Here is a 132,600-nt window from a genome sequence, read left to right on the forward strand (position 1 = left end):
TTAGCAACAAATAAAGACATCAAGCTGACACTAGATCCCAAATCGCAGAGACATCTATCAAATACCATGGGTTCAAGAGCACAGGGTAATGTGAAGCATCATGGATCTTCAAGCTTCTTTAGAACAACAAGCCTATGGATGATGGCACTGCACTCATGAGTGAGAATCATCATGCCCTCCATCTCTTTCTTCTTTGTAGCTACAGCATCTTTCAGGAACTTGCTATATTGAGGAATCAGCATGAAAGCATTAATAACGGGCATTGTGACTTGAACTTCACTCATCTGCTTCTCAAATAGAGCTTTGTACTTCTCTAGCAGCTGCCTCTTGAATCTACCAGGAAATGGAAGTTTGGGTTCATAGGGAGGAGGAACAAAAGAATTCTCACTTGCTGGAACAACAACTTCACCATCTTTCACTATTTTCTACTCTTCCCCAACCTTTCCTTTACCTTTGGCTTTCACAATCTTCTCCAAAATCTCATCATTGATCTTCTCATCAACAATCACCACTTCATCATCTATGTTGATGGCCACCCCCTCACTTTGTTTCTCAGCATCCTTGGTGAGAGTTCTATGAGGTAACTCCTTACCACTCCTGAGGGTGATAGCTTTCGTGGTCTCTTTGGGGTTTTGCTCAGATTTTCCAGGTACAGAACCTTGTTGGCAATTTTGGTGAGTGTTCATGGCAGCAAACTGGTTCTCCAAAGCTTTGAACTTGTTGTTGAGATCATTGTAGCTCTCATCAATCTTTGAGTGAAGGTTCTTCAACTCATAACCAACATGCTTCTCACTTCTAGTCTGAGACTCCAAGATTTGTTTCAGTAGGGCATCAGTGATGCTTTCTTGAGGAGTAGAGGTAGAAGGATTAGCTTGTTGTTGGGAAGAATGGTGTCCTTTGTTGTTGAAACTAGGAGGAGGGTTTTGCTGAGGCTGATAGCTTCCTTGCTGGTTGTTCCTAGGCTGATAACCACTTTGTTGGTTATTAGAATAGAATTTCTGTTGGTAATTGTTGTACTGAAAGTTTGGCTCTTTTTTGTACCAGCTACCATTGTTGTTAATGAAACACAGCTCTTCTTGACCTTCCAAACCCTCAACCTCATGGACAACAGGTGGTGTCTCTTGGTTTGGGTTACCAACAAAGTTCAGCTGCTCTTGGGTGGATTTATCAGCAATGAGTATGTCTATCTTATCCTGTAGAGTCTTTAACTCCTTCCTCGTCTGCTTGTCATCTGTTCTACTGCCTCTGTCGTGGTCTCCACTGTAGGCTGCGTCACTTTTTACCATGTTGTCAACCAGCTCTTCTGCATCTTCCTCAGTTCTTCCCAAGAAGAACCCATTGCTAGCTGTATCCAATCTGGCTCTATACTTAGGAAGAGCACCCCTGTAGAATGTGCTCAGCAAGCTTTCCTTGGAAAAACCATGGTATGGGCATTGAGCTTGGTAGCCCTTGAATCTCTCTCAGGCTTCACTGAATCCTTCCAAGTTCTTCTGTTGAAAGATGGAAATCTCATTTCTCAGCTTAGCAGTTCTTGAAGTAGAGAAAAACTTTTCCAAGAATGCTTTCTTGCAGTCATCCCAGGTGGTGATAGAGTCGCTGGGTAGAGACTTCTCCCACTGACGTGCTTTATCCCCCAAAGAGAAAGAGAATAGCTTGAGCTTTAAGGCATCCTCGGACACACCATTGGTTTTTGACAACCCACAGTAGCTGTCGAACCTGTCCAAGTGATCAAATGGGTCCTCCAAAGCCAAGCCATGATACTTGTTGTTCTCGATCACGTTTAGGAGTCCTGATTTGATCTCAAAGTTGTTAGCTGCCACAGCCGGTGCTCGGATTCCCAGTCTATGACCATGAATGTTGGGGCGGTCATAAGTGCCAATGGGTCGGGCTGCTCGCTATGGGTGTTGTGGAACGTTGTTGGCTCCATTGGCGTTCGCATCATCTTGAGGTTGGTCTCCCATATTAATATCCAATCTCTGCAAGTGAGGCTGTTGCTCTTCTTCTCTTCTCTTTCTAGCACACTCTCTCACTAAAGCTCTGATGTCTGCAACTCTGGGAACTAGGTTTGATGGACCCCTGCTCCTCAAGTTCATACACCTGAAAGTAAAAAGGAGGTGAAGAAGGAGAATCAGTAACAAGAGAAAAAAAAATGACCTAGTCTCAAGCAAGTGACTAAATCTCAATGTTCAAATCTACTCAGAATCCGGCAACGGCGCCAATTTTTTGTTAAGAGTTTTCAAGGCTCCTAAGACAAATGATGTAATATAAAATATTGTCGAACCAATTCTAAGGGATTTTAAAGCACTGAGAATGCAAGTACTCACTTAATCTAAGTGCAACCGGTGATTTAAAAGATTTCTAAACTAATGATTAATGTTAATACAGTTGCAGAATAATAAAAGCGATAAATAAAGTAACTTTCTTGACTAAGGGAAAAAAGAACTCATGGGCATAAGGATTAGACTTTGGGTGATCAAGTTTCGAACTAAGGATGACAAACGATCAATCAAACTATCAACCTTAAGCTTAGACACAGTTCTAAATAAGCTCTATGTGTAGATGAATGTTCATTTACTAACACATTTCAAACATCAAATGTCTTTGGTTGAATAATATGAAAACAATCATTACTAACAAGTCTAATGGCTATCTTAGCACCTCTAACAACAAATGTCTTTGGCAAAGTATGCTAAAAGCTTAGAAGAGTTGTCTCAGGCATTTCATCTAACGCCTTTTGGGTGGAAAATGCCTAAAGATCAACTTTTGAGAGGCCAACTCAGAAGATGCATTATGAATACTCTACTAGCAAGGACTAAGAATGATCTACACTAAAACATCCTAGCTCTAACCTAATCATCCTTAATCTCCCTAACCCATGAATTCAAAAGGTGATTACTCACTAATCTCCATGATTCCTCTTAAACCCATATTGGATTTCAGATTAATCATGAAGAGAAATACAGAGAATCGATATGAAAACAACAGGATTGCAATAATAAAAAATGATCAATTGAATCAAAGAGATGAACTTTCCAAGAGGTTTTTGGTGGTTTTCTTAAGATAAAAGATAATCAGCCTCCAATGGCTTACAAAAAGTACTTAAACATAGGTTTGGAAAGTGTAAAACGTGCATAACAAATGACCAAAAGGCCCTTCATTAATCATAAGTTCGACCAAATAATTGAAGCGCAGCGACCTTGGCACGTCGCTCCGGGTGGTCGCTCTGGGTGTTGGGAGCGACCTCAGGTAGTCGTTGTGGGACGTCGCTCCCGGCTTGTTCATCGTTCTCAAATCGACACAACCCGAGTGACCTCGGGGTGTCGCTGTGGTGACCTCGCTCTGGAATCGACACAACCCGAGCGACCTTGGGGTGTCGTTGTGGTGACCTCGCTCTGGAATCGACACAACCCGAGCGACGTCGGGGTGTCGCTGTGGTGACCTCGCTCTGGAGCTGGAGCGAGTTCATGGCGTTGCTCCGGAAGGGTCGCTCCCATGCACCGTTCGTCCAATGATCACCTTTATCACCTCTTTTGAGCTCCAAATGCACCCAAATTTCTCCAAGAACTTCATGTGGTACTCCAATACCTAATAAAGACTCATGTATGCAAAATGCAACCTAAACATGGCTAACTCCTAGTCTATATGATCAAAATGCACATGGGTGAATGGATAACACAATGGAAATATGCAAGATATCACAACTCAGATATCGTTCATGTACATAGGACGGAAAACATAAAGGCGGATCGCTTGGCACGCAGTGCTCGGAAACAACTGTCTTTCGTCGTACACATGGATGCAGAGTTGTTACTTTGGTTTACAGAGTCTATATGAGCTTGTGAATGTTTGTTGTAAAATATATATATATATATAAATAGATGCATCGAGTGTTGTTCCATATGGTTGAATTAGAATATGATTAAAACTCACTTTCAACCCCTAATACTAAAAAAATTATCCCAACCTATAAAACTAAACCATAAATTTCAATCACTAAATCCAAACCCAACTATAAAAAATAATATATATTTATAAGATTTACACTACTAGGAAAACATTAAAAGAGACAAATTGATGATGAGAATAAAACAAAATAATAAATATATGTAAATTTTAATTGTAGAGAAGAATGAAAAAGAACGGAGAAGAAGTTACCGCTTGTATTGAAGGGTAGTTTGGTATATATCGTAGAAAATACGTTGAAAATTTTGGTCAATTTGTTTTTAACTAGTTACCTAATTATAACTAGGTGTCTTCCTGCACCATGTGCAGTAAAAAAATTTAAAATATTTTTAAGAGATAAATATAAATTATATTTTAAAATAAAATTTTATTAATATTTTAAATTTTCTTTTTCATATCAATATTTTAATATAAATTTGATTTAATTAAACATAAAAATATATTTAAGAATATGCATATAATTGAAATTATAATCTTAGATAGATTTTTCTATCTATTTATTTTAATTAAATATATTAAATAAATTTGTAAAAGTTACATAATTACCAAAAATTAAAATTAAAAAATATTTATAAAAAATTTAGATATATAAGAAAATAATGATTTTACGATTAAATTTTTATAATTTTCTAAAAAAATTGTATAAATTTTTGAAAATTTTAGTAATAAAATTCTATAATTTAAAAATAGATAATTAAATTATATTTCGAAATTTATAATGCTATATTTGAATATATTTATTTTAATAATGATTTATGAGTTATTCTCATATTCTAAAAAAAAATTCAAAAATATAAATTGATATTAAATGTAATATATGAGTTATTACCATATTTTAAAAAATTACCAAAAATATAAATTAACATTAAATGTAATTGTCAATGTCATATTAAGCTATAAGACATGTCATCAATTTCAGTGGGAAAAGTGCCTTTTACAACCCAAACAATCTCGTTCGTGCGTAATACTACCTGAACTATTGAATAGGGCGGAATACAACTCCAACTACATATTTATTTAAATTTCCTACCCCAACTTTCATATGTAACCTCGTTTCCTCCCTTGACGAAAATCCCGTTAGTTACTGTTATCTCAAGCCGAGACGTGAGCCGTAGTGACTGAAATAGTGACCAAAACGACATAGTTTTTATCTCTCAACACAAAACGACGTAATTTTGTAGTTGGGGTTAAAATTATATTTTACTTCTTCTTCTCCATCGTTATTATTCTTGCTTCTTCATTCTCTGGCCAAATCATGAGTCTTGAAGATTAAAGTGTCTAGAACTCAAGCGAGTGTGTGAATGTTGTAAGGGTCGTGGTAGATAGTATTGGGCATTTTCACAGCAAGCGAAGATGAGGTAATTTCGAATTATTTTTGTCATTCTGATAGTTAAGATTAAACTAAATAAATGTGACAATTTGGTTAGTTTTAACTGTCTTTCGATTTCTCTGTGTCTATTACTTGATAATGGAAGTCAAATATTGTTTAGTTCTGTGTGTTTTATGAAGAGAAGAGCTTGAAATATTAGTGCACATCAACTGTTCGATGAAATGTCACAGAGAGTAAAAAAGGCCTTTTAATGACAGTTTTGTTGCTTCTCTTTGCAGCATGTGGGAAATTGTGAAGTTCAGTGTGAAATGTGGAGGGTATTGGGTGAAGAATAATAGAGGCTATGTTGGTTATATTGGTGGTGAGGTGAGGACCATCAACTGTAAACCGGAGGAGTTATTTAACGCATTGGCAGAAGAGTTTGGAGAAAGATTAAATGTACAGCGTGTGTGGTATAAGCTCCCTAATGAAGAGCATAAGGATAGGAAGATAATGAGCAATGGTGATCCAATGTTTCTGAACATGTGTGAAGCGGGTAAATGGAGAGGAATGATTAATATATTTCTTGTGAACACAACAGAGCATTGTGAAGTTGAGGAGCAAGTGATGCCAAGTGAAGAAGAGATTAGAATTGAAAATAATGTGGCTAGTTTTGTTGATGAAGATGAGAATTTTGATCATCATAATACTCCTCCTAATTCTGATGATGAAGACAACGAGTCTTTTGTGAGATTCAGACCAGGAAGCGGTGAGCTGGAGCTAAGACAAGTGTTTGATACCATAGAAGAGTTCAAAGAGGCAGTATTGGAGTATGCACTAAAAGGTGGATGGAATATCAAGCTAAACAAATGGGGGGATATCAAATCATCAGTTGTTTGTGGGACTAAAGAAGACTGCCCATGGAGAATATATTGTTCTTATGAAGAACGAATAGGGAAGTGGATGGTGAAGACTTTTAGTGATAAGCATCGCTGTCAAAAAGATGGATACTGCAAGTTATTAAAATCGGCTGTGATTTGCAAGTTGTTCTTAAATGATATCAGAACTGATCCTGAACTAAAACCGAGGTTTATTCAAGATCAGATTGAGCAGAGGTATAACTTGATAGCAACCATAGACAAGTGCAAGAAGGGAAAGGCAAAAGCAATTGATATCATCAATCATGACCATGAAGAACAGTTTTCTAGGCTCAAAGATTACCGTTTGGCACTTCTTGAGTAAGTTTTTTTTTTTTTTTTTTGTGAATATAGGTTCTTCTTTAGTAAGTTTAACTAACAAGTGTTCTTTATTCATTGTAGGACAAACCCTGAATCAACCGTAATCCTTGACACAATTTTGAATGATGATGGAGCCGAAATATTTCACAGGTTTTATGTGTGTTTTGCAACCATCCGAACTTTGTGGTCAATGTGGTGTCGTCCTATATTTGGTGTAGATGGCTGCTTCATGAAGAGCACTCTAAAAGGACAGCTACTAGCTGCTGTGGGAAGAGATGCCAATAATGGTATGTACCCAATCGCATGGGCTGTGGTTGATGTGGAAGATGAGGACAATTGGACATGGTTCTTACAGAGGCTTAAGTTGGATTTTAATCTCCAAGATGGTCAAAATTATACGCTGATATCTGATCGACAAAAGGTTTAGACTGCTTATTCGTTTCAGTTATTTTAATCATTTTGTTTTGCATTTTGAGGCTTACAATTAAACTATTTTCAGGGTTTGTTGAATGCTGTGGAAAGAATCTTGCCTAACGTTGAGCATAGAATGTGTGCTCGCCATATATATGGGAACTTGAAGAAGCTCTTCCCCCGTCAACATGAGATAAAAACCCTGTTTTGGCGAGTTGCTGAAAGCTGCACAGTGAGAGAATATGAAGCAAATCTGGAAGCTGTTAAGAGATATGATTTGCGGCTTTATGAAGCCATAATGGAGAAAAATCCAATGAACTGCAGCCTTGTCGCCATGCCTTACGTATCATCACCGAGAAGAAGCTGAACTATGAAGATTATATATCTTCTTTTTACCTCAATTCAAGGCAGCAACAGATTTACAGTGACTCTATACGCCCTGTCAATGGAATGTGCTTTTGGGACAGAACCGGTGCTTCAGTTTTACTACCTCCAAGTTTGGTTGAGAATACTGAGAACAACAGAGGAAGAAAGCCAAAGCCAAAGAGGAAGAAAGGAAGGAATGAGTCGCCAACAAGGAAGAAGGTCAGTAGGGATAAGAGAATAATGCATTGTGGCAGATGTGGAGTTGCTGGACACAATGCAACCAAGTGTCCCAACATTGGTGTTCCGATCAAACATAAATATGGAAGGAAGAAAGCTTCGACGGGAAGAGTAGAGGAACATGACCCTATTAGTGAAGACTTCGGAGAGAGCCCAAGTCAACAAACCCAAGACTAATATCAGGTTCTAGTAGAAGCTTAGGTTGGTTTTTGGTGGAGCTTCTTTTGGTTTATAGTTGAGCTTTGATTGAGCTTCTCAGTCGGTTTTTGGTGGAGCTTTGTTGGAGTTTCTTTCGGCTTTTGGTGGTACTTTTCAGTCAGTTTTTTGTCTTTGTTTTTTCTTAATGAATGTCTGTTTGAGTTAGTTGTGGAGTTTGTAAACTATTTTCCAAATATTATTTACTTATGTTTCCAAAAGAATGTTGAACAAATGCATATTGAATTTCAAGTTATGTTCTTAGTAGGATCATTTTTGTAGACATGAACTTACAAGAACTCACATTACCATAAAAACAAGAACATACATCAATCTTAACTTCAACTACAAGAACATACATAAGTCTACTACAACTAATAGTACGTAAATTAGCTACAATAACATACATTAGCTTAAACTAAATACCATTGCGACAACAAGCATAACTAAACTCAAAATATAAACTTCAAGAAGACCACAATGAACATAGCAACAACAACAATGTTCTTCAAGCTGCGCAGTTGCATCTTACAGTCTCCAATTTCTTTTTCAACCACAGTCTCACATACACGAGTTTCCAAAGCCAAATTCTCAAGCTCATTTTCGCAAGCGTTGAAACCCTTTTGCAAAGTGGCTGATGTTCCTTCAATATTTTCCACTTTCTCAATCAAGTCTTCAATCTCTTCCAGCATTGAGATATCAGTCCACTTAAAAGTATGATACCAATCCTGTAAAAAACGTTGAAGCTGAGTTATCTACTTTCATAATACATGTTCTTAATTTTTAATTTAACTTACCCCTTCTCTCCCAAAAGGGCAAGCATACAACAGCCTCTCCACTTCTACACCTCTTCGGGAAGCCTCTTACTCAATCACCCATTGAAAAGCTAAATCAAATTTCAAAAGAGTTCCAAGAAATTCAATTTCTATTGTTTCATACTGTCTAAAATAGTCTGAAGAAATAAGATGAGAGTGAAGACAAACCTTGAGAAACACAGATGCTTTCTTCGTTTTAGGATTATAGGACTTATGATTTGGCAAGAGAATGGAGAAACCAGAGTAATAACGATGGAGAAGAAGAAGTAAAACCTAATTTTAACCCCAAATACAAAACTACGTCGTTTTGTGTTGAGAGACAAAACTATGTCGTTTGGTTATTATTTAAGTTATTACGGCTCACGTCTCGGCTTGAGATAACAGTAGACTAACGGGATTTTCGTCAAGGAAGGAAACGAGGTCACATATGAAAGTTGGGGTAGGAAATTTAAATAAATATGCAGTTGGGGTTGTATTCCGCCCTATTCAATAGTTCAGGTAGTATTACGCACGAACAGGATTGTTTGGGTGTAAAAGGCACTTTTCCCCAATTTCAGTAGCCATGTAATATTTGTTTTGTGAAATTGATTGTATAAAGAATATGTGGCAAAATCACTTTGCAAATATAGTGTAAGGGGATTTTTTAAGCGTTTATACATCCCAATTTCTCTTTTTTATTTTCCTAGTTTGGAATAAATGGGTGTTCATGTTGTGGTTGTCCAACACAAACATGTAAATAAAGCAAGAAGACGTTCGTGGACCTAAGGACAAGAAATAAGGGAGGCCCAAAACTTGGCTAATTCCAGCCATCACCGCAAAGGCACACTTCTCTATTGGACATCCATTTTATAGTATTCTGTAAAGCGCAAACACGTAATTTTATAATATTCAGTACTTTTGTGATCTTGCTAAAAGATTTCAGTAAACTGAAGACCTTTTAAATTGTTGAAACATACCCACTCACATATGTAGTCTTATGAATTTAGATTGTTTAGTGAATTATTTAATTAAATTAAATTTATAGTATTTCTACTAAATCTTTGTGTGTTCATTTTGTATTGTAATTTGTAAACGCTTTAATTGACAAAAATACCCAATTTCTTACAAGTTTTAGTGATTATTATCATCAGTTTCGATCTATGGTTTATTTCATGTATAAAAAATGTTATAGTGCCTTTGTTGTCTAATAGTTAATATAATCTAAAACAAATCATCAAGCAGGATATCTCATTTCTCCTTCACAATACCGGTCCAACAATTTTATGTGCCTTAAACCAATTTTTATTTAAATATTTTTATGTTTTTATAATATATTTACAATATAATTTACGCAAAAAGAATTGTAAGCTAATTTAACTTCATTAATTAATATGATGAAAATAACTTCATAAAATTGATTTTATAGAAATATTATTCAATGTTATCCTAAAATTTGATTAAGGTCTATAATAATTTTACTAAAATAATTTATTAATATAAAATTTCATATTTAAAAAATATTCTTATGTAACAGTACAATTAGTCCATATATCAATAATAAATATTTTATAAACAAGGCTAAAGTTTAATAAAATCATTTATTAATTTTATAAAAGTGTTACTCGATGTTATCTTTTTGATAATAATTTTACTGAAATTATTTATTAATACGGATTTCATATTTAAAATTTATTATTATCTAACAATACAATTATTCAATAACCTATTAAAAATATTTTATAAGAATGCTTAATTTTTTAATAAATATATTTAAATTAATTCTATTTACTTATAAATACTAAAAATGATTAAGTATAAAAAATTAAAATTAAAATATGCTCCCATCAAATTTATACCCTAAGTAACAGTTTGACTTCCCCTTTGAGCCTGCCATGCTCCTTCGTGAAGTGTTCTTTTTCAAGTGTCTTTTGTATTTCTAGAATATTATAAACTTCGAAGGCATGATTAATTTTGGTGGTTTTAATGGCAAACAAACAAATTTTAAAAATTCCCCCGAAATAATAAATTAGCATTTGTTGTAAACTTAAAAATTTAGAAGTATAAGTTTTTGTATATTATTAATAAATAAATATTTCTTTTATATAGGGGTTACAAAAGAGATAAATAGAAATACAATAATAGGAAAGATTACAAATCATAAACATAAACGAATTAGAAAATAGGCAAGTTGTAGCCGCCTCTCTCTCCTCTCCAAGTCTCGCGGCCACCTCTCTCTCTCTAGGGTTGGACCGTCTCTCTCTCTAAGTGTATGAGCCGATTATAGACCGGGCCGGTTATGGACATCCACCAATTGATTTATAACACTCCCCCTTGGAAGCCATAACCATACAGGGATTGTAATACTTCATTAAAACTTTATCAGAAAAACCCAGTGGGACAAAACCATGATGAAGGAAAAATAGTACAACACGTACTACTCCCCCTGATGTGAACCTCAGTGGAGGTCCTTCAGCCTACGCATCCCAATCTGATGCGTGAACTTCATGAACGTGCAGGTAGGAAGTGCCTTGATGAATAGGTCAGCTGAATTGTCACTGGATCGTACTTGGACGACCTGGACCTCACCGGTTTTCTGAAGCTCATGAGTAAAGAAGAACTTAGGCAATATGTGCTTCGTCCTATCACCTTTTATGTAACCGTCCTTGAGCTGAGCAATGCACGCAGCATTGTCCTCATACATCACGGTTGGCTTTTTGCACTCGGCCATACCGCAATCAGCACGGACGTGTTGGGTCATCGACCTCAACCAAACACACTCGCGGCTGGCCTCATGTATGGCCAAGATTTCCGAGTGATTAGATGAAGTGGCCGCGATGGTTTGTTTCATGGAACGCCATGATATGGCCGTAACTCCATGTGTAAAGACATATCATGTCTGTGATCGAGCTTGATGTGGATCTGATAAATAACCAGCATCAGCAAAGCCAACTAAACCATCTTTGTTATGGTTAGTATAATATAGACCCAAGTCTTTCGTTCCTAGCAGGTAACGAAGAACATGTTTGATCCCATTCCAATGCCTCTGGGTCGGACATGAGCTAAACCTAGATAGTAGGTTCACGGCAAAGCTTATATCAGGCTGTGTGTGAGTTGCCAAGTACATTAAAGCTCATATGGCACTGAGATATGGCATTTCGGGACCTAGGTCATCTTCATCGTCCATCTTGGGACAGAATGGGTCAGTGTCCAGGCCGAGAGACCTCACGACTATGGGACTGGTCAGAGAATGGCAATCGGCCGTATTGAATCTCTTGAGTACCTTTTCAGTGTATGTCATCTGATGCAGAAGGATCCCATCATTTATGTACTCAAGTTGTAATCCCAAACAGAATTTTGTTTTCCCGAGATCTTTCATCTCGAATTCTTTCTTAAGGTATTCAACCGTTTGGGAAATTGTATCCAGAGGTTCCTATGATATTCAGATCATATATTTCGATGATTATCAATATTGTTCTCGAGAACTTGCTGTACATTCAGCTCAATACCCTCTAGTACTTTCATTATCCAGTGGACCATATAAATATGCAGTCACTACATCAGTTTGCTGCAAGTCTAATTTTCTCTCTTATATAGCCAGACTTATGAGAAATCTTAAAAGTAGTTGCATCCACCACATGGGAGTATATCTTCTCATAATCTATTACTGGTCTTTGTGAGAATCCTTGTGCAACATCAGCTTTATATCTCATTATTTCTATTCCTCACAAGACCCATTTATATCCACTGGTTTTAACATCATATGACGTCTTAATCATATGGCCAAATACGCCTTTTTTCTTTAAATTATTTAACCCCACGCTTCCATTCAATCTGTTCTACGAGTGCGCACTCTTATATTGACGTGGGTTCATGATCCTCGCTTATATTCATAAATTCAAGTGCTACCTTGTATCATCTTTTGCCGACATTCCTTATTGTGTTCCATTATGTTCCAGACATGATATAATCGATTGAGATTCATTATTATCAGGACCTTTAATACTTTGCAGCTTGGCTTCCCAAGCTACATTGTTTGGTACATGTACCTTAGAGCCGACATGCCTTATCTCTATGTCTGGGATGGTTTCCTTGACCTTGGATTTGTTTTATCATTCTATGCACCTTTCTCTTTTGTTTCCGAGGATTCTTATCTTTTGGAACTTATTGGTCTTATCTTGTATAGACTCTGTAGCAACTTGATTGTGTCTCTCTTGGACATCAATTTAGTTGGTGCTTTACAAGCTGGTTTATATATGACTTAGTCATTCTTTTTCGGGTCAGCAAATGTGTCTGGCATTTGATTAGCTAACTTTGTAAATGTATAATCTTTGGACGTCTATTTCACATTCTTTAGTCCGAGGATCTTGCCAAGACAATGATGGTCGATGCCATTGTGTTTCTCTTACCAGCTTATTATTTTCTCCCCCTAATGTTGGATAGTCGGATCCATTAAACTTTGCAATCCGTGTTCTTGGCCACTAAATAGATCACTCATATTTGGCTCAAGGTACTTCATTATTTGTGGGAGATTCATATCCAACATATATCCCAATCCTTATCCTCTTCTAAGGATCCATCTTAGACGACACATATATTTGTGGTGGCTTATCCAAATATCTCAAGATGGTATATGCCTGGCTCATGACCCGTAATAAATTTGAGATGGGAATATCTATGCTCACTTAATGGTCTGATGCTTATTAGTTAAGATGCATGTAAATTCGTGTGTCTCCAAGCCTTGGACTGAGAGTTTGGACCTATGGGTAATGGCCAATACAGATTTATAAAAAGGATTCAGCCAAGCTATATATAGTATGTACATGTGCGGATTTGTCCTCACTGCCCCCTCATGGACATACTATAATCTTTAAGTGCTTTGGGACATCATGGCCTAAAGAGTTTCCCTTGTGTTCATGCTACACACGTGAGATTCTATGGGATAACTCTTTGTGCCCTTTCCAATATCAATTTCGCATCATGTTTTGGACCAGGATGGCCAATCCGGTCATACCATAAAGTGTATAATTTCGTGGGTAAACCATTCTGGTTACCATGACTATTGCCTCTATCATACTGATCTTGGCATAGTCTAGATCATTAGAGAATGCATGTATAGTTTTTTAGTACTCATTATGGTCTTGGGCGATTTTATACATATATCTGAAGGAACTCTTTGTTTCCTTCGCCCATTGTTTCAATATGGAAACCATTCATTCTTATATCTCTGTATAATCTCAATGGGTTTTTCTGGGTGAATATAAAGCATCTAAATGCTTGCCCTTATACATATCTGGCCATAGCCCTTAATGTGTACCACACCCGCAAATCATATTGGCGTTTTCAAAAATCATTCATTCCTGTCATTAAGTTTTAATAAAACAAGTTCATAGAAATGAAAAACATCAAAACAAAGAACATAGAATTTAGATTACAAATGTCGAAATCAATCTTCAGTTTTTTTTAGACAATCTGAAGTTTCATAATCCATAAGATCGTCCTTCTCATGATTGAAGTCGTTTTCATCATCTTGGTAAGTCATATGGGCTTCAGGATTCTTCCCTTTCAAGCTCTCTTGATAGAGGTCAACTAGATGCTTGGGAGTCCTACAAGTCTTAGCACAATGATTGCTCATTCCACATCTATGGCACACGTATTTCTCTGATTTAGTCGAGTGTTGGAGTTTGAAAGAAGATCCACGGCCAAGACCTTGGCCTCGTCCAAATGAGCCACGGTCCCGTCCATGGTCTCGACCATTTCCTCGCCCGCGGCCAAAGGATCTTCGACCGCGGCCACGTCCGTTCGATTTGTCTCGACCATGGCCATGCTGGCCGTTTCCTTGGATGTGGTTGGACTCTTTATTTCCTCTGTAGCGTGTGCATCAGGTAGTGGAGCTGATCCAAGTGGTCTCATCTGACTGTTTCTCATTAGTAATTCATTGTTCTGCTCAGTGAACAAAAGACAAGAAATAAGATTAGCATAGGTTTTGAAACCTTTCTCTCGGTACTGTTGTTGTAACAGCACATTGCTTGCATGGAAAGTGGAAAAGGTTTTCTCAAGCATATCATGTTCCGTAATACTTTCACCACACAGTTTCATTTTAGAAACAATCTTAAACAGTGTAGAGTTATATTCGTCCACAGACTTATAGTCTTGGATCCTCAGATTCGTCCAATCAAACCGAGCTTTTGGTAAGATCACCGTTCTCTGATGATCATATCTCGATTTCAATTCATTCCAAAGATCTAGTGGATTCTCAATGGTTAGGTATTGATCCTTGAGACTCTCAGCTAGATGATGACGAATGATCAAGATGGCTCTGTAACGATCCTTTTCATTGGCATTATTGTTCTCGGTGATACACTCACCGAGTCCCTTGGATTTCAGGATGATCTTAGCATCGAGTGCCCACTGAAGGTAATTGTCTCCAGATAGATTTAGGGCAGCGAAATCAAGGTTGTTGATTTTCGACATCTGAAGTTATAGATTAATATTTTTAGATCTTTTAGGAATAGTTTTTAATGTTTAAACGATTAGGGTTTTACGTTCAAACAATCAAACAAGCCTTCACAGCCAAAATCTATGTCTCACGACCAATGAGCAAGCCACACGGCCATGGATGCAAACTAGTTCGTTTTTATACATTTAGTTTGTCGTGTAATTGCAATCCTAACATGGTTTGTTTCTATCAGTTCATGATGCAATCACAACAAGCAAACCTATCGGCCAAGCAAAGATCAAGCCACACGGCTATTTGATTCAATTCAACACCATTCCTAGAATAAGTTCTAAGTGTATATGCAATCAATCAATGTGATTAAGTTATGGTATGAATGCAACAAGGTCACACGGCCACGAGTATGATCAAGTCTAGAACAGTTTAACCTAATATGTAGTTTCAGATTTCGATTTTATAATAATCTAAACTAGGTAATTAGGGTTTTAATTTAAACAAGCCAAACAATCAGATTCAAGTTTGAACAATCCTAACAATAGTTCTAGGTGATCAAATCAACCAATCAATGTTCAATTTCAATCATTCAAAATTGATTTTCAGAATTAGGGTTTTAGGGTTTCGATTTTATTAACAAGCAATTTCAATTTCATGATGATCAAATTCAATCTCAATCAATCAATCAGTTTTATTAATCAATAGTTTTCGAACTAGGGTTTAGGGATTTCAAAAATTTGATCTTAGATCAAAGGGATTTGTTTTGAGATTCAAAACCTTTAAGGTTCTGATTTTAATTGATCAATGGATCAATCTCGATTTTTAAGGTTTAGAGATCGAACTTATAGAGCTTCGATTTACTCGCTTAGGGATTGATCTATTATCCTATGGCTTTCATCTTAGAGATTATATTTTAGGGTTTCATTCTTTACAATCAACCAAATTCGATTCATTATGTTCTTAGAATTCGAAATACCTTTAGTTTAGTTGTTTGTAGAAACCAGACCACCAAGAATGAACCTCGAACTTAGACACGATCAGGACGTGAGCTGGCTGGGACACGAGCTGTACACGAGCTGTCTTGGACGCGAGCTGGAACGGAGTCCCGAACGGATTAGGGTTCGTCGGTATCGTCGAGTTCGGATTAGGGTTCCAAAGCAAATCGGCGCGCACTGTATCTGTGCGTGAGGGCGCGTCGGTGGTCAGATCGACAAGCGGTTTACACTGACTGATTCGTCTCGGCCAGGACTTCGATTTGATATCTTGATCGTTTTCTGGATCCTCACGGTTTGGGAGAACGGTCTCTTCGAAGTTTCGAGGCAGATTCCTTTTCATTTAGGGTTTTAGGGTTTTAGCGATTTGGTTTTAGGCTCAGGGTGTTAGAGGCTATCGTGCTGATAACGTGTTGTAAACTTAAGGATTTAGAACTGTAAGTTTCTTTATATTATTAATGAATAAGTGTTCCCTTTATATAGGGGTTACAAGAGAGATAAATGGAAATACAATAATAGAAAATATTACAAATCATAAACATAAACGAATTAGGAAATAGGCAAGTTGTAGCCACCTCTTTCTCCTCTCCAAGTCTCGCGGACGCCTCTCTCTCTCTAGGGTTGGACCGTCTCTCTCTAAGTGTATGAGCCGGTTATAGATCGGGCCGGTTATGGACATCCACCAATTGATTTATAACAGCATTCAGAGTAAAATTTGTTATATATTCCGAAAGTTTGATAGATATGAAGACAAGTTAACAACTCCCAGGTTTCCATATCTAGATTCATCTTACATACGGACAACCCAATTTATTCTATAAGTTATGATTATAAACACACACACAATTTTCATATTTTATTTGATAAGTTTTTTTTTTTTCTTTGTTTTTAAAAGGGGTGCAACACGAGAACTTTCTGGGAGGTCACTCATCCTAATACTACTCTCGCCCAAGCACGTTTAACTGCGGAATTCTGATTGAATCCAATGCATTAGTGCTGGTATGATAGCACATTTTTTATTTGATAAGTTATCATTATGTTTATTTAAAAGCCTAGTATTCATTAACTTTTTTTTTTCTTTAATAGATGTTAAATTTGTATTCATTAACTTTCAAGTCTACACAAACACCTTACATTAAAAACTAACAATTGGTAGTAGAATATACTAGATCATAAGAATGACTTATCGAAAATGAAACTCCTACAGGTCTTGCGACACATTTTGCTTTAGTTCGATAAGCATATAGGGATACCAAATCTAGATTACAAAACAAAAACAATTAGAAATGATGTTTGAACGATAAAAAATGAAAAACATAAGAAAGAGATAAATATACAGTATTTAAAATACTTTTTTGGTTCAATAAATATTTTGAATCTTATGATACTACATTAAAAAACTATGGTCACAGATTTCGACTATAGAATATGCGAACTTAATAAAAACATTGTTATCTGAAACTTATGTTAAAACGAGAAAGAGAGACAAAGATAATAAATAAAACAAATCATTTGGAGTATTTATAGTCAATAAAGTGTCTGATCAATAAAGTGTCTGATCTAGGCATTTATACAAAAAAGAAAATTTTGTCAGCAACATAAACAAATTCATATTGACTCTGCAAACTACACCGGAAGCTCTGTATCTATATAAACGATAACGATGGTTGCTTTCTTATACTGTGTGCGAGATTGTACGTCTTTGAATTCTGCGTCTATGGTATATGAATAAGCTTTGAACTGTTGAAACTTCTCATCAAGAATTTTATGTCTTTCAAATAACTTACAAAAACTGATCATTCTTCTGGTTCTGAAACAAACAATTTTCACCAACTGAGAATAATTCGTTGTAAATGTAACAGAAAACTGTTTTAGATTTCTCATGCATTCCATTTCCCAAATAAAAGTTTCTATTTCCAAATGAAGTGGCGACTGACTCGTTCTTGTATTTTTCGCTCTCATTAAACCATCAAATTTTTTCGGTGTGCTATATTATCCTTGACCCGAATATATTTGATTTTTCTAAAATTCATCTGTAAAACACTATCTTTATCGAATCGTAGCTACTATTGTTGTTACTGATAATCGATTGTCATCTATTCCCTGTGTAAAAAAGGTTTGAGGCACTTATACAGAATATATACTTATAAAAGTAGACAAATATATTTAAAAAATATATAAAAGTAATGTCCAAAACTTTTTCGAGCTATTATACAAAAATTAAATAACTATTAACAAAACTAATGCGTATTATAAAAATTAATGTAGTTCATTAATAACATTCATTATTATAGATGTTTACTTTTTATAAACAAAATGGCCCCTTAATTTTCAGAGTATGCATGTGTATAATTGCATAATTACTTTCTTAGTGTAATGTTTTCTAAATATATTAAATGTAATTTTATCAATATATAAAACTAACTTCAAATCACTTCTATTTATTCTTCTAAAATAGAGGTTATTATTTTTCTTATATATTTAGAGTAATTAATAACATTCATCTATTATAGATATTTACTTTTTATAAACAAAATGGCCCCTTAGTTTTCATTTTTTATAACTATGACTACAAGTAATAATTTATAGAGAAATACAATTTTATATAATAGGAGTATAATTTTTATTACATAATTTAAATATAGTTTACATAGTATCATAATTTTATGAAACTCTTGTATAAGTTAAAATAAATGGAGTTAATTTTCAACTCTCTTAAACAAAATAAATTATTTGTAATAAAAAAAAATATCAAAAATATTTTAAAAAAGGAAAAAATAGAGGAACACTTAAATACATACACATATATATTATAGAGTTCCCTATTTTGCTATATATTTAGATAAATGTTAGTATTATAAAAGAATACATTGGAACAATTTTTTATTAAGATTTTTTATTTTATTAAAATAGAAAAATACTTTAGAGATGATCTTAAAACATTAACATAAAATACTTAACCACGGGACTACAATCAGTTTTTTAAAAACTCACCCTAAAATAATGATACTATATACTGTATAATTTAGAACACAAAGCACTAGTTTTATAGGTTCTGGCTCTAGGTCGACCGAATATAAAACATTTGTCAATGAGTTGATCAGACGAACCGAAGCTTGTTATTGATTAGTTTACTCTCTGAGAACTCCCTAGATTAATCCTACACGCTCTGTTATTTTAATTAATTGAGTGGGAAGCAGAGTATATTAAAATCGGATACTAGCTCCTAGCCCTGGAACGGATTCAGATATCCGGATCCAGATCTGGATCCGTCGGATCCGTAGATTTAATATCCGGATCCGAATTCGTGGTTTCCGAATATTTGGGTTTCGAATATCCGTCTCGATATTATATTATCCGCGGATATCCGGATCCGGATCCCTCAAAATAATTAAAAATAATTTTTTTAACAAAAAAATACTAATTTTTTTAATATAATACATAATTAAATATTTATAAATATATTTATATATGTTTATAATATTGTAAAACTAAAATATAATATCATAAGATTAATTCATATATAAATATTAATATATCAAATATAAATATTAATAAAATTTAAAATTTTAATGTATTTTAAAAATACGGATCCGGATCCGGATATCCGGACATAAAAATTAAGATATCCGGATCCGGATTCGGTTTGCACGGATCCAAAATTTTACTATCCGGATTCGGATCCAAGCACCCTGGATATCCTACTTTCGGAACGGATCCGGAGCGGATCTCGGATCGAATCCGGATGTCGGATAATAAGCCTGAGGCCTACTAGCTCCTATCAAGATGTAATGTCCCATTAATATATCGTCTTCACCCAATTATACATCTGATGACCCCATCGGTAGTTTTAAATACTAGTCTGAATTTTAGGCTAGAGTAATGAAAATATCACGTTGTATGTTGTATTTAGGCATATATAATTTAAAAAAATGTGAATGACTCGGATAGACGTGGACATCCAGTTTGGTATCTTTCTCGGATATAGTTTATTGTTATATTTATGCAACTATCAAGACATTTGATTTCAGAGGGCTAAACAAACATAATGCGAGAGATAAAGAGAAATTATTCTATTTTTGTTGCTAGAACAGGCGCAGCGGTAGAATCCGTCTTGCATCCCTCAAACAAAAAGATAAATGCTGAAAAGATTTAAACTAATCAGTAACTGACAAATGATAAACTGATAAACGTTTCTCACAATATTGAACAACGTCCCTTCTTGTAGAGACGTTTCCCGTCTTTTTTTTTTTTTTGCTCTTTTCTTTTATTTTATTGATTTGATTTTTCAGAAACTCATTAAAAGTTTTACCAATGCAGATGGACTTAGAATTTGAGCAGGAGGCATGCATAAAAATCTAAGCCATGGTTAACTAGAATTTTCTTAATTTGTCTCTAACAACTAAATTTTCTTCGTAGTAGACAAAATTCAATTCAGCCTGATACCGAGAAAAAACATTGCATAAACAATATTCATGTAAGATCATATATTAATACTAGGAGAGATTATTTACGATTTTTGAGTTTTCGATAAAAAGCGAAACCACTTTTTTTTGTTTCACCCTTTTTACACCTAAAAAGATTGCATAAATATTAAAACCTAGAAATAAGTTTTTTGACAAGAAAATGTCAAAAAAAAACTAGAAATAAGTTTTTTTGGTGTAGGAGGTAAGTTGGTTTCCATTTTTTACAACCTACATAATTTTTATCTCGTCGAACTGGTTACTTGAACCGATCTAGATCCATTCTCTAGAGTCTGGACTCTTGTTAACTAGCCAAAATTAATAAATAATTCAAGCGATTATGTTGATATATTGTTTGTTAAAGCGTTAGGTTTGCGATATAATGCGCAACATTAATTTACACGTGAATGATATCCTAATTAGGTCTGACAAACCATCAATATGAAACCTCTTGGTTTACTTTAATTAAATCTCACGGGAAACATCATTAATCTACTTTATTTCCTTTTAATAACTTTAGTAATATCATAATATGTATTGCTTGCATCAATATCAATATATTTACTTTTACCAAAAAAAATATCAATATGTTACTTCTTTCGCTCGCAAAAATAAATAAACAGGGCCCAAAAAAGTAGATAAATTCATATGTATTTAAGAAACCGAGTCATCATGACAATTCAGACTTTCGCAGAGCAAGATATTTTTATATTTATTTTCTTAGTTCTGAATGGTAACATACGGAACAACTGGAACAACTGCAGCATAAATACGATGCAGTCCAAATAGTAACAAAAATATATAGTTATATAGGTATATGTAAAACAATTTATTATTGTTGACGGCAGTACGAGACGGGGTAGTTGAGTACCATTCGAAGCTTTTATATTAAAATGAATTATTTCTGAAATAGAGTTGGAATTTTAATAAAACCATATCTAACTCATCTATATATTTTTTAAAAATAGAAAAAATTTATTATAAAATCAATTTTATTTCAATGTATAAAAATAAGAACATCATTTTCTAGATTTTTAGAAAATTATAGAAACTCTATAAAACAGATGTACTTTGAGACGAAACTATTTCTATAATAGTGTATTTTCAAATATATAGATGTCTAAACCAAACTGAATCTAAATCAAACCGAATGTAGAAAAATCTGAAATTAGCATGAATCAAAATTTATAAATACTTATATATAAATCAATTATATATTTATAAAATTAAAATTTTGAATTGAATCAAAGCCTAAGGAATATCCGAACGTCGACCACTAAACCTTACGTACTGAAATGCTTTGAACACGAGACACAAAAATCAGTTTTGAAAACTACCAAAACTTGCTAACATACAGAGTGCACTTCTTGTTTTAGTTTGGATTAATCCTCTAAGTCCGTGAAAATAACTATATTCTAATTTATATTTTTGAATTAAAAAGATACAAAATAATATAAACAATGCTGTGAATTAGTTGGCATAAAGAGAAGTAACATAATAATGTCACATGGATACATCCTGCTATTTCATTTAAAGTATTCCTTCATATTATTGAAATAAGAAACGGGATAAAATTATCAAGGATGCAACAAATTTTAGCAAACAAAAAATTATCAAGGACCACATGTCCATGTCCACTCATTTTCACATATTCGTCTCACAAATCGATAAGCTACGAGATACGTATACACAACACGTATACGGCGATATTCACACATGCATGTGTGTACATGATGTGGGTGTACGTGTACGAAATGACTAGAGAACTAAAATTGAGATGCAGATCTTCCCAAAAATAGAATAAGAGCATTTCAAAAAAAAAAAAGCATTTCCAAAAAAAAAAACTTCATTTTGAAAATTTCTTTAAGCATAGAGTATTCCAAAAATAAAATTTAAATTTATTTTAAAAACTTTATGTAGTTTGCATGTTAATCTTCAACTATAATATAAATAAACTATAATCACTAAATTTTATTACAGATAAATAATATATACACATCAAAAATATTAAACATAATATTTACAAATACAATTAGTATAACACAAAAATATATAAACTAATAATATAAGATACACATTAATTCATACAAACTAAAAATACAAATTTTTCACTATTGTTAATTCCATAATGTTTTCATATATATGGATAATATGTTGCTAATTTTGAATGCTCGAGACCAAATCTACATGATTATTATTAATATTAATGTATGAATTCTAAATTTTGTAATGTTTATGTGTATAATTTTTATTGTAAAATAGTTATGTTCGTATTTTAAATCTTTAATTTATAATAAATTATTCAATGTAATATAATTGTTCCGTGAAATAATAATAATACTTTAAAGAATATTATTTTATATTAGTTTTTTTTTAACACATTTATCTATTTTATGTATATACATATAATATTTGAATATATATAAGTAGAGTATATTTATAAGGATTAAAATGATAAAAAAATAATATTAATACAATTATATATAAATTACAAAAATATAAAGATTAAAATAAAAGTAAATAGTGTTTTGAGGATTACTATAGAAATTTTAAATTTAGACATTTTAAATTTGAGGATTCGAGAAACAATTGCAACTTGGCAAGACACCTGGGATAGTTTTCTTTTCTTTATTTTGGCACATTCATATATTTATTTTCCGCCCAACAGGACCGAGCCATTTTAAAAAGACAGAACTTAGGTTTATCCTTTAAATTCACTCCACACTTTATAACCAATTAAAATGACACATAGATTATTAATTAAAAAATATTAAATTAAATAAAAAATAGCTTCAAAAAATAAAAACGCTAATTTTAACGACGCAAACGCTTTCATCTAAACCCTAAACCCTAAACCCTAAACCCTAAATCTTAAATTCTAAACCCTATACCATAAATTCTAAACCCAAATCCAAACTCCTAAACCCAAATCCTGTACCCTAAACCCTAATCCTAGACCCTAAACCCAGATTATATACCCTAAACCCAAAAACTAGACTATAAACCTAAACTCTATATCCTAAACCCAAGTCGTAGACCCTAAATCCAAACCGTAAATCTTAAACCCAAATTATATATCCTAAACCCAAAACCTTAACCATAAGTCCAAACGGTAAATCCTAAACCCAAACCGTAAATCCTAAACCCAAAACCTATACCGTAAACCCAAATCCTATACCTAAAACCCAAACGGTAAACCCTAAACCCAAACTTAGATGTTATAGGGTTTGGTTTAAGGTTTACGGTTTGGGTTTAGGGTCTAAGACTTGGGTTTAGGGTATAGGGTTTAGGTTTATAGTCTATTTTTGGGTTTAAGGTATATAATTTGGGTTTAGGGTCTAAGATTAGGGTTTAGGGTATAGGGTTTGGGTTTAGGGGTTGGATTTGAGTTTAGAATTTATGGTATAGAGTTTAGAATTTAAAATTTAGGGTTTAGGGTTTCGCTGGAAGCGTTAGCGTCGTTAAAATTAGCGTTTTTATTTTTTGTAGCTATTTTTGATTTAATTTAATGTTTTTTAATTAATAATCTATGTATCAATTTGATTGGTCATAAAGGATGAGATGAATTTAAAAATTAAATCTAGGGGATGAACCTAAGTTTTGTTCATTTTAAAACCAAAAAAGGTATACACAGGTTTTTTTCCTCTTTTTTTTGGGTACAACACAGGTTTTTTTTTTCTCCTAAAAATTAAAAATAGAGTTCAATGACAATGGACGACTTGACAAATCGAGAGGCATGGCAAGTAACAGTGTGCTCTGCTACTTGCTTGGACCACTCCTAATTCTTTTTTAGAAAATTTACCTTTTAAGATATATATATACAACCTAAGAAATGATATATACAACTTTTTGTTTTTACTCTATAGTTGTCATCTCTATAAAATATCCTACAAAAATTTTCAAAAAAAAATATCTAGCTGTAGTTTCTTATGTTTTACTTGGGAAAATGTCTCTGTATAGTTTACTCGTTCAAAATCGCCATCACTACCAACATAGATCTCGATTCTCTTCTACCCCAGTATTAAGTTGTTTTCTTCCTATGTATCAGCTAGCAAAATGTCTACCAACAATTCAACCGCAACCTGTATTTACCAAATCGTCATTCTCATCCGTAACCATCGATCTGTCCCTTAACCGATAAGAAGTGAAAAGAAGTGTGTAACGCTAATAAAGTAAAGCGAAAGGACATAAAGAAAAGCAAGAAATGAAGTGTATAAAGAAACCAAATAATGTTGCTAAAAGAAAAAAGAGACCAAACAAAACCCACTTGTGTAACCCTACCTCGAACCATGTAGTACTCAACTATTCATCATCTCACCAGTCACCTCCTCTTTTTGGCTTTTCTATTTTTAATATCTTTTTCATCTGTACTCTTTTGATAAAATATAAAATATTTTACCAATTTTTGAATTGGTGATAGATACTATAATGCCTATGGTTATGAATGGTAACCTAACGAGTGCGGTATTCAAGGCGTAATTGTCAAAACCACTTTTATATTACCAATCAGTTATATTTTTGGACAAAATACCTGTTTTAGAAAATAAAATAAAAAAAGTAAAAACGCGAATGACAAAAAAACATACATCTATATAAAACCGCACATACCCCTAATAACCAGCGTATCTGTGAAGCACTCATTTGTGCCCTATTCACTTTTTTGTATATCTCCACTTATTTATTATATTGATATTATAACTAAGCAAAAGCAAAATCTTAACAATTATGCTAAATCGTTTAAGAACTAACGTATAGTTTTAAACATGTTATTTATTTTATAGCTACAGTTATACGTTATATATGTTTATTAGTTGATCGTTATATAAATATTTAATATCTTTTATTTATTTAAATTACTATAATTGATATGAAAATTATGATTCATATATCCAAAATATTAACTATAATTCATTTTAATCAAATTTTAATATTAGTTAATGTACTTTTATTATTTCATTTCCAAAAATGCATATTTTAGATATTTTATAAATATATATTTATCATGTTAATATAGTATTCCTATTATTTAACTATATTCTATATTTTGTAATATTATTATTTTATTAATTAAATAATTATTTAATACCGCAAATATATACTATCACCAATCAAATAATATTTTACACCGCTTTTTACTTAAAACCGCAGTTGTATCGTACCACACTTTAATTTTGCACGAACCGCAGTTACACCGTACCACAATTTAAATATGTCCGCTTTTATTACCAAATCCGTTGTCACAATTCGGAGCCGGAGAAAATGTAGAAAAAATCTAAAAATTAAAACTGAAACAAAGATATTAGAGTGTGTTACCTCATAAGACACATTGTTCTATTTTTTGACAAAATAAGGCACTTTGCACTTGATGGACACATTGTTCCCTTTCTTCCCACTGTTCTTTTACAGAGTTACCCCTCAGCCTTGGTTAAGGAAAAGACACCGATGTTCATATATTTATAATATAAAATCTTGTCCATATTGTGGGGACCAAATATGTTTCCTTAGAGGAGTTATTAAGGTTGGTTTCTAGGATAGAGGGAGACATAATAGCCGTTGGATGGATCTCGATCTAATGGTGGGGGGTTGTTATGTATGTAAGGAGTAGGTTTTGTATTAAATGCTTGTGTGTCGATGCTTTCGGCGTGAGGAACGCACTGTAGGAGAAAGGTGAGCTTAGCATTCATCTTGGGACTGATATAGATCTGGGGATTCCTCAACATTGCTAACGTGTTTCGTTTAATTATTAATCTTGAACGAAACAGGATTGGAGACATGGACGAGCAGTGTTTGGTTCTAAGCGGAGACTGGGTCTGTGGAGATGGAGGTAAACGGGATTTTGTCATTGAGAAGCGTCGGATGGGTCGTATGGTGGCGGTTTACGAGGGTATTGGTTTCCAGGAACTTAAAAGAAATGTTCTCCGTGAGTTTAAAATGGATGAAGCGCAGTTTAGTGTTACGTTGAGCTACTGGCCACCAACAAGTCTGGAGCTTGCGACTGGGATTAGGACCCCACCGGTGCTGGTTACTAGTGATGGAGGTGTGAAGTATTTCTGCCAACACTTGAAAGTGAAAGGTGCGATGAATCTGTTTGCTCGGTTTGAAGCGTTAAAGAAGGTTGTGGACACTGATGTTGTGGATGATTCTGGTATGGGGTTTGTGTCACCCGATGCGGCCAAGTTTTTGTCACCAGATATTGCAAAGTTCCCTAACGGTTCCTCGAAGAAGGGATTCTGGCCATCTGCTGCTTCAAAGACGAAGGTCATAAACCTTGCTGATGGTGTTGATTTTGTACGGGAGGTAGAGAAAGTAGAAGAAAAATTAATGGGTGAAAGCCATGAAGGAGAAAGCAGCAAAGATGTGGGTGATAGTAGTTACAGTGCGGATACCGAGGCGGAAGGAACTTTGGAAGAAGATGTGGAGGAGATAGAAGTGAGGCCAAGGGGTTATGACAGGGAGTTTTGGGAACCGCTTTTATGTGGCGACTATGGTGGTTCCAATGCTGTTAATGTTGTGTTCAACGAGGATGAGATTGTTGAAGGGCTGAAGAAAAAGACAGGGCCAAGATCATACTTTTGTGATACCGGAAGTGCTTTTGACCACTATGTTGAGGTTGGTGGCCAAGGCGGAGGTGAAAGGGAAGCATACATGATGAAGCCAGAGGATTGTAATCCTTGGAATGGAGGCGGGAGTGAGGATGCTGTAGGTGGAAACATGAGCGCTAAACAAACACGTAAGCTTGCAGATATTGACGATGAGGAGTTTCACATCCCCCCAATGTTTGATGATACAGAATACGACGCTGCAGAAATCCTCGACATGGATGTTGATGTAAATGACGGCCAAATAGCTGTGGGGAAAGTGTTTGGTAGTAAGCAAGATTGTCAGATCGCTCTCGCGATATATGCAATTAAGAAGCAGTTCAAGTTTACTCAGACAAGGACGAAAGTTGGTTCTTTTGTGGTGGAGTGTCCAGATAAAAGGTGTGACTGGCGTGTGACAGCACATGAAATAAGGGGTTCTGGTTTCTATGAGATAAGAAAGGCGCAGCTTGATCATATCTGCCCCATTGAATTCAGACAGGGCTACAAGTCGAGAGTAACATCTCGGGTTATTGCAGCAGTGTACAAGGCAAAGTTCGGGGACCCGGGTAAGGCACCAGTGGCTCGTGATTTGCAGAAACTTCTTTTGGACGACCTCCGTGTAAATGCCTCTTACATGAAGTGCTATAGGGCGAAGGACAAAGCAATATTAGGTGTGCGAGGGTCCGATGAGGACGCCTATTTGAAGCTGCCAGAGTATCTTCACATGCTCAAGCTTGCCAATCCTGGTACAATTGCTGATTTGGAGACAGATGTAGATGAAGATGGTAATGAACGTTTACTGTACTTGTTTCTCGCATTTGGTGCTTCGATCAGTGGGTTTAGGAAGCTAAGGCATGTTTTGGTGATAGATGGTACACATCTAAGTGGAAAGTATAAAGGAGTTTTGTTAACCGAAGCTAAGACATGTTTTGGTGATAGATGGTACACATCTAAGTGGAAAGTATAAAGGAGTTTTGTTAACCGCCAGCGGTCAGGATGCAAATTTTCAATCTTTCCTTTAGCATTTGCTGTTGTGGACAGTGAGGATGAGGATGCGTGGACATGGTTTTTGCAAAAAGTTGAGAGGATTTTGGGGGATTCTCCTACGCTTGCCATAATATCTGACAGGGCTGTTTGTATTTCCAATGCAGTGAGTAAGATTTATCCTCAAGCAAAGCATGGAACTTGCATAGTTCATTTGGCTAGGAATGTGAACTCTAAGTTCTCTAGCAAACACTTAGCGCAAATGGTGACGGCTACAGCGATGATCCATATGCCTAGAGAGTACAAAGAACTCTGTGCGAAGATCCGTGCCACTAACAGTGCTTGCGGGGTATATCTTGGTAAGATTGGTGTTGCTAAATGGTCCCGAGCTAATTTCACCGGTGAAAGGTATAACATCATGACTAGCAATATTGCTGAGCAGCTGAACAAAGCGCTTTTGGAAGGGAGGGGGGCGAACATTTATGAGTTGGTAAAGTTTATTCAGAGGATGATGACGAGGTGGTTTAGTGCGAGGAGGAAAAAATCAGAGAAACACAGAGGGGCTGTGAGTGTGGAAGTGGACAAAGAGATGACAAAAAACATGGCAACTGTTAAAGGAAGCAGCGTAAATGCTGTGAATAACTGGACGAGCCAGATAGTGGGAAAATTTGGCAGATCAGATAAGGTAATGCTTGCTGAGAAGAAGTGTAGTTGTAAGTATTTTGATAATATCAGAATTCCTTGCGGACATGCGATGCTGGCAGCGGACGGGCTTGGAGTGCCTTACGATACATTGTGCGGGCATTGGTACAAGACAACGGTGTGGCGGGAGACATATGCAGGGGTGATCAGTCCAGAGGAAGACCCAAGGGATGTTGACATACCTGAAGAGGTTAGCAGTATGGTTGTGTACCCTCCAATCACAAAAAGGCAAGCTAGACGTCGTCGCAAGACACGCATCCCATCGACTGGGGAGATACGGGTGAGGTTACGTTTTGTATATAAAGATATTTTGGTTTGAATTGCTGTTTGGGTGATGGTGTTGTTGTGATCATGTAGGTTCCAAAGAAGAAACTTGTGCAGAACAGGTGTGGTAGGTGTGGAGGGTATGGGCACAATCGCACGAACTGCGCCAACCCCATCTAATAGTTTGTTTTGGAAGATTTTTTTGTTGGGGATCATTTGCTGGTTGGTTGGAAAGACATGCTTGGGGTTCTAAATGGCCCTTTTTCGGAGATTGAAAAACTATTGTGGCGCATCTCTGTATTTTGCAACTCATGTTAGTTGTTCTTGTACAAGTTTGATTGCATATCTTTTTAAGTTAAATTATCACACGAATTTTTGCGAAGTTAAATTATCTGTGGACGTGGACAAATGTTTATGAAGATTCATATAGTGTGAGTAGGATGATACATGTGATAAGGCTAACGAGTTGATGAACTTAACGAAACTGCGAAATGGGCATGAGGATTCAAATGTTTAAAGCGTAGATAGAAAAGAGCATTACATTACAAAACACTAGAGTTAATGGATGCAGAAAGAGTTGTCCATAAAACATAAGCAGGGTGATACATTTGTTGGAGTTAACAAACTAAATAGATCTGGGACTAGTTAGTGTTCTTGGCGTAAATCCATGCCATTGTTCCGACTGCAATGGCTGCAACAGCAATGTTGATAAGTTGTGCCCGAGAGTTATTTGCATCGGAGGGCTGATTGGGTGACTGTAGAGTATCTTCTGTGGCAATAGTTGAGTTGTTGTTTGTCCCTGAGCTAGTATCTTTGTCAGCAATCAGACTATTGAGCTGAATGAGGGCTTTGTCGAATTGTATTGCCTGTTTTTCGAGATGTTGTGTAGTGTAGATCTTGAATGAGTCCACACCTTCCTTTAGCTGATTATGTTTAGCATCTACCATGTTAACCTCGTCAACAATGGCCTCGTCAACCCATTTGAACAAGTGGTGCTCTGTTTTCCTCTGAAAGTTACAAGAAAAGACTAGTCCAGTACATTGGCGCAAGGAACTAGCAGCAGTGTGTTAAGAAAAGTTGTTGGAGCATACATGTACGCCTAATTTGCATCGGTAAAACCTTCGGAAGAGATTCTCCTTCGTCTGAGCCCCGTATGTAGTCAGCTTCGATCCACACCAACAGGTAGTTGGGATGCCAACAGTTTGACTCCTTGTGTTGGATAGTGAGGAAGAGGAGGAAGAGCTCATGTTTGCGTATTTGTTTGAGAATTTTCTAAAAACAAGAGGAAGACGTAAAAGGAGAATATGAAATCAGATCTGGCTAGGGATTTTGGTAGGTGAGATTATTAAATAGAAACGAACTTTTGTTTGAGTTCCAGCTGTATTTTGGAGGAGGTTAACCAAAAAAAGTTTCATTATATCTGTTGGTCCTGCAAAATCAATTCGAGGAAATCGAATATTCTACATTAACCGGTTGGTCTGTTTGTCGACGTGAAAGTATGTTTATGTGAATGTGGATCTAATATGTAAGAATGCATCATCCACAAATGACGTGACCATGTTCTAAGCTATAGAAACACAATAAAAGGTAAGTAGTAAGCATAAGAAAGTTTAGATATAGTTTGAAAGTGATAGAGAGCGTTCAGTTTTTGACAGAAGCATGACGAAGAGCACTGCGTTACAACAGAAGCAGAATCCGAAAACTCCCAAATAGTAAACAAAAAAGGGGAGGGAAATAGGTGATATCGTCTAAGCATCAGTGAAGCGTGCAGCATAATAAGAAGGCAAGACAATGGTCTTGTAGATGTCCATCGCATACTGCTTGCGTATGTTGTCCACAATGCGGTATGTGATGCTGCTCATCTGAGGGGGTGGGTCACCATGGGCGTGCATCTCTAGAAACTTCATACTAACAGGTCCGCAGTCACCAGAGCGAGTGTTTGTGTACAGGTTTGGAATGCGTTTCCACATAAATGGCTTCAGTCCACAGAATTGGGTCTGCTCACACATAGCGACTTTCTTGACAACGTAAGGAAGAGAATCGACCAAAGGCTTCATGAACTTCGCGACTCGCCTGACGCCGTATAAAGAAGGAAGAGGATCAAGTATTTCAACCAACCCCAAGTCTAGGCTGATTGCTAGGCCCACCCAGTGAGAGTCGTTCCAGAGCATAGGAGTGTAGATTGTGTGGACATCTTCCATCCATTTCTTACCGGGAAGGAGGACAATGTCGACCAAATTAGCATCCCAGACGAAAGTGTTTTTCTTTCTAGACTTGCTGAAATCGACATGGTTGTCCTGAATAATTTTTTCTAGAGTGGGTGGGGCGAAGGCTGCATGTTCCCTCTGTAGTATGTCTGAGTGTCGCGCGGAAAGCATGTGAACAAGCAATTCCATTTGCTGTGGGAAAACTGACCGTGAGTTTTTAAACAGCATTGAGACCAGAAAAAAAGAATCAGATATCGGGACTTACATAGGTTGTTGTCCATTGCTTTGGTTCTCCTAATTGGAGAAGAGATTTGTTGGAAAATTCAAATTCAAAGTGGGTAGTATGGTATCTGCGATGAAAAAAGGATTGATAGGATATGAGGAATAGTGTCAACATGTAATAAGAGTGGTTTAGTGTTAGCAAAACTTACACGTTAATGTTTGCTTTAAGAATTTTCTCAAACAGGTCCCATTCCATCTGTGGGAGTGGGCTGATGAGGGCTATAGCAGGAACAAGTGGACAACTGAATAATTCTTTGGCCAGATGGTTCTCTTCCATAGATAGAACGTGCCTCGGGGGGTCTTTTGTCTGTGTGAGGTCGATAACTGCCTCATCATCACCCTGAGACTGTAATATTTACATAGCAACATGTAATTAACAGGATGAACACAGAGGAATTGTGAGTGTGGAAGTGGACAAAGAGATGGAAAAAACGATACCTCATCGGCTGGTGAAGGTACGATTGTTGGACGTCCTATCACTGGTGGAGAGGTTGAAGCTGTGGCTGCAAAATCATTGTGTGTGGCTGTGTGAGAGAGGAAACCTAAACCACTATCATTACTCTTAGCCGGTGAGGTAAGTGGTGTAAAAGGCAGTGGTGACAATCGTAACAGAATATATGGCGCAGAAGATGGACCAATTGTAGAGTCGAATATTGGTGGGTTGGAAAGAGGTGGGTCTGGGGAGATGGGATCATATATCCTGAGACCATAACATAGAATGTGATGAATCTCGGGGCTGTTGGGGTGATCACTTTTATCATATATAACAGATTTTGGCTCTGGTCGGTTTGATAGGTGTCTGTGAGGATGAGGTGGAACGATGGGCTGGTTAGGTTCCTCCGGAGCAGGAGTTGTCTGGATGTCGTCCTCAGGAATCGTGTTGGTGGTATTCTCGTCAGGAGGGATCATCTCAGAGTTTGGGTTGTGGTCAGGGGATGTGTGGACGGTGGTGTGGTTGTGGTCGAAAAGGCCGTGGACAGTTGGTGTGTGGATGGTTTCCACACGACCAGGGGAGCTGAAAGGAGTAGGGGTGCGTGGGGGCGACTCGTTTGGAGTCGTTTGAAGAGGAGTGTTCAGGCTTGCAGAAGCCTGACGTTGTAGATGAATTGCATACTGACTTATGATAGGTGATTGGCTGGATGGTTGCTCATCTGTCTCCATTGCATCCACATCCTACAACCGTAACAAAACAGACTGTGTAAGCAATAATAAGAGAAAGTGTTTGCAATGTATGAGAAACAGAGTTTGATTGAACAAAACCTGATCAGTTGGATGATCATCATAGAGTGGTTGTGCCTGATCAGGCTGATGTTGATGGTGAGATGTGTCAGGAGCATCCTAAAATAATAATTTTAAAGGTGAACTCATTAAAGAACTCTTTGGTTTTTAAGGTATGGGTCGATATGAAGAACAAAAACTATAAAAAATACCTGATGGATTGATGCTTCATGTCTAGCCTGATGAGATGTCGCGGGTTTCTTGCTACGGGATATAAGTGTATGGAATGATCTTTGCATTGGATGAGATATCTTCTTCTTTTTTTTTGCAAGAGTTTGTGCAGCTGCTTCATCTGCTTTTGAAGTTTCAACACCATTTCCGAGAGCTGTTCGTTGGTGAAACTGGCGACACTTGAACGTGTAAAGTACGAACTGATGCGCCTTTGCTTCCTTGAGGACGTCTCCTTCTTGATGACCTTCTTTGGTTTGAGAGATTGCTTAACCCGAGTCGGAAACATGCCCTTTCGATGAACACGAGCTATAGGCTTATTTAGCAAAGGCTCGGTTGTGACACCAGCAGGCCACATCCCTTTGTTGAAAGTGAACTGATCAGCTATCAATTGTTCCATGTATATTACACAGTCATCCTTGGGGTCGTTGGGCCACTCTCCCCAGCCAGACTACGGTTGGCTTTCAATAGGTATAATCGGTGAGACAGCAAGCTGAGACAGTGGAGCGTGCATAAGTTAATTAAACATTTTATGTTCAATGTAAAGGTAGTAAGATATAATAACATGATGACTTACATCCGAGGAGAATTCAACACGGCGGATACTGATAGAATCGATGGATTTGTGTTGTGGTAGATAACCATCTTCTAAGTCCATGAGTGTGCGCTGGTCGGGTTGAGCAGGAATGAAAGATAACAGCTGGGGGATGGCGCGAAATGCCACCAATTGAAGTGTCAAGGGAAGCCTTGAAGTCTGAAAGAGTCTTGTTTGAGCTTTCGAACAAGCCAAGAAACAGGGTCGTTGCCGTTTTTGAAAGACGGTTTGGGTGGTTTCATGCATGAGATGGTCTTCACGAATGATTCTCTGCCCCAAGGAAAGGCAAAGAAAGTTTTGAGGTTTTTAAGCATCTTGACATATCGAGGAATGGCGCGTGCTTGTTGTTTGTGAGCAATGAGAACACCGTCGACAATGATGATTAAAGCTATACGTATCTTCTTCCAATGATCCATCTTCTTATCCTCTTCAAGCATCAGACAAAGTTCGGCAATCGTTACCATCGTCTTCTTCCCAAACTGTCTCTTCCAGACTTCGTCTTTCCCCGCAACAACTGGCTTTACGGTGTCGGGGTGATATCCTTCAGGGAAAGAGGCGCAATTCAGACCAGTCACAGTCCAAAACTCTTGAAGACCATAGCGGAGAGGGTTCCCACCAAAAACAGACCAAAGCATATTTTTGGGTAGACAGATAAGCTGGCGAGTGAGAAACGAGTGAATTAGCTTAGTAGATACTGGACATGGACGGGCTGGTATGTCGAAAAGCTTTCCGAAACAAGACTCTCGAATTATTTGGAACTCCTTGGTGTCTCTAAGAACATGACGAAGGAATGGGAGGATCTCCGGTGAGGAGTAGATGTTAAGACGCTTTGTTGGGAATCGATCTGTCGCAAATAATCGTGGCGGGAGACGTAGATCTGGTTGAAAAGACCTTGAAATTTGGAGCAGGGCAAGTAATTAGTCTCCTAATTTTGACAACCAAAATTATAAAACACGGTTTCACCGGCGTATATATGTTGGCAAAGACCCTCTCATAATTTTGAAAAATTATTGGATGTAGAAATGAAAAGGAGGAGGAACAAATGCTGACCTGAAGCGTCTTGCGGTGAATCCGGTTCCGGTGTCGCCGTGGGTTTCTTCTTGGCCTTCCTTTTCGTCATTGTGTTTCCTTGAATCCGGTGTCAACGACAGAAACGATACAGAGAGATATAAGAAATAGAAAGCTTTTCGAGAAATTAGGGTTGGGGATTTAGGAAAGTGAAAAGTGGCTTCTGTGTGTTTTCTAATTTCCGACAGAACCCTGAAGAGTTAAAAAATATATAAAAATATAATCATGGTTAGGTGTCTTTGGTTAGTCTTACCTTAGTGTGGTCATTATTGAGGGTATGCAAGACAATAAACACACATAAAGTGCTCCTCAAGTGGGAAGTGCCTCTTTATGTAATACATAAGCCATAAAGTGTCTTAGTAAGTAAAAATTTAAAGATATTAGGTATAAGCTTAAATTAGTTTAAAACCAATCCTAAACCAACATATTATTGACACTAAAGGAGAGACTTTTGACCAATCCGGTAACCAGATCCCCACCAGACGATCACATCACAAGACGGTAAGAAAATCACTGACATGAAGCCATCAGCCGAACATCCACCACCAAGTAAACCTCCGGTTTTCTATCACAATACAGAACAATAATAATTTGTTGTTTCAGCCCACCTCCACTAGAGTTGAAAAGCCCAGTGTCTTAAGTACTGATCAAGAAAACGGTTATGGGAAGACACCAACTTCGAAACTATCCCAGAACTTGTAAACAAGTAAACACGACACTCTAGCCGGAAAGCCAAAGAGACTAAAATCGGCTATGAGTTAATATTATGGCTACTGAATGAAATTAATAACTTAATTGGTGATATTTATGAGGTTACTAACATTCACGTTAATTAAAGTTTCTAACTGATCCGAGAAGACTTCCGTGGAAGTCTTCTACGCTAGTTTTTAAGTCTTCTACGGTAGTTTTAGAATAATTTGTATATTTAAGAGTGATAAGTAACTTCAAGATATGTAAAACTCATATTTTCAAAATATGTTTTCTCCCTTAATTTTACTAAATTTGACTAAGTTTTTCAACACAAACTTGTAAAAAATGTTATATGCTTTGACTAGTTACTATTGTTTGTTTCCATCTCTTAAGTATTATTGTTATAAACACCAATGATGATTATTGTTATGAGTTGGAAGAAGGGTTAAAATGCTTCTTAAAATGTTGTATCAATATGAGGCTACCAACATTCTTTTTTATTAAGATGAGAAGAAAGCCATTGGAGTTTAATATTGCATATGGGAGATCCAAAGATAAGAAAAAGGCTATTGAAGTATATTATTTCATTGATTTGTAAATGTGTAAACACATTGTTAGCACATATAAACACATTGTTAGCACATATATTACATCTTGGGAAACATTATTACTGATTCTACAAAAAAATCATAACTAAAAGAGTAGACATGCAAATCACAAAACAGACCACAAACAAAACTATTATAGATCATTCCTCTACAAAGACAAGCTTGGACTCCACTTGATATGGAAGAATAGTTCGTTAGAAGACTTCCAGGAAGTCGTCTAGCGCATTATATTTTAGACGACTAACAGGTAAGTCGTCCCAGAAGTCTTCCATATATGAAAAACCTGCGTATCAAATCCAGATCTGAAAAACCTGCATATCAAAAAACGTTCAAATGGCTTAAAAACAGAGAAAATGAGTGGAAGATTAGATAAATCTACCTTTATAGAACACACAAAAATACATATCTAAAATTAATAAATCTACCTTTAAATGAGTGGAAGATGAGAACCATCTGATTGAAAACCTGCAAAAAAAGATAGATTAGTGAGAAAGACAGGAGACAAAACTGAAAAATTCATATAAAGTTTGGTGTTTTCAAGTCAAAGAGAATATAGTGGGTTTGGAGTGTTTTAGTTTGGGAAAAAGTAAGAACTTTATACAACAGAAAGTTACCAAATGAAGAAAAATCAGACATAAAAACTTACCAAAACGCTCAGATCTGTTAAGAAAGGGGGAGACATGGGAGAAGACTCCGTCATACGACTTTCAGGAAGAGACATGGGAGAGACATGGAAGCCGTCTGGAAGACTTCCTGGAAGTCGTCTAGCGCATTATATTTTAGACGACTAACAGGTAAGTCGTCCCAGACGTCTTCCAGATCTAAAAAACCTGCATATCCAAATCCAGATCTGAAAAACCTGCATATCCAAAAACGTTCAAATGGCTTAAAAACAGAGAAAATGAGTGGAAGATTAGATAAATCTACTTTTATAGAATACACAAAAATACATATCTAAAATTGATAGATCTACCTTTAAATGAGTGGAAGATGAGGACCATGTGATGAAAAACCTGCAAAAAAAGATAAATTATTGAGAAAGACACGAGACAAAAACAATACATTGATATAAAGTTTAGTGTTTATAAGTTCAAAGAGATCAGAGAGGGGTTGAAGAGTTTTAGAATGATGAACATTACATTTTTGTTTCAGCCATTTGATAGAAGGAGATAGAATGTGTAAATTTTTCTTTATATAAAGAGATAAAAAATCCAATTAGGTTAAATATTTTTGATTCAGACGACTTCCTACACGACTTACTTGTAAGTCACCCAGAAGACTTTAATATTTTTAGCGGGAAACTAAAATAAAAGACTTCCTAGACGACTTAGTCTGGTTTAAATTATTTAAGCGGAAAAATGATTTTTTTACAAATTTTAGGCAGAAATATTTGGACGACTTACATGTAAGTCGTCTAGTTTAAATTATTCACCAGACGACTTACAAGTTAGTCGTCTAGATCCTAAACATAACCCCTAAACTTAATTAACTAACTAAACACTTAATAAAATCAAATTAAACTTCAAAAGTGTTTACTATACACAAAAATAAACACTTATAGGTAAAAAATTAATTTTTAAAAAAACATTCAAGCTTTCCAAAATATAACTCTAAGAATACATACAATACTACAACATATGTTATATGTTGTCAAACCATAAAACCAAAGAATATCATGATTAAATACTTTCACTTATCTATGCTGAAAACTATTCAATTTTATTATATCTTAATTTACATTACTTAAAACTGTTTATAATTATATGATTTTAATTTTTCATTTGTCAAAATATTTTTTTTAAAATTTATAAATTATTTTAAGATCAACTACACCGGACGACTTACTTGTAGGTCATCTAGACGACTTCCAGCATCTCAGACAACTCAGACAATTTACTGGGGATATATTCATAAAAATGGCTTATGTTTTTTTGTTTGGTCACAAGGGGCTGACTGTAATTTCACAAGGCTTTTAGGTTAGTTTTGCATTTGATTCAAGTTTGAGTATATTTTTACAATCAAAGTCAAGTTTTGAGTCATATTTGGCAAATCCACGTGATAAAAGAGACATGAATTATCAAGTAGATAGTTCCCACAAATATAATAAAAGCTTGTAAATATTTAAAATATTTTGTTGAAATTTAGAAAGATTATATCTAAAACCATATTTAAATTCTATGATACATATTTTATATACATCAAATAAGAAAATAAACTAATATAAATGTTAAAGTTTAAAATTTTAATTAATGTATATACCCTAAAATTAAATATGTTTTTTATTTTATAAAAAGTATATCTTAAAATAGAAATATCTAAAAAAGATATTTTTGTAAATTTATAACTCTATAAATTAATAAAATACTGAAGTTCTAATATTATTAATTTATAGAGTTTTTACTATATATCGTTTTATCTTTGAAAGAATTAATGTCAGCTATAAATAAAAAATCTTAAAAGTTTGAAGAATAATAGAAAGGATGTAACCTTTTAAAACTACGGTGATTCTCTCAAATAGTTCTTTTAAAAATTTTTGTCACAAAAATAGCATTCAAGAAAGAAAATGACCAATATAGTCTCTTTTTCTTTTGAAATTTTTAATTTTTTTTCTCTTTTTTAAAATTTGAAATCCTATCCCCAAAACGCCACCCCTTAACTATAAACCATAAATCTAGATTAGTTAACCCTAGGGTAAAATATATTTTTATCCTTTAATAAAATTTATTTTGGTCATTTTCTTCATTTAGAACTATTTTTGTGACAAAAACTTTAAAAGTGCTATCCTAAAAAAATTCTTTTAAAACTATCTATTTGTGAGCTTTTATTATATTTTTGGGAACTATCTACTTCATATTCATGTCCCGATTTATAAGTGTTGTTATAAAATAACTTATAATTTTATAGTATTGAGAAATTTAAATAAGGGCAAAATTTTATACCCGCATGAAGAAGATAATACTGATAATAAGAGAGAATGTGTTATAAGAAGAAGGAGAGATGGTGTATTACAATCGATCGAAATGATCGATTTATATAGAAGTTAAAAAGTAGGATTTACTGTGCATGCATAGTGACGCGGGCTCCACATAATATACGTACACACGAAAATGTCAATTTTCGGTGCGTGTATTCTTGACATTCATTCTCACGTTTATAACACTCCCCCTTGGAGACCGGTGTCACTATCGTCTCTTGCTTAACGTCTTTGTTGCCTTGTTAAAAACCTTTCCAGGAAAACCCAATGGGAAAATCCGTAGTAAGGTAAAAAGAGTACAACTATGTAAGCTCTCCCTCGAATGAGCAGTCATAGATCCTTCTGATGACGCATTTCAATGTTATGGATATCTTTTCTAAATACCGAAGTCGGAAGTGATTTTGTGAAGAGGTCAGCTGGATTGTCGCATGATCGGACATATCTTACTTCAATCTCTTTCTTCTTCACGAGCTCTTGAGTGTATGAGAAGAACTTCGGATGAATATGCTTTGTTCTATCGCTTTTGATATATCTGTCCTTTGTTTGAGCAACACATGCTGCATTATCTTCATATAGAATAGTTGGCTCCGTATTTTCGTCAATCCCGCTGCTTGAACAGATGTGTCGGCTTATTGATCTTAGCCATACACATGCTCTACTTGCTTCATGGAGTGCAATGATCTCAGCATGATTTGAAGAAGTAGCCACGAGCGTTTTTTTCTGAGAACGCCAAGATATAGCAGTGCCTCCGATCGTGAAAACGTATCCTGTTTGTGAGCGGGCTTTGTGTGGATCTGAAAGATATCCTGCATCTGCAAAACCAACCATTTGACATTCTGAACTTTTAAGATAAAACAAGCCTAAATCAATGGTCCCTTGGAGGTAACGAAAAACATGTTTAATCTCATTCCAATGTCTTCGAGTTGGAGATGAGCTGAATCTTGCCAAAAGATTCACAGCAAATGATATATCAGGCTGTGTACAATTTGCAAAGTACATCAGCGCTCCAATTGCACTTAGATATGATACTTCCGGACCAGGTATCTCTCTTTTCTCCTCAGGTGGTCGAAATAGATCACTTTCAATATTAAGTGACCTAACGACCATCGGGGTGCTAAGAGGAATTGATTTATCCATGTTAAATCGTTTCAACACTCTTTTAGTGTATGTGAATTGATGCACAAATATACCATTTTGTGAATGTTCTATTTGTAGGCCAAGGCAATACTGTGTCTGTCCAAGATCTTTCATCTCAAATTCTCCTTTGAGATAGTCTGATGCCTTTTGTATTTCCTTTTGAGTTCCGATAATGTTAAGATCATCAACATATACCGCGATTATTACAAATCCGGATATTGTTTTCTTGATGAAAACACATGGGCATATAGGATCATTCACATATCCTTTTTTGTTAAATGATCACTTAGACGATTATACCACATACGTCAAGATTGCTTTAACCCATATAGAGATCTTTGCAATTTTATTCCACAACACTCTTAATGTAGATATCAATATCTAATGATCCATATAGATAAGCTGTAACAACATCCATGAGACGCATCTCTAGATTTTTATAAGCTGCTAGACTCATCAGGAATCTAAACGTGATTGCATCCATAACAGGAGAATATGTTTCTTCATAATCGATTCCAGGTCTTTGAGAAAAACCTTGAGCCACTAGACGAGCTTTGTATCTCGTAACCTAATTTTTCTCATTTCGCTTTCGAATGAAAACCCATTTGTACCCAACTGATCTCACATCTGCAGGTGTGAGTACAATAGATCCAAATACTTTTCGTTTATTAAGTGAATCAAGTTCGGCTTGTATTGCATCTTTCCATTGTTCTCAATCATGTCTCTTTTGACATTCATAGACAAATTTTGGTTCTGGATCATCGATTTCTTCATTTATTTCACTTGACACAATATATGAAAAAGCATCATCAAGATCATCTTGTTCATTTCTATTCCATATCTTCTTATTATGAACGTAGTTGATAGAAATTTCATGATTACTTTCCGACTCATGATGCTCAACTTTCTCAGCATCCTCATTATTTGTTTCTTCCAAAATACTTTCTGCTATTTTGGATGTGTCATTAATCTTGACATCCTTCTCTTTTCTAGGATTTTTATTCTTAGAACCAGCAGGTCTGCCACGCTGCAAGCGTGTTTTAGATTATTGTGTATCATCTGATTTTCCTTGCTCATTTGATATTTTGATACAAACAGGAGCATTCACAGCTGGTATATGAGATTTAGTTACCGTTTTGGTATCCGCAAATGCATCAGGTAGCTGATTAGCTATACTCTGTAAATGCATGATTCGTCGAACTTCTAGTTCAGACTCTTTAGTAGGAGGATCAAGATATAATAACGAAGGTACACTCCATTTGATATTATTTTCTACATTTTTGTTTTCTCCCCCTAGAACTGGGAATACTTTCTCATCAAAATGACAATCAGCGAAACGTGCCGTGAAGACGTCACCAGTCTGTGGTTCTAGATATCGTATAATTGATGGAGAATCACAACCAACATATATTCCTAATCTTCTTTGTAGTCCCATCTTTGTACGTTGTGGTGGTGCTACAGGCACATATATAGCACAACCAAAGATTCTAAAGTGGGAAATGTTTGGTTCTCGACCAAATGCTAACTGTAGTGGGGAATACTTATGGTATGCACTCGGTCTGATCCGAATGAGTGCTTCTGCATGCAAAATGGCATGTCCCCATACAGAGGTTGGAAGTTTTGATCTCATGATCAATGGTCCTTCAATCAATTGCAGACGCTTAATTAAAGATTCTGCCAAACCATTTTGCGTATGAACATGAGCAATCGAATGTTCAACATCAATTCTCATTACCATACAATAGTCATTGAATGCTTGGGATGTGAATTCACCAGCGTTGTCTAGCCTAACTCTTTTAATAGTATAATCATGAAACTATGCTCGCAGTTTGATTATCTGAGTTAAAAAAACTCGCAAATGCCACATTTCGAGATGATAATAGACAAACGTGTGACCATCTACTGGATGCGTCAATTAATACCATAAAATAGTGGAATGGTTCACAAGATGGGTGTATAGGTTCACATATATCGCTTTGAATTCTTTCAAGGAACTTTGGTGATTCTTTATCTATTTTGGTTGGCGATGGTCTTACGATCAATTTTCCTAGAGAACATGCAACACATGTCATTTTATTCTCTTGAGAAATCTCCTGGATTTTCAGTGATTGACCATGTGAACTTTCTATGATTTTACGCATCATTGTAGTGCCTGGATGGCCGAGGCGATCATGCCATAATGTGAACTCTCCTGGGTTCCGTTTTACTACAAGATTTGATTCGATCTCATCGATATAAGTATGGTGTAGCCCCGAAGGAAGTTCTGGAAACTTTTCCAATATGTGTTTTCTGCCACATTTCTCAGAAGTTACATACATGTATTTCTTTTCATCCTCAGTTGCAGACTGAGTATCATATCCGTGAAGATATATGTCTTTAAAACTCAACAAATTCCTTTTAGGACTCAGTGAATATAGAGCATTATTTATGGAAATTTTTTTTCCATTCGGAAACGTAAAGTTTGCTTTACCAGTTCCTTCAATCACGTCTGCATGACCTGATATCGTATTGACGACAATTCTTGTCGGTTTTATATCGGAGAAATATCTCTTTTGTCTCAGAATAGTGTGTGTTGTTCCACTATATCGTATGCATATTTCACGAATCCGTTTCTTGGATTTTGCTCCATTAGCATTTTGATCCATTTCAGAAATTGTCATAAATATTATCAAAAGAAGACATAAAATTCATTCATATAATAATTATATAAGGAAACACACAATAATTATACATTAAAGTGATGTTGAAACATCATTATTTGTTTAAAACAGGAAATGTAATAATTATACATGACAATATTGAAAACTATTCAATAGTCTTATTATAAGCATTTCGGCTCTCTTCAGGAGAAATCTAGTCCAACTCATTTGCGAAGTCGGAGGCATCGAGGTACGATGTCCCTTCAAAGTTTTCAGTGAGGTTCACTTCTTTAGCTTTGCCTTTCGTGGACTCTTGATATAACTTACAGAGATGTGGAGGAGTACGACAGGTACAGGACCAATGTCCTTTACAGCCACATCTGTAACACACTGTCTCACGCTTCTGGGTGATATCTTCTTGAGTTTCTTTACCCCTAGTAACTTGTCCGGATCTAACCCACTTGTTAGATCCCTTCCATTTGGGATTGTAAATTTTTCCACGTTTGTTGTTGAAACGGTGACCATGACCTCGGTTGGTCTGGTTTCTCCTTTCCGAATTTTCTATCGCCGTAGCATTCACTTCAGGAAATGCTTTGGCTCCCGTAGGTCGGGAATTGTGGTTTTTGATCAGGAGCTCATTGTTCTTTTCAGCCAACATGAGCGCAACCATCAATTCAGAAAATCTCGTGTACCTGCATTTTCTGTAAATTTCGGGCAAGAAGTGAAGCTGTTTGTGGAAAGTATTGTATGTTGTATTCATCATTTCTGCCTCAGAGACAGTGTTACCACAATACTTTAGGAGTAAAACTATCCTCAGCACTGCGGAATTGTAATCCTCAACTTTTTGAAAATCTTGGAACCTCAGATTTTTCCACTCCTCTAGAGCGTGAGGGAGGTTGACTTGTCTCTGGTTATCGAACCTTTCTTTTAAAGCTTGCCACAGTTCAGCTGGGTCTTCTATGCTTGCATAGTCGTTCGTTAGATTTTCATCTAAATGCTTATTCAGGAAGATTATCGCTTCGGCTATATGCTCGGGTGGTGATTTGATACCGATTACAATTGTTTCGGTTATCTTTTTCATCACCAGATATGGTTTCAAGTTTGTGACTCATCCGACGTAATTTTTGCCAGTTATTTTCTGAGCCGGGAACTGGAGTTTCTCGATGTTTGCCATTTGTATTTCTAAAACACAAAATAATATATTTTATTAGAATTTCGTAATTTTAAAACGAACCATTTATATTAATAATACACACAATTACAAGGAGAAACAACGCATAGAAAAGTAAACCGGCATTAAGCGTAAATTCTTCAGGAGCAAATTCTCCAATAAAAAGATCGTACATAGAAGCAAAAATAAAAATTGCACATAAGACCAAAAATATGCGAATCATCTTTCTTGCAGTGAAAAACCGGAATTGAGCGATTTAAAAATATTGAGAGAAGATGAAATGTTTTGGATGAAGTAAATGAGTGAAGTATGAGTGTATTTATAGATGAAAAACACTGTTCATAGCCGTTTGAAAAGGGTAAAAATTTTGAAATTTTTTCTTTGTTACCGTTGGGATTAAATCGTATGAACCGAAAATCAATATGAAAATATTGTAATATTCAGTCAACCAAATTCCGTAAATTTCATAATTTTTGATAAAGGTGACCAAAAATTTATATAATAACCATAATATAATAAACAAACAAATATCAATCATATTATTAGGTCTGGGCGTTCGGGTCTTCGAGTCGGGTTCGGGCCGGTTCCTTTCGGGTCTGGTTCTTTTCGGGTCCTAAATATTTAGACCCAATAGGTACTTAGAAATTTTCGGTTCGGGTTCGGGTCGGTTCTTCTCGGGTCCGGGTCGGTTCGGGTCTATAATTAAAATACCCATAAAATACCCGTAATTTTTCGGGTCCACATCGGGTCCGGATCGGGTTCGGGTATTTAGGATCTGAAAAGGACATGATATAGCCAATTCCATCAACTTTAGTTGAATATTTGTCATATATATCTAAAATTTTACAAAACAACTTAAATGAAATTATTAATAATTAAAATAAAACATTTTAAAACTCTAAATTTTACATTTTAAAGCTTTATATTACTTTAAAAATGTTAAAAAATAATAACAAATGTTGTTAACAAAATATATTTCAACCAAATCATAAAATAATATATATAAAATAGAACACAAAAACATCATAGTTTTAGATATAAATGTTTTTAAGTCGGGTACAAATCGGTTCTTATCGGGTCGGATCTATTCGGGTCGATTCTTTTCGGGTCCGGGTCTATTCGGGTCGGTTCCTTTTCGGTTCCGGTTCTTTCGGGTAAAAAAATTTAGACCCAAAAGGTACTTGTAAATTTTCGGTCCGATTTCGGGTCAGGTATTTTTGGGTCGGTTCCGGTTCGGGTCTTCGGGTCCAGATTAAAATACCCAGGCCTACATATTATGGTGATATAAAAATTATAACATTAAATCAATTACGCGGCGACACACCCAAACCAATAATTATAGTGTAATTAGCAATTAAGGTTTATTAACGAGGCGACATACCGCCCACGTTAATATAGATAAATAATAATAATTAAAACAGCCACTATAAAATTATTAATAATAATATAGGCGGTATACCGGCCATTATAGCAGAGTAAATATGATACATATAAATTTTATCGAATCGCAGAGTGATTGTGCTGATAACGTGTTATAAAACAACTTATAATTTTATAGTATAGAGAAATTAAAATAAAGGCAAAATTTTATATCCGCAGGAAGAAGATAACACTGATAATAAGAGAGAATGTGTTATAAGAAGAATGAGAGTTGGTGTATTACAATCAATCGAAATGATCGATTTATAGAAAAGTTAAAAAATAGGATTTACTGTGTGCATGCATAGTGACTCAGACTCTATATAATATACGTGCATATACATTTTGGGTGCGAGTATTCTTGACATTCATTCTTCACGTTTATTACAAGTGTATATATATTTTCTTCGGCGATAATCATATACACAAACAAAACTGATTGAGGTGGCAGAGATCAAGTAAGTCTTCATTACAGAGAATATTCGGTGCTAAGCGGATGTTTATGGATGATTTAATGTAATTAGTCGGAGATTGTTATCTGTATATTTACATTTATATTTAACTCGTAAAAATTAATTCGTAAATCTACTTTTCGCTATTGTTAGTCGGCCATATAGTGCTGGGTTCGCGGATCAACCCGCCCCAACCCGCCCCGCCCCGCCGCGGATCGAATCATTTTTTCAATTCAAAAACTCGACCCGCATAACCCGCAAACAAAAACTTTTATATCCGCACCCGCCCCGCCAAAACCCGCGGGTAATCCGCCAAACCCGCGGGTAATATTAATTATATTAAAAATAGTTATTTTAATTAAAAATGATTATTTTCTAATTATATAATAATTATTTTAATTAAAAATAATTATTTTTTATTTATATAATAGTTATTTTTAAAAAATACTATTAAAAAAATATATTTATAATTAAAATTATACAAATATTTATTGTTTTTTATATATTTTACGAAAAAATGTTTTTTTTTCAAAAATGTTTTTTTTTTTTAATTTGCGGGTTGGCGGGTACCCGCGATTCAAATTCGGCTGACCCGCAGCCGCCTTGCTCAAAATAATCTCGACCCGCATCCGTACCCACGATTTAAAAATTTCAAATGGTTCGACCCGCATCCGCCCCGCGGCGGGTCAAACGGGGCAGGGCCCGCGGGCAATGATTAAAATTTCCAGCTCTACGGCCATATGACCTATTAAATGACTACAAATATTTATTTTCCGTGGAGTTTCTTATGATTAACTTGGTAATAATGGAGATATTTAGGTGGTTTTAGGTAGTCTTGGACATAAAATCCGTAATCCAAATTCCGAACCGAACTCAAACTGAAAAACCGTTTGTACCCAGCATGAAATGTAAGATATACTCGACTGAATTTTGTAAAGTACTATTTACCAAACCTGAACGGATCCAAAAAATCCAAAAAATCCAAAATAATATCCGAAGAAACCGACCTAAATATCTCAATTAGTATGCAATATATGTATTTGAAACATAAATATATACTTCAGATATTCAATTTTATATTTATTTGATATGATATCTAAAAATAAATATTTAAAATTTATATAAGTACTTTAAATACTCAATTCTATATAAATAAGTATATATTTTTATGTTTTGCTTACAAATTCGAGATTTTACTTCGGGTTATCCGAACCGATCCGATATAACCCGAATCTGAATGATATATGATTATTTTATGGGTTCTATGATGTAATACAAAACTTATCTAAATCTAATGTGTTATATTCAAATCCGATCAGTACATCCAAATTTATTAAAATGGAATTTTGGGTATGATATAAATTAGAATTAAAATCTAAAATATCCATTCGAATCTTAGTGGGTACTCAAATGATGAGGTCTAGTTTTGGATATCTAGGACAGCTTCACTTAAAATAGAATTCTTAACACTATACATGAATTCAGATCGAAAAATTAATTCTATATAGCATTTTTTTTTCCATAAAAACGTATACTTTTAGTAATGAATATAAACATAAAAATGTAGACCAGATGCATTTAGACCATGCATTAAAACATATCTTGACCAGGTGACCAGGTGACCAGGTGACCAGGTGACCAGGTGACCAGGTGACCAGATGATAAAAGTAGCTGTAGACCATCCATTTAAATTTTTTCTCGGTGTGATGCGAAATATGAAAAAGCTAACACATGTCTCTCTCCTGACATGCACGCACCAACAAATTATTTCTTAATAAATTTTATGTTTAACATTAATTCACGTCATTATTTTGTTAAATAAAAAAACCCTTTTGACCACACCCTTTCTCTATATAAACATTTTTAGTCTCCTCCTCTCTCTCATCATACCACACGATATTCTCTCTCTCTTATGATTTAAAACGCTAAAGAAACCACTCTACATCGTAATCTCTCTTCTTTCCAAACAATGGCAGAAAAAGCAGCATCATCGCCATTGAAACGCCAAAGAGAAGAATATGAACAAGATACCATGCTTCAAGAAGATACAAAAAGACAAAAGCCTTCTTCATCTTCTACCGTGTACAATCAAGTACAATGTCTCTTATATGATGAAGAAGCAAAAAATGAAGCAGAACATGATTTAGCTTCCCTAATCACCTCACTTCAGCAAGAGATCTCTACGGAAGAGGAAAACGCTGCCGTTTTTGCGAATCCTGCTCTCTCTTCTTCGGCTTGCTCCTCCACCTCTTCTTCGTGTGATTCAAAGGAAGACGAGTATGAAGGCGAGAAGGAGAAAGTGATGAAGCATCTTCTTGAAGCTTCCGACGACGAACTAGGGATACCTAACACTGACTTTGGCGGGAGTCATTATGAGATGATTAAGAATGAAACTAATCAAGATTACATTGATGAGTTTAGTTTAATAGATGATGGGTTTGGTAATGGGCTTTGGGAGCTTGAAGATGAAGCTGCTAACTATTACACGTTACTGCAGTCAGAACTGTTCATGTAGAAGTTCATAGGGGTAGAATAGGGAAACAAGCAAGAAGTTGGGTAAAAATGAAAAAGTAAAGACCAAATATGATGAAGAAATTTTTTTGAATATTTTATGGAATTATTCCTTTTTATTACTGGGTTTCTCTTTTATTTGTTTTAGCTACTATATTTATATTTCTTTCTTTCATTAGTTATTAAATTTCTAGTGGGACTACTGATAATGATATACTATTTTGTTGTTTTGTCTTTAAATTTGTCTGTTAAGTTATTAAAAGACACAGACCCTACTATCAAAGAACTAGAGAACTGAACAAGAGTTGATCAAAAGAAAAGAAAAAGAGAACTGAACAAGAGTAAGAAATGCAAATCTAATTCAAGTGGCTTTACCGGTCCCATCCGAACAATTGTGTTGTCAGAATCAAATTTAAAGTTTTAAATTTCTATTCGCTTATTGAGACAAGCAAACTTGAGACAAGCAAACTAAAAATATATATAATCTTTTAAATTTTTGTTGTTCGTTAAATTCTTTAAACAAAACCTATAGTTGTTTCTTTGAAATCTAATTTGAAATCTTTATATGTAAAGTTGGGTTTGGTTTCCTCTTAGACTGTCCACGTAAACAGACACGTTACTAATTCAAGTCTTGAGAAACTTACAAGTGTCCGTGTCTAAAAGGCGGTGTTTCATTAACCGCGTCAATGATTAACAATGGTTATTTTAATATTTTATCAATTTGTTTCATATTTTGAACCAGTCCAATTCAAAGACGAAAAAATTTAGTATTTTATAGTGTTTATTAATTTATTGAATATCACTTTAAATAGTTTCTATCGTAAATCACAAATAATAAAAAATTAAATATCCCATTCGTGTCCACCTCTACTCGCTAGTATTATTAATCATTGAGATTCAATTAAAATGAAAAATGTATAAATTTATACTAATTGGATATGTTATTTTAGGAAAACAAATATTAATATTATTTTAAAAATGTATTCATGTTTTGATTAGAACCGGCCTTTTGGTATCCTATTCAAAATAAATATAAATTATATTATTTACAATTTTAAATATATATTTATTGATTTTCTACAAAATAGTTTAAATTATTTATTTTCGTTAAAAATCAAACATATATTTAATAACACAATAACCTTTTATTATCAATTTTGTTTATATTTAAGTCCTAATAAAGATTTATATTTTATATTTTACTTTATATATATATATATATATATTTATTTATAGTTTTTGGTAATTTACTTATGAATATAACACTAATTATAGTAATGTATATGCATTTAAACCAAATATATATATTTCTTTTAATAAGAGCCCAACAAAAGTGGATGTTCCATACAAATATTTCACATAAATGTTTTCAGGCCTGGTTTTGGCTCCGATATATATATATACACTTAAGTGTAAGTTTATAATTTTTTATTTATTAAATTTATTATATAGTTATTAGAGTTTAAAAAAAAAAATTTATGATAAAATATTTTTATTTTATATTAAATTTTATTTTTTATTTTATAAATTTTATTATTATTTATCTAATGAATATTGAATACTACCTAATATCCGAATAAAATATAGGTTTTAAATATGCATAAACTGAATATTCATATGAGAGGAAATAATACAGATTAGAAAATCGATAATCCGACTAAAAACCTCCAAATATCTAGATAATTATTTTATTTCCACGTTTGGTATTTAGCGTGCATCACTTGGTCACATGTTTAGTTAGTATTTGGAGTCCGAATACTGAATTGGCTGAAGCATCGAAAAAGATTGCCAAACTATAAAGATGAGCAGACGGGATGTGGTAGCTCGTTTGGTAAGGATTTTGGGGGCCAATTGTCATGCTCCCGGGTTTGACGCCAGACGGAGGAGAACTGCCCATCTTGTCATCAAATGCGGTACTGGGTGTTGGGCTTTGTCCCCAGCCCAGGTATAGCCCTCCCGGGTGAAGTGGACCGCTGCCTAACCGGACCCAGGGAATGATCCACGTAAGTGGGGAACCCTGGATTATCAAAAAAAAAAAAAACTATAAAGATGAGCATTTTGCGGAAAGCATTTTGCCTCAATACTAAATTTAAGCGTAGGCTGAACCATAATTTTAATATAATCTAAAATAGAAGGAAATAAGAAACAAATCAACAAATTGCTTGGGCTAACCTTCAAAACTTTATTACATGACTAAAATTCTAATAGTAAAATGGACCACTAAATTATACTTCTTCCGTTTACGAAGTAAGATTTTCTAGAGTTTATTCTTGTTCCACAAAAATATATTTTATTTTCTATATTTTTAAGGTACTTTTGTATACTTTTGAGAAAAATTAATTGTGAATATTTGAATTGATTGAATTTTATTGGTGGATATTTATGAGAAAATATATTAAAAATAAATAATAAATTAAATAATAAACATTTATTATATTCTTAATAAACGTAAAAACTCTAGAAAATCTTACTTTCGGGAACGGAAGGAGTAAGAATATAAATGCTAAGCATTTATTGTTCGTCTACATATATAATATAGCGGTCCATTTTAATATAAAGCATAATTTTTATTACAAAAATCATATTGCTAATACATTTATTTCTTTTTTACAAAAATATGACACATTTTATTCACGAATATATATTTATATTAGCATACATCTATATAGTCAAAAGATAATATAATATTATCATATTCCTAAAATAAAAGCTTTTTCACAAGAATCATATTGCTATATATTTATATTAACATACATTTATATAGTCAAAAAATTTCCAAACGCCGATCGTGACAATAATAATCATAATCTGATGTTTTCATTTGTGGTTTTGTGAAGATGGAGAAAATCTTCCACGCATCGTCGAGTTCTTCTCTCTGGCTCCCTCTTTTGGGCGATTGACTCTCTCTCTTAATTATTGTCTTTGACTTTTGGTTAAGAGGAGCTCTTGGCTAATAAACACGTTTTAGATCTAAAATTCCAACCACTTTTGCCTTCTTTTTCACATTTTCTCTCAAATCTTATCTCTTCAGTTAAGTTTGCGTTTCTGAAAGAAAATCAAGAAAATTCAAGCACAGTCGATCAAGATATATCTACATTCCAGAAGATTATGTCTTTCAATATAGACAAAGCTATGTCTAAGATGACGATGGAAGAAGAAGATGAGGAACCCTTCATTATGCCAGATCTTCCGGAGTACTATTCTACCGCAAGAAATTGTCTCAGCCTCGTTGGTCGTCTTCTCAACCCCAGCCAGCAGAAGATGTCTGACCTCATAAAGGATATGCCGAGGAAATGGCAACTTTATGAGAGAGTTCAAGGAATTGCTTTATCCAAAGACAGGTTCCAGTTTATTTTCAAGTATGAGCAAGACCTAGTGGACATCTTGGAGAGAGGAGTTCATTCTTTCAATCAATGGTCTCTGGCCACCGAAAGATGGGTAGCTAAACCTCCTCCTGACTATCTACAGTTCATAGAGGTATGGGTTCGGATGCGGAACATACCGGTTAATCACTACACTTCCAAAGCCCTCACTGCTCTAGGAGATTTTGCCGGTATGGTGATAGTAGTGGCCTTTGATCCAGACAAACCTCAGACCACTGATTATGTCAGAGTGAAGGTCAGATTTGATCTCACAAAACCTCTCAGAAGAGCAAAGGAAGTGACTTTGCCTGGAGGAGAAGTCGTAAGCATCCTTTACGACTACGAGCGTATTCAAAAGCGATGCTACATTTGCCAACGATTGACGCATGATCAAGACCACTGTCCTTTTGAGAGAAAAAAGGCGTCTCAGTCTGAAGATGTGGAGACTTCTGTTACTCAGAGAATCGCATTATCTCCAGCTCCGATAATCAAAGAATCAGACCCTCTTTTTGGGGTGATAAAGGAAAGCCAAGTAGGAGTTAACCCGGCTACGGGGAGACGAAAAATTGCTGATGAAGTTCTGGAAGGAATGCGTCAATATCTTCTTACAGCAAATGGTCCAGAACAGATGGCAAGGAAAGAAAGAATCATAAACTCCCTAAAGGATTTGGAGCATGATCCTTTGGGACAGAAAGCCGTGCTTAGGTTGGAGCCGGCCCCTATCTTCACGTCTATGCTGGATAAGGGTAAGGGCGTGGTGTTTGATTTTAAAGATCAGAAAAAGCACACTGAGATTCAAGATATAACTGAACAAGATAAGCTGATGGGTGGTGCGATTCGATCTGGAAGAGCAATGTCCTTGGTTGGAAGGTTAGAATCGATACAATCAGAGCAAATGGTACATGAACCTGTCGCCTTAGCCAGCTTCTCTCAGTATAGTTCAACGGGTTATAGTATTGGGTTCTTTGAATCTGGTACTTCCGGGACTAAACAGAGAAAGGTTAAACCGAGAAGAAGACCTGGAACGTTCAAGAGAAAGCTCAATGGAAAGGGGACAATCAAAGGTCCGCAAGAGGAAGGTCTGCAAAGTAAGAACAAATTGACTACATGCGCTAAAAGGAAAGTTTCATCTGATGTGGAGACATCTCAAAACTCTGCGCGGTGTAAGAAGCCAATGGTGGTCCCAAATGAGGGACCGTCCAATATCTAATGGCGCTTCTGAGTTGGAATTGCCAAGGCTTGGGCCGTGAACAAGATTTGGTGATTCCGCGTCTAAGGGAATTGAAGCGTGATCATTTCCCTGATGTTCTGTTCTTGATGGAAACTAAAAATAAGCGTGATGTTCTCGTTGATTTACAAGAGTGGCTAGGCTATGACAGGATCTATACAGTGGATCCGGTTGGGTACAGCGGAGGTTTAGCACTCATGTGGATGAACTCTGTAAATATTGAGTTTAAGTTTGTCGACAAGCATCTTTTAGACTTTTCTATTAGATCCGGATATCTATGCTATTTTGTGTCATGTGTATATGGTGAACCTGTTAGAGGAGAAAGACCTAAGGTGTGGGAAAGGTTATCAAGGATTGGAGTAAACCGTAAAGCACCTTGGTGTGTAGTGGGGGATTTCAATGCCATAAGAAATAACGGGGAAAAATCAGGGGGTCCAAGGCTAAGTGAGTCTAATTTCACCGACTTCAACAACATGCTAGAGGTTTGTGAGTTATTGGAACTGGTTGGCATCGGCAACAGCTTCACTTGGGGTGGTATCAGGGGTATCCATAGCATCCAGAGCAAGTTGGACAGATGTTTTGGAAATAAAGCGTGGTTCAACTACTTCCCAAAATCGAAACAAGTTTTTTTGGATAAAAGAGGATCAGACCATCGTCCGGTTTTGGTATCTCTTGAACCAAAGCCAAACCTGTATAGAGGAAGCTTCAGATTTGATTGTCGCTTCATATCCAAACCGGTGGTCACTGAAACTATTAAAAAAGCATGGCTGACAAATCATCCTTTCTTTGAAGTCTCAGTTTATGACAAGCTGAAGATTTGCAGAAAGAAAATCAGCAATTGGAAAAGGACGGAATCTCTTAACGCTAGAGATAAGATCAGGAACTTACAGCAGAGCCTGGAGATGGAACAGTCAGGTATGTTTCCATCAACGCCTAGACTGATTTGGATGAAGAAAGAATTGGTGCAGGCCTATAAAGAAGAGGAGCTGTTCCGGAGTCAAAAGAGCAAAGAAAAATGGGCTACTAAAGGAGATGCAAACACTAAGTTTTATCATGCATCGGTCAAGTATAATAGGGGAAAAAAGAGGATCAATAAATTGATCGACTCTAAAGACACTGAACAATTTGGGGAGAAAGAAAAAGGAGACGTTGCCACTGCCTATTTTCAGAATTTGTTCAAATCCACAAACCCTGATACCTTTTCAGATTTCTTTCAAGGTTTCAAGTCAAGGGTTACCAAACAGATGAATGAAGATCTAGTAAGACCAGTGTCTAAAGAGGAAGTCAAGGAAGCGGTCTTTACTATAAAAGGAAGTAGTGCACCAGGGGCTGATGGCATGACAGGGCTGTTCTTTCAAAGATATTGGGAGGTGATCGGAGCTCAGGTTACTGCAGAAGTCCAAAGTTTCTTCATGAATGGTACCTTCCCGGTGGACTGGAACTACACTCTCTTATGCTTGTTACCCAAGATTGAGGACCCACTCCAGATGTCGGACCTGAGACCTATCAATCTCTGTTCGGTGTTGTATAAAATTGTGTCCAACATTATTGTAACCAGGCTCAAACCCATGCTTCCTATTTTGGTGTCTCAATCGCAATCTGCGTTTGTTGAAGAGAGATTAATAACCGACAATATTCTGGTTGCTCACGAAATCATCCATGCTTTGAGAACGAACGACAAGTTCTCAAATTCTTACATGGCAATCAAGTCGGATATGTCGAAAGCTTACGACAGAGTAGAATGGTCTTATTTGAATGCTTTGTTGTTGGCAATGGGCTTTGATAAAACGTGGGTCGACAGGGTTATGTTCTGCATTTCGTCGGTAACTTTCTCAGCTTTGATCAACAATCAGCCTTACGGAAAGATCAAACCGGAGAGGGGTCTTAGACAAGGAGATCCTCTATCGCCCTTCCTCTTTGTGCTTTGTACTGAAGGCTTAATCCTTCTACTAGCAAAGGCTGAACAGCAAGGAAGTATCCAAGGGATCAAATTCTCCAATGAGGGTCCAATAGTTGATCACATGCTTTTCGCCGACGACTGTTTATTTGTTTGTAAAGCAGAGGAGGATCAGGCGAAAGAGCTGATGAGATTATTAGAGGAGTATGGCAAAGCTACAGGTCAGCTTGTGAATTTACAGAAATCTGCGATTACATTTGGTGCAAAGGTGAGCGAAGGCATTAAAGATCAAGTTAGAGCAATCACTGGCATTGAAAATGAAGGAGGAACAGGGTGCTATCTGGGTTTGCCTGAATGTTTCAGTGGCTCCAAAACATAAATGTTGGCTTTTATCTATGACAGATTGAGAGAGAGACTTTCTGGATACTTTGCTAGACTGCTATCACAAGGGGGTAAGGAAGTTTTATTGAAAGCAGTTGCTATGGCAATGCAAGTTTATGCCATGTCATGTTTTAAGCTGACTAAACAAGCCTGTGAGAATCTTACGAGGGCAATGGCTGATTTCTGGTGGAATTTTGTAGAACACAAAAGAAAAAATTCATTGGTTAAGCTGGACCAAATTATGCTTAGCCAAAGAGCAAGGAGGACTCGGCTTCAAAGACATTCAGGACTTCAACCAAGCATTACTCGCCAAACAAGCGTGGAGATTATTACAGTATCCGGACTCTTTGTTTGCTAAGGTTTTTAAAAGTAGATACTATAACAGCTCGGAGTTCCTGGAAGCAACTATGGGATCGCGACCATCTTATGCTTGGAGAAGTATTCAGTTTGGTAAAGATCTTCTTTTGCAAGGCTTAAGGAAAGAGGTTGGTGATGGAGTATCAGTGGATGTCTGGATGGATCAATGGATTGTAGGAGAACCAATGAGTAGACCACTTATGAAGAACATTTTGGTAGATTTGGAGCTTAAAGTTTGCAGTCTCATTGATCCTGTCACAAAAACTTGGGACCCTGGTATCTTAAGCGATCTCTTCTTCGACCAAGATATCGAGAGCATTATGAAGATGAAGCCTATCACTGACGAGAGTGATTTTTGGGTATGGATGCATAACAGAAACGGAAGCTATTCTGTCAAGTCGGGTTACTGGTTGAAGAACCGTTTGACAAGAATGGAGGAGATTCGAGAAGCAGTGGCAGAACCATCGATTAATATCCTAAAACCAGTTGTATGGAAAACTGCTACATCCCCAAAAATACAAGGTTTTATGTGGAAAACCCTTTGCAATGCTATCCCTGCGGGGGATCTGATCATAAAGAGAGGAATCAAGATGGACCCTGTGTGCCAAACTTGTGGTCACCAAGGTGAATCTGTTAACCACATAATCTTCACATGCCCTATTGCGAGACTGGTATGGGTTCTGGCGAATATACCTACACCTCAAGGAGGCTTTGACGAAAGATCATATTTCTCCAATTTTCATCACTTGCTTGAGCAGAAGGAAAAATCTGTGGCTCCAAAGGAGACGGTACGTGTGTTTCCATGGATAATCTGGTTTTTGTGGAAAAACAGAAATGGAGTTGTGTTTGATGGAGTAGCAAAGGAAGCAGACATGTTGGTTCAAAAAGCCAGAGAAGAAGCTGAATTTTGGTTTATGGCACGTGCAAAGGAGGAAGATTGGATTAAAGAGGAGAAGTCTCTCGCCCCTGTGAAACAAAAGAGATGGTCGCAACCTCCTTCGGGGTGGCTAAAATGCAACATTGGAGTGGTCTGGGATAAACACAAGAAGATGAGTGGAGCTGCTTGGATTTTAAGAAACGAACATGGATCTGTCCTTATGCATAGCAGAAAAGCCTTCTTCAACTCCGCAAATATTGATGAAGCTCGCCACTTGACGGTTCTATGGGCAATCGAAAGCATGTCAAGTCATCGGAAAAACAAGATCATATTTGCGGTTGAGGACTCCACAACAGTTGAAATGATCACTAGACCGAGAGTGTGGCCATCATTCAAATATCATATTCATGAGATGATGATCGGATTAGCAAGGATTGAATGGTGGAGGATTGTTGTTGAAGAACATCCAACTAACAGAGGGGCTTTTCTTATTGCACAAAGCGTGACTAAAGAACTTATAACTCAATCTTATGTGGCGACAGGTCCTCTTCGGTGGCTGTGGACATTGCTTGACAGTGAGAGAGTTTTACCCTCTGTTTGATCTCTTTGGTGGTTTTTGGTTTGAGAAACAAAACTGAATTTTGGATATAAGCGTTATGCCGTAGAGGTCTAGAAAGAGGCTTGGTTGGAAAATGAGTCTGTGACGGTGAGAGAACCTTGTAGTAAACTTTTCTGATGATGAATATATTTCAATAGATGACAAAAAAAAATCGTGACAATAATGATTTGCGACAGTAGGATTATGCTAGCTTGATTAGCAACACTTATGTTTATTTACTTATTTCGGTTTAAACTCGTAATATTATTACAACACTGATCAATTTTTTCTTTCTTTTAAGTTTGGAGCTATGTGTAAGAAAAATATAACAACAAAAGAATCGCATCATGTCCGTCATCCTCAATTGCTAAAAGAAAATGTTTTCTAGTTGTAATGAATTTTTATTTTCATAATAAAACAAAAAGAATAACTCCAAAAATAGAGTCATGACTTTACTCGTTGCTTTGTTTTTACATTAAAATGGAGTAAAACCAAAATATTTAATTTTAATAATATTTTTTCTGTTTTTTTTCTTCTAAATGTTATTTTAATATTTTTTTGTTACAAAAAATATATCATTTTAAAATTTTAACGTAAATTATATTCATTTTAGTTTAATATTAATTACAAACTGCATTGATTTTTTAAATGATTCTACTATTTGAAACATTATTTTTTTTAAATAAATATAATTAATAAAAACATAAATGTATTTTAATCATTTTTTAGTTCTATGTGAAAATATTAAAATATCGTTTTTTTTTATAACATCACTTTTATTACTTAATTAGATTGTAAATAATCTACATGAAGCAAATTGGTTATTGTTGTTGGAACATATGCATTGAATTTAAAATATACATACGTTATTACTTAAAATAACGCTTTTTTAAAAAATGGAAGGAGTACATAAAAGATCAAGATACTTTTTGGATTTTGTTACTTCTTCTTGTTCAAAAATATAATATTTGGTGACACAATATAAATAAGTAAAGAAATAATCTGAATAGGGGAAACGATAAATGGCAATATAAAATGTTTTGCAAAAATAATTGAAATGATCGTAATGTCTTATATACTACTATATCTTATTCAAGTTGCTGTAATAACTATAAAATGAAAAAAAACTTACTAACTAAATGTAATAGCATTTGACTAAAATTCTAAATAATTAAAGAATAATATTATATTTAAATACATACTTTCATTTAGTTATCTATTTGATCAAAGCCGACGATTTTGAAAAGTTTTGAGATCTAAATCAAAGAAGGAAGTTGACAAAAAAAAAATCAAAGAAGGAAGATATCAACTTGACTTTGGCTTTCAAGATGCCGTTTATGACTTTAAATACCAACACAACGTTTGTGTTATTTTCTTTAAAAGCAACGAGATAAATGAACAAACTCATTTACAAATTTCTTTTTCTTTTATAATTTTTTTTTACATACTTTCATTTCATCTGATTGTGAGCATACATAGTCTCTATATTATTTGTTAAATTTGAAATCGACCTAACTGATAAGAGCATGATATTGATTTAAGACAAGAATTTTTTTTGTATTAAGAACGGACTTCGGCGAATGAATATAATTGTTTTATGTTATAGCTAAATCCAGTTAAAGGTTACAACTTACATATATACCATCTGGAGAGCAATCAAGCCAAATCGTAGTTTATTAAAAGTATGATTAACCCGGAATTCTTAGGATGAGGTTCTTAGCGGAAGTTAAAAAACAGTTTTTTAATTTCTGCTAATAACCCCACTCTAAAAACCCTGGGTTAATCATGGTCTTACGTAACAAGAGTATTTAAGTCACTGAAAGACGTTTTAGAGAGTTCTGAGTTTTTTATAGGAAATTGCCGAGATGATTTGAGACATCCTTTTAGATTTGAATGTCCTCTTTATTTATATATATAAAGGCTGAAGGTGGTGTCTTTTCGTTTTCCTTCTAGATTTTCTTACTTGTTTTAAGGTATTTTGCTTTTTATTGTTGTTTTTTTTTTCTGCGCCCATTTTCCTTGTTGACTTTATATTCTTTACCAGCTCTCATTTATTAAACGAGCCTATTTGAAGGGCTTTGACAAGAGTGTTAAACCTGTCTCCAACAGTAAGTATTCCCTCAATCGTTAATCCAAAGTTTTGCGAGAACGATGAATTTACAACAGACAAGTTCGACATGACTTTTGATCGGTCAATTGTTTGGAGTTGATGAGCTTTCGCTGCGAGGTACTCAACCATATTCATGTCGTAGACAAGTTTTCATGAATGGTTTGTCATGGTTAAACTGCCATAGACGAAGTGTGTGGACGAACTGTCACACGGCATGCTATCGCTGACATGTTACTTATTCCAATGTTCTGTCAGTGCTCTGTTTATTTTTTCCGATAGTTTTGCTGCTTTGTGATAGGCCAGTGTTCTGTTTTGCCAAACTCTGTGTGATCGATCAATGTTCTGTTTTGCCAATATATTTGTTGTTTCGTTGCCTTCTCTACCTATCCATGTAAACCTAATTCATAAACTTATTATTCAACCAAAATGCCTCCTAGATCCAATTAGATGCATTAAAGTGCAATATATCTTTTGTTAATGTTATCTATTGTTATTTTACTATCATTTCAAAAAATAATCTTTCTAGAACATATGCTCCAAACAATGTTGCATTGCTATTATTAAAGATTGTAAATCAGTTTCCAATATTGAATGTACCTTCTTCCCTTTTGCTTAACCTGCCCCTCGATAATATCCATTGTCATCTCTGATTATCCATCCTGCTTTTGCATTAATGTCCATACTAACAAAAGAACTACCGATGTTGCAATTGAGCCATTTAATATTAAGGTGATTTCATTTTGATATTGGAAATTGTCGTGTGTATCTTTGTATTCCTTGGCCGATAGATAATCAATGTTATATGTTCTTATCCATCCACTCTTTTACATCACTCATAGCTTACCGGATTATGATTTCTAATGTGTAGTTTTGTTGTTGAAAGATTAACACATTTCAGCTATTGTATAAACGTCAAAGTGTCCAAATACGAAGATTCTTATGCAATGTTACATTGGTGATATGGTTATGATGTAGCGGAAGCTTCTAGGGATAAAACTAGATCCGTTGATTCTAAGAATATCCGGAAACTAGGGTTTGTGAATACTCTTCACAGTGTTTAATCAAAAGCTTTTTATGGTTTGAGAATACTCTTCTCAGTGGTTTATAAAAATCTCTTTAGGAAAACTCTTTTTATTAATCAAATCATAATCTGAATACAAACTTAAGCCTAAACGGCTTTATATAAGAAAACCATAAAACCCTAAAACAATACATGTAATTATCCTAATAATAAATAAAACATTAAATAATTAAGATATTTATTCTAAATATCCTCTCTGCATCATTCTCTTCGGGTTGGAAAAGATTCGTCTTCGAATCTTGATCGTAGTCTTTGAATCCAAAACGTTTTCCAAGAAAAACTTTTTCTCGAATCTTCAATAAAATTCTTAGATTAAGAATAGCATAAATCTGCACAAATTTCGCATAATTTTCAGAAAATTTCCAAAAACTTGATTCTGCACGATTTTCGCACGGAACTGTTTATATCTTGAATCTTCACAAATCCGTTTTTGCACAAAATTTGCACGCATCATATTATCAAGATCCTGCACAAAATCTTCATCAATATGATTTCGCCTTACCTTTGCACGGCTCCGATTTTCAAAGGATCCTTCTTTGAAGACAAAATCAATCACATGAATATCATCTTCTACACGTCATAGATTGGATCTCCATAGATCTCTCGATGGATCACATGGTTCTCTTTTTTCCTAACAAAAGAGTTTTCATCCAGGATAGGATAGATGCTAATACTCATCATGACATCCACAATCGTCTTCGATTGAAAAATCAAAGGAACCTGGCTCTGATACCGATTGATGTAGCGGAAGCTTCTAGGGATAGTGTTACTTGGTCCATTTATGGAACACAGTTACTTTCAATCCAAGTTATAAAACATATTGAGGTTTCATTGACAAATTATTGTTTACATAATTATTAAATTGATCTAAACACCATCTGAACACTTACAAGGAGTAGCATTAAAATTGAACTCGACTTTTCCAAAGATTATATATCATTTGGTTGGCGATCGTCAGTTCAGGGTAGGAATTTACATACACTATGATGATTGATAAGCATTGATAAGAATATCAATATTTTTAACAGATAACCAACATCCTTAGACATTTTTTTGACACCTAATCTTACATTACATATGAGAAACAAGAACACGAGCAAAAAGTTGACTAACAAACACAACTACTTCAAAAACTTCGGTCAGACATTTTGTCGAACATCTAATCTACATTACATGTTTGGTATATTCATTGAAACGAAAAAACTAATTACCATAATACTAACACCTAATATAACAAAAACTATTACACAAATCTAAGAAGAGAGACTTACCGGTTATAGTTGCTCTCTGAAAACGTAGCTGGTGAGATGGAAATGTCAGATGTGAGAAGATATACCCAAAGACCCATTCGCTAGGTGGATAGGGTCAGCACCCATAAACACTAAACCCGGGTTATTATTGCTTATGACTGCAACAGAAGAGTTTGTAATTTGGAAACTCAAATCACTCCTATCACTTCTAACGATACACTAATCCTCGCGCTGATGATTTGATATAAATCAAAAGAACCAAAAAAATATATAACGGTGATGAAAAGAGAAGCAAAAGTAGATAAACTAGAGGCTGAGATATTAAAGTATAGAAACTGAACCTAAAACATTTGTCCAAACAAAATGTAATCATACGAAGAACCATGTTTTCAACTGTTACAACAAAAACAAAACAAAAAACTGCAGAAACTAGATTCTCAGTTCGACAACAACAAATCATCTTCATTCTTAATCGCTGGTGGCTGATATGAAGGCACTTCCAGGCTGACGGTTAGCCAACGGACCATGGTTCGACAGAAACTGCAACACAAAAAAATCAGAATCAATTAATCATACAAATCCCAAGTAGTGAAGAAATCAAACAAAAGACAAACCTTAGCGTTGACACCATCAGGAACAACCCTCTTCGACTGTCTCAGCCTCGTGTAATCAGCACGGTTGAACTTGGTGAAACCCCTGAAACGATCAAAACACATCAGTATACACAACTTCTTAAACATTACAGAGAATGAAGAAACCGAAAAAGGAACCAAAACACACCATTTCCTGCTAACGATGATCTTCTGACGCCCCGGGAACTTAAACTTAGCCCTCCTGAGAGCCTCCTGAGCATGAGCTCCATGGTTATCCTTACACCTCACAGACAAAAGCACCTGCCCAATCGCAACCCTAGCACAAGTCCCCAAAGCCTTACCAAACGCACCTCTCATACCAGTCTGAAGCCTATCAGCCCCAGCGCACGAAAGCATCTTGTTGATCCTCAGCACATGGAAAGGATGAACCCTAATCCTCAAATGGAACGCATCTTTTCCCGCCGATTTCACCATGTACTTGTTGCAGGCGATACGAGCAGCCTCGAGGGCTTCGCTGGAGACGTTCTCCTTCTCCCACGAGACCAAGTGGACGCAGAAAGGGAACTCGTCGACTCCTTTCTTCTTCATGCCGACGTCGTAGATGCGGATCTTGGGGTCGGGGACACCTCGGCAGTAGCGGGACTTCGGGTAGGGCTTCCCCTTGATCTGACGGTAGCATCTCGCAGGTCCTACATAGATTTGATTCAATCAACGACAACAAATCAAAATCTCAAACTAACTAATCAGAGCCTAGCGAGTTCATATGAGATACGATTGGTTCGATGCAAGGATCTATATGTACGAATGATAAATCGATTTAAGCTAATTTGGGATTGAGATAAGACTTACTTCGCCCCATGGTGTTGGATTCCTTCGGCGATTGTGTGTTGCAAAACCCTAGAAATTAGAATTGGGACGCGTAATGTTGTTTTTATAGAAGGAGCAGCTCGGAAGGTCTGAATTTAGTTAGTATACGTCACTGCTTAGCTAGGCCCATTGGACTTTATCATGTCCGGGCCTTAATCTTTGACTTGACTTTCATAGTTTTAATGTGTACGCAATTTTTTTCATGAGTTTAAAAATTATTTTCCTCCTTGTCGGTTTAATGGATTTGCCTTAACTCTATTATGGATTTTGCGTTATCGAAGCATGCTTGTTATTTGGGTTTGGAATCTCCGGCTCAAAGATGAACAAAATATCACATTCTCTTCTTGTTACTGATCAAAATATCACATAAATTAATAATAAAATACATTATTTTTTTAAAAAAAAATCTAAAATTATTCAAAAAAAATAATGACGTTCATTTTAATGACGCTAACGCCACTAACTAAACCCTAAATCTTAAATTCTAAACCCTAAACCTTAAATCTAAACCCTAAAACCTAAATTCTAAACACAAACTCTAAACCCTAACCCCAAATCCTAAACCCAAACCGTAAACTCTAAACCCAAACTCTACACCTTAAACTCAAACCCTAGATCCTAAACCCAAATCTACACTCTAAACCCAAATCTTAAACCCTAAAGAAACAACATCAACATTAACCCAAACCTTTAGGATATAGGGTTTGAGTTCAGGGTTTACGATTTGAGTTTAGGGTGTAGGGATTAGGTTTGGATATATGGTTTGAGTTTAGCGTCTATGATTTGGGTTTAGAATTTGGGTTCAGGGTTTACGATTTGAGTTTAAGGTGTAGAGATTAGGTTTGGATATATGGTTTGAGTTTAGAATCTATGATTTGGGTTTAGGATATAGGATTTGAGTTTAGGATTTACGGTTTGAGTTTAGGGTTTAAGATTTGGGTTTGAGTTTAGGACTTAGGATTTGGGTTTAGGGTATAGATTTAAAGTTTAGGATTTAGTTAGTGGCGTTAGTATCATTAAAATTGACGTTATTATTTTCTTCAATTATTTAAGATTTTTTAAAATAAAATTAATCTATAGCTGAATTTAAACCTAAGTCTAGTTCCTCGAAGATTTGAGGCTTTGGTAAGTAATTTTTTTTTTTCTAATCAAAGATTTTATTATTTAATCACAAGTCAAATCAGCAATTTCTGCAAGTCTAATCTTATGTAAAATTGAGTTACATTTGACTTATCAAACGTTATTTTTTGCTATATCACTTAAGAATGTTTTCAATTAATAATACAATAGTATGTAACCACAAATATATCTTCTGCTTTTTAAAAAAAAAAGTGACTAGATTTTTGATCCGTAATTCAAAACTACGAGACTAATTATAATTCTAAAAAGTATTTAATCAAATTATAAAAATTTAATTACTTTGGACTTCACATATTGCATTACGGCAGCAAATCTTCTCTTATTAGTTATTACTAAAATTAGGCCTGTTACTGATCTTAAAACTAAAATGGGCCTGATGGCAGAGAGGTCACTAGGGTTTTCAGCCGTACATCCATCTCCTATTGCTTGCTGCAAAAGTCTCATATATATAAGAGATCGCGGCTACTAACATCTCTATTATGATTAGGTTTTCATCTTTAAAATACATTGCATATTTGTTCTTGCTAAAAGGCCCTCCTTGCTGTTAATATTCTCCTCCATCTTCAAACATGGGGTAACGTTTTCCTTTCATGATTCGGTTTTTGATATTGTGGATTCTGATTTTAATTGTTATATATGCAATGCGTGTTTGTTTCTAGAGATCTATGATATTCGTCTGTTGTATAATACCTACGGTAGATGCAAAAGGACAATAGCCAATCTTGAGATATAGTGTGTTATTATAGAACACTAGTAGTAGATGACTGGATATTTGAGGTTTTCTATTCGATGGTCTCTAAACCTGAATTTCTCATTTGTGTGTGTGGGGTTTATGATAGCTCTTACTCATGATGAATTTGAGATCATGGTTTTCTATTCGATGATCTCTAAACCTGTTGAAAATGTCTTACAGAAAGACAAGGGGTATGGGATCTGCGCGTGTCTTAAAAACGCGTCGAAAGACACAGAGGTGGTCAGACAAAAGCTACAAGAAGTCTCACCTAGGAAATGAATGGAACAAGCCTTTCGCTGGGTCTTCTCATGCAAAAGGAATCGTCCTTGAGTTAATGTAAGTCCTATATAGAAAGGACATAGTGTTGGCTTCTTTAGTTTTAGTGTGGACATTGGTGTTTTATGAGTGAGTTTCTGTTCGATTATGCAGAGGAGTCGAGGCTAAGCAGCCTAACTCTGCCATCCGTAAGTGTGCTAGAATACAGCTTATCAAGAACGGAAAGAAGGTTATCGCTTTTGTCCCCAACGATGGTTGTTTGAACCTCCTTGAACCAAATGTAAGTTGAGTCAAAAAACATTTGTAACAAATGATCAGTTCGTGAAAGGTTGAATCATCTTTTGTGTTATGTTGTTTGCAGGACGAGGTATTGATATCTGGATTTGGTCGCAAGGGTCATGCTGTGGGAGATATTCCGGGAGTTAGGTACAAGGTCGTCAAGGTTTCTGGTGTTTCACTCATGGCTCTCTACAAGGGAAAGAAGGAGAAGCCAAGGTCTTAAATAAAGCTTATTCACGATTTTGATGTCATAAGCACTTTTCTTTAGTTCAGTTAAAAGAACTCGTGTTTTTTCTACTTTCAGTAACTTCTTGTTTTGAAACTTTATGAGTTTTTGAGTTTAATTCCCTACCTTATAATATGTTTATTGGTTTTTCTTGAATCAGTTTTGCCTTTATCTTAAAGACTTAAACGTCCAAGTATTTACTTTGAATAGTTAAGGACCTTGAATCATATTCATTATAAGATTAGGGTTTAATAATTGATTAAATATCTTTTGTACAAAATTGACTAAAATTTAGTTTAACTGACATATGAAGGAAATACGGAAGAAACAATTTAGATCACAAATGTTTTCATATGAACTAAGTTATCGTAACTGTTGACCACGAAAAAAAGAACAATGAGTAAAAAAAAATTATATATAAATGGTGTAAAATTTAAAGCATGAAGAATAATTTACTATTCTCACTCACCAGCCATTCTCCTATGGTTTCTTTATTTTCTTCAAAAAAATTAAAATAAATAAGCCACCCATTGCTTGTTAGTATAATACATGAATATGAATGAAGATGATTTAGTTGACTATTGAGAGATCCACATATTTTGTGGATCAAATCGGAACAACATGAGATGAAGACTCACGTCACTCACCCATAAAACATGAAAAATTTCTCTCTTCGGTAGAATGTTCTCTTCTCTTGTTCAGTATTATCTGATGTTTAGCCAAATATAAAATCTCCTTTAGTCAACAGAGTGCACACACTTTAGATATTTCGTTCACAGTAATGTTCAAGAAAGTTTAACTGTCTTTTTCAAGCAAACCGGTTATTAAAATATCAAAAAATGGAGAACTTACCAAAGAAAAGCCAAAAAAAAAACGACTTATGGATAGCTGCATTTATAGATCACAAGAACTGGATTTGGCAACTGGAAGAACGTTTAGGTAGAGCTAGAACGTCTTTGGTGAGTTGCAACTTCTTGTCATCATCTATCTTCTCATCAACTTGTACTTTCATTACTTGAAGAAACTCAAGCTCCCACAAGAAACTTTTCACTTGAATCACTTCTCTACCAGTTCCTTTGTACCCACGAATCTCCAGCACCTTCACTACATTTGCATCATTAATATTCTCGCGATTTCTTCTTATATAACAAAACCCCTGCAGAGAAAATAGCTAAAAGCATATCATAATGTGAAATTCTCAGATAAAGAAGTTTATAATAATTGACCAGAGGGATCATATTCACATGTGCATATATCCCACACCTTGAGAATCAAAGTTTCTAGCTTTGGAGAGTTTTTGATCAGGCTCCAAAGAACTTTCGAACCCTTTTTGGTTTTACATTCGAAAGATAGTTTAACGAGATTTCCAAACAAGGGAAAACCACCATTGCTACCCCAGTGATCAAAGCCTAGAAGCATAAACTGCAACGCACAAACACAAACAAAGTGGTGATGAATGGAAAAAGAAAGAAGAGATACAAATACCTCGACAGTGTTAGAAGAGAGGTGAAGGATTTGAACATTGCATATCAAAGAGATGAGTTTAGGATGAGTTTGAGTTTCAAACGGAGAAGGATGTTGTTGCGAAAGAAGATCGAGGCGGGCTTCGAGAAGGGTATCGAGGCAATTGGCAGAAATATAGTTATACCAAACAAGTCTGTCAGAGCAATCTAGGTAGACAAGATTCGGTGTGTAAAATTCCAAACTACGTATCCCTTTAACATTTTGTCGATGCATTGTTATTCTCTTGATGGTTGGGTGACAGAAGTCGTAAGGTCCTGAGGTATGACTGTAACTGCCTTCGATATAATTGTGATGCATGTATAATTCCTCAAGTACAGGGCAACCACGAACAACAAACCTTCCCTGTAGGAACATCTCCAATACGAAGCGCTGTTTCTAATGTAAGCTTCACCAGTGTCTTGCTTGTGAAGGCAGTGGACGGTAGACACTTGTAGAGATGGTATCCCTTTCCCCCGATAATCAAAGGCATGATACGCAGATAAAGATCCGGGGCGCCTAGTTCTAAGGCTTTCGATATCAGTTGGTTGGTATGAGCCATAGAGTGGTTAATACCATCTGTATATATCAATGACAATTTCTTTAACGAGTTATTGCGATTACCGTCTTGTTGTTGTTGTAGTTGTAGTAGAGACAGTGTGGTCTCAACGAGAGCCCTAAAATTCTTCCAAGCAACTTCTCTCATGTGATATGTTTTCCCGGGATGAAGCAAATTTGTATCGTCAAATATGAGATGGTGTTGAGATGCAAAGATACGAATCATTAGTGTGAACAGGTTCCTCCATCGTCTGGAGAGGATTGATGTGGAAGCAGCTCGTTTCGTGGGGAGGAAGGACAAGATATGTGCAAGTATCTCATCTGGAAGGAAGCTGATTTCATCCCTTGACCTCGATTCCACCTTTTTCATAATTCACCAAGATTGATAAATTCAAATCGAGTTTCAATGTGAAAGCAACAAATTGGGGCACTATAAATATATACATCTCTATAATATTATTTCCTACTTGTCGCACTCATAGACTGTTATTTATTTACAGAAGTACCTTAATGAATTAAAAATATTAAATTTAAATACTATTATTGATTTTTTTAATTTAATTTCCATTTTACTTTTTCCAAAACATATATAAAATGGAAACATTCATAAAGTTTAAAAAATAATTTTAAAACGAAAATATATGTATATATAATATAATTTCATTAAAAAGGAAAAAGTTCACAAAATAGTAATATTTCGTTTAAAACATATTTTTTACATAACAAAAATATACTTTCAAAGTAATAAAAACACTTTCTTTATATCTAATTTATTTCTTAGATGAAAAAAATATATTTTATATAATGTGATTTCATAAAAAAAGTTCACAAAAATAATTTTGATAAATAAATATTATTCCTTTAAAACATACTTAATACAATATAAAATAAATATATTTTCAAAGCAATATAAATATTTCATTTATATCTATCTATTTTCTTACGTGATTACATAAACTAATTAAAGAACATAAACGATATATGTTTAATTGACTAAAAATAGTTTATAATTATTATTATTGAAATGTTTTTTCAATAATTTTAAGCTGTTTATAATATCTTACAACTACAGCAAAAACACGTATAATTAATCTGATTTCACAAAAACAATCACAATTTTAGTGCTGATTTTAAGATATATTAAAAATAGAACCCAAAAATAATTGTTTATGATAAGAATATTTTGATCAAATAATTACAGAATCTTTTTAAATAGCATATACTTTTGATGATGTATATATTATATTTTATCATTATTAAAAAAAATTTCTTAATATTTAGTTTCTTCTTAATTTTATGTTTTCTTTATGTTTGTGGAACTTAATATACACATAATCAAAATACCCAACCAAATCTAAATTCTCATTTCTAAGATTATTTAAAATAATTTTCAGTTTACCTTTCAATAGATCTAAGACATACAATTATTTAGAATATATAAAATATATAATTATTGTAAATATTGATATTCATTTATGATCTTACAAAACTTTATCAGTTATACTTATGCGTGTAATTTTCTGTTGATCATCTCTTTATTTCCTCATATTTTTTAAAAAAATCTACATATAATTTTGATAAATATTATTAAAATACATACACATTTAAACGAGAAATAAAACTAATTTTATTTGACTTAATTAGAATAAAAAATAATTATACTCGACTAATCCAACTTATATCCAAAATCAAAGATCTAACTACAGTAACAAATAATTTTATAATAAGAATATATTTATTTTTATACATATAAATTATAGGATGAGATCAAACCCTATTAATAAATAAAAATAAAATATTAAATCATTGTTACAATATAATTTTATATATATGCATGAGACTTCAGAATATTATCGTTATATTTATTTATGTAATTTTGAATCAAATATTTTAGTTTATTTTTATTTAATTCTAAGCACAATATATATATATATACATAATCTTACTAAAATTTATTTGCATATCTAAGAAAATAATCAATCTAAATACAAATAAGAATTTAATCAAAATTAACTATATCTAGAATAAAATATTATAATTGAATTCGGAGAAATAAATGCAATCTAATATTCCCAAGTAATAAATAAATCGATTGTTGACCCAAAAACAATCAAACCGACTAGATATAACATATCCAAATCATATGTCTAATTAAAATAATATAATATTATTAATATAAATTATACATATAAATTATAAATTGATTTAAAATTAATTTTAAATATCAATTAATTATAATATTTTAACTTTAGAATCACCTAGTAATATATATAATAGATTCCTTTTTTCGTGGAAAGTAATAATGAGAAACATAAACTAGGTTTTCTTTTTTTAAGTGAAACAAAAATTAGGGTTTCCTTTAGTGCATCATAAATTAGGGTTTTCGTGTTAAGAAAAAAAACCAAAGTCACGTTACAAACTGTAACCTAGCTACAATCAACAAATAGAAAAGGAAATTGAATAGAAAGAGCAGAAGAGATGCATGAAGCTTCTTTGATGAAAATAAAAGACTAAAAGTGATTTATTAATAAGTGGTATTATTGGCGGTTGAGAGATACTCAAATTGAATTTTCAATCAAATCAGGACAATTTATGTTCCAAAGAATGATTCTTCTCTTCTCTTATCCACGACTGGCGCATTCAAATACAAAATTCACCTTATAACGTACAACGGAATGCACAATAAAATTTTATTTCTGCTTGTGCATGTGTAGCCGAATTGGTAAACTACATTAAATATTTTGTGGTTAATTTAATTTTCTATCATCTATTTATGTATTATATTTTTGAATATTTAGAGGTTCTCACCCATACTGTTTTAAATTAACTTCTTTAGAAGAACAAACGTCTACTTTCATCATATGTACCTTGAGAATAATTGAACAGAGAGATCATATGTACCTTGAGAATCAAAGTTTCTAGCTTTGGAGAGTTATTGATCAGGCTCCAAAGAACTTTCCAACCCATTTTGGTTTTACACTCGAAAGATAGTTTAACGAGGTTTCTAAAAAAAGGAAACCCACCGTTGCTACCCCAGTGATTAAAGCATTTAAGCATCAACTGCAACACACAAACACAATGTGGTCATGAGTGAAACAAAAACAAATTGGTCATGAGAGGAACAAGATAGACATACCTCGACAGTGTTAGAAGAGAGGTGAAGGATTTGAACACTGCATATACAACTAATGAATTTCCAAGGTTTAGACGAAGAAGACCATCGCAAAAAAAAAAGATCGAGGCGGGATTCAAGAAGAGAATCGAGGAAATTGGCAGAAGAATATAAAGATGTTGTCTGCCCTGAAGTAGTTGCTGACGTAGTTGTTGAAGCAGGCGCCGTGTTGAGTGGTGAAAACCATGTGGAGTCAAGGTGCTGAGCTGGAGTTGTAGACTTGGAGAGCAAAAGAGTATCTTGGAGATAAGGAAAGATGAATAAACATGAGGAACAAGTTTATGACTTAAGCGAAGATGAATAAGTGCATTCCAAGAAAAAGAAAGTTGCACTTAATGTTATGGAAGATGTCCATATCCAGTTTCCTTGGAGACTAGGGTTCCGCGAACGTGGATAATAATATAAGATAGCTATGGGTCGTAGAAAGACAGAGACACATGTGCTGATTTTATAGAGAGAGAAGCTCTTGGAAGTGTTATGGGTCGTGCATAAGCAGTTGCTGAAGTACTTAACGGAAGAGAGACATAAGCGGGTAGCTTATGAATCTTTCATTACCAGTTGTTAGGGTGTGGTAGACTGTGTAAAGCTGATTAAGCAGATCTTGTAATAGATTGTTTAAAGAAGATTCTAATAAAACATAGTGTTTGCTTGTGTTATTTTGTCTCTTGATTTACTTTCGGCAGTATTATTGTTGTGTCATCTTCCACTTACAGAATAGCCAGAGTTAACAAGTATGTCAGAGTAGTCTAGGTAGAGAAGATTCGGTGTGTTGAAGTTGTGAGTTTCTGACCGATGAATTGTTATTCTCTTGATGGTTGGGTGACACAAGTCGTGAGGTCCTCCCCGATGAGTATTCTTGTGATGAATGTATAATTCCTCAAGTACAGGACAACCACGACAAAGAAATCAGAGAACTCTCGACCTTCAAACATAACCGTATAGAGGAAGAGGATCTTTAGTACCGGAAGACAAACTTCATGTTTCCCAATACAAAGTCATGTTCCTAACGTAAACTTGACCAGTGTCTTGCTCGTGAAGACAATGGAAGGAATAGGGCACTTGAATAAAGTCTCATCGTGATGATGAACCTGACGTTCTGTGGAGGTCATTGTAATGCGCAGATCAAGATCGGAGATGCCTCGTTTCACAGCATTCGATATCCATCGACAGGTATGAGCTGTGAAGTGGCCAATATCATCTTCACATATCAATGAGAATTTCTTTAACCAATTATTGCTATAACCACCGTTTGCGTGTTGTTGTAGAGACTATGTTGTATCAACGAGGGCCCTAAAAGTTTGCATCGTCGAATCGGAGATGCATCATCATTGTGAAAAGATTCCTCCATCTTTTGGAGAGAATTGATGTGAAAAGAGCTTGTTTCGTTGGGAGGAAAGACAAGATATGTGTAAGTATATCATCCTGAAGAGAGCTAATTACATCTATTGACCTTAGATTCCATGATTCACTAGATTTTATATTCGCGCTACTTTTTAAATACAAATATAATTGATTTTAATTTCTTTATGAATATATTAAAATTAATATTTTGATGTTTTCCTATTTTATTATTTTATAAATTTGTTCTTTTTGAGCAATTACTACTTAACTATTTATTTGTTAGTATTATAAAGATATAAATTACTATTATTAAAGTGTTTATATTTTTCATATATAATATATAATTTTTAATATTATATAGATTGCTCGATACATATAAACTACTATACAATGCTATACACTACTATAAATATACCAATTAATCAACTTATATGTCAGTTCTCTTTGAGAATATAAACATATAAGGTGTTTCCATAAGTAAGTTACTATTAGGGATATTATATCCCACATCGGAAATTTTAAAGGACGTTAAGTAATATATAAAAAGTTAGGGCCAATCCACTAATTGTCAATTGGTTTTAAGTTGGAATCCTATAATGAACCCGAATCTAACATCATATCAGCGCCCAGATCCTAAAATATCCTAACCCCCTAATTAATAAAAACCTATCCGACCGGGTATAAATGTCGTACTTAACCCTTCCCGACCGGGTATAAATGTCGTAATTAACTCGTCCGACCGAGTATAACTGTCTTAAAGTTTCGAGATTTCTGGCCGATAAGAGTCATCATCTCGAGGAGGGATATTAGAGATATTATATCCCACATCGGGAATTCTAAGGGGCCTTAAGTAATATATAAAGGGTTAGAGTCAATCCACTAATTGCCAATTGGTTTTAAGTTGGAAGCTCATAATGAACCTGAATCTAACATGGTATCAGAGCCTATCTTCTAAATACCCTAAACCCCTAATTAATATTAACCCTACCCGACTGGGTATAAAGGTCGTAATTAACTCGCTCGACCGAGTATAATTGTCTTAATGTTTCGAGATTTATGGCCGATAAGAGCCATCATCTCGAGGAGGGGTATTAGGGCTATATGTCCCACATCGTGAATTCTAAGAGATATTAAGTAATATATAAAGTGTTAGGACCAATCCACTAATCACCGATTGGTTTTAAGTTGGAAACCCATAATAAACTCAAATCTAACAATTACTATTATCATCAAGAAGTAATTTAGTTCTTAATATATATCTTAATGTTATATTTTTCTAGTTAGCCTTCACATTTTTTTTCTACTATTGTCTTTGTATTAATACTAGAGCTTATTTCCGCGCTACGCACGGATTATTACTTTAAATTTATTAATTTATACTATTATGTGTGATTATATATGTTGAATTTGTTAATAATTTTTATTCTATGTAGATTTGAGGCAAAGTTTGAATATTGATTAAAAGGGATTTTAAAATATTTAATACAATATGATTGAATGTTTTTTTTTGCTATTGTGGAATTGCTTAGAGATCTCTTAATCCACATTTTTATATGTATCAGATATTATTGCGATGGGTTATATTTAATTTAATTTTAATTAGAGTATTTGGTTTTTACCAATTACTTACCATATATAGTATTGGCTATATTGTTGTCAATGTCGATGAGGAATAAAATGTTTTGTTCTCGGATTAGATTTCAAAAAAAACAAAATTCAAAAAGTAGAAATCAAAGCAGAATTAATTGAATTAATTTCACATGTGAGTTCATGAGCCTTTACAAATACATACCACAACTATAGAGTCCAATTTTTAGATAAAAAAATCATAAAAAGAGCAAAATTAAACCATACCTATAAATCCAAAGATTGACATATCATCTAAAAACGATAAATATATGTTGGAAGAGAAACATATAAAGAGTTAAGCTAACAAATAAATATTAATTATACAACAATATTTTTTTTCAAAAAAAAGAGAATATTATCATTAAATTTTATAACTATTTCAAGATAAGATAATTATATTATTCTGTCTTTGTATGCCATAACCGAACAAAGATAAAATTATGTCAACTTTGGTTTCTTAAAACACTCAAAAATACATTCAAAACTAGAATCACCAACATCTAATTACTCTACAATTATTCTTTTTTTGGTTGAAAATCATTAACAAAAATTGCTTACATTGTGTATTACTTATTTTAACTGACCTTAAAATACGTTTAGTGGAGACACATGTTTTGCTACTTAGGAAACCCATGTTTTTATTATAAGCCCATGTTTTTTTAATCCTAATTATCATATTGTTTTAATCGTATAAATTCAAGTTTTTGTAATTATAAAAGATTTGATGCTATAAGCGAAGGTTTTTTTTTCATACTATGGCACGGCACTGGTTAGAGAGCCTAACACAAATAACAACTATTTTGCCTAGTGTATTGGTACATATAGTTCTAAATAAAATTTGATGATAAAAAAATGTAAGAAAGTTATGTTCTTAACATATAATTGTAAAATTTAACATGCGTAAAAGTAAAATGTAAGTGTATATGCAAAAATCATATTTAGATTCACAACATAAATTAATTAATAAATATGAAAAATTATAAATTTATTTAATTTTACGTTGGGTCAATTCAAAGTATAATATAATTTGATAATTTATTAATTTTAAAAAAACACTTCAATAAATATAAGTTTTCCTTAAAATCTTAAATTAATAATTCTTATACATAATTTTTATAAAATTTACATAAATATAAACAAAAGATTGTGTTTTTTATATCTTTTTACAATGAAATTCATTTTAACTTTTATCCTTTTCTCAATATTTAAGTGTTATATTATATTTATAAATTTTATATTTATAAATTTACATAAATATAGTTAAATGCTTGAGTTTTATTATTATTGTTTTCTTTATTTTGGATTTTTTTTTATAATAAATTTTTGTTATGTGTATTTCATGTAGAATGTTATAGTTTTCTATTTCGAAAGTTGTTTAGTAATTAAAATAATGATTAACTCTAAATTATAATATCTAAATTATGTGATTGTAATTGTTAATTTAGTTCTACTGATCAATTGATTTAAGATTCATTTGTCTTTTTTTTTCCTTTAAGTTTAGTAATTTGATTTTGGTAGTTATTTTTTCATTAAAAAAAAATTGTTAGTTTTTTATTATATTTAATCTAGTCGCATTTTAAAGTCTCTCATCTTGATTCAAACTATTTTATTTTTTTATGTTCTTTGACAATATCAGTTCATATGTAAATCATGAATTTTTATATATTAAAACGACCATTTGGCATGTGCTGAGAGACTAATACTAACTCATGATTTCTCAAAGAATACACGAAAAGTGAAACCAAACTCCCGTGTTTTAGACTCCTCACGCAAATTATCTCAGCGACAAATTTAGTGAAAGCTACTTCATCTTTCACTCTTCAAAAAAAAAAAAACAACAACATGACATATGAAAAAGAAGAAAGATTAAGGTGATTATTGTTTTCCTAGTTTTTAGATTCTAGTTTTTGGTATTTGGATTTTGGTTTTTGGTTTTTAGATTTTAGTTTTTGGCTTTTGCTTTTTGATTTTGCAATAGATTTTGGTTTTTTGAAAAACATGAATGGTTGTTTTAGATTTTGGTTTTTAGTTTTTAGTTTTGGTTTTTATTTTTAAATTAATAAAATTAAAATATTATGGATAGTAAAATATTTATTCTGAAAATAATAAAATATAAAGCACTGTCATTAAAATACACATAAATTTATTTACAAAACTTATTAAAAAAATATAAATGAAAAATAAAACTATCATAAATTCCATATAAACATATATATATATATATATATATATATATATATATATATAATTTTAATTTTATCTCGAATGCCTTTCATATTTGACCTCAAATGCTATTATACAAGTAATTAAGCATTTTAAAAATATTAATATCATACATTTGATATTTTTTTCTAAAATAAGTTTTACACATATATTTCTATGGTTGTTTTTGTTTAAATAATTTCTATAGCAATTAATTAAAATAGTGACTTTTAAAATAAACTTTCCTTTTGAAATATTTTTGAACTTTTTTTAGTTTGCAAGTAAGAGAACATCTTCTAATTTACAAGTATGATCAAATATTTTTGAGTGTTGAAAAGAAAAACTCGAAAGTTGTATGTATAATCACTTACCCATTTTATATTAATAAAGTACAAAAATGTATTGATGATGTGATGGTGAAAAATGGATGAGAGTGGGAATGAGGCATAAGAATGAGGCAAATATAGAAAGAAAGACCAGTTACAAAAAAAAATGAAAAGAAAGTCCATGAAAAATAAAATGATAAATAAAAATGCATAATAAAAAAAGTCTTCGTATGAAACTGCCAGAAAACAAAAAAAAAACACAAAATTTTGGTTTTTGTATACAATTAGGTAGTTATTTGTAAAACTAGTTTCCCTAGTTTTTAGGGAATCATTTTTAGCAAAATCTTGATTGGCAAATAAAGTGATTTTTCAGAAACAAAAACCATTTTAAAAACTACAAACAATCAACCTCTAAATACGCTTCAATTCAAGTAAGAAAAAGCTTATTATCGAAAGGGTCATTTACGCACGACTAAACTGAGCTAGAATTGGTCTTTTCACTACATCGTGGTGAAAGCCCTAGTTCTTTGCCAAAAGAAGCTTCCTCCAGTTTCAAATTTCGAAAACCATACGCCCTCCACACGGATTCTAACAGATCTGAAGCTGCCTGAAGTAATCCCAAGTGCTAGAAGCGTACCAGTAGAGTATTCCTTGCAGTTGATACATCAGCAACGCACGTCCTCTAAGATTCTCTTGTACTCAACGGAACACTTCTCGGAGTCGACTAATCCTACTCCTCCAGAAACTCGAGATCTGAAAACTGAAAACCTTCTGACAGAGACTCAAGCTTAAGACTCAAGAGACTAAGCACCAAAGGTGGAGTTGTTAACCATGGCTCGCCGATACTCTAAAGCAGAAAAAGGAAAAGGTCAACTTACGGAAACACCAAATCAAACCATCAAGAGGATAAATGCTCCATACTTAGACACAACTCACCTAATAAAGGAGAATGCTCTAACCCTCATTGGACGCCTGACAAACCCACAAGAGCAACGAATGTGGGCGCTACTACCGGCCCTTCCCTGAAAATGGAACCTACAAGGTAGAGCGGTGGGCTCAGATCTTGGGAACAACTGTTTCCAGTATAGATTTGAGAGAGCAGACGACTTACAGAGGGTATTGGACAACAGACCATACCACTTCTCTTACTGGATGGTTATCTTGCAGAAGTGGGAACCCGTCATCTCATCTTCATTTCCCTCTCAGATCCCATTCTGGATCCGGATCCAAGGCCTCCCTCTCCATTACTGGCATGATGATATGGTGTGTAACGTAGGAAAGGAGCTGGGCACACTGGAGAACCACGTCCTCACCAAAACCTCAACGAAGGTCCGAGTGCAAATAAACGGGTTGAAACCTCTCATCAAAGAATCTATCATAGAGTTCGACTCTGGTGACGAAACCCTCATCACATTGGAATACGAACGCCTAGAAAACCACTGCAGCTCCTGTGGATCTTTATTCCATCTGAAAAATAACTGCCCAGAGTTAGTAGAGGAGCAGAACTCATCACAGAGGAGTCCTAGAGAGCAGACAACAGTAATGAAACCCTTGACTTCACCTATCAAACGCTCCAGCTACTCCATGAGAGCTCCTGATAACTCAAATGCTAGGAAAGAGAAAGAAATCTTCAAAGAGCGAGTGGATAGACACGGCAATAGCTTCGGAGTAAGAGTGGCCACAAAGAAAACGCGCAATCCACCACCTGAAAGATACTGGGAGAAACCAAAAACTACTTCGAACCAAGTATGGACCAGAAAACCAGAAGCTGCAAGAGAGCCGGAATATACCTCACCTCCTTTCACCATAAACAGAAATAAACCTCCCATGGCTGGCTCCCAAGGAAGAGCCATCTTCACACAACGAGAACACACGCAATGGAGACCAAAGGAACTGGAGGGTAAGGCTTTGGCTGAAAAAGCAATAGTCCCTCATGTACAGGAAAACCAAACACCTGGAGAAAAAGAAAATGCTGATGGGAACCCTGTCAGAATCTCTACACATGAGGAGGTAATGGAACAACTACATTAGGTAACACGACAGTACCTTAGTTGCCCTGATCCAGTTGAAGCAGCAGTGAGATGACAAAGGGTGCTTCATGGGGACGCACATGGCCAAATGGAGGAGACAGCTGCGGCAATAATAGCAGCAGAGTTGAAACGTGCTGCTTTATCAGCCCTCGAAGCGGCCTCAAACTGTAACCCGGTTACTCCCCCTCCACTTCAAAACTACGTACCTCAAGTCATCTGCCTCCCTGAGAACGCTGAACAACTTTTGCTTGTGGGAAGCGACACAAACCTCAAGAGAATGATGAAAATGGAACTCAGGAGCCTGTGGGAAGCGACACAAACCTACGGGCCCTACCATCTCAAAGGAAAGGACGAGGCAGACCTGCAAGACTAAAATCAGTTGTAGTTACTCCTGATATTTTGAGAGGAACGAGCTCAAAGAAAAGAAACATCTCTCAGATACAAAACTCACCAGGGAGATCAAGAATATCCCCGGCTAGGAAGAAGATCCAGAAGAGATCAACAGAAGGAGGTGCACAAAGCAAGACTGGAGCATCAACTTCAGGGGCAGCAAATCTGAATAGTGCAGCGAACCCTCCTATACAACTCATCCCGGCTGTCGCCAAGAAGAAACCGGATTTTCGGTTTCCTCCACCCCAGGGTCCTTAGTGGTACTTAGCTGGAACTGTTGTGGGTTGGGGAACCCCACAACAGTCCAGCGCTTGAAGGAGATCAATCGGCGAAACTCTCCTGATATATTTTTCCTTTACGAAACGAGAAATAACTCTGCTATGATCACTAAGACCTTGGATTGGCTCAACCTTGATAACACTCATGTTGTTCCCCCGAAAGCATCAGGAGGAGGTGGTCTGTTCCTGATATGGAACAACAACATCAAACTCACCATCAGAAATTCAACCCACAACTATATTGACACTATGGTAGAATACAAAGGCCTATGCTTTCAAGCTACCTTTGTGTATGGTGAACCTGATCACGCTAAAAGAAATGCTGTCTGGAATGAATTAACGGCATTGCGACCACAAGATGGAGAGCCATGGTTCCTAACAGGGGATTTCAATGAGTTGATTGATAATAGTGAAAATAGTGGAGGACAAGTAAGGGCATAAGGTACCTTCTGCGCTTTTAGAACCTTCCTCTCAACAAATGATCTCTTCGATATCAAACACTATGGCAACTTCCTCTCCTGGAGAGGAAAGCGTAACTCCCAAGTAGTGCAGTGTAGACTCGATAGAGCACTCAGCAACAGTGAGTGGATAGACTTGTTTCCCTCATGTAGAAGCCAGTATCTGAGATACGAAGGGTCAGATCACAGACCCATCGTCACTTTCCTCGACACTACAAAGCAAAAAGTCACAAGAATTTTCCGTTATGACAGGAGATTGAAAGATAACCAGGAGATCAAGGAGATTATTAAACATACCTGGGAGCGACATCCTCATCTCAAAGTGGAAATCAAACTTTCTCTCTGTCGCAAAGCCATCTGCAAATGGAGAAAGCTCTTTCATGAGAACAGCAAGAAGAAGCTAGAAGATCTGAGAGAGAAATTGGATACAGCAATGTCAAGCCAAAACCTAAATGAAAGTATCATACAACAAATCAACAAGGAACTACTAATCTCCTATAAAAAGGAAGAAGAGTTTTGGAAGCAAAGGAGTAGACAACTCTGGCTAACATTGGGTGATGCTAATACAAGCTACTTTCATGTGGGTACAAAAGGCAGAAAGGCCAGAAATAGACTAACAGTACTAGAGGATGATCGAGGAATACCTTGGTTTGAGCAAGATCAAATCTCGAATGTCATCTGCAACTTCTACAAGGATCTGTTTACTTCATCAAACCAAGATGGATCGCAAACGGTCCATAAAGCATTGACCCCCTGCATCACAAATCAAGTGAATGAGAGGCTTATCCGAGACCCTACTCCTGAAGAAGTTCGAGAAGCAACCTTTGCCATACACCCAGACAAGGCCCCAGGCCCCGATGGCTTCTCTGCAAGCTTCTTCCAAGCTAACTGGGAGGTTGTGGGGCCAGCAGTCACCCAGGAGATCCAAATGTTCTTCAGATCAGGCTCCCTCAGTCCCTCGCAGAATGAAACACACGTTAGATTGATTCCAAAAACCACAGGAGCAAAAAGAGTAGCAGACTATCGCCCTATTTCCCTATGCAATGTCTACTTCAAGATAATATCAAAGATGCTATCTCTGAGACTTAAACCAGTTCTCAACCTGATCATATCAGAGAATCAGTCAGCTTTCATCCCAGACAGAGCCATTTCAGACAACGTGCTTATAACCCATGAAGTTCTACAATATCACAAAACCTCTAAAGCGCAAAAAGATGTACAGTGGCTATTAAAACCAGCATGTCAAAGGCAAATGACAGGGTCGAATGGAACTTCATAAAACAAGTGTTCGAAAGACTGGGATTTCACGACAAATGGACAAACCTGATAATGCAATGTCTAACTACAGTCTCCTACTCGTATCTAATCAATGAGACAGCACAAGGATATGTGAAACCAGAGAGAGGTATCAGACAGGGTGACCCCCTATCTCCATATCTATTTATTCTATGCGGGGAGGTCCTATCTGGTTTATGTACAAAGGCAGCCAGAGAGGGTACCTTGCATGGCATCAGAGTCGCAAGAGGAAGTCCTAGAATTAACCATCTACTCTTTGCAGACGACACGATGTTTTTCTGATATGCTACTAGAGAAATCTGCACCAAACTAAACGACATTCTCCTGGAATATGAGAAGGCATCGGGTCAAAAGATTAATAATGAGAAATCATCAATTACTTTCTCGTCAAAAACCCCCACAGAAACAAAAACGCTTGCTAAAGAATGCCTGAACATAGCAAGAGAAGGAGTATCCGGAAAATACCTTGGTCTCCCCGATCATTTTGGTAGACGGAAGAGGGACTTGTTCACATCTGTTGTTGATAAAATTCGGCAACGAGCAGCCAGTCGATCCACAAGATTCCTCTCCAAAGCAGGCAAGCTAACCATGCTAAAGTCTGTTCTCACCGCCATACCAACTTATCCCATGTCGTGTTTTGAACTACCTGCGAGTTTATGCAAAAGAATCCAATCAGTTTTAACTCGTTATTGGTGGGATGACTAGAATGAAAAAAGAAGATGAGTTGGATATCATGGGATAAACTAGCTAAACCGAAGACAGATGGGGGACTAGGATTTCGGGATATACAGATTTTCAATCAAGCTCTCCTAGCAAAGCAAGCCTGAAGAATCCTAACAGTACCAGACTGCCTCCTAGCAAGAGTACTTAAAGGAAAATACTGTCATCAAACATCATTCCTTTAAGCATCAAACCTGTATGTCTGTTCTCACAGGTGGAAGAGTATCTTACATGGTAGGGACCTATTGATAGGAAACTTGGGAAAATCTATAGGAAACGGATGTACTACAAGGATATGGAAAGACTCCTGGATCTCCCTAGATCAACAGTTCAAACCTTATGGCCCTATACCCGAAGCGGCACTAGACTAAACGGTCTCAGATCTTCTAACTACTGATATGAATTGGAACAAAAGCAGGATTGAAGAGCTCTTACCTAATCTCTCGACACAAATCCAATGCTTACGTCCAGGCCATCCAGAAACGGAAGATATCTTCATCTGGCAGCCGCTTCCATCGGGTGTATACTCAGCAAGATCGGGCTACTGCACTGCAGTATCACAAAAACAGACATCATGCTCAACACAAACCTTTGACTGGATACGAGATGTGTGGAAACAAGAATGCTCACCAAAAATGAAAGTCTTTCCATGGTCGATCATCCAGAAAGCACTTCCACTAGGCGAAAATCTACAGAGCAGAGGAGCAAGGTCAGAGGTAGTGTGCGTCGAATGTAAGGAACAAGAAACGGCGATTCATACCTTCTTTATATGCCCATTCGCATGTGAAGTGTGGGATAAAGTCCCTTTGAAAAATGTAGTTCACATAGCTACAGGAGATAACATTAAAGAGGTAATAGCCGCATTCAGAACCGCTTGCTGCCTCCCACCGACAGGTATATCCAGAACGATTCTTCCCTGGATTGTTTGGTCACTATGGACAGCAAGGAATCTACATATCTTTGAGAACAGAGTCTTATCAGTAGAGGAAGTGGCAACGAAAGGTCTAAGCCTAGCTAGAGAGTGGATCAACGCACAAGGAACGGTACAAGGAGTCAGAGAAGAAATACCTAGATCAATCAAGAGTAAAACTCCTCAGGCGAATCCACTCCTTGTCAGCACATGCAGATCTGACGCTGCTTGGGATAAATTGTCAAAAAGGGCGGGACTTGCTTGGAGCATAACAGGAGGAACACTGAGAATCGACAGACAGGGAAGCCTCACTGAGAATCATGTCTCTTCTCCGATCGTCGCAGAAGCCCTAGCTCTCCGATCGGGTCTCATCGCCGCGGTAGAACTTGAAATCCCACGGATCAGAATGTTCTATGACAACTCAACGCTCATCCGAGCCATCAACTTCGACATGCAGGCCAAGGAAATCTTCGGAATCATCCGTGATATCCATCGAATCTCCTCTGCGTTCATCGAAATTTCTTTTCATCATCTATCTCGTGATCTGATCAAAGATGTCGATCAGATTGCCAAAAGGACCCTACGCGGCCCAGTTGTTTAATTTCCCTGGTTGGGCTTGACTTGGGCCTGAGGCCATGTTTCTTTAATTTCCAATTAATCAAAGTTGTGCACAGAAAAAAAAAACTGAGCTAGAATGAAACTAAAGCATAAGAGTTGGAATTGGAAGAACTACAATACATAGACCAATATTGAATCAGGAAGGTTTACAATTTCTTTTGGAGAGTTTGGGAACAAATGCATAAATAGGAATGATGATAGGAAATAGAGGTGGAGAAGGTGACAATGAGGTCATCATCGTAGAAGACCAAGTTCCTAATAAATTGGAGCATCTTCAAGTTTGGCAAACCAATATCAGGACATAGAGTAAGAGTAGAAGAAGAAGGAAACTTACGTGAATTCATAAGCCTTGTTTGTATTCAGGGAAACCAAGCTCCAGTTTAGGGAAAGTAGATGCATCTTAAACCTGCGGGATTGGAAGGATTTGTCCAATGGTCACAACAACTTTCTTTGCATATCCTCCTCCAGAAAGAAGAGCACAGACCTGAGACAAATAGAGCAGTGTCAGAAAGTTTAAGACTTTACTCTAAGCCTACGTAGAGGATTTGAAGGCAATCCATCATAAACAGGACAAAGCTTAATCAATAGTTAAACAGATGAAAACAAATTGCAAGCAAAAACTTCTCCAACACTATCTCAGTTGTTCTATCAAAAAGAACATGAAATGAGCATCAATCAGCATATTCACACCAATCCTACAATCAATCTCAGGAACTGAACACAGACTGAGTATTATAATTTCTAACCACAATCTTGTAAATTCAGTAATCTCTATCTGGTTTCCGACTTTCCGGCGAGTGACAGACATGACGATGGATTCAATGGTTCCTAAGCACTGGAGACCAATGGCAAGGGATAAAGCCAGGTGGTGGAGAGTAGCAGTTCCTTGAACTATAATAAGAACCTCATATTCATACACTTTTGGGTCTCTGACGTTCCTGGCTCGAGATCAAGATTGCCTTCATTCTTTGTCAATGAAAACCAAAGCAAGGGTTTTGAAAGCACTTTAGAAAGTTACATGATTAAAAGAGCTAAAGAAAACATTCTTCATAACTGAAACTCACCAGAAAGAAAATTAGATTCACAGTTTTGTTTGCCATCGATTGCTGCGATTATTTGGTTTCTGCGAATGTGGTGAAGGGCGGAGAAGCTAAAAGCATAAGGATGGATATATAAGGTATAAAGATGAAGGAATAGAAAGAGTTTCACGACGTTTGATTGTTGCAGTAAAGAATGAGGTTTTATGACTGATTATTAATGGGGTTTATGACATTAGAGAAGAGAAACCGAAGGGATGATGACAGTACGGTTGGTTTACTCCAATGAGAATTAGGAAGACGAAGCATGTTTGGTGATTGAGATTTTTTTACTTTACTCTGCAACAGCTGTTTTGACGTGGCAAAATAACTCTTTTTCGTTGGTCGATTTTTTAATCCTACGTAGATAAGTTGATTATTTAGAACTTTTATTATTGTAATATTTTATTAGGAAAATAATAGTCTTTTCGTCCACACATGCAAATTTTTTTAAATAGTTTTTGAATTAGTTTATTTGATTTTATATGAATTCTATTATGATATTAGAAATTTTAGGCAATTTTTTATTGTCACACCAATACTTTATATAGTATAAAATTTCTTGTTTTATAAAGTAATTTAAATGTAGTTTAAAATATTGATTACTGATTATAATTTATTCATTTTAAATATATTTATATTCGTGTATGAGTACGCAAAAATCACTTAGTTATATATGTAATATTGATTTCGTTTAAAAAAATATTAACATTTGAATTATTTAAAGATATTTTAAAATTTAGGCAATTCCTTATAATTATACCAATACTCTATATTGTAGAAAACTTCTTGCATTATATATATAGATTTTTTTGTTTTGTTAATATTGTTATTTTCTTTTGATTTACTATTATATTTTAATAGTTAGCATTTTTAGTAAGTTATGAAATGTTAGTATTTATTTTATTAGTTTAAGTTATATATGTAATATTAATTTCGTTTTTAATATATTTTTTTTTTTTGATTTTTCGGTTTGTTAATTTAACTATTTTAACATTAATTTACCATTTTATTTTAGTATAAAATTTATTTAGATTTATTATACCTATGAAGTCATATTAACATTTAACTTTTTTAATGATATTATAAGTTTATGCAATTTCTTATAATCATACCAATACTTTATATAGTAGAAAACTTCTTTCATTGTAAATGGTTTTAGATTTTTGTGTTTGTTAATATTACTATTTTGCTTTTGATTTTCCATTTTATTTTAATAGTTAGCATTTTTAGTAAGTTATAAAATGGTATATTTTTTTGTTAGTTTAAATTACATATGTAATATTAATTTCGTTTTAATAAATATTTTTTGTTTTTTTGTTTGTTAATTTAACTATTATAACTTTAATTTACCATTTTATTTTGGTATAAAATGTATTTTAAGTTTATTATACCTAAGAAGGCATATTTTTGGGGTTAATATTACTATTTTGCTTTTGATTTTCCATTTTACTTTATAGTTAGCATTTTTAGGTGAGTTTTCAAATGTTAATATTTATACTGTTAGTTTAAGTTATACATGTAATATTAATTACAATTTTTATAAATAATAACATTTGAATTCTTTAATTTAATGATGTTATAACATTTAGGCAATTTCTTATAATCATACCAATACTTTTTGTAGTAGAAAATTTCTTGCATTGTTAATGGTTTTAGATATTTGTTTGTTTGTTAATATTACTATTTTGCTTTTGATATTCCACTTTACTTTAATTAGTTAGCATTTTTAAGTAAGTTATGGTTAATATTTGTTTTGTTAGTTTAAGTTATATATATATGTAATATTAGTTTCGCTTTAAATTTTTTTTTTGGAAATGTAACATTTTAGAAATAATAATTTAAATTAATGATTTGTCAAATTTTGATAGGTTTTTTAAAATTCTATGTGGACACATACTGGAAAAATTAACATATTTTAAATTAACAAATTAGAATAATAATTTGTCATAATACGATGGGTGATTTTAAATTCTATGTGGACGTATTTAATAGCTTATAGGCTCAACTTTTATATAGATAGATTTATGTTAAATTTCCAAATATTTAGTATATATATGAATAATGATTTATTTATTAGTTTGTCTTATTTGATAAACTAATCAATCGACGCCGACTAAAACTCTTAGTCTTCCAAATTAACAATGCGGATTCGAATCCGGCAACCTGTTGTAAATTCTAAATTGCCTCTTTTTATTTGAGACAATTTTTTCTATTAGAATTGTCTAATATTAATTGTGTGTTGAAATAAATTAACTTCAATACATAATTGCTTATATCTGTTTATTTACCCTCTTTTATATTTTTGTTATCATTATTCTATATATTATAGTAAATGTAAAAGGATTATAGTGAAAACGACACAGATGATCGTATTTCGTGAAGCTTGATTTAAACAAAAACAGAGAAGCAAGTGATGTAATGATGATAATCTAATCTTTCCAGATCAAAAACAAAGACATGAATACACTCTTGACTCTTCTGTACGAGATTAGTTATACACTAGGGTTGCGCACTTATATAATAAAAATTAAAATATATAGTATTAACAAATTAAATATGTATATGTGTTTGAATTATTTTAATGTGCAACAGTTATGTTTTCTTTATATAATCATCTATATGTTGGGTTGGACCCCTGTTCTAAAAATCGGCCGCCTAGCCGCCTAGGCGCTACGCGTCATTCTTCCGCCCCGATTTATGCCAAATCGGTTTAAAAATCGGATATCCGATTTTTTCCGCCTAGACCGCCTAAATGACCGCCTAGCCGCCTAGCCGCCTAAATGACCGCCTAGCTGCCTAGGCGGCCGCCTAATCTATTTTTTTTTTTTTTTAATTTTTTTTAATTTTTTTAATTTTTTTTATTTTATTTTTAATAATATTTTTATTTTTTATTTGATCTAAAATTTTATAAATATCATTTATATTCATAATTTTGATAAAAAATACACTATATTAAGTTTATATATTCTATTTGTGTGTTTTATACAATCTTAAACATGAAAATGTATTAATGTTACACACAATTAAAGATTAACATGTTTTATAACACAGTAAACCATCTAAAAATTCTGCCCCGCATAATTTCTGATTAATCCCCGATTTTCTCTTTAGGCACTAGGCCCAACCCGACCGCCCGACTAGCGCCTAGCGCGTTCCCGAACAGGGGGTTGGACTGAGCATTTGTAATTGTAATTGTGGAGTGAAATATATTTTGAATTTATGATGAGCCTGATCGATTTGGGATTAAAATTTTTATCACCGTGTTTATACCTATAAAAACCGTAATGTGGTCATCAAGTGAATTTTTATTACAAAACAGGTTCCACAACTTTTTTAATACTTTACTTTAACATCACTGAGAATATTTTAATGGTTTTAGAACAAGCAACTTAGTGGTGTTTCCAAAATTGAATTACTTTGACTTTATTCTTCCACGAGGTTTTGAAGGGTTTCAACTGGACGACTAAATTGATGCAACCCATTTTCTTGCTTTAAGTCGTTAGCTGAAAATATATATTATTTAATTTGAATATATATTAAATAAAAATCCATATTAATACAATTTTATGATTATTTTGTATCTTCTTATAACAAAACAAATTAAGTCATTGACCACAAAATTTTCAAAGTGGGATTTTAAAATTTCTGATAATTTATAGTCATTTTAAAAATTCAAAATGTAACATATACGAAAAAATCTAATTTTTTTTTATTATATGGTTAATGTGATTGTTTAATTTCTTTTAATAATATAAAATTAGACAAAAATGAATAAAGATACAAAAATTGTTATCAAATCTTTATTATTCATAATCATTAATGGTCATATATACGTTAATCATATTAAATAATTTCGTAGCTTTTATTTAAGGAAACTGCGAGAATATTCTTTTATACACTATTTATCAATTTGATAGTTAGTTTAATAAAAAATATAATATAAATTAAGATGAACCAACCTATTTTTCTAAGAATTCCGAATTTCATTCTCATGATGACAAGTGACTACAAAACAATGTTGTAATGTTTCTCAATTAATATAAAAGAGACTCTATAGGTAGATCCAAAGATGTATATTTTAAACATGCTTTAGAGACATTAAATTTTTTGGATCTATAGGCTAATGCCAGATACTGCTCCTTGTGCCCTTTCCATTTTTTCTTTTACAATTTTCTTTTCGTTATAAAATAAAACGCCGACATAAAACATTGATCGGTCATGCCTCGTATCTTATTGTTTATCTATAAAGTAATACGCGAACAATAGTATACAAATATCAAAGAAGATTCATGAGATCAGCGGTGCCTAGCCTACATTCTTTTCTATTATTTATTATTACCGTCAAACTCCGCTGATATATCTGTTATTGATATCAGCTAGAATTACATTCCTTTAAAAATGCTTAATACTAACGGTTATCAAAAAAGTACTTGACATATGCTTTGATTTTCAGATTATGGATGAGGTTCAGGGATGGCTGGCACCAATCTATAGAAGTTTTAAATATTATTTTTATATTTAGAATTAAAATATTTATAGTATTTATATAAAACAATAATTTGTTTCTGTCACTTGCTAATTTTATATATGAACATGTGTGGTATTATTTTTAAATTGCCAACATACCATTTCCCATGCTCGTTGATATATCTGAATTATACGTTCATTTTCTGTATACCCATGCATGGTAAGACCGTATATACATACGTAATAATTAAACTAATCTAATGACATAGGCTGACGCAAGATGCAGCTATATGGTTTTACGTATTTTACATATCCGGGTTAATTTGCATCATCAATGTATCCACCACTATAGATAGATAAACATGATCTATGTTTTCATTAACTTGTTAACTAAAAACCTTTAGAATAAACTTTGTTTTAGCAAACATTGCTTTCAATATTAATTTGTTGGATAAAATTTCAGCAGATAACGAAGTATTCTTGGTGCTTTTTTGGGTGCCCGAAAATTCAGAATCGTTGACATATAAATACATTTCCATAAAAGTGAAAATAACCGTTGATATGAATATTGTGAGTCTTCAAATGTTGAACCAGACTTGCGTTCTTCTGGCCATATGGATCTATAAAGAGTTTTAAATTTTTGTCTTCCTGTATCTTAATTACGCTCAAGATTAATTCCTTCTTTAAACTGTTGCAAAATGCTATAAAATGAATAAATAAAACGTATCCCATGCGCTGCTCATAGAACCTACTGGCATTGCCGCATTGATGGCATCATATCTAAATACATCCCCTCGTCAACACACTTGTAACTAATACCAAAACAATCACATTTTAAAGAGTGGAATTATATGACTTTTCTACTATATATCAACAGTATCTTGGTATAGATACCATCAAAGATTAATAGACCAGTCAATTTTGAGCATATCAAGATTTGATCTATCCCGAAAATATATATAGTAGATTAAATAGGGATAGAACAAGAATCACTCATTATGCATATGTGACAATACGTGGTCGAAGGAATCAAACCATGAACAAAGAAAATGGAATATATCTCATAATTTGGCGTGAGAAATTTTTTATTGATTAACAGTACTTATACATATATAAAACAATTCCTCAAAAAACCCTAATCAAGTATTATGTCTCATTAGAAAAACTCTTCACACTCAAGAGTGTAGAGAAAAAATTTCACAAGAAAAATACTAGACCACAAACTCTAGAAAAAGGGCAAAAGCAAAGCCTGGTTACAAAAACCACATACTAAAATACATAATCACGTTCGTACGTACTATTACATTAATCAAAAGATGACTGAAAGTGAAACCCCTTCAGAATTAAAAACCAATCAAACAAAAGAAAAAACAAAATAAGAATAAATCTCACAGATATATTGTTTGTGTGTGTTTTATTGTCTAGGAATGATGACTTGTGGTTCCATCTTCCTGATGGCTGTGATGATGATCTCCGTCGCGGTTTTGCTGGTTCGCCGTCTCCTGAACCGGCCGGTAAGCAGCGTTCAACGCCCCTAAAACTCCATAATGGTTATGTTCTCCACCTCCTCCTCCGTAACCAGACGCCAAAGGCTGTCCGGAAAACAAAGCAATGGGAGCTGCAAAATTCATGAGATGTACTCCTGCTCCTCCTCCTACTCCGCCGCCACTACCACTGTTCGTGTTGTAAGCGTCAGCCGAATGATGAGGATTGATATTAAAAGCCCATAGATTCTGCGTATTATCACCACTGCTCCAAAACGGCGCCGTAGCAGGAGTCTGACTCGTAGGTAAAGATCCAGCCGTTGATTGTACTAAATAGTTACCCATTTGGCTGTGATCTAAGAGCTGCGAAGAAGAAAAAGAATGTGACTCGTTCTTCGGACGCACCTGATGATGATGAGCCATCGTAGGCGAATGGAAGTAATAGCTGCTCGGAGTTGTACGAAGGTGAGCAGCAGAGAGAGAAGATCTTGAGCTACGAAGTGAGATATTAAGAGAAGTGAAGTTAGCCGGTATGGTTCCAGTCCCTGTAGCGGCTATAACCGCCGGTTCAGCTTGCTGTAGAAGCCACTCGATGGTCTCGCCGTCGGATTTATGACCTAGCTCACGTGTGAGCTGAAAGACACGTGCGGCGCACATGGCCGGCATACGGATCCTACGGCCTCGGCCTTCTACTTTGGTGTGTCTGTCCTTTGTTGAGGTTCGCTTAGGAGGTGGTTTCTTGGAGAGAGCGTTAGGGTCGGAGTTAGGTTCGGAAGAAGAAGCTGATGGGATGATGGCTAAGGAAGTGGAAGAGGAGGAAGAAGAATCAAGAAGCTGGAGAGGGAAGTTTGGTCTGTGATGATTCTGGTTATGATCCGGATCCATTGATGATGATCGAAGATGGGTTGTGGTGGGGAAAGTGGGACTACTGTCTCTGTTATATCTTTATGTGAGCCATAGTTTCTCTATCTACCTTCTTTGTTTTTGTTGCTAGAGAGAGAGAAAGAGAGAGAGAGAGAGAGAGAGAGGTTATGGTCCTTAAGGACATGAAACTCCTTTCAGATGGGAAGCTTAGCTGTGTCTGTGTCTGAGAGAGAGAAGGTTAAAGCAATGAATATGAACATGGACTTTGTTTCCTTCTTTGCTTTATATCTTTGTGTTCTTATATTTGGAGTTTTATTTACATTATAAAATATTCCCTGTGAGAATTTTTCGTTATTTATGGAAATAAAAGATGGGATTCGTATAATAAGGTTTTTATTTTACAGTGATCGAGAAATAAAAGAAATTCGTATTTATTGCATTTGATATATAGATTTCATAATAATAGAACCCTACTTGAACACTCTATTTTTGTTCTTTCCAATAAATAAAAATGCTACGTCAGTTTTTGTCGTTGCTGTTAACTTTCAATCGATCGCAAAATTAATTCCACAGCTAGCGAAAATTTTTGCGATTCAGAACAAAAAACTCAGAAGTTAACATATAGACGATATTTTGTACGTACGTGTCAACAGAAAATAATAAATAGATGGAATTATTATTGACAGTGATTAATCCATGGCTCTATGGTAAATCACGAGATCCACATGATTGAATCCAACTGCTTTTTTTATGAAACATATAGTTTTTATTTTTTTATGTATGCGTCTCTTGAGTGACTTTCGAGTTTATTATCTACAAGACCATATAGTTATACTGAAAACTAAAACCAAATATAGAGCTATTAATCTATTATATATAAGCAATTTTGCGTTGCTTCTGCTTTGTTTCCACCATTGGTTTTATCTCACTGGCATACAATTGTCGTTAAAAGATGTAGCAGTATATTTAGAAAATTATTTTAGTGAAATTTTATAAGTAGTGGCGAAGAAGATTCCTTTCTTATGTGATGATTATTCAACATATAGACAGTTCATATGTATACTGGCCTTTTGTTTACATAAAATCTCCATGGGAGTTCAGATTACCCTTTAAATTTCGTTTTTCAAAAAGTGGACAACTAGATTATGTTATGATATTAATTAGTACTGTACAATTTTTTATTTTGTAACTGAGTTAATTAGTTTTTTTCTTTGCTAAAACAGTTAATGAGTTTCATCAGCTAATTAGTTAAATCAAAGAAAATACGTCACTTAGAAATCACAGTATTAAGACTAGTCAACATTTATTTCATTGTAACATTTTTAACAACCATTTTTCGACCGCAAACATTCTAGTAAGCTCATGATCAACTCTAAACTATTAAAGTCGGGTTCACGTTGATATTTAACACATTTTATCCTTCAAACGGTATTAAGGTCGGACTAGTCAATCTGCCACTCTTATTTGCATATTAAATATATTAACATGTGATGATATAAATGTAAGGATGACAAGATTAGTTTAAGTCTCGTGGGACATTTCAGAATGATCAGGGTTTAGTTTTTATAATAAATCAATCAATCTGTAAAATACTTTTAGGTAGTAAAATAAAAATAGTAAGAAGAAGAAATGAGAGAAAATAAGGAAATAAATAGGAGATAGACAGTGGGGTTGAAACAGACTCCACGTGCGTGTCCTCTGCATCATTCACTCTCTAAAGACAGTGACCATAGCTTCATTGGATCCCACATCTAGTCAAGTCAAATTATTAATCTTTCTCAAAATTTCATTTATTTCTGCTTTTTTTTTCATCTTTTGATTGAATATATTTTACCATCAATCACGAACCCTACTTCAAAACATTACCGTTGCGTAACAAAAACGGTCTAAAGGATTGCTAGCATTTCTTACTCTCAGTTTGCAAAATTGTATAAATACACTTGTTTAAAAGAAATTGTTTTAAAATATCATAAGTTAGCTATCAATATTCAAAAAAACTTTGTATCAAAAATATTTTAACATTTAAGTTAAAAATTTGTTAATTACTTTTTATGATTTAGTATTTAAGGGATGAAATTGAATTTATAAGATTATTAAATATTTATAAATGATTTAAAAGAGTCAATTTAGTCATTTTACATAAATTTATGATATTTCCGAAAATAATTATTTTTAAAGGTAAATTTTAAAAGTATTATTGAATTTATGGTAAAATTAGAATTCTCCCTAATTTTACTTCATTAGTTATAAAACAAATCTGAATTTGATGTGTTAGTGTCGAATGAATACAACACGTATCATTGTTCATTGTTTAAAATATTACAGTTCTGTTAGTTTCTCAATTAATGTATACTTGAAATTTAAGATTTTCTTTTGACAAAAATTTATAATTTTTAGGTAGTAAAAACACAAAGAAAATATAAAAAGCATGTTTTGAAATATTTTTTCTAAAACACATTAATCTTTCGGATACGGACTTAATTCTTAAACTACTCGAAAGACTTGCTGAAATGTAATATTAACTTGACAAAAAATCTAAAACTTTTTTTGTTAAACAAATTCTAATTAAACATAAGATGGTAAATTAATAGAAGGAAAATACATTTATTTTTCAAGTATAATTCGAAGATATAAATAAATTAAGTATTTAGCGATTTTAACAGATAATTCACAGGATTTTCAAAAAAAATAGTTTTACTTGGCCTTATTTCCAGTTTCCAACTCATTCGCGGGATACAGAAAGTATACACTTGAGTATATAATGCATAATGGAAAAAGAAGATAAGAAATAAAAAACAAATATTTGTGTATTAAAATGGAAATAATTAAAGGAAAAAGTGGGCTCCCATCCACATTCACCAGCAATGATTGTCTCACTGCCTTTGCAGCTCCACTTCTGCCTCTTTCCTCTTTCTTTTTCTTTATTTTATTTTCTCTGCCTCACTTTAGATTTTCTTTATATTTACCCCAGAACTTTTAATTTTGCTTTCCCATAGCCCCTTCCACTTTCCCTCCTACATAACATATAAGTATAACACTACATATTTCAAGTCCAATGAGATAGGTAAACATGATAATTTACGGATGATGAATCCATCGTATGATTCTGGTTTCAGATTTCCAATAATGTCGTTGATGATGTTAAACGAATAGTCTTAAACTAAAAACTTATTCAATTAAGTATAAAATTGTGAATCGAAGATCCAGACTTTTCTGACAAAAACATAAAATATATTTAAGAGAACTACTAATCATATAATTATGCAATTAATAGTTAAAACGAATAGTCTTAAACTAAAAACCATTATGCAATTAACTTCAAAAGAAAAGAAAAGATTTGTTGTTGGCGAAATCACAACAAAAATTGTCTCCCCAAAATCCTTTTTTTTTTTTTTTTTTTTTTTTTTTTTTTTTTTTGTAACTTGGCTTTAAAATCCTTTTCTTTGTAACTAACCTTAGTTCCTACCATGGCCGTCGTTTTCTCTCCTGTTCTCCTTTTGCCTTTTTCCTTTTTCCTTTTTCCTCTGCCACTCTCTTTAGTCGTTCAACTTTTCAAAAATATAATTAGTTCTTATAACAAATATATAAAAAGCAAATATTATGTTTGACACAATCAATGTATTATTAATAGTTATAATTGCATTACAACTACTTGGTTTCGTCTAGTCTTCGGAGATCATCCACAAACTTTTATATTTCAGTGTGTAATCCCTTATTGTTGATGCTAGCTATTTATTGGGACGTGGAGGATAACCATGTGATCCAATGTAGCAGACTCTTCATCATCTAAGTTCCAAATCAAAGCTTACTAATTTTAGGTGAGTACGTACCATGGTTGATTAGTATTTTAAATGAGTAATAGTTTTGTATTGGTCATATATGGTTAAAGATGGTTCTTAATGCTTGTTATCTAAATCTTCATTTTGTATAATAGTTCATTCTTATTTTAGATTTGCTCAATCATTTAGTAATCTTGCATAATTAGGCGCTGATATCTAAAGATGTGAATCATGTGATATTATTTATACAAGGCGTACTTTACCGTGCATTAGGGATAAACAAATGAACAATACGACGGTGTATAGGGATTGTAAATTATGTTGTGAACGTATAGGCATGAACATATCATGGCAGCTTTGTTTGCAAGGGATCACTCGCTAGTATTTGACTAGTTTGAGATATGAAAGAAAATGAACGTATGAGGCATGAATATTATTGATGGTGTACCAATAAGATGAAGACGAGTGGTGTCATTGTGTCTTAAAGTGAAATTAATTCGACGAAGAAAGCAATGAATGATACCAGCTTTGCCAGCATTTGTGTCTTTTAACTTCCAAATATATACATATCATGGAAGCTTTGTTTGCAAGGGATCACTCGCTATTATTTGATTAGTTTGAAATATGAAAGAAAGTTTCATGCGATTTGTAATATCTTCAGCAAATGATTGACACACAAAAAAAGATAGAGACTCTTCCAATATTCGAAAAGGTGGCTTTTTCTTTGCTAATGATCATCACCTTAATAATTTATATTTCACTAGCTAGAGATTATATTTTAAATTTTATGTGCCATTTAAAGTTAAATCATTAAGTAAATTTCATAAACTTAAAATGTCGGTGTCTAAAAACAGTTTTTGTCCTATATAAAAATATTAGGATGTTCTGTTCAAATAATTACAGTCTTTTATACACTCCCATGCTTAAACCTATCTAATTGTGTCAATTTTCAGAATAATTTGATGTTATTGCGTAGAGACTGATGTGGTGTAAATATTGGTGGGAAATGAGATTTTGGTGCAATGTAGTTATGGTGCTACAAATAATTGCGAAGAAGAAGAAAAAAAAAGAGAGAGGAAAAAACAACATAAAAGTTGTCCTCTCATGAACTGTCACTACGGCTTGCGACATAATCACGTTGCATCCGGAACCCTAGCATTCATCATTCATTGTTTGTGTGTTTGGACCCTATCTATCTAATATCTATACTTATACATTATTTAGGTCTAACACCTTTACATGTATACCCCTCTCGGATCTTAGGTAGCCTTCACTGGTTCTAGCAGATTTAGATCCATGCTTTTGTATCTCAATGTCATTTCTATGAAATGATTTCACATTTTGTCAAAAAAAAAAAAAATGTATACCTCTCTCTTAGTAGCTCTGTTTCTACTCTTGTTTTATTCTACAACTGTCAATCTACTATTAAAGCTTATGTGTAAATTTCAATTTCGCTTGGAACTATAGCTTATTTAGTATAACATTAATTTTCTTGATAGTTCGTTTAGTACTATATTTTAAAGTTTTTGTTTCTGATATAAATTGTTGGCTCTACCGGTACCATCAAAATAAAAGTTAAAAAAAAAACAATGTGTGAATATGCATTAGTTCTATTATCTATACAGCTACATTAATATCACACATGATACATAACCTTATATCATTTTAGATGTGTAACTTTATACAAGCACATGATGAGCTTGTACGATATTGCATACAGCATGCATACGTACATGTAAAAGATTCCAAAAGCAAGAGTGATGCGTATGTTTGTATATATATAAACACTGTACCGCATCTGACTCCATGACCGTCTGATACCGATGCCTCAGAGCATCCACAATCGTGATACCCATCGTGGAGTCCTTAGAAATAAATTATCTTTTTTTTTTTTTTAATAGTTAAGGACTCTTGTGAAAAATGTGTGTACAATGGTGAACCCGAAATTGGAATCCTTAGGAATAAAAAAATATTATTTTTTTTTGTTTAGTGTAATATAATTTTTATATATTGAATGATTAAATAAAATAACTTAGTATAAAATACTAGAAATAAACTTAAAAAATAATAATTAAACATATAAATATAACAATTAAAAATAAAAACAATAATTAAACATAAAGATAGAAAAATTCCTAAATAAAAACATGATTAAATATAAAGATTACACATAAGAGTTTATAAGATGATTGAATATTAAAATCCAACATGATCATAAATGACCACCTAATGAAGACTCGCCACTCGTTCTGCTCAAGTATTTGCTCAGTATTTCAGAGCACTCTTTTCTTTCCGGACATACACACATCAATGGAGTAGTTTTCCCATCTCCAACCACATTGAACGCAAATAAGTCTCCTATCTCGCATCTGTTATCGAGACAGAACTTTCTCCAGCCTCTTGTGATGTAATACTTGCCGGCTGATTCGCTAAATTGCAAACTCACATTCCATGAATTTCCCTCTTTGTTCACCAGTATCGTCTATTTATTTTACTAACTAAATTGACTCACAAGTTTGTCTTCTTTTAGAATAGAAGCAGTGACCTCAGCCAAAAAACAGTAGTCAAATGAGAAAGAAGACATTGCCCCGGTTCGTCCTGAAATAAAAGAAACAATTTCCCACAAAACAATCTCACAAAATTAATCCTTAAGAATATTATAGTATTTTTTTATAAATTGAAATTTAAATTTTATTAATTGCATGATACAAAAAAAAGATACAATGATAAATATAAAGAAATCAAGAAACACTAATTATTAATCTTCATCACCAAATTTATTCCAAATATTTTCGATTAAATCATTTTTCAACCGTTCATGAATATGCTCATCCCGAAGATCATTACGATTGGGAAACATATTATTCAGATTTGTAGGCATGTTGGTTTCCACCTGTGAACTTCTGGTGACGTCTCTTTCTTCAAATTCAGATATATCGTACCGCATGTATCGATCTCGTTCATTTTCAACTATCATATTGTGTACTATGATACATACTCTCATAATCTTCCCTATCTTTTCTTTGTTCAATGTACGAACCGGGTTTTTGACAATCGCAAATCGAGCTTGCAATACTCCAAAAGCCCGCTCCACATCTTTTCGGGTTGCTTCTTGAGCTTTAGCAAATAACTCTTGTTTTGGAGATTGAAGGAGTTTGATAGATTGGATAAATGTTGACCATTTTGGATATATACCGTCTGTTAGATAGTATGCCAACTTATACCTGTGTCCGTGACCATGTACCTTACCCTGGGAGCTCGACCTTCAAAAATGTCATCAAACACAGGAGACCGATCGAGGACATTGATATCATTAAGGTACCTGGAGGACCAAAAAAAGCGTGCCATATCCAAAGATCTTGTGAAGCAACAACCTCTAAGACAATTGTCGGTTTTCCTGATCCTCGTGTGTATTGTCCTTTCCAAGCGGTCGGGCAATTTTTCCACTCCCAATGCATACAATCAATGCTCCCGACCATCCCAGGAAACCCTCGTTTTTCTCCAATATCGAGTAGTCGTTGAAGATCCTCCGGTGTGGGTCGTCGTAGATAGTCATTTCCGAATAACTGTATTATTCCGTCAGTGAAATTATGTAAACAGGAAAGTGCAGTGGTCTCACCAAGTCGAAGATATTCGTCAACCGTGTCAGCCGCAGAACCGTAAGCAAGCATACAAATTGCTGCCGTACATTTTTGTAGTGCAGAAAGACCAAACCTCCCGGTTGCATCTCTTCTGTGCTGAAAGAATGGAAAGTTCTCGGATAGCCCATAGACAATACGCAAGAATAAATCCTTATTCATGCGAAAGCGGCGTCTGAATATTTGTGACGAGAATGTGGCATCTTCGCTGAAGTAGTCATTCCATAAGCGGTCTTGTCCTCCTTCACGGTTTCGTTCAATATAAGCACGGCTCCTTTGGTTACTGGTTTGGGCCTCGACTATGTTGGTGAATGTATCTTCGAAGATTTCTTCGAAAACTTCGTCAAATCTTTCTTCGAAAACTTCGTCAGATGAAGATGCCGACATTTTCCTATAAAGTATAAATTTTATTTTTAAAAAAAAAAAAATATAAGTTAAATTTAGTATAACTTTTTTAAAAACTTTTTTTAAAGCTATAAGTTCAAAGAAGGTATAAGTTTTAATTTTCCTATAAAAATGTGTATAACTTTTTTTTTTTTAAGTATAACTTTTATTTTTTAATATGGTTTCTATAAGTTTTATAAGTGTGATACAAGTTTTAAAACTATAAGTTTAACACACTAATTTATTTATAAGTTACAAGTTGATTTGGGTTGGTCATACATTTATAAGTGTGATACTTGTTGATTTATCAGTGTGATACAAGAATGACCAACTACTCGACCTACGCCTAGTTGATTTATATGTATGATCAGCTATAAGTTCAACTACAAGCAAGATCAACTACATGTAACTAAGAGAAGCATGAGTGGTTCATTACAAGTTACCGAGTTTATATGTATGATCAGCTACAAGCATTATCAACTACAACCATGATCAACTACAAGCATATAAGGAAAGCAGTACTTGTTGATTAAAAAGAGTTGCATATAAGAGAAGCATGAGGATTTCATTACAAGTTACCGAATTTAGAGAAGCAGTAGTAGTTGATTACAAGTTGCTGGAGATAATAAGAGCATCCGCAACTTCCGAGTTACAGCAAAAGAGATTACAACTCCGACTGGTGGAAACTAAGCAAAAGAGATAGCTACCTAAAGACATGATAGAAGGGAAACTTATAGTACATTTCTTAGAACTACCCGTGACTTGAATTCACTTCAGCCAACCGACAAAACACTTTCAGAACCCGTGACTAGGTTCACATGTCGATCAGCTACACCTGAAAGAAAACAAAAGGCAAGAGTTAGCAAATAAATAAAGTAATACGACATGTGATACAAATAGAAACTACATGTAACTACATGTAACTAACCTAATACCTTAAATATCATCATAACATCTCAGTCATGAGTTTCAGTTTAAGAGATTCTTCCATCTCGGAGAGAGGATCTTTTTTGGCAAGTAAACGTTCTAGAATCTTTTGTTTAGAGAGCTTTTCTTTCATTTCCATGATGGACTGAAGCTGTGACATCTCTTCTTCCTTGCCACTCTTCTTCCTCTTACCAGCTGCTTTAGCAGCTTTCACACCAACTGGTCTGCTTTCAGGTTCGGCAACATCATCTTCTGTATCAACGTCCACCACTGGTTTGCGCTTCTCCTTCCCACCATCTTTAACCATATAGGTGGTGCACCATTTCTGGTCATGCCTCAGCTCTCTCCACGCATGTTCGAGGCTGAACTTGTGCTCATAAATATTGAAGAATGAGTCGAGGGCAGCTTTCATCACATCGTCTTCATTCTGACCACTTCTCTGCCCCCTCAACGCCGCCTCATAGCATCCAACGAACTTACAGACCTGCTCGTTAATCCTAGCCCACCGCTGCTCCGCTGGACCAAGCTCTCTAGGTACTGTCCCAACCAGTTGAGGGCTTGCGTTGTAGTAGTCAACAATTCTCTTCCAGAAACGTTCAGCTTTCTGGTCACAGCTGACAACGGGGTATTTGCTGGCGTTAAGCCAAGCACCAATGAGGATTTTATCCTCATTAGGAGACCATTTCCTCCTCTCTTTGTTAGCAGACTCGACAGTAGGCTGCACAGCAGACTGGACACCAGGTTGGAAAGAAGACTCGACACCAGGGTGGAAAACAAACTCATCAGGACCTTGGGACCCGAACCAAGCTGGTTCGGGTGACTCAAGATCAACTGAAGATTGACTATGCATTAGATTAACAAAGCCAGTTGTGGTATTCATGTTTAGATTATAGGTTTCTGTTACTCTATTAGCAACACAAACCCTTAAGTAACCAATAGAAAGTAAGTTCGCATTTAGTTTCGGAGTTGTTAGGCAGATAGAAAGCAAACAAGCATTTACTACCACTCTAATCATACTAATAAGTTCTACACTAGCTACACTTAAACCTAACAAGTACGATTCTATCAAATCTAGCATTAAAAACAATTAAAGCAGGAAGAGATAAGTTTTTTTTTATTACTGAAACTAGTAAGTAAGCGTGAAATAAGTTACCTTCCAACCCCTTCTCGAGTTCTGACACTGATGTTTAAAACCTCCGAAGCTCTTCCTTGAATGACATAAGATAAAACAGTTAAAATTTCAAATTTTAAATCAAATTAATTATCTAAATAAGGTATGAAACTTACCAGCCCATAACGATGACCAGTATCACCAACACCAGTACACTAACTCCCTTTGCCAAACCATAGTTAATCACTGATGTCTTCTTAGTTAACACACCCACGATCTTGTCAAGCTTAGCCACCTTCTGGTCACTCTCAAAGAATTGATCCTTGACCATCCTAAGTTGTGTCTGCGTTTCATGAAGCTCTTCTTGAATCGCCACATCCCACCATTTCCAGATGTGGGAGTCTCCATCGTCAACGTTGTTGCAGGAGAAGTACCTCCTTCCTGGATATTTACGAGTGTACGAGGTTTCAACAACAACCTCACTACCGCAATAGCATGTCCTCGGTATTCCTTCAACAGCCTCAGGTTCTGGTGGGTACTGATCCGCCTCTGCAATTATGTAGCTACTCTGAGCTTCATCCCCGTAGAGAGCAGCTTCTGCTTCAAGTAAAGAGTTGATGTCGAACTCCTCTGATGAAGGCTGCGTGTAGCTATAGTCTTGTCCCATGTTCGTTGGCCTGCACAAAAAACCAGAAACTATGTTAAGAACACATTCACTAGGGAGTTTAAGAACACATTAACTTAGATATATGATCAACTAAACAGTTTACTAGCTACACATTAAGCTAACAGAAAACCGTACAAATACGTTTTGAAACCAGAAAAATATAAGCCACAGGAAACCATACAGATACGTTTTGAAACCAAAAACGAATTGAAACCCTAACTACATCGATTGAAACCGAAAACAAGTGATGAGTTTTCCAGCTAACTAAATCGATTGAAACCCTAACTACAAACCAAAAGATCCCCAATTGAAAACGATTTGAAAACGATTTGATAACAATTTCAAAACCCCAAAATTTTTGAAACCATAAATGGAAGAAATCCCCAAATCGATTCAAAGGAAATACGAAGCATAGAGGGAGACGAGAACAACATGGAAGCTAACATATCCTTAAATCTACCACAGAATTAGTTTATTTACCTTTGAAGATCGACGATGGAGAGAAATCGAAGATGGAGAGAAATCGCCTTTCGTCAAGAGCTCTGATTTTTTTTTCTAACCTTCGGTCGCGAATGTTTTTTTTTCTCGACATAACCCAACACAACATATCGCCGGGCCAACCATCAGACGCCACGTGCAGTAAGGACTTGATCCTTCGAAGCCTTATTTACGGACTGATCCATACCGATCCGTCTAAAGCTGAGCCCAATTCACAATTTTTTAATTGTAAAAAAGCTAAGGATTTGGGCCACGGACCCGTGACGGACCTCCGTTGCGGTTGGTCTCACCTTCTCTTCTATAATTCCTACAGTTTTTTTTTGTTACTGAAGAATTATGGACCTTTGGTCCTTGTCTTTTTGGACTAACAATCGAAACAGATAAATCAATCCACTTACGCATCTGATAGGACTCAAACATAGGACCTGGTCATCCCTTAAGAGCTTCTCAGGGTCAATCGGTAGAGCAACCGACACGGACTTGACTTTTTTTTTTTTTTTTTCATCTCATTTCGTGTAAAATATATTGACTGGAATGTTGGGCGTTATCAAGGTTAATTTTATATAATCTATTACTGACTCTTTATCTGTATCAGATCTATATTGACTGGTATATATGATCTCGTACTATCTTTCCTAATACATGATAAACCAAAACAATGACTATTATTTTAACATTGGTATGGTATATATGTCTTCTGCTTTATAAGTTTTCGACAGGTTTAGTTTACTTTATAATTGTGACGTGCTTAGACAACCTCTATTGGTTAGAGCTTTTAATCGATTCTTAAAATTAATTTAATTGTTAATTGTGTACTTTATGAAGTTTAAAACCCTTAATAATATAATTAGTTTTGACAAGGTCCAATGGGAGAACCCCTATGAGGTTTTTAAATTTTTTTTTTTTGAAATTGAATTATTAAATTTAAATTTTACAAAACTTATAAATTATTGGATTTCATAAAATTTAAACAATTATGACATAAAAACATATTAAAAATAGAAATAAAAATTTATAATTTGAAATTTTAAACAAACATGAAAGAAATGCATAAACGAGAAAAAACCGATTAGTTGTAATCTTGATTTGCCGACTTCAGTGAGTTTCAGACTCTATCTAAAATCATACCTGCCGGTGTTGCAGTGGGTCAGAACAGAAAGCTTGTCAGGATTTTTGGCTTGCTGCCTCATTAAGCTTGAACCAAAGGTCCCTATTGCTTTGTTTGAAGCGACATCATCTTCAAACATATTCTCAGCAGCTTCAATATATGCCTGAAAAATAAAGGCATAGGTAGTGAAGTGAACTTACAAAAGCAAAAAAGCTCAGCTCTATGCTGATAAATGATAAAGATAAAGCCAAAAATGAATATGCAAAGATGAAGCTATCATTCCTCGGTCGAAATTAAGTTCTCTAACCTATTAAAAACACAAAGCTATCATCCAAGAGAAAGCAACCATTCCTAAGTTTAAATTGAGTTCTATAAGCCCACAACCGAATAAGAAAAAACACAAAACATTTGGTTCTTACGAAATGTTGTTTTACCTTGAAAATGGAGTTAGGTTCAATGGTAGAAAGTAGCCAAGACATTTGCTATAACTTGTTTAAGTTTCAAAGCAGCATCTGCAAGATTAACAGCTGTTGGCCGGCTGAAGAAGAAACATACATAAGACAAAACAAAGGACATAAGAATCATCACAAGAACCAAGATGCAAACTTTAATCAAAATTCAGTACCTTGACACCAAATAATCCAACTTCTTCTCAAGGAAAGCAACAGCGTCTGCCGATGAGCCATCGAAATCACTAAAGTTGGAAACTTCAACAGCTAAAGAGAGAGCTGCAGCAATGGCTATCGCATGATTGCTCAATGTGGAGCTGTTTGCTAAGAGACTAATGAGAGAGAACAACTTACATGATTGCTCGCCTGGCAAAGGAGTTTGATATCCTTGAGAGTTCTTTTGGCGTCAACTCTGTTGTCAAAAGAAAGAGGACTGAATAGAGAGAGACCTGCTGCTGTAGTCATAGAACTCTTCTAGCTCTGCATCTTCTTCATCATCACCATCACCGTAATGCACTTTGCAGTGGCTTTTGGCTTCCATGAAACTTACGCATATGAACCATACACTTCTCTATCGTCTTATGCTTCTTATGACACATCAAACAGCAAGTTGGATCCAACTCAAACTCGATATCATCATCCTCATCCATATTTTTTACCAGAACCCTCCTCCTCATCATCCTCATCCATATCTTCCAAATCCTCATCAGAATCAACCTCAACCCATTCATACCCACTCTCTTCCTCAATCGAACCCTTGTCCTTCTTCTCAACGTGGCGAGGAGGAGGAAATTGCTTAATGATGACTCAATACACTAATTGGATCAACGAGATACTGAATTCAAACCTTCGGGGTGATTTCATGGACGGATTCGGAGGAGGAGGTAGCAGCTGAGCAACAACGACGACGAAATTTCACAGAAAGAACAAAAACCATCGACAAAGAGAGAGACGCCCACACAAAAAAAAAGAAAAAAGAAAAAAAAAAGACAGCCAGTACCAAGGGGACACGTTTGGAATTTCTACCAGTTCCAAAAATCCTATGTTAGACAACGATTCTGTGGTTTTATCTCTTTTTTTATTTATTTTTTTGGTTTTTTCTTTTAGAACCTCCTATTAAAGTCACCGATGAAGGTGCTCTTACTTTCCAGGGAAGTCGTTATTGTTAAGTAGTACTAATAACAACTCATTCTAAGTTTCAGAGGAAAAAAATAATAACTCACTCAAACTCAAGTTTACAAATACAGATACACGTACATTTATGCATATATCTGACACGATGAGCATTAACTCACTCTACTTGCTTCTTTTCATACAAATATATGAAAAAACAACAGAGATATTTACGTGATTTTTTTTTATTTTTTTTATAACACTGATTTATTATGACATTACATTTATGAGAAATATTACATAGACGATTCAACAACCGATAATACTACATGCCTTATGAAGATCTAAGCCTAACTGTATCATCTGAGCCGTCCTATGAAGATCCACTCCTGACCAGATTTACTTGCACCATGTTGAAGATCTCTTGTAAACCTTTCATCTGTAGTTTTTATTAAAAAATCGTTTTCTCTGGGATTTGAAACATGGATTTCCTGTAATATGCAAAAAATTGCATAGTCTGAGATTCAAACCTCAGATCTGAGTATAGAAGCTTTTAAACTTTAACCAGTAGGCTACAGTGTTTCCACCAATTTTTTTGTTAAAATCGTTGCAATCTTGTTTATTTAAGTATATATGGAAATAGGAAATATCACATCATGTTTCTTTAGTTATATCGTAGTCCTTTTCGACCTAAAATATCCTTCACTGAAAATTAGCAATCTGTTACAAAAATTTATTCCAAAACGAACCAAGGTCGACCTCTTGAGTCTTGACGTTAATGTGGTTACTGCTATATAGTGCCGTTGCTTAATTTTTATTCAAACGGCGAACTAATACTTTTTATAGTTTTGATCCAAATGAAAGGACGTTATATTGAGTTGAACTAAGAAATAAACTTAGGGTATGACCGATTTTCCCGCTACCACCCGCAAACGCAGCTTTTGCGGTTGATAGCGGTTGTTGGCGTTTGGCAACAATCGTTCTAACCACTCCAAACTGCTCCAAACCGCTCCAAACCGTCCTATGAAGATCCACTCCTGGCCAGATTTACTTGCACCATGTTGAAGATCTCTTGTAAGCCTTTCATCTGTAGTTTTTATTAAAAAATCGCTTTCTCTAGAACTTGAAACATGGATTTCCTGTAATATGCAAAAAATTGCATAGTCTGGGATTCGAACCCCAGACCTGAGTGTAGAAGCTTTTAAACTTTAACCAGTAGACTACAATGTTTCCACCAATTTTTTTTAAAAAATCGTTGCAATCTTGTTTATTTAAGTATATATGAAAATAGGAAATATCACATCATGTTTCTTTAGTTATATCGTAGTCCTTTTCGACCTAAAATATCCTTCACTGAAAATTAGCAATCTGTTACAAAACTTTATTCCAAAACGAAGCAAGGTCGGCCTCTTGAGTCTTGACGTTAATGTGGTTACTGCTATATAGTGCCGTTGCTTAATTTTTATTCAAACGGCAAACTAATACTTTTTATAGTTTTGATCCAAATGAAAGGACGTTATATTGAGTTGAACTAAGAAATAAACTTAAGGTATGACCGGTTTTCCCGCTACCACCCGCAAACACAGCTTTTACGGTTGATAGCGGTTGTTGGCGTTTGGCAACAATCGTTCTAACCACTCCAAACTGCTTCAAACCGCTCCAAACCGCTTTAAACCTCATAAATTCAAAAGCTGGTTCCAGCTAGCGTTTGCAGTTGCGGAGGATTGCAGGAGAATAATTTTTCTTTCTTTTTTTTTAAACAATATAAATACAAAAATAAAACTATTCAATAAAAATTTTAAATTGAAATTATGAAAATACTAAAATATATCTATTATACTTTAACTAATATTATAAAATTTAAAATAAAAATATTTTCTATAATTTTAAAAAATTAAAACTATAACTTTCTAAATATAATTTTTATATTTATTATAATATTATGATTTTTAATATTTTTATAATTATATAAAATGTAAATATTTTTAATTTATTATTTAACTGCTGCTGCATTTGGTAGTTAACCAGTCATAAGTATCCTGCAAACGCACCAATTTATAACCGCAGAACCAGTCGTACAAATCTCCTAAAACCGCTAGAAACCGCAACCACACGTATCCGTAAATTCCGCAACCGCAACCGCTGCGTTTGAACCGGTCAGATCCTTAAAAGAGGTCAGTATAATTTAGGGGTAAGAAAAAACTATATCAATATTTAAGGTTGTCTAACTCTTCTTCTTGTGGTAATTACCCTTTTGCTCGGTTGAATAAATATATATATATATATATATACGCAATTGAAGGGGACAAGATGTGCCAAGGGTACGTTTTCTTCATTGTGTTTACATTACTAAAGTAAAATGTAAAAAATATTTTTTTTAACAAATTAAAGTTAAGTTTCATATTTCGTCAATACCCCTCGGGAAAATATTGTAGAGAATTACAAGAAATACCACGAAATGATTTTGATGAATCCCCAAGTTTCTATCAGTCGTTATCTCTCTCCATCTCTCTTTCATCCCCAAGCATAGGCCTGGGAATTTGGCCTTCAGGTCAGGTTCGGATGGTTTTTGTTTTTTTTTTTGCTGTTCCGGATCCTAAACTTTCTGAATTCGTCATAATTATTTAAAATTTTACAAAATAAACTATTATTAATTAAAATAAACATCTTAAACTATAAACTAGACATTTAAAGTTTTATACTACTTAGAAATATAAAATAATAATAATGATTGCAAACAAAAAGACATTACAATTCAGTCATAAAATAAAACACATGAATTTATAGTTTTGGATATTCATATTTTTGAGTCGAGCATGAATCGTTCTTATTGGATCAAGTCTATTCTCGGTGCTTTTCATAATCAAGTTATTTGAATCGTTTTTTTCGTTTTGATTATTTCGAGTAGAGAAATTTTGAACCCAACTAGGTATTTATTAACTTTTTGTTCAATTTCAGATCGGATATTTTTGGGTCGGTTCTGATTAGAATTTTCAAGTCGAGGTGAAATGCCGACGCCTACTCAAGCGTAACGTATTTTTTACTTATTTAATTTTATAAAAATTGGTGGTCACACACACCTCTTAGGCCTATCAACAATATCCGTGTCGGCAAATCCTTTTCCCCCCTCGACGTCAACGTGTATCTCCATAAAAACACATAATGTACCCATATATATATCTATATCTATATAAGGTTGTGTAAGTTGAAATATAGTGCTAATAAATGCGGCGTTTTGGTACGTATTATTAAAAATCTGAAATGTACGAGAGACAAGTTTAGTGGAAACGGGAAAAGAGGTCCATGGTGGATTTGGTGGAGAGCTAGGCTGACAATGCCACGTCTCTCTCCGACGTCCGTATTCTGCAAACTCTATTAGGGCTAATGTCATCCTCATTTAGAGCATTCTCCACTTTTTTTGTGAGAGAAGTCATTCGGACAAGTTCTGTAGAATGCGTGCCAATAAACGTACGTAATATTTTATGATATAACAAAAAAAGTATATGTTGATGTATGAAGGGTCAAAGAAGCAAAGTGCTAAAAACCCTACCTTATCTCTCTCTCGCGTGAAAAGCCGCATTTGCTTCATCTTCTGGATCTGAGGTCTTTTCCGGCCGGCGGTCTCCGCTGAGCTATGAGAAGGCCTCCATGAGCTCTCTTTACTAGTAATAGTTCTTCTGTAAGTTATTAAGCTTGGTCCGTGGTGGTTGGTGATGAAGCTTTTCTCCGACGGCGTTGGCGTTTGGGTGTAGTAGAGTTGTGGTTGGGTTTGGCTCGTTCTTGGTGAGGTTGGCTTCGTTGTCATGGCGGGATTTCTCTGTCTGTGGCGATGGTGAAGCTAATTATAGATCTGATGGGCTTGAGTATTGTTCGAAGGTGTGCCTTGCCGTGCCGTTGGGTTGTGGGTCTTCGTCTTCGACTTCTATCAGTTTGTACCGTTCTGGTCTCTTTTAGTAGTGGTGTGTGTGTTTGCTGCTGGTGTGTTCAGTACTGTGAGCCACGTTTAACCGATCTATGTGATGGGTTTAACTTTGGTTTTATGCTCGATTGATTTGTTTCTGTGTAGTTGCTCTTTTTCTGTTGATGTTCTTCTGCTTGGGTTGGTCTGCCAGTGTTAGACCTTATCTGGTTTCTGGTTCGCAGTGGTAGTACTTTGATGGTTCAGATGTGGGTTCTTCATTGTTTGGGTTTGGTCAGGCAGACTCTCAAGCAAGGCATCATCAGTTTCTTGGCTCTTCTTTCCGGTCGCAGCACTTCATCATCTGTTCTTGGCTGTCTTATAGGAGCTATTGTAAGCCTTGTTCGTTGTAAGGTCATGTGGAGTGGCTTCTATTGTGGTGTGTGTCCAGAGCTTTCATCGGGTCTCTCTTGAAGATCCACTTGTGCTCACTTGTGTTACGATATGGATGGACTGATGTAAGTACCGGCTCGTTGCTGCGCGAACTTTGAGGATCCTCCACCTTTGTATTTTGGCTCTTTGGATAGGAGTCTATTCCAGGTCCTCTACCCATTTCTCTGAAGTTTCTTCGACCTGTTTCTATCCTTCTTCTGGAGATCGATGCGCTCTTCACCTTTGGAGTGCAATCATCACGTCTACTCCCTCACCTTTGTCTCGACTTTTGGCTTATGTTTGAACTCCTGGTCATCCTTTTTCCTAGATATCTAGTAGTTTTCTTTTATGACTCTGGAAAGATTTCGATCTTTGCCGGCTTGTGGCTCCGGAAGAAAAGTGTTTCTTGCCGGCTTATGTGTATTCGAGTGCATTTCACCAGTTTTAATATAATCTATCAGATGACAAAAAAAAGATGTACGAAGGGTGTGTGGTCTAGTGGGCTCTCCAAGTGTAAGAGATTCATAAGTTCAGTAAGTCTATGTCAGGAAATGATCGAGTCTCACTATCTACGAAAATTAGTTGGTTGCACAAGTTCAGCTTTTGTCTGTTTATTAAGCTTCTGTATTTTGGTTCACTGTTACTTATCTTGGCGAATAACGATAGGACTACATTTCATTTCAACCCAAAGATTGTTTAAGAAAAAAATCCATACGTGATATGATGTAGTTATTGGATAATCATAGCGTAGTTTTTGTTCTTATAGATTAGTGACTAGAATAGAGCCTCGTGGTCTACTTCTTGATTCATTAGTTCGACTCCAATTTGTTCGACAAGACGTCACTTGATTAGATAGAGAACTGAAACCAAAACAAAAGGCTTTTTCCTAGAAGGGGCGTGATAGAACTTAATACAAGATTCTTCGACTGAATTATATCTAATTCTGTCTTTTTTGTAATAATAATTGGACTTATTTATTCAATGGATAATTTATGGACTTCTGTTTCTCGGTATAGTAGATGTGGATGGATTTGGAAGAACTCATCAATAAAGAATAATTTTTTGGGCTTAAAAAACTGCAGGAGGTCGCGCTTGTCACCTTTACACAAGCAACTAAATCATTTATTTGGTCAATGGAAAATATGTTTCACTATTCAATAAGTATATCAGTTTTTTGGGACGGACGGTAAAAGCCTTAACTTCGATGATTTAAGACCCGACATCATGACTTAGTTCAGAGTAAACTACTTTACAAAGAAGATTTCAGTTTTCAATATTGTTCACTGTTGACAGGCGCAAAACAGGACATCTGATTCATTAGACAAAACTACATGTAATTTTCATCGAGATTTATTTTTTTTTGTTAATTATTTTATTCCAGTATTAATTCGGAGACCACCTATTAGAATAGTCTTTTGATGTAAAAAAAAATTGAATTATAACCATTTCCAGTTATTTTCTTTATTCATCAAGTCTTCGTGGCTTAATTCAATTATTGTGTTGGGCAAAGAAGTGTATCATTCGGCTTTCTATTTCTGTATAAACTCTCAAAGTAATTCGTAAAAGGAAGAACTCTAAACTCAAACCGGTTGAGAAGCCAAGCTATCCAAACGCAACACAAACTAATGAACTTCAACATTAAGAAACCACATAACACCAGTTGGCAGATTTGCACTGTTTCGTTTTGCTGATGAAGCATGAACTCAAGCAGAGGAACCGAATAGACTCCAGTCATTGACTCTGAACGTAGAGACTGCATGTTTAATGACATCACACATTGGCGAAATTCCAGATTGTGAAGCTGGCACAGCTAAACCAGATCCCACAGCATTCGCGCTTTCGCTCAGTGGGCTGCACACAAAATGCAAACACATGAGACCAAAGACAACAATAACAACAACACGTTTATGGGGACTCACTTGATGAGAATAGGTTCATACGCAGTCACTAAGACATCTGTTTCAACTCCCTTGAGACGAAGATTCGCCACATATACCTGCCAGAAGAGATCATCACATTAAGACCAGTTGAAGAAGAGGAACCACATTCAAAGGACAGCACAAGGAGAAACTTAATTAATTACCCTAACTAAGTTTTGTGCATCTCTTCCCTGTCTTCCTTTGGATATAGCCTGTAATCAATCATTCTTTGTTAGAAAAAAAAATGGAAAACAAAAGGGGAAGCATCAAATGAATTAATCTTACCATCTCTCCAACAGCAGATGTGACAACGGCAGGGATGTTTCTGAAGGAGAGTCCAGGAGCTTCAATGACTTGTGATTGGTCAATCAACTGAAATTACATGTGCAACATTACTACTATTGTTTTGTATCATATAATCAAAGACATACAAGATAATTGTTTCTAGTTCGACTAGTTTCAGAAACTGAACTGAGAAATAACAAATACGCTCTAGCTAGTTATACGACTTTTCGAAATTAAAAGCATGGCAATGAAAAACACAAGCCTCAACTATTCTTATTATTACTGAAAAGGCTCAAACATTCTATACATATGTTTTAAAGTCTTTGGTGCACAAGAAGAATACAAGAAAGGTTGAAACTTCCAAAAGTGAAACTGAATGGTGTTTTGTATTCCAAAGTCTAGTAGTTCAAGTGGGTTACCTTGAATGCTTCGGCGTCTTGCTCACGAGCAAGATCCTGAAGAAACCAAGAAGCACTGCCGTTGTCCCCGACGTCGCTCTTGAAATCTAAAAGCTCGAATATCAAACTCTCATCTCTTGAAGGATCCACAAACACTTCCTGCCAAACCAAATACTTAAGATTAGAGATTCTGTCTATCCAAATCTTTATAACAACATTATGTTTGGTAGAGGAAGAGTGTAATAACCTGATGATCTGGAACTTGTCGGATATTACTCGCATCCTGAAGAAATCATGACACCATTGTTGATAGAAGATTGATTATTATCAAAAAAGAAAAAAGAGAGAACATGATTGATGATGAGAAACAGACCTGGAATCTTTGAGGGAAGGCGCTGGTAATAGCGCCGCCAAACAAAGGCCTCTCCAGACACAACTCACTACTAGACATGTTCTGTTCGGCGTACAGTTTTTTTTTTCTTAAAATTACTCAGAACAGAACAGAGCTAACCGAAAACTACAAATATGACAAAACTATAGGTAACCAGTAAACTCGTTAAAAGAAAGAGAAGATTAGGGGACAAAAGCGATTTACCGATTGATTAATCTGGCGAGTATAGAGGAACCAACTGGTTGATCGAAGTTGTAGGAATCAGTAGAAAGTTTAAATAACTTGTATATATAGGTGAGTTAATCGAGCGAAGCTTCACTTTCACGCAGAGGGGGGCGTCATTACAACGCCAAGTCAAACATAACCAAAAACAAGAAAAAGAATTCGGTTCTTCGATTTGGTTTCGGTCGGAGTGAATGCAATTCCGGTTCTTTATTGGTTTTTGCAAAAGGGATACCGGATTGGAACCGAGCTATTTTCGATTCGTTTTTTCTGTCTTAGTCATAATAAACGACAGCGTTTTGTGCAACAAAAAAACACCCAGAGCATCGTGCACAAAACCCTTTCTTTTTTTGATTAAACACAGTTTTCCCAACGGCTTCCCAGGCCCAAGAGACTAATTTGTGTCGCTGAGGCCCGAATGTTAAATCCGCAGTGGCCGGGAATCGAACCCAGGTGGCGGTGCTCACAGCTGTGAGTCCTTTACCACCAGAGCTAGACGCCCCGGTTCAAAAACCCTTTAGTTTATTATGACTAAAATGAGGACGTTTTTTTGAAAGCTTGTAATTTACAAAATTTCCCGAGGTTAAGTTGTGTTCTCATCAATGCTGGTCTTAGGCAAAGTCGGATGAAACATTCGCTTCAAATCTCTAAATTTTTTGAAGAAAATTATATAGATATATGTTTCCAATTTTTTTGAAATCTTTAGTAAATTTTTATAGCCTTCAAAATCTCATGACCGGCCCTAGCTCTTAGAGACGTATACAACATGGTTCTGCATATGTTAGGTTAAAGGTTTATACCGAACTTGTTATACTATGACTGTTCATTTTAAAGAGATATGCAAGTTGTTAATTACTCATTTTAGTTTAGTTGTTAAATAAACCACTATATTGGTCAAGAGTCGATTTGTGCAAACACTACTTGTAAGCGTTTAGTTCATTCAAACATAATCAATCAAATATTAGTTATCTTCTTCAACCCTAAATCTCTCTAACACCATGTCATCATTTTCAACCTCTATCAACAAATCGCTGCTCTTAAAAACAATTATTTTCCCTCAGTGGCTGTTTTCTAGACATTGATTTACCAACTTTCGGCTTCTCAAGTGAATCTCTAGATTGGATTTATATATCTTGATTAGATGTCATAATCATTTAGGTTTAGATCAAATTTGCCTAACCATCTAGTTTATGGGTCACATGAACAGATCTTAGAAAGTTTTAATCTTTATGGTGTACATGTTCTTCTAGTGTTTGAAAAAAACAAAATGAATGATCGACAACACCACCGTCAATTACCATAATATGATTCAAAAATCAGATAATAGAACAAAGAGATAAGTGAAACTATCATTTTCTTGCGTTTAAAGAGTGGTTTAAATTTTATAGTTTCTTACAAAGAACATAGCAAATTTTGATGATTCCCCATTTGATTTATTAACTTGTTGGACAATTTTTTTCAACAATGTGCAAATTACAAATTTGAATCCATTTCATTAGACTTAACTATTTATTTAGTCTTACTTTATATTCCTTTAACTATATAAATACTTTGTATAATCTAAATGAACTCAATTATTATTCTCCCATAATCTATTATATAATTATTCTAACAGTAAATCACTATGAATATATGACAGATTATTCAAACATGTTTACACATGAGATCATTACTACGTATAGTTCCATAAATAGTATATTTTTTTAATAGTTTAGTTATGTTTAATAGGTATATAATTTGTATTTTTAAAATTTAAGTATTCATTTGGTCCTTAGTTCGGTTTCTATTTTTCGGTTCCAAAGATATATGATATGCTCGGTTATTTATGAAATTTAGTTTAATTTTTGGTTTTTTCCCAGCACGGTTCAGTGCGTCTGAGTAAATGTACCCAAACCTATACATAATCTTATATAGAAATTATATAAGAAAAAATTATTTAATTTCAAAAATAAATCCGTGTTTTGTAAGCTCGGATCAGAATCTAGTAAGAATATATATTTGTAGTATTTGGTGGTTCTGAACAAAAAAAATACCGAATTATCTGTGCATATAAGAAAAGAAACCAAACTAAACCAGAGCCGAACCGAGACTTCAATACCGAGGCCTACTACATACAACGCTACGCGCCTCCAAAAACAATTAATTTAACTAAACCGAGACTCTATCGCCACTTCAATACAACGCGACGCGCACAAAACGCAAAGCTTAAATATAGCGTTCTGAGAGGCGCGCTTCTCACAGTTCCGTCTTCCCTTGGCGAGCGAGAGAGAGAGAGAGGCAAGGGGTCACTCAATAATGGCTTCTTCTTCTTCGTATCTTCGTCTTCCTCATCGAATCTCTGTTCTCCTTCATCTTATTGTATTCTTTCTCTTATCCTCCCTAGTCACATCGGACACGGAGGCGCTCAAAGGTACTGTGTGTTACTTGATGACTCTTAACGATCTCGCTCTCTAGTTACTCATGTGTTGCTCTTTAAAGTACTTATTTGATACCCCCTTTTACTTTGATTCTCTCTTCGCTTCTTGATAAACACTTAGGGATATGAAGTTCCCTGCTGGGTCTTTTTGATTTTGTGAGAATTGGGTTTTGTGTCACTTCACTTCACTTCACTTCAATCTGCTAGTGTTCATTCCACAGACCATAAAGCTTTCTCCTTTGGAACTGAGGATACATAAAGCTTGAATTTTTATTTTATGTTTTCCCCTGCATATACGTTTCATAGTTTTGCTTATTTATGTCACAGGTGTTGGTCCAGGCAACTCAGCTCTGAGTGTCAACCTTACTTCGTGCGAGCGCATCCAAGTCTCTGGCTACCCAAGAACCGAATTAGGAAAGTATGCACATTCTTTTAAGGTCAAGTTGGCTCCTTTGGTTACTCTCTCGGAGAGGCTACACAGCAAAATTCAGATTTGTGTTCACCGGTAAGTGCAATACCTTTTCTTCTATCCATGTTTTCATATGTTAGTAAGGAAAAAGAGAGAGCCTTGTTTCACCATTGTACTATGGTGGTCTCTTTTCAGGAATGCTTCACTTGGAATGTGCCGGTGTGAGAAATCTGATTGGAAAAATCTTCAGAAGGGCCAGTGGAGCTTCGTCATGTCCCCATATGATACACAATACATTGATTTGAAGTACACTGGTCAATCTTCTGCTTCAGTCACCATCTCCATTACAGAAGGTTCCTCCTTCTTCTCTCTTAGAGACCTGTTCAGGCTTTAGTGACTAATCTTCACTCTCTGATTATGTTTTTCTTTTCTGCAGATTTTCAGCAATGGCGTATTCTCTGTCTTGTGGTCGGACTGGTCGTGATCTTCGCAGCACCGTTTGTCAGCAGCTGGCTTCCATTTTACTACACCAGCTCTATGGCTGTTGGTGTCTTACTCGTCGTTCTTATCATTATTTTCCAGGTAAGTGTTGATGTTTTTTTTCCTCCTGATCATGATAGTATTGCTTAATAGTTATGTCAAAATGTTGCTTCTTGTTGTAGGTTATGAGACTATTGCCTACTGGGAGGAAAAATGTGATGTATCTTGCATTCTACGGATCTGTGGTGAGTATCTTTTTGCCCTCTGGTTCTCCAACCAATTTGTTCCAATAGAAAGTGCTTACTTTTGAAATAACTGTTGCAGGTAGGAGCTGGATCATTCATTCTACATCAGTTCTCAATGATGGTCGACATGATTCTTGTCAATTTCGGGCTGAGTGAAGACATGTATAGTCCAGTAAGTTCCTCTCTTCTCAGTTCTTTCAGATTCTAAATTGATGTGTATTGCAAGCTATTTAATGTGTATATTAGCATAAGCTTAGTAAAACTATTGCTACTTGATTCCCACACTCAGGTTGCAATACTCGTGCTTGTGGGAATAGCCATCACAGGAGCTGCTTTCGGATTCTGGACGGTGAGAAAGTTCGTTGTCTCCAAAGATGGAGGTGTGGATGCTAGTGTTGCCCAGTTCGTTAAATGGGCCATGCGTTCTGTAGCCGCCACGTTTATCTTCCAGGTAACAGTTGCATATGTTCTTGTAAATGAAAGTGTTATAATAATAACAATAGTCTGATGTGTTACTCTCGTTTTTACTTCAGAGCACAATGGATACCCCTTTGGCGATGGGAGCTTTCCTCTCAGCTAGCTTACTTGGTTATCTTCTCAGCAGAACCATTCACAGTAGGTATGTACTCACTTGCCTTCTCTTTTTGTATCTCTTGCTCTGTGACTCTGTCTTTAAGACTGAAATAATGTTGCAATTACGCAGGAAAAGCGTTGCATCTCAAAGGCAGTGGCTGGTCCCTGCTGGTAAGGGACGTCCAATGCAAGGACGAGCTGAGTTCCTTAGCCGTCCTGGAGGAGGTGGACTGTGGAACAGTGCTAGGACTGTACCTTCATCTACCGGCTCTCCTTCTAACGGTATGATTTTTAATATGCTTTTTACATTGTTTGCCTTAAAACGAAATAATTGATAAATTTTTTGGTGTGGTATGACTCTAGGTTTGAGGAATGTGATGGCACGGTCTTCATTTAACCGGAGAACACCGATCGAAAGGAAGGATTACTATTCTACATACCACAGGACGCCGAACCGGAAGAAGTTGACAAAGGAAGAGTATGAAGAGGTGACACGAGAGACGACGAGGGAAGCAATGGCGGGACTCGCTGCTTCTCCAGGATTCAGTGATTGGTTGATTGAGCATGCTGACAGAATCAAGTTGCTTCCTGACGAAAGTTATGATGACGAGATGGGTAGCGAATCAGACTCAACCGGTGAACAGTCCTGGACTGGTTTTATCTGGTAGAGAGTGTAAACCGTCGAGGCAGCAATTCTTAACTACTTGCACGACCGTTTAGTGCTTACCGTTAACTTGGCGTGGATGAGAACGTAGTGAAGCTTTTCAGAGAGTTTAGGGGATAGTTAGGAGTTAGAATTAATCTTTGTACGCAGCTTAGGTGGCTTGATTGTGTGGTGATAAAGTTTGGTCATTGTGTTTCTATTGTAGTGCTTAGGAGCATCCTTATACCTCTTTTAATGGATGAAAGGGAGTTCGAAATGATAAGAATTTTTTTCAAAAAATATTTATACATTAATGGAAATATCAAAGAGAAATTCTCTACGATATACCTAAATTTTTTTTGCCATAAGTATAGAACTTAGAAATAAAAATATGACTAAAATAAACTTAAATGTTTTATCAGAAAAAATTTAATATACACTTATACCCGTATAATTAATTAATCTACACATTATGGTTTAAAGTTAAGGGGTGGGGTTTAGGGTTTAGAGTTGAGAAGTGGATTTTTGAGTATAGGATTTCAAATTTTTAAAAATAAAAAAATTTAAAATTTTCAAAATAAAAAATGTCATTTTGCCCATTTTTGTTTTTGAGATCTATTTTTGTGAGAAAAACTTAAAAAAATTTATTTGAGAGAATTGCCCGATATCAAATATCTCTCTAATTTATCTAGCGAAAATAGTCTAACAGTACTTTATATTTCATAGATTCTCTTTTGTGTTCTTGTAAATGGTTGATGAAGTGGAAGATAAAAATAAGAAAAAAGTATATTGTTAAAAATATAAAGATGGATTGTCTCCATTCAAACTGTGTTAATGCTGATATTGAATAATGAATATCTTCTACATTCGTCATAGTAACTAGACGCTAGTAGTATCAACGCCTAGATTCACGAGTCATGACTCTTCGTTTTCTACCAAAGCCATTATGAGACCGCTACACCTTCCCTCCCATGCTAAGGTTTTGTTTTTTGGTAAAATCCCATGTTAAAGTTTACAAGAAACTAGGCGTCTTTGCTTTAGAAACATCGTTTTACTAAAACACTAATCTTTTTATTCCTCTTTATATATCAACAACATACCTACAGTTGTTATAGATTTTAGATTTAAACGGTGTTATGTTAGAATGGGTTCAAGCCCAACAGAAGTTTCTACCATTGTGAAGAACTGGAGAGAGCATCCTCCTGCTTCTTATTCCCTCAAGATTCATAGCTTTTCACAACTTGAGAATTCGACTGCCTCCTCTGATGATAAATACCAATCTCGTCTTTTCTCATCCGGTGGATATAATTGGTAAATGTTATTGTGTACACACACCTTGTCTACTCAATATAATTCCTTTGTCATTAATCAGCATGAAAATAAGTTGTTTAGCAAAAAAAAAAAGAGAAATTTGGGAAAATGGAACAACTAAACTATGCTATTGTCTCTTTAGTACAAAATCAAATTTTGTCAATTTTGGACTTTCAGTACCCTTCAAAGTTATAAAAATTCATATCAATTAATTTACAATGCAAAAAAATTAAGAAAAATCTAAAACCTGAAGTAGTCAAACATGTGCATCTATGAAAAATAGTTTTGGATTAAAAAGATATTTGGAATGGTAAATTAAAAAATAGGCTAAAGGTGTTAGTATATAAAATCTACCATCTATGGCGATTCAGAATATGCATTCTAACTGAAACTCAATGATCTACATACCGAAGAATGCGCATTAGACCGGAAACATTAAGATCTAAGATGGCAGAATACAAAATCAATATTTTCTTCTATGTTCTGCCTTTCTAGTATATCATAAGTAATAATAAACATTCTTATATCTTCTATGGAAGAATATACATTCTACCCACTTCTCATATATTTATAATATTTGTATTCTATATCTACCACATTATCTTCATTCTACCATACGTAGAATGTACTTTCTACTATATTTTAAACAACATCCGAAAATCTAGGAAAAAACAGTTAGAAAATATTCCCTAAATCTATTAAATCCTTTTTATTTCCTTTTTAAAATCTTCTTCCCTAAATTTTTCTTTCTTCGTTGCCAACCACGATTTGGACCAAAAAATCGTGGAGCTTCTTCTCTTTTTCATAGTTTCTCCAAACTTTTGTCAATCTAACGTGAGAATATGCACATCTATGCCTATTCTGGTTTTTGGAGATCGTCCAAAACAAAAGGGTGGAAGTTTCTTGTTGATGAAGAAACATGAGGTAGATTACTTACTTTGGACACAAGCAAAACCTTTGACAACCTAAGAGTTATGGTTTGTGAGGACTTTGGAACCGATCTAAACTTGGTCAATATCGAGCTGAGTTACTTACCTTCCGATTTGGTGATTGGCCGCGACTCACCACCTGTTTTCATCACCAACGATCGACAACTGCAAAATTTTCTTACATATGTGAGGACCAAAGCTTCAACAAGGTTATGTGTGTGTATTCGATCTAAGGTCGGGTTTAACTTGAATGAAGAGCCTGCTGAGTTGCCTAACAGAGAGGAAGTGGGTATGTCGGGTGAAGTTTCAGATGATATTGATGGTGAAGCCGAGCTTGAAGAAGAAGATGCGAAGATATATGAAAGTGATGATGAAAACAAGTGTGAGAAAGATATGATCAACGAAAAGTATGTCCGTTTTTCTCTGGTTGATGTTGTGAAGAAGGGTCAACATTTTATTAGCAAAGCAGCTCTGCAGGCAACAATGGAAATATGCGCAATGAAACATAATTTCGACTACAAGGTTGTCAAAACGGATAGAAGAGTTTGGTACGTTCGTTGCGCGGATGATGATTGCCGCTGGCGTGTTCGCGCAGAGGGATTAACAGGTTTTTCATATTTTATCATCAAAAAGTATGTACCTGATCATTCATGTTCTCCATCATCAAGGAACCACTCTGTTCGGACCGCTTCATCAAAAACAGTTGGTAGTCTCATTAAGCATAAGTACGAAACTGTCAAGGAAGGGCCGAAACCTAATGATATCATCCAGTTTATGCGTAATGATCATGGAGTTGAGATATCCTACTCTTTAGCTTGGGAGGCACGTGAGTATGCAGTAAATGTTGTGAGAGGCATTCCAGAGAAGGGTTATGAAAAAGTTCCCAAATACTTGCACATGATGAAGGAAGCTAATCCAGGATCACACACATTTTACGAAACTGATAGCAATGAGAGATTCAGATTCCTCTTCATCTCATATGGCCAGTCTATTCGCGGTTTTTAAGCTGCCATTCGGAAAGTTATTGTTGTGGATGGGACTTTCTTAAAGAGCAAATACAAAGAAGTGTTCCTGGTTGCTACTGCTTTGGATGGAAACTCGAACCTATATCCTATTGCATTTGGAGTGGTCGACTCAGAGAATGACCGCTCGTGGGAATGATTTATGAGACAACTTAATGTTGTCATTGCTGATGATCAGGATTTAGCTTTTGTGTCTGACAGAAATACTTCACTTGCTAAAGCTATTGCAAAAGTGTATCCGCACATCACGGAATTTGCATTCACCACTTGCTGAAAAATGTTGTTACATATTTCAACGGTAAAGGAGTCGATGGTTTGGTTATAAAGGCTTCTAAAGCTTACCGAGTTGCTGATTTTAAGAAGCAATTCACTGCTATTTTCTCAATTAGTCCTGCAATTGGAACCTCCTATCTAATACAAGCTGATGTGAGAAAGTGGCATTGTTGTCAATTTCTGGGTTACATGTACGATGTTAGGACCAATAACCCTGTTGAATCAATAAATTCTACTTTGCGTTCGCCAAGAGAATTTCCAGTTATACCTTTGTTGGACAGCATAAGGGAAATGATGTCTCGATGGTTTTTAAAACGTAGAACTTTAAGTTCTAAGCATAAACAACCACTGACCGTTGCTGTAGAGAAGAAGATTGATCGAAAGATTGAGAAGGGTAAGAAGTTTCAGGTTTTCCCAGTTAGCGATGACAGATTTTTGGTTCGAGGTGACACTTTTGAATGTATGGTCGACTTGGTCAGACGCACATGTTCATGTGGGAAATTTGATCTGATGAAAATCCCATGCAGACACGCCATAAAAGCAGCTTTCAGCGTAGGCATACAAGCACACACACTCACTGACGACATGTACACCACTGCTTCATGGAGATCGATTTATGAGGAAAGCATAAATCCTATTAGTGTCCGGGAAGATGCATGGATTGTCCCATCTCACGTTCAGCAAGCGAAAGTCCTTCCTCCAGAAACTAGAAGAGCTGCAGGTCGGAAAAAGAAACGTAGGTACGAGAGAGTTGAAGACAAGATTCGCTCGTCACAAGGAACTCAAACCTCTAAACGTCGTAAATGCAGTCGATTTGGTATTGAAGGTCATAACCGGTCGACTTGTGATAAAGCAATATAGGATTCAAGCCATTCGGTCTATGCAAGTTACTTTTCAGAGTTTTTTTCTAAAATTATCTTTGTTGCATGTTAAACTCTGTTTTTTCAGGGCCAACTCTGTTTTATGTTTTGTGCACGTTTCCAGTATTTACTTCGTTTTATGCAAGTTTTAAGTCTAACGTTAAGATTTGATCCATAAATTGACAACACATCTGAATACCAAATTGATTCGATCTTTGACAAAGTAGATAGATTCAGAAAGAAATTACAAGATCAATCAAATTTAGAACAGGGACATAAAATAGTGAGAATGGATCCAATTAGTCCTACATCTCCCGACTTCTTGTGCTCGATAACTGCTTCCTCCACTGTCTTTTTCAAGGAACTTCTCAAATCTTCAATTTCTTCGGCCATTCTCGATTGTTGCTCATGCATCCTTTGTATCTCATCAAGCAGAGCCTCGTCGACCCACTTAAAAAGATGTTGCTCTTTCTTTCTCTGAATTGAAACACAAAAACGTCAATTGGAACATAGAAGAATTAAAAGTCATAATTTAAGGTAATTACCTTCAAACCAATATCACATCGGAAGAATCTTCTGTATGGGTTCTCCTCCGTTTTTGAAACATAAGTGACAATCCCCTTCCCACACCAACATCTGGAAGGACTCCCTACATTGTTAGTCATGATCGGTTTTTGAGAAGGAGAGAAAGATGGAGAGGAGAAATAAACGATGAAATAAGTAGGGTTTCTGGTCATTGGTGTTATATAAGTTTATGTTTAGGGCAAACGACTACTGTTAATCGGGGTTTAGGGATTCCTTCCAAATCTTAATAATCAATACAAATCTTATGACTATCACAACACATACAACTAAACCCTATGTTATTGTCAATACTAAACTAAGATTTGTATTGACTATTAAGATTTGTAGCCTAGTTAGGTTAGATCGTGTATGGCTCCCTGTTTAGATTCATTTAGGGTATCGTTAGGGGTTCATATGTTGTATGGCTTAGTTTAGATTCATTTAGGGTATCGTTAGGGGTTGATATGTTGTATGACTTACTTTAGATTCAATTTATTTAATTTTGTAATCAGCCACTAATGTCAATAGTTTCAATTAGTCCAGTGGTTTATGTTGTAGGTACAATTACCGTTGGTGAAGTGTTCGATGCCCCCCATCTCCATTTTGTTCCTACGATAGACTTTAATAAGAGAGTCAAATAAGACCATTTACATTCATTTCTTGCCGTTAATCTCAATAGTTTCAAGTAGTCCAGTGGTTTATGTTGGATTTATAAAAACCCAAGTGAAGTGTTCGATGCCCCACATCTCCATTTTTATTTTTTAAAATTTTGTTTGCTACAATAGCCTTTAATAAGAGAGTCAAATAAGACCATTTAGATTCAGATCATGTATGCCTTTGTTTGTTGTTGTGTATGAAATCCAATGCTAAATAAGAGACTCAAATCCAATGCTAAATAATATATTCAAATTCCTCATAAGAGATGCAAAACAATGCTAGTTACGAGTCATATAAGAGTAACTAAAAACATCAATAACAACCTGCTTGGTAAACAAGACATAGTGAAAATAGCATTATAAAATCTCAACCGTAGGAGAAGTTGTAGTCTTCGGAGGAACAAACATTCCCATTCTCGAAATAAGCTCAGGATCATTAGCAGCTTCCCATAGGTCATAAGCAATATTCTGACGAGCTTCATGAATGTTGTCGTCATTCACCAACGTTAAGTCCATGCCTAAAAGATGTGCTTCAATGTGCTTCAACGCATATACTCCACAATCGCTGCTAGTCTTATTTAGGAAGAAGGGCATTGGAGAGTAAGTGACATCATAGGGCTTAACGGTAAATCCCCTCTTCTCTGAAGACTGCACGGCTTTAACAATTCTAGGGATGAGATGGGCAAATGGCTCCAAGTCCTTGTTGTGTTCCAGTCCCGCACAGTCAAAAACCTCTATGGAACGAGTAACAAAGTTAACACACATAGAGATCCAGTGGTTACCGTGTACAAGAAGAGGCACATACATACAATTGACATCAAGATCCCACACTGATCTTGTTCGTCCATGTGAAGGAAGTTCACCAATTCCGTATTGGTGGAGCAGTCCTTCTACCCTGATTTTTTTTTTCTTTCTTGAACTCTATGTAAGAATTCTTCATTTGATTACTGAATATGCAGCTCATGAAAGCTACTTTGGACGGATTCCATCATCGCAAAGAAGTCCTCTCGCGAAATAAGAAGAGCATAGCATCAATTTCCTTAAAAATATGATACAAACAGAGTGAGTTGGCGTGTTGCTAAAGAAGAAGAACAGTAAGTAGGCGTGCAAAGTAATGTATAACTTACTTGATTTTGCAGCCACACTGCAGGTCCCATAACACGTTCTGCTAACTCAGTTGTGTACAGAGAAGGTCCAATTTTAAGGTGCCTGCGATGCAACATATAATTAAAAATTTGTTGAATTTAGAGCATAGAGGGAAGGCATAGACTTACTGTTTGGTAGTTGAGCACCAATGAATCAGTTTGGCCCATGAATCCTCAGGGACAAACACTAATGAGTAGTCGTCGTCGTTCACCCGGTCCTCAGGTAATTCCATATCTTTGAGAGTGGGTGTTCTCCAATCTCCAGGCTTCAAGGATGATAATGGAGTAACCCATTTAGGAGATTCTTCATCACTCGTTTTTTGTGAGGGATCGAAACCTTTAACATGTGATACTTGAGAAATGTTCCCCATGACATCTTGTAAATACTCTTGTGTGCTCATTTCTTCTTTTTTAGATGAAGGTTCCCCATGGGTAGATGATTGTGACAAATTCTTCAAAAAATCCATTATATCATCAGTTTCGGTTTCAATCTCCTGTTAATAAAACCAAACTTAACATTATTAGCCAAAACAGTCATCAACATAGTCATAAGTTCACTTCATAGCAAACACCCAAATACATTACAAGCCGATATTACAAGCAAACAACAATGACATTACAAAAGAGTCAAGAGAAAATTACAACAAAAATACAGTCCGACATATTACAAAGCTTCATTTTATGGTTACCTTTCTTCCTTGCCGAGGGCTACGACGAACCGTAGGAGGAACCACACTCTCCTCAACCTTGCCTTTGCCTTTTTCCTTTGTTGCTGCAGGACACAGACTCTGTGATGATTTCCCCATTGTTGCTGAAGGACAAAGAATCTCAGATGCGCTGTCTTTTCCCATTGTATCAGAAGGACCCGGAATCTGTGACACCGCTTGCTTGAGCTCAGCCATCTCTTTCTGGACCTTCTCAAAACGCTCTTGGATGTCAATCTGTACCACCTCCTTGAAAGAGTTGAAAGCGGAGGTGAACAAACCTTCAATGAAAGTCTTCATTCCACTGGAGATACCACTGTTATGTTCAGCCGCCCGTTGACAAAGCAATTCTTTCTTTCGAGCCTCCGCACCAGGATCATTTAGCTTACGCTTGCCCCTTCTTGCAACAACAGCCGGTTCCTCTACATGTGTATCTATGACATCTTCGACTTCAACATTCTCTCCATCCTTTTCTGAATCAGAAAGCTCCAAAGTTGTAGGCAAAGCCTCGACTTCCCATACGAATTCCGTCCAATCCTGTTTGGCATTGAGAAGAGTAACAATACGACCAACTCGTTCATCTTTCTTCTCATCTTCCCTATAGAACTCAATGTTATCAACCACATCATTGTTCCCAGTAGCAGATATAAATGGGAACAGCTCTCCCTGACAAGAACAAACCCAAACAATAAAGTTACTCTTTGTTTGTTAACTGAACCGAATATAATTTTTTAAAAATTATTACCTTATTAAAGTGGGACTCTAGGCTGCTGATATCTGCATATGAAACTTTTCCACTTCCTTTCCAATTCCTACATCTCACTTTGGTCATGTTTTTTTTTTATCTTTTTACCCACCATACTACCAATGTCTGGGATTGCCTTCATAACCCATATCTGAAACGCATAGGAGAATCCATCCAACACGTAACTGTTCTTCAGATGCAAATCTCTCCTTGCTTTGAGTATTGATGCAAGCAGCTCGTCATACGCGTGAAGACCCCACGGATACATCCTCATCTTCTCAAAATCCATCACCAAACGGATGTATTCATGAGGGATGAACACTCTTGAATCCTTAGCTATGAGGAATCCATGTATGACACACATATACACTAGCCTAACCCTGTCCACATACGTCCACTTGTTGCATTCGTGAAGAAGCTTCGTCCTTATCATGAATAAGTTGACCTTTCTATTTTTCCTCAGCACATTGCTCCAGAACCCCTTATCATCCTTCCAATCATTGAAGTTTATGTCAGGTTCATCTTTGAACTTCAATCCTGTCACAGCATGAAATTCTTGCGCAGAAAACCTAAGAGGCCTCTTTGCAAATAGAAACCACAGCTCGTGAAGCTTCGAAACTTTGAGCTGCTTGCATATGAAGCTGTGAATGATCTTCCCTGAGTAGATGAGCTTGTTCTCTATGATTGCCAAAAGCGGACCGAAGACAGGATCTTTCAAAACTTCGTCATACTCAATGTTGAAAACACCCTTCACTTCCTCCAGAATTGTACGTCTACACGTGTTGTTAATCTTATCAATTTGCGTCTCAGATCCTTCTTCAAGTATGCTTGTGGAAACTCGTATGCCATTCCTATAAAACATAAAAGCAATAACTTCAACTCGTTAGTAATGCCTTAAGGAAATCAAACTATAACTCGCAATCAAACTAGTAAACATTTTATATTGCCATGTAACTCACAATCAACTCAACCGCAAACTACAATGAAAACCATCAACATGAATTAATTTGTTTTTAAACAATTCACTCTCTTCCTAGTACATAAGGAACATATAACTCCATATCATCTTTGATAAACTATAAAACATTCAAGTATAACCAAACCCCCTCACAAACATAATGCATAATCGATTTGATTTCTACTCAATTCAAACTTAAAATGTCAACAAAAAATAAATTTCAAACACTAAACTTGAATCAATTTGATTTCTACTCCATTCAAACTTTTACTAAGATATGAACATCAACTAAATCAAAAAAAAAAATCGAAAAGGGGATCTCAAAACCTTACTTCAATTTTAGGGAAAGAGAAACCGAGATGAAAATCGAACAACGTCAATCTCTTCGTCCGTAGAACAACTTAGGTGATTTCCTAGTGCATGAAAATAAAGAAATTAAGATCAACACATCAAGAAAACATAAAGGGGATTTCGAAACCCTAACCTCAAAGATTTTAGAACCGAGATGAAGTAAGAGGAAGAGAAGAACAACGTGAAGCTAATCGTCCTTTATCAGCGACAAGAAGCTTCTCCCGAGCTTGAACAACTTCAATTGTAGCCGGCGGAGATTGCAAAGTAATCCTACTCTGTCGTGTTTAGAGAGGAGAGAAGAAAGAAGGAGGACGAAGGAGAGATGTGACGATGAGTTCAAGGTCTCCGTCGAACTAAGACAGCCGGAGAAGATGGTGTCGATAACGAAACCTAATCGCCGCCTCTTCGTTAGAGAGAAAGCAAAGTTGGAGTCGACGACATGTTATGATTTTTTACTCTGCATCTGTTTTTTTTTTTACTTCTTAGTTACTTCCTGAGTAAATTACATGACTTTTTTAATATATGTATTTCAAAATTAATAGAAAGGACAAAACGGGATTAACATTATTGTTTATACTATAGGGACAAAGATTTTAGTTTTAATTCGAAGGGGACAAAGTAGTAGTTGTTTTGTTCTCTTTTCTCAAATTTCTGGAAAAAAAAGCATGAAAATATGATAAGAATTTGGTAATTTTTTTGAAAAGAGTATCTTACCTTCTCTAGCTAATGCAATTTTTTTTGCTTATTCTGCATATTATTTTCTCTTTGGCCCGCCAGCCACCATGTATGTTCATAATATTTTAGGGTATATTCATAATATTTTATTTTTAGTGAAAATTTGTTGTTTGTAAAAATAGGACACTGATTGTATACCCCAAAGGAAATTGATTTCAATGGACGATGGGAGTGGATTTATTTCAATGTACGTGGAAATTGACAGCAAGAAGAAGAAAAACAAAGTACTTTACTGTTCAAGGTAAGCTACTTCTGATTATGCTCTGTCTCTCTCTTAAATAAAGATGTGTATATATAAGTCAGAAATATATTTTATATATTCAGATGTGGAAGTAAAGCGTTTCAATGCACTTAAAACGGTGTGGGGTCGTAGCAAAAAGAAATTTCGTAGCAAAAACGGTGTGGGGTTTGGGGCAAGTTCTTTCATATGATACTTTCAATAGCTCCGGAAATGGATACATCTTCGAAGGTGATCAATGCGAGTTTGGTGTTAATGTCATAGTTTCTCCACCCCCTACCAATTGGGAAATCCTTTCTTTTGATGATAAAATTCCTCATCCCAAGTATTTATGGACTGTCGAGAAGTTTTCTGAGTTAAAATTCCTCATCCCAAGTATTTATGGACTGTCGAGAAGTTCACGTATCAAACTCTTTTTCAATGGGAGGAATGGAATGGCAAGTATATCCAGCGACATTTTTGACTATTATACAGAAGACAGTCTATTTCCCCCTCCTAAGTATCATATAGCACAATATTTCCACCGAACTATGACCTAATGTTAGATCTCCCCGAATTTAAAGTTATAAACCTATTTTTCCTTTAATTGAAAAATGTAAATTTATTTAGAGAAAATGACTAGGATAACACTAAAACTTTTTTTGTCACAAGTATAGCCTCTAAAAGTAAAAATGACCAAAATAACACTTAATGTTTTATCAAAAGAGATAAATATACACTTATACCCAATGGTAAATTAATTTAGACATTAGGGTTTACAGTTAAGGGGTGGGGTTTACGGTTTAGGGATTAGAGTTTAGGGGTGGGGTTTAGGGTTTAGGATTTATGATTTATGGTTTAGGGTTTAGAGTTTAGGGTTTAGGGTTTAGAGTTGGGAAATGGGGTTTTGGGATAAGATTTCAAATTTTGAAAAATAAAAAAAATTATTTTTTTCAAAAGATAAAATGCTATTTTGGTCATTTTAGTTTTTAATGCTATTTTTGTGAGATAAACTTAGAAATGTGCTATTTTGGAGATTTACCCATTTATTTATCCCTAAATCTAGGCCTGGGCAAAATAACCGGAACCGAAGAACCGAACCGAAACCGAACCGAAATACCCGAAACCGGAACCGGACCAATACCCTCAAATACCCGAACGGTTCCTATATTTTTATATCCGAAATAACCGAACCGAACCGGAACCGAACCGAGAACCGAACAGGTACCCGAATATATAAAAATATTAATTATATATACATATAACATCATTAAATATATATTTTAAATTTAAAATTCTATTAAAAGTATCTGAAAATAGTTTATGATAACTAAATTATTATAAAGTATCCAAACTACCCGAAAGTATCCGAAAGTATCCGGATAGTTTTATCCGAAATATCCAATATAATCCAAAATATCCAAATTTTTTACGTAAATCATCTTAATTATTTGATATTTTACCCTAAATAACCGATATTTTATCCAAATTATCCGAACTACCCGAACTATCCGAATCCGAACCGGATCCAAATGAGAACCGAACCTTTTCCGGATATTTTTCGGTTCCTACATTTACTATCCGAACCGAACCGAACCCGAAACTATCCGAACCGAACCGAACCGAAAATAGGTCAAGTACTAAATGGATCCTCTAGCCCCTATCCAAACTACCCGAAACCCGAAATATCCGAACCGAACCGAACCGATACCCGAAATGTCCAGGCCTACCTAAATCAATGGTTCTAAATTTAATTGCAACCATGATTTTAGTTGGTTTATTGTTAACCAAATCATTTTTAACCAGCTAAACAAAACAAAATTCAATTTAAAATAAAAACCCGACCCAGTCAGACCCGGTTTCTTTCTTACTCTTCACCCGACTCACATTATTTGTTTCTTTTCTAATTCGTCTTCTTCATCGACCTGCTGAATGTGTCAATCAGCAACTAGAAGTAACCGTAAAAAAATGTTCAGATTTCAACATAGAAAATCTAAAATTCGTGAGCTTTGTTTGTTACATCGATCTCAGATTCCGAGGAAGTCGATAACTTATCCGCCCATTTTCTCAGATTATTTCAAGAAAAAAAGAAAAGAGTGACCAAAAGTTTCAACCTGATCGTGGATTGGAGGATTGAGATCAGTGGAGAAGAGAAAGTAGTTGAAACTTTGACTGATATATATATATATTATATACAGAGAGTTACATGAATTATTGAGAGCAATCACAGAGTGATTAAGGGATTGAGCAATCGATACTGACTTTGACATAGATACGTTTGATATATTTGACTGTTTTTTATTGCTCTGGGTAATTCGATGAAGAAGAAGAAAGAAGAAGATAAAAAACGAGTCGGGTGAAGAAGAAGAAAGAAACTGGGTTGGATTATTTACGGGTATGGGTATGGGTTTATTTAAAATTTGATTTTATATTGGTTTAACTGGTTAAAAATGATTTGGTTAACAATAAACCAACTAAAATCATGGTTTATGTGCAATTAAATTTAGAACCATTGATTTAGGGATAAATAAGTTTACATTCAAGGAAAAATATGTTTATAACTTTAAATTCGGGGAGATCTAGCACTAAATCATAGTTCGGTGGAGATATAGTGCTATATGATATTTATGAGGGGAAATAGATCGTCATGATACTTACAAGTTTACAATCATTAATGTTCTTTAGGGTTCTAAAGCTCTATCCAAAGGGATTCTCTAGAGCCGATGGCAAATGGTTATCCGTTTTTCTCTCTTTAGCTGACAGTCATGCACCGAAAGCAGATGAGAAGATTTTCATGCAAGGACATGTGCGACTTCTTGACCCACTTGGATCTAATCACTACTGGGCACGACAATGTATTTTCTTAAACACAGTTACTTTTTCTTAAATAACAGTTCACAGTTGTTATTGTCTTGATAAGTACTGACATTCATTTGGTGTTTGCCTTTCTCTAGTAACAATGTTTCCCTTTCTCTAGTAACCATGTTTCCTTTATTATTTTCTTGCAGTGTATGACTGGCACATTGAATCAAACACCGGTTGGGGTTGGGATCAGTTCTTGTCTTTAGATGAACTTCAGAAGGTTTACTTGGATAAGAAGATGCGTTGAATATTGAGATCGAATTTGAAGTTGTTTCGGCTACCAAATATTTCCCCATTATTTAAGCTCTCTAGATTATTAACATTCTTCTACCATGACTACTTGAATATCAAAGTTTCTTCTTGAAGCTTTCTTTTTATTTATCATTTAGTTTTCTAATTTACATAATTTGTTTTCATAGGGTTATCTTTTAATTAGCAAAAATAACTATCGTTTTCTACATATGCAAATGTTAATTTAATAATTAAGACGAAACTAGTGGGAAAGTTTATAGGCGCTTAAAAATCTACAGATTATCTAAATGTTGAGAAAAAATCTTTTATACATTGTTCGTTTGTAATACTCAGCAGCATCATCATACTATAATCTTGCAAGACACGTACTGCTAACCATAAATTAGAGATGAACCAGAGCTTACTTAGGCTTTTTTTAGCTTTTTTGATTTTATGAGACATTTCCAATGCTACCCTTATATATTTTTTCCATTAAAATGATGCAAATTTAAAATAAGTTTGAGTTTTGGTCAAATGGTTCCCTTCATTTTTAACTCAAAAGAAATTATTTTAAGTATAATTTTTAAATACTTCTTATTAAATTATAATAATGCTTTTTATTTTAAAAGCTTATCCAACAATAATTTTATTTTAAACAAATCTTTATTATATACATACATTTATTTTTTAATAGAATATATAATGATTTATATAAATTTATAATTGTGTTAATGAAAGTATTAGTAATTTTATTAAAGTATAAAACACCTATATTTAATATGTTGAGATATAAACAAAGTACGTAAAAGGTTAAAAATCAATTTGTAAAAAAAGTTTGAAGATCCATTAATGGGCTAAAAGAATTTGTTAACCGGGGGCCCCATTAAAGTAAGGTCCGGCTAGCTAACTTTCATACTTCAGAGTACAATGGATACACCTTTGGCATGGGAGCTTTCGTCACAGCTAGCTTACTCGGTTTTCTTCTCAGAAAAACGATTCACGATAGGTATGTGCTCACTTGGCTTCTCTTTTTGGATATCGAATAAGCTTGCTCTGTCTTTAAAACTGAAACAATGTTGAAACTACGCAGGACAAGCGTTGTAACTCAAAGGCAGTGCCAGTGGCTGGTCCCTGCTGGTAAGGGACGTCCAATGCAAGGACGAGCTGAGTTCCTTAGCCGTCCTGGAGGAGGTGGACTGTGGAACAGTGCTAGGACTGTACCTTCATCTACCGGCTCTCCTTCTAACGGTATGATTTTTAATATGCTTTTTACATTGTTTGCCTTAAAACAAAATAATTAATAATTTTTTTGGTGTGGCATAACCGCAGGTTTGAGGAATGCGATGTCACGGTCTTCATTTAACCGGAGAATACCGATTGAGAGGAAGGATTACTATTCTACATACCACAGAACGCTGAACCGGAAGAGCTGTCAAAGGAAGAGTATGAAGAGGTGACACGAGAGACGACGAGGGAAGCAATGGCGGGACTCGCTGCTTCTCCAGGATTCAGTGATCGGTTGATTGAGCATGCTGACAGAATCAATTTGCTTCCCGATGAAAGTTATGATGACGAGATGGGTAGTGAATCAGACTCAACCGGTGAACAATCCTGTGCAGGTTTTATCTGGTAGAGAGTCGAGGCAACAATTCCTAAACTAGTTGCAGGACACGTGTCGTTTAGTGCTTACCATTAACTTGGCAGGGATGAGAACGTAGTCAGGCTTTGTTTCAGAGTTTAGCGGATAGTTAGGAGTTATAATTAATCTTTGTACGCAGCTTAGGTGACTTGTTCGTGTAGTCATGAAATTTGGTATTTTAGTTTCTACCTTAGTTTAGCTAGGTGTTTTCCTACACCATGTGCAGCTATAAAATTTTAAATTTAAATTGTATTTAAAAATAAAAATTTGTTAATATTTTAGATTTTATTATTTTTAAACCAATATTTTAATATAAATACTAAATACTAATTTAATTAAACATAGAATTAAGACAAAATAAATAATTTGATTTATTTAAAACTAGATTTAAGTTATTTTTAAAATTATAATTTAGATAGATTTTCATTTATTTATTTTGGTTAAAATATATTAAATTAACTTGTGTATAGTAAAATTGATATAAAATTTTTATAATTATCAAAATATAAAACTAAAAAGAATTTTTAAAATTTTGTAGATATCAATAAACAAATGACACTACAATTAAAAATTTATTTTTTTAAAAAAGATTGTATAAAATTTTAAAAATATTGTTTAATAATAAAAAAAATTATGATTATAAAATATATTTAAATAATATTTCAAAATTTTAAAAATATTTTATATTTT

At 34.9% G+C, this 132,600-nt stretch overlaps 14 protein-coding genes, 1 non-coding gene and 2 pseudogenes across 21 annotated transcripts; 10 read left to right on the forward strand and 7 right to left on the reverse strand.

The window, feature by feature from the left end:
• Positions 1-1,416: 1,416 nt before the first annotated feature.
• LOC125589379 lies at positions 1,417-1,523 on the forward strand. The gene has a single exon (XR_007325571.1). It is a non-coding gene; the product is annotated as a small nucleolar RNA R71 (small nucleolar RNA).
• A 3,793-nt stretch (positions 1,524-5,316) lies between these two features.
• LOC106448528 lies at positions 5,317-7,701 on the forward strand. Its single transcript, XM_013890397.1, has 5 exons — positions 5,317-5,321; positions 5,572-6,510; positions 6,592-6,931; positions 7,010-7,153; positions 7,246-7,701. Exons 1-5 carry the CDS (start codon positions 5,317-5,319, stop codon positions 7,699-7,701), a joined length of 1,884 nt encoding a protein of 627 aa, XP_013745851.1.
• Positions 7,702-16,847: 9,146 nt separating this feature from the next.
• On the reverse strand, positions 16,848-16,966 carry LOC125589394 (annotated as a pseudogene).
• A 30,538-nt stretch (positions 16,967-47,504) lies between these two features.
• Positions 47,505-48,380, forward strand: LOC106417644. Its single transcript, XM_013858422.3, has one exon. The coding sequence runs from the start codon at positions 47,605-47,607 to the stop codon at positions 48,148-48,150; it is 546 nt and encodes a 181-aa protein (XP_013713876.2). The 5' UTR covers positions 47,505-47,604; the 3' UTR covers positions 48,151-48,380.
• Positions 48,381-51,287: 2,907 nt separating this feature from the next.
• Positions 51,288-52,718, forward strand: LOC125588510. The gene has a single exon (XM_048759888.1). The coding sequence runs from the start codon at positions 51,288-51,290 to the stop codon at positions 52,716-52,718; it is 1,431 nt and encodes a 476-aa protein (XP_048615845.1).
• An 8,867-nt stretch (positions 52,719-61,585) lies between these two features.
• Positions 61,586-62,884, reverse strand: LOC106446517 (60S ribosomal protein L10-3). The gene is made up of 4 exons (XM_013888277.3): positions 62,730-62,884; positions 62,068-62,569; positions 61,902-61,983; positions 61,586-61,827 (listed from the first exon to the last, which is right to left on the reverse strand). The coding sequence occupies exons 1-4, from the start codon at positions 62,737-62,739 to the stop codon at positions 61,756-61,758; spliced, it is 666 nt and encodes a 221-aa protein (XP_013743731.1). The 5' UTR covers positions 62,740-62,884; the 3' UTR covers positions 61,586-61,755.
• A 1,423-nt stretch (positions 62,885-64,307) lies between these two features.
• Positions 64,308-65,560, forward strand: LOC106449854 (40S ribosomal protein S23). The gene is made up of 4 exons (XM_013891535.3): positions 64,308-64,461; positions 64,801-64,956; positions 65,050-65,176; positions 65,258-65,560. The coding sequence occupies exons 1-4, from the start codon at positions 64,457-64,459 to the stop codon at positions 65,396-65,398; spliced, it is 429 nt and encodes a 142-aa protein (XP_013746989.2). The 5' UTR covers positions 64,308-64,456; the 3' UTR covers positions 65,399-65,560.
• Positions 65,561-66,302: 742 nt separating this feature from the next.
• On the reverse strand, positions 66,303-67,829 carry LOC125588511 (putative F-box protein At5g40050). Its single transcript, XM_048759889.1, has 3 exons — positions 67,263-67,829; positions 66,665-66,823; positions 66,303-66,557 (listed from the first exon to the last, which is right to left on the reverse strand). The coding sequence occupies exons 1-3, from the start codon at positions 67,827-67,829 to the stop codon at positions 66,303-66,305; spliced, it is 981 nt and encodes a 326-aa protein (XP_048615846.1).
• A 378-nt stretch (positions 67,830-68,207) lies between these two features.
• LOC106448531 (putative F-box/LRR-repeat protein At5g25860) lies at positions 68,208-77,094 on the reverse strand. Its single transcript, XM_048759890.1, has 4 exons — positions 77,089-77,094; positions 76,898-76,976; positions 71,934-72,073; positions 68,208-70,519 (listed from the first exon to the last, which is right to left on the reverse strand). Exons 1-4 carry the CDS (start codon positions 77,092-77,094, stop codon positions 70,292-70,294), a joined length of 453 nt encoding a protein of 150 aa, XP_048615847.1. The 3' UTR covers positions 68,208-70,291.
• Positions 77,095-81,699: 4,605 nt separating this feature from the next.
• Positions 81,700-82,812, forward strand: LOC106448533. The gene has a single exon (XM_013890403.1). The coding sequence runs from the start codon at positions 81,700-81,702 to the stop codon at positions 82,810-82,812; it is 1,113 nt and encodes a 370-aa protein (XP_013745857.1).
• A 6,693-nt stretch (positions 82,813-89,505) lies between these two features.
• On the reverse strand, positions 89,506-91,005 carry LOC106446518 (transcription factor TCP15-like). Its single transcript, XM_013888278.3, has one exon. The coding sequence runs from the start codon at positions 90,742-90,744 to the stop codon at positions 89,797-89,799; it is 948 nt and encodes a 315-aa protein (XP_013743732.1). The 5' UTR covers positions 90,745-91,005; the 3' UTR covers positions 89,506-89,796.
• Positions 91,006-96,082: 5,077 nt separating this feature from the next.
• Positions 96,083-104,406, reverse strand: LOC106446519 (uncharacterized protein At4g04775-like). Of its 5 annotated transcripts, none has more exons than XM_048760126.1 (8): positions 103,639-104,406; positions 103,461-103,551; positions 103,270-103,373; positions 102,856-102,998; positions 101,710-102,034; positions 100,739-101,239; positions 100,605-100,659; positions 96,083-97,100 (listed from the first exon to the last, which is right to left on the reverse strand). In XM_048760126.1, exons 6-8 carry the CDS (start codon positions 101,227-101,229, stop codon positions 97,029-97,031), a joined length of 618 nt encoding a protein of 205 aa, XP_048616083.1. In that variant the 5' UTR covers positions 101,230-101,239; positions 101,710-102,034; positions 102,856-102,998; positions 103,270-103,373; positions 103,461-103,551; positions 103,639-104,406; the 3' UTR covers positions 96,083-97,028. The 5 variants fall into 5 exon arrangements, with proteins under 5 accessions (XP_048616083.1, XP_048616082.1, XP_048616081.1 ...); XM_048760125.1 differs by having other exon boundaries at positions 103,461-103,575; XM_048760124.1 differs by having other exon boundaries at positions 103,461-103,563; positions 103,639-104,404.
• Positions 104,407-110,169: 5,763 nt separating this feature from the next.
• LOC106449855 (ran guanine nucleotide release factor) lies at positions 110,170-112,119 on the reverse strand. Of its 3 annotated transcripts, none has more exons than XM_022705156.2 (8): positions 111,925-112,119; positions 111,703-111,846; positions 111,577-111,612; positions 111,351-111,488; positions 110,932-111,018; positions 110,811-110,858; positions 110,668-110,723; positions 110,170-110,578 (listed from the first exon to the last, which is right to left on the reverse strand). In XM_022705156.2, the coding sequence occupies exons 2-8, from the start codon at positions 111,778-111,780 to the stop codon at positions 110,431-110,433; spliced, it is 591 nt and encodes a 196-aa protein (XP_022560877.1). In that variant the 5' UTR covers positions 111,781-111,846; positions 111,925-112,119; the 3' UTR covers positions 110,170-110,430. The 3 variants fall into 3 exon arrangements, with proteins under 3 accessions (XP_022560877.1, XP_013746991.1, XP_013746990.1); XM_013891537.3 differs by having other exon boundaries at positions 110,647-110,723; positions 111,703-111,783; positions 111,925-112,108; XM_013891536.3 differs by having other exon boundaries at positions 110,647-110,723; positions 111,925-112,106.
• A 1,983-nt stretch (positions 112,120-114,102) lies between these two features.
• Positions 114,103-117,061, forward strand: BNAC06G25230D. The gene is made up of 10 exons (XM_013888289.3): positions 114,103-114,352; positions 114,686-114,863; positions 114,963-115,120; positions 115,204-115,349; positions 115,430-115,492; positions 115,572-115,664; positions 115,782-115,943; positions 116,026-116,111; positions 116,196-116,347; positions 116,429-117,061. Exons 1-10 carry the CDS (start codon positions 114,238-114,240, stop codon positions 116,731-116,733), a joined length of 1,458 nt encoding a protein of 485 aa, XP_013743743.1. The 5' UTR covers positions 114,103-114,237; the 3' UTR covers positions 116,734-117,061.
• Positions 117,062-118,993: 1,932 nt separating this feature from the next.
• LOC125588512 lies at positions 118,994-119,953 on the forward strand. The gene has a single exon (XM_048759891.1). The coding sequence runs from the start codon at positions 118,994-118,996 to the stop codon at positions 119,951-119,953; it is 960 nt and encodes a 319-aa protein (XP_048615848.1).
• Positions 119,954-120,534: 581 nt separating this feature from the next.
• Positions 120,535-121,104, forward strand: LOC125588513. Its single transcript, XM_048759892.1, has one exon. The coding sequence runs from the start codon at positions 120,535-120,537 to the stop codon at positions 121,102-121,104; it is 570 nt and encodes a 189-aa protein (XP_048615849.1).
• A 6,022-nt stretch (positions 121,105-127,126) lies between these two features.
• On the forward strand, positions 127,127-130,402 carry LOC106448536 (annotated as a pseudogene).
• The last annotated feature ends 2,198 nt before the right edge of the window (positions 130,403-132,600 follow it).

This window comes from Brassica napus, chromosome C6, assembly GCF_020379485.1.
Source record: "Brassica napus cultivar Da-Ae chromosome C6, Da-Ae, whole genome shotgun sequence".
Taxonomy (NCBI): domain Eukaryota; kingdom Viridiplantae; phylum Streptophyta; class Magnoliopsida; order Brassicales; family Brassicaceae; genus Brassica; species Brassica napus.

Bases quoted from the DNA above. Each gene is read 5' to 3' on its own strand.
- LOC125588512 (XM_048759891.1), top strand. From the start codon at position 118,994: ATGGTTTGTGAGGACTTTGGAACCGATCTAAACTTGGTCAATATCGAG.
- LOC106449854 (XM_013891535.3), top strand. The intron at 64,957-65,049 runs GTAAGTCCTATA...TCGATTATGCAG, and splicing joins GGAATCGTCCTTGAGTTAAT to AGGAGTCGAGGCTAAGCAGC. The intron at 65,177-65,257 runs GTAAGTTGAGTC...TGTTGTTTGCAG, and splicing joins TGAACCTCCTTGAACCAAAT to GACGAGGTATTGATATCTGG.
- LOC125588510 (XM_048759888.1), top strand. From the start codon at position 51,288: ATGACGATGGAAGAAGAAGATGAGGAACCCTTCATTATGCCAGATCTT.
- LOC106446518 (XM_013888278.3), bottom strand. From the start codon at position 90,744: ATGGATCCGGATCATAACCAGAATCATCACAGACCAAACTTCCCTCTC.
- LOC106446519 (XM_048760126.1), bottom strand. From the start codon at position 101,229: ATGGGACAAGACTATAGCTACACGCAGCCTTCATCAGAGGAGTTCGAC. The intron at 100,660-100,738 runs GTAAGTTTCATA...ATGTCATTCAAG, and splicing joins CTGGTCATCGTTATGGGCTG to GAAGAGCTTCGGAGGTTTTA. The intron at 97,101-100,604 runs GTAACTTATTTC...CTTTTATTTCAG, and splicing joins ACTCGAGAAGGGGTTGGAAG to GACGAACCGGGGCAATGTCT.
- LOC106446517 (XM_013888277.3), bottom strand. The intron at 61,984-62,067 runs GTGTGTTTTGGT...TGATCGTTTCAG, and splicing joins ATCATCGTTAGCAGGAAATG to GGGTTTCACCAAGTTCAACC. The intron at 61,828-61,901 runs GTTTGTCTTTTG...TTTGTGTTGCAG, and splicing joins CTGATGGTGTCAACGCTAAG to TTTCTGTCGAACCATGGTCC.
- LOC106448528 (XM_013890397.1), top strand. The intron at 6,932-7,009 runs GTTTAGACTGCT...AACTATTTTCAG, and splicing joins TGATATCTGATCGACAAAAG to GGTTTGTTGAATGCTGTGGA. The intron at 7,154-7,245 runs GTGAGAGAATAT...AATGAACTGCAG, and splicing joins GAGTTGCTGAAAGCTGCACA to CCTTGTCGCCATGCCTTACG.
- LOC106449855 (XM_013891537.3), bottom strand. From the start codon at position 111,780: ATGTCTAGTAGTGAGTTGTGTCTGGAGAGGCCTTTGTTTGGCGGCGCT. The intron at 111,613-111,702 runs GTCTGTTTCTCA...TGATTTCTTCAG, and splicing joins CCTTCCCTCAAAGATTCCAG to GATGCGAGTAATATCCGACA. The intron at 111,019-111,350 runs GTAACCCACTTG...ATGTAATTTCAG, and splicing joins AAGACGCCGAAGCATTCAAG to TTGATTGACCAATCACAAGT.
- LOC125588513 (XM_048759892.1), top strand. From the start codon at position 120,535: ATGATGTCTCGATGGTTTTTAAAACGTAGAACTTTAAGTTCTAAGCAT.
- LOC125588511 (XM_048759889.1), bottom strand. From the start codon at position 67,829: ATGAAAAAGGTGGAATCGAGGTCAAGGGATGAAATCAGCTTCCTTCCA. The intron at 66,824-67,262 runs GTTTGTTGTTCG...TGTGCGTTGCAG, and splicing joins GAGATGTTCCTACAGGGAAG to TTTATGCTTCTAGGCTTTGA. The intron at 66,558-66,664 runs GTGTGGGATATA...TTTTCTCTGCAG, and splicing joins TAGAAACTTTGATTCTCAAG to GGGTTTTGTTATATAAGAAG.
- LOC106417644 (XM_013858422.3), top strand. From the start codon at position 47,605: ATGGCAGAAAAAGCAGCATCATCGCCATTGAAACGCCAAAGAGAAGAA.
- LOC106448531 (XM_048759890.1), bottom strand. The intron at 72,074-76,897 runs GTTTTCAGTTTT...TAAGGTCAATAG, and splicing joins GCTTGAGTCTCTGTCAGAAG to ATGTAATTAGCTCTCTTCAG. The intron at 70,520-71,933 runs GCAAACTTTTAG...TGTGTGTTGCAG, and splicing joins TGCATCTCCGATTCGACGAT to TTGATGCTTAAATGCTTTAA.
- LOC106448533 (XM_013890403.1), top strand. From the start codon at position 81,700: ATGAATTGGAACAAAAGCAGGATTGAAGAGCTCTTACCTAATCTCTCG.
- BNAC06G25230D (XM_013888289.3), top strand. From the start codon at position 114,238: ATGGCTTCTTCTTCTTCGTATCTTCGTCTTCCTCATCGAATCTCTGTT. The intron at 114,353-114,685 runs GTACTGTGTGTT...TTTATGTCACAG, and splicing joins GGACACGGAGGCGCTCAAAG to GTGTTGGTCCAGGCAACTCA. The intron at 114,864-114,962 runs GTAAGTGCAATA...GTCTCTTTTCAG, and splicing joins ATTCAGATTTGTGTTCACCG to GAATGCTTCACTTGGAATGT.